The following is a 144,179-nucleotide window of genomic DNA, read 5'->3' as shown; positions in this document are numbered from 1 at the left end:
GAAGCGTTGGCAGCCATGACCTGTTTGGGTTTTTGATCATTTACTTGTACCGAAAGAGCATCGACCTTTTTGTTTAGGGACTCGATCAGAGTTTTTAATTTCGGATCGGGTTTGACCTCGAACATAGACATAACTTTGGTAGGAGTGTCTTTAGAAGATCTAGAAGAATCAGTGTTTCCCCAATGGGTGCTTCGTGAAGCCTGTTTCTCAAGAAACGTGTATGCTTCAGTAGCGCCCTTGTCCATGAAACAACCACCGTTCATGATATCTAAGGTTTCCTTTTGATGGTCAGAGAGACCATTAAAGAATGAACGGACTAATACAGCGGTGTCGAGTTGATGATGGGGACATTCGAGAAGCAGATCAGTAAATCTGCTCCATGCTTCCAAAAAGGATTCTTGGGGTGTCCGGTGAAAAGAATTGAATCTTTTGAAGCATTTCTGTAGTTTTCTTCTGAGTATAGAACTTTATCATGAATGCTTGTACGAGTTTGGCCCATGTGTCAATGGATTGCGGCACTTTGCCTGTGAGCCAAACTGAAGCTTTATCAGCTAAGGTGAAAGGAAACAACCTAAGCAAGACTTGTTCATTGGTAACAGTCAGATGGCGAAAAGTGGTGACTACTTGTTGCATCCGACGAAGGTGAGTGTACGGTTTTTCATGGTCTAGACCATGGTAAACAGGTGACAAACCGAAAATGTTTGGCGGAATTCGAAAATCACCTACAATAGCATCGAGTTTAATGCAAGAAGCAGGTCCTTCTTGTAAGGCAGTATAGAAATCCGAAAGGGGTTTCTCGACTATGGGATTTTCCTGGGCCATAATTACGGGAGATGACGACAATGGAGATGTTTGACGAGGTTGGTTTACGGAAGAGGAACTATGTCTAGGAGATAGCATAAGCAGTTGTTTATTATATTTCCGACGCTGATATGTAAGCTCTAATTCCTTATGTTTACCAGACCGTAGTCTCATACAAATATAAATTTTAATTTAAGGTTCATAAGGAACGAGTTATGACTGGAGCTTTTAGAATTAAGGAAAGAGGGACATGAAGCACATCTTCCTGAGCTGTTGCTAACTTCAGCAGGTAAGCTAGGATAACGTGTGAATATTTCAGCAGCCAGGTCACCTGAGAGAATTGAGGGAGGTTGTTCGTGCTAGCACGTTCCTTAATTAGGCAACCTCAATTTTTTTCAAGTTTCCTAGGCACTGATGGAATAGGATGATGATTTATGATGGTGTATTATGCGGGGTGTTATTAAGATGATTTAGATGAAATTTTTAATTACTATGAATTTTTTATTTTTTTATTTATTTATTTTATTTATTTTATTGTTTACGTAATTAATGTATTATGAAGACGTGATTACGAAATATGCAACTAAAAGGATAGATGCCAAAATAGAAACTAACTAACATATACTAGTTTACGCAGAAAGTCTACACATGCAAATCTATATTACTTATACGTGCAACTATATGTAAGTTATATGTGAGCTAGGGGAATGTCGAGAACAAACTCATACAAATGAATACCGCGTCCGTCAATTGATGTAACATACATATACAAAAATATTCTAAGCAGGTGGTTTGAAACTACACATACATCCAAATATATTCGAGAATATGTAATGACGAACCACATTTATATGCAAAGAGTTCTTATGCCACACACAAACATGCAAGGTAAAATAGGTTATAGTAACAACCAAATAATATCCTCGACAAAGTTTGAGGAGTTTAAGGATTTGAAACCTGGTGTCCCGCGATTCCTCATACACGATAGAACTAACTCCCGGGCTTGTGAACTTACTTGCTAAACTGGACAAGAGAGTCCAAAAGAGTACTGAAAAGGAAAGTGGCCTGTACCTGAAAATCGGAGTGTTGATACTCCAGGTTAGTCTCTCACGCTACTAATTTAGTCTCGTCCGAGACTCTTTTGTCAGTTCAGTACTTCAAGTTCCTACGAAATACTTAAACTGTGCTAATAAAAATAAACAAAACTTGGTTCACAGATATTTGTTAGTAGAAAAAGTTAAGGCAAACAGTTACGTAACACGTTAGTATCGTAAAAGAAATGGAAATTTAAAAAATGAAGATGTAGGAGAGGGGGTTTATGTTTGATGTATTCCAGTTATTACGTTAAGTCTAGAGTTCTTCAGCGTGCAGTGGCACCATTTGATAAAACACTCTTTATAAACGTTTATTGTTTTCAATTACTTATCTTCTTCAGTCCAAGGTCCACAGTCCAAAGTCCGAAGTCCAAAGACCCAAGTCCAAAGTCCAAAGTCTAACGTCCTTATAGTCGTATGTTTTAGTCAAATTACCTTACTCACGTGGGTTTGGTAGGATAGGTCGAGTAAGGGATCGTCCAAACCTTAGGGCTCGGAAAAGGTTCACAACTGGAATTACAACTTTTGGTGAGTAGGATTTTAGGTTTTTTTTTAGTTGGTTTTAATTAACGGTAATGGAAATAATGTAAATTACTACAACGATTATATGTAGGTAAACAAAAATAGAGAAACAGGGAGAGAGTTAATCATACTCATGCAATAATCATTTTTAACAGTTTATATTACCACATCACTACATCTCTAATTCGCCTCGTGTTCGGAGACGACGTCGAGTATTGATCCCTAGCGCATGCCCACATCTCTGAGCTGTATCACACTAGCATAATGAGTTGAACTAATATTTCATCTCTGGAATATTATTTCAGCTCCTGGCTCGATTCCACATTAGCTGGACAAATTGGAGAGTTGTCTGACACCATAGAGTCATCTGTGAGACATTTTTGGGTCGCGGAGGATCGCTCTCGAGCATCAACACTCCAAATTTGTACAGTCTCAGTCATTTTGGGACCGGATGTCTAATCTATGCCTAATTCCTAAGTAGTGATTCTAGAATATTAACGAGTTAATCCGGATTCTCACACGAGTAGCATAACCCTCCATTAGCTCATGGTCATTGAAGGAATAATAAAACTTGTTGTATACATTAAGTAAATAAATGTAGGACAGGAATTACACTAGAAAAGAAATGACTGTTATTAAGGGTAAAATAACTTACAGTATTTAAGCTGCTGGAAAGTAAATGACGGAATGTATGTGCTGAATTAAAACTAACTACCGCTATTTTTGAAGCTAGAGCATAAAATGCTGAAGGAAAATATATGAAGGCTACCCCCTCATATATGGAGACTGGAGACTGGAGACGGTTTAATTTGCTTTTGTTTGTTTGCTAATTGAGTTGTTCAAAACTTTGAGAATCAAAGTTTTGTTTTTACCCATTTGTTTTGTCCTTTACCATATTAAAGTTTCGTCTTTTAGCCAATTTCATTTCAAACCATCTATTTTGAATTGGTACGTGTCTTCCATTTTGCGAGGTGGCACCAAATTAAAACCATCACTTGCAACCCGCCTATTCGATTCGTCATGCCTTTCGGGCCCGCAGAGTGGGTCCACTTAGTATGTCGATGGCGGCCGATTTTGGCATTTTTACAACTTTCTGTCTTTCCGTAGAGTTTGTCTCCCTGGTCGCTCTGGCAGTTCACTAGCCAACGTCGGCACCCCGATTTATCGAATTTGAGCTTCAGAAGTTTGCTACTTCTTTATATGTGGACCTGTTCTGCACTGGTTTTGTTCTTTTGGAAACTTCAGCTCTAGTCAGGCTCTGTTGGGCTTCACTGGGGTTGAGTGGGAAACTTCAAATATTCCAGTATTCCCGTACTTTGATGCATGTTTTATCATTATATTTATTTTAAATGCGGAAACCTACAAAAGTACGAAAATATAATTATTACATGATTATTAAACACATAATCGATCAAAATGCTACGCCTCGGGGTTTAATATTACAGTTTTGGGTGCTTATCACGAGCTCACATTGTGTTCGCCGATCGTCTCTCGAATCAACTAGTTGGTCAGAGCTCGAAGATTGGTAGGAATCTCATAAGGAAGGAGAAAGTCAGCAATATCGGTGTGAACTGCCTTCACGTTCTATGGATACTCCAGGAGTAGAAGTATGAGTTATGTATTTTAGAGTTTTTGCGTAACATGATTATGGGAGTTGGAAAGAGTATTGCACCTCTCCCTATTTTGATAACAAAGATCATGATAACCTTGAGAGCGACTCTGAGGTCTGATAAGATTTGCCTGAAGGAACACCGAAATCATCATATTTATATGGAGTGTATCCAGAAAGTTTGGAGGTTGCCTGAAGAGAGGGTAGTCGAGGAGACTAACTCGGAGGATGAGGATGACACGGCATGTTTTGATGCCGATGCCTTGGAGAGGTGTAGGTCAGATGCAGAACGCATGGCTGTGATTCACCGTGGCATGCGTTTTCTCAATACTATTTGTGAAGACCTCCGAACTCAGCAGGCTACCATGCATCATAACTTCGAGACTCGTGCCCGACGCAAAGATGAGCGGTGGGAATAGACAAGGGCCGAGATGGAACCTCAGCGCCAGTTTCGAGACGACATCCTTGCACATTTCCCACCCCTGGGGGGTTCTTCTTCGGAGGAGCAGTCTGTGAGGCACGAGCGTCGTCGCTGCAAGATGGATGGCTCTGGCCCATCGGAAGCCCAAGGGCCATTTGTTTCTCGAGCGCATTCCACTACTAGCAGTGAGTGGTTTAGGGATCTAATGAGTTAATTTGTTTTATTGTATTTGTTTTTATTTAGTATGGATGTAAAATGATTAGTTCAGTAATTAAATTTGAATTTGGTTGTCGTATGTTATTTGAATTCAATTTTAATATAAGTTGGTTAATTTCAAATTATGCGTTTTTTTATCATTAATCTCACCTTCCCGAATTGTTTGGGGGTGGTATTATTTAGCCTAGCATAATTCGTTATATGATCATCTATTTTAAGAAGTTGTTTTGGAGTGAGGGCTGAGAATATTGCCGATATGGGCATCGCTATAAATAGATATTGTGTTAGGATGAAATCTCGATGAGTTAGGCAGTTTCTATCCTAAATTCAACCTAAAAGATATTAGGGTTGTTTTAGAATCAAGAAAATGAGTTGTTTCCGTTTTCAGTTTTGGAAATTTATTATTTTCAGAAATTGCCTTAAAGCTTTTTGGCAAATTCCCGATTCGGTTTGGCAATTTAAAACCTATAAAAACTGCATTCATTCTACACTCACAACCCCAACTACATCTCACATTCATCTCTCACGTTTCATTTCCACTTTACCTTATTTTTCCTTCGCACTTCGGCCTCACAGCTCCCCGAAGCACTGGGGGTGGCTGAGCCACCCGCCTTCAAAGAGAGACGCCGAGACATTCTACCTTGTGCGCGACCTGCGCCCTCTCCATCCCAAACCTGAGCGCCACCTGCGCCCAAAACACTGGAATTCCAATTTTAATCCGGAGCGCACCCCGCGCTTATCCCAGGCTAAAAGTAAGCGCACCCTGCGCCCAAGTGCCTGGAACTCGAAATTCAACAGAGTGCACCCGCGCCCATCCCAGGCATACCTTGAGTGCACCTGCGCCCTGACCCCTGTGGGCACCAAAAATTTCCAGTTTTCCGAGGGTTGTTCCAAGATAGTTGCAGCTGTTCTAGAGAGTAGTTTTGTGATGACTTCTCCTATAGTAATACCGGAGCAATCTTCCGAACACTTGTTGGGGAGTGAGTCTTATGGACATTGGTTCCGCGAGAGGATCATGCAGATCGGATGGAGGCATCTTCTGGTAAGTGAAGACAACTCGTATTCACCTAAGCTTACTGAATTTTACTAAAATAATGTTAAGTTCTATTGTAACCAGGATGGAGAACAAGAATTCTCTGTCACGGTTGATGACACACCCCTAGAATTCAATAAGTATGTGGTAGCATTAGTTTCGAGAATACCAATACCTGATTCTATTCACACGTGGGGATATATGACCGATAATTCATACCTCTATGACTATACATATTTCCATGAGTATTATGGGGGAGGGGTATTTCGTATAATGGACCAAGGACGTTACAACATAGCCCTTGGTAGCATATCCCTAAACGTAGGCACCACCATGTTATTCATCCTGATGAATATTCTAAGGGAGTGGCAATTTACTTCTGCAAATAGTACCACTGGTGACGTTTTCCTTGCTTTAGCTGAGGGACGTCACTGATATGACATTCCCTGAGTATTAGTAGCTAGTCTTAAGAGAGCCCAAAGCATGCGACATAAGTATCTTCTTATGCCTATTTTGGTTTGCCGCATCATGCTCAGTTGTCTACCAGAATTATGTACCCAGTTCACGGATTGGAAAACGGTTGAAGTCATGAGACCCACCAATTGGGTGGTTCGCTCATTTTGAGTAATGACTTGGCCGGGATGGCAGGTGCAACCTCATTTGGTTGCTCCTTGCACCCCACCAGACATAGTAACAGTAGACAGGTTAGCACAAGTTGACGACACACGGCGGCAGGCTTGGCAAGTTATTATGGCATGGCAGGATGCGAAGGAACCTCATCTCTTTGAAGAGGGAAATGAAGAGGACAATGTGTAAACAGGAGTGCAGGTAAGTGTCTGCTTATGTCCTAAGCAAATTTGTTTCTCATTAACCCCATTACAGGTGGAACTCTTATAGAGTTGCGTCAGTTTTTCTATATTATTATGTTATAACTTTGTTTTGCAGATGTTCCGGAATTTCACGCGTTTCAATGGTATTTTCCTACACTCTTTATTTAAAATACTTTGAGGACAAAGCATGTTTCTTGTTGGGGGCATAGAAGCACGTGTAATTAAGGCATCTGTTAGGATATAGATATGTATAATATGCACTTGTTTTCTAGCTAAAAAATTCAAATTTTTTAAAAAATATAAATAAAAAGTATGCTATACACTTAGGAATATTGGTATTGTTTTATTTCTCTATGCTCTCAATAATCTAGAAGTCTCACGTAACTTTTGCATTAGAATAGGTTTTAGAAACTTAGGCTAATATGTAGGTAATAATCCTTGCATCTATCTATAAATATGTTACATGAGTATCTATGATTGTTGGTAGTAAGTTTATGAAATCTAGGCTAGAGTACTTATTCTACAAATCCTGTGGAGAATATAGCTAAAAGCCTTATATGAGTGAATATTTGAGAAATGACACAAGGGAGAAGTAAGATCCGGATAGAGAAATTACACGCCCACTTGCTTGATTACTATACCAAATCCTAAGCGAGAATTTAGGCCCTCTTTGGATCGATATAGCCAGAAATTCAAACCTATGAATTATTTTCCGCTAGTTGCCCCTCTGAGCCTTTCTTTATCCTTTCATAAACCACAAATCCTTTACCCTATTACAAAACAAAACAAAATAAAAGAATCAACCTACCCAATTCATTGAATAAGTTTGAGAAGAGAGATGAAGAATAGAAAAGAGAAGAACCTTTGAAATCAAGAATTCGTTAGTTGCTTCAGAAGAGAAAAGTAAGTTTCCATCCAAATAAAAAAATAAAAAATAAAAAAAATAAAAGGAAATAAAGAGTTAGAACTCCAAAAATAGAATCAAGGAGCCAAAAGCCAAATAAAAGGAAAAAAAAATATGGCTAAGGATGGAAACAAAGTGTAGAAGCAAAAGTAAAGAATAAGGTTTTCTCTAGTTACATAATATGAAGACTCTATTATCTCAGACTTGTTCTCTTTGAATATACAATTCCTTCCTTCTTAAACCATCTCCTAATCCCATGAACACCTAATAAAGACCTCTAGCTCAATTAGGAATATGTTAGTGTGATAGTAAGTGATGATGTGTTTGATCGACTCTGGCTTCTTTGTGTGTCATTGAGTTTGTAAGGTAAAGTGTGCCCACTGCACACTGGAGTAGCGAAACTTGAGCGGAAAAATCATAGTGGTTTTTGTTTTGACATTTATGTGAGGACCTACTTAAGGACGCTATTCCGAATTTTCAGAAATGGACCTGCTAGTTCATCTCATAGTATTACTCATTGTAAATATGTTTATTCGTAGATGATAGATTATTATGCATATATTAGCTTAGGTTTTAACTTGATTATTTTGTATTCATTTGCTAAGTGAGATGTATAGATAATTGAGACATAGATAAGGAAACAATTGTTTTATTTCTGAGTCTATGTAGTATACATGAAGTTTGTGAGTACCTTCACTAGAAAACTCTCACGAGGCTATAACTCGTCCACTAGGGAATTCCTAGTGGTTTAAGGCCTTGTTGCATATGGTCAATGCAATCGCGACTCAAAGCAAAATGAGATTAGTTAGAACTCCATTTTTGGTCACTTATGCTAATTTCCCATATTTGCTTGAGGACAAGCAAAATGTTGTTTGGGGGTGGTTTGATAAGAGTCTAAAACTGTAGTTTTAACCCCTTAATAATACTACTTTTAGACCAATTATGCGAAAGTAATAAATAAGAGTTAATGCTAATTATGTGCTTTTATGTATTTCGGGCATGGAACTCAATTATGTGTAGAAATGTCCCACTTTGGTGATATAAAGGAGAAAAAGGTTGGTTGCTAAGAAGTTCTGTGATAAAGGCCAAGATTCAAGGAGACAAAGCCTTTATGAAGCCCGGTGAAAAGATGAAAAGTCAAAGCCTTTGATAAGTCTAGTATAAGTAACAGTTTATAGTTTTACTTTCGTTTAGAGTTCATTGCTTTATTCGTGAGTAAGATTATCTTTTTACAGTTATCAACTTCAGAGGGGCGACTAGCGGAAAATAATTCATAGGTTTGAATTTATGGCTATATCGATCTAAAGAGGGCCTAAATTCTCGCTTGAAGATATGGTATAGTGATCAAGCAAGTGGACGTGTGATTTCTCTATCAGGACTTACTTCTCCCTTGTGTCATTTCTCAAACGTTTCATTCATATAAGGCTTTAGGCTATATTCTCACAGGATTTGTAGAATAAGTACTCTAGCTTAGATTTTAGAAACTTACTGCCAAACAATCGTAGATACTCACGTAATATATTTATAGAATGATGCAAAGATTATTATCTACATATTAACCTAAGTTTCTAAAAAATATTATAATACAACGCTAAGTTCTATGCTCTCAATAATCTAGAAGCCTCACGTAGCTTTTGCATTAGAATAGTTTTTAGAAACTTAGGTTAATATGTAGGTAATAATCTTTGCATCTATCTATAAATATGTTGTATGAGTATCTATAATTGTTTGGTAGTAAGTTTCAAATCTAGGCTAGAGTACTTATTCCACAAATCCTATGAGAATATAGCCTAAAACCTTATATGAGTGAAACGCTTGAGAAATAAACAACAAGGGAGAAGTAAAATCCGGATAGAGAAATCATACGTCCACTTGCTTGATCACTATATCATATCCTAAGCGAGAATTTAGGCCCTCTTTGGATCGATATAGCAAGAAATTCAAACATATGAATTATTTTCTGCTAGTCGCCCCTCTGAGCCTTTCTTTAGCCTTTCATAAACCGTAAATCCTTTAACATTTTACAAAAACAAAACAAAATAAAAATCAACCTACCCATTATAGAATGAGTCTGAGAATATGATGAGTGAAGAAAAGAGAAGAGAAAAACCTGTGTAAACAAAAATTAGTTAGTTGCTTCGAAAAAGAAAAAGAAAAGAAGTTTCCATCCAAAGAAAAGAAAAGAAAAAGAAAAATAGAAACAAAATAAAACTCCAAAAAAATAGAATAAAGGAGTCAAAAAGCCAAAATAAAAAGGCTAAGGATGGAAATAAAGTGTAGAAGCAAAAGAACAAGGGTTTCTCTAGTTATGTAATATGAAAACCCTATTAACTCGAGACTTGTTTTTTTTTTTAATATCCATTTCCTTCCTTCTTAAACCATCTCCTAATCCTCGCATGAACACCTAATAAAGACATCTAGCTCAATTAGGAATAAGTTAGTGTGATAGTAAGTGGCAGATGTGTTTGATCGACTCCATGCTTTCTTGTTTGTCATTGAGATTGTAAGGTAAAGTGTCTTGACTACACCTTTGGAGTAGCAAAATTTTGCGGAAAAATTAGAGTGGTTTTGACTTGACATTTATGTGAGGACCTACTTAAGAGCGTTATTCGGAGTTTTCAGAAACAGACCTGCTAGTGCATTTCATAGTAGTACTCATTGTATATATGTTTATTCGTAGATGATTGATTATTATGCATATATTAGCTTAGGTTTGGACTCGATTATTCTATATTCATTGCTAGTGAGATGTATAGATAATTGTGACATAAATAAGGAAACAATAGTTTATTTCTTAGTCGTTGTAGTATAGATAAAGTTTGTGAGTACATTCACTAGAAAACTATCTTGAGGCTATAACTCGTCCACTAAGGAATTTCTAGTGGTTTAAGGCCTTGTTGTATATGGTCAATGCATTCGCACTCGGCGAAACGAGAGTAGTTAGAACTCCATTTTTGGTCACTTATTCTAATTTCTCATATTTGCTTGAGGACAAACAAAATACTATTTGGGGGTGGTTTGATAAGAGCCTAAAACTGTAGCTTTAACCCCCTAACAATAATACTTTTAGACCAATTATATGAGTAATGAATAAGAATTAATGCAGATTACGTGATTTTATATATTCCAGGCATTGGAGTCAATTATGTGCAGAAATATGTCACTTTGGCAAGATAAAAGAGAAAGGGTTGGTTGCTAAGACGTTCTGTGATTAAAGGCCAAGATTCAAGGGGAAAAAGCCTTTTTAAAGTCCAGTCAAAGCTGAAAAGTCAAAGTCAACGCGGGCAGAAACAATGCACAAAAGTCAGCAAAACTTCCGAAGGCCATATCTTTGGACTCAGACCTTGGAATTGGGCCTACCTTATTTCAAAATGACTGGCTCGGAATGAGCTTTCCAATGGTCCAAAATTTGACCCAATCCGAGGGGCAAAAGTGGATGAAAAGTCTGCTGAAGTCAAATTCAACTGAAAAAACCTCTGTGGACTGAAGATATTGGGTTTTGGGCTCAATTTTCCGGCCCAAAACATGGCTCCTTAGCCCATGCACTAAAATGTGGATCTTGTCTTCTCCATTTCAACACATAAGACTTAACTCTTAAGCAACTAAGTTTTTAGGTATTCATTAACATAGATTTCTAGATCTAGTTTTAGACTCCATTAATTAATTAGTTTTTACTATCTTGTTTTAATTTAGTTATTGAATCAATTATTATTTCTTCATTAGATCAATAAGTTAGTTAGTTCTTCATAATCTAGTTTCATTTTCCATTAATTATTTAGTTTCAATTCATAGATTTAGTTATTTGTCATTACTAGTTTCAATTAATTCTTGCATGATTAGATTTCCATTTGAATTCAAATAAGCAAATTTTGAATCTTGATATCATGTCTTGTTTAAATTCAATTGGAAATGATAGTTTAAGGACTCTAGGCTAAACCTCCATTAGAGGGGTTTGAGGAAGCCTTGATGAAAGCTTGATTGTTGGTAGCGTAGAATAGTTGTAATTTTCCATTCCAATCTAGAATGTAATTAGTTCACCATGAGAATGGGTTTGATTGCTTCACATGCTAGATGTTAGTTGGTAGAGATTACCATGAACAACTAGGGATTAGGAAGAACCAATTGCTATCTGAAAAGCATTGCAATTGGATTACGACAATTCTTAAGCTAGTGAAAATCATCACACATAAAGTTTAGTTTTAGTTTTAATTTTGTTTGAGTCTTGTTACTTATTAAGTAGATAAAACTATATTTTATCTTTTATCAAATGGCCATTTTGCTATCTTAGTTCCTTTTAGGATTGTTTTCGTTTAGTATAATTAGTCTTTCCAAAGTCCCATTAAACCCACCCACCCTTGTTTGATTCTAACTGTGGTTGTCCATTTTTAACTGAATTTGTCTTCGCAGGAACACATGGGAGCTGACCGTGCCTCGATAGGCAAATTTGGGCTTACCCGCTTCAAAACACTAGACATCTACCAAGGTTGAGCGCACCCTACCAAGGCAAAAGGTTTGGTTTTTGGGCGCCAAAACATTGGACATCTTCTAAGGTTGAGTCGCCCCATGCCCTACCAAGGCAAAGTTCGAGTGCCCTCACTGACCGAAGCACGGAACTCGAAGTGGACCTCGGTAGCGACCAGCCCCCACGGTTTGACCAGAGCTGGCCCCCCTCTCTTCGAAATGCCCGATTTCCACAGGTTAGTTCAAACTTTCATTACTTCAAGTTATTAAGTGTTTCTAACTAGTTATACACCTTGAGCATGCATTATGCAAGGCGCTATTCATAAGCAAAGCAAGGAGGCATTCATGTACTTCTTTCTTCCACTCCTCGCATCTCCTGTTAGAGGTTTGTACTAGCATATCAGGATTGTTTCGAGTGTTGTCGTGTTTAGTTAAGATTGGTCTTAGCCTTGCATGAGATTAAGGTCAGGTAGAAGAAAAAACACCTAACGTAATCAACCGGCAATGTCAACAAACACGCCTTTCTAGTATACCCCTCACTACACCTCTACCTAATATACCACACACCACACCTGAAATAATGGCTGAAGAAAGAGAGTCTCCTTTCTCTGACTTTTACAAAGCCATGAATGATAGCCCAAAATCTTGCATCGTTCTATCAGACCCAGTGGAGGATTTCTGAATCCCCCCAAATATATTTAATTTGTTACCCATTTTTCATGGGTTAGACCATGAAAAACCTTATCAGCACATGCGTAGGATTGACCAAGTCCTTACTACATTCCACCATCCTACGGTTGGTGCTGAACAAATTAAACTAAGGGTGTTTCCTTTCACCTTAGCCGATAAGGCGCTTAAGTTAATTGGCCAAATTTAATTGCGTGGACTCGTGGGCAAAACTTGTTCAACTATTTATGGAACATTTTATCCACCATCGAAGACCGATGAAATGCTTTCCAAGATTCATTTCTTTCAATGAGAATCCTCATGAATCATTTTCAGAGGCTTGGAATCGTTTCACCGATGTTCTTGTAGAGTGTCCACACCATAACCTTGCGAAAAGACACGTTAGTTCGTGGCCTTTTCAAGAGATCTGTTACACCACCACAAAGAGGTGCATGACATAATGAATGGGGTAGTTTCCTCAATAAAGGAGCCTCGAGGAGGCTTATAAATTTTTAGAAGATCAAACAAAGCGTAATAATAATTGGGGGTAGTAACGATATCTCCCGCTCCGCTAGTTTTTCTACAATAGTTAAGGCCGGTATGTTTGAGATAAAACCCGATCCCTGAACTTAAAAATTTAATCGAATCTCTCACTAAAAGGTAGAGGCTATTTTCGTTCAACAAAAGCCTATCCCCGTCATGAATGTCAACTCTAATCCATGTAATTTTTGTTTGAGTCCGTGAGCATCCCGAACTCTATTACCCTCTAAGCCTATGAACAACAAACATCACAACAAGATAACGCTTTGCTCAATTAATAGTTATCCTATTCCTAACACCTCTTGGAGACAACATCCCAACTTCGGTTGGAGAAATAATCAACAAGTAACACCTACAGGGGTATAATAATCAAAATGTTAGGCCGACAAACAATTACAATCCACCCATTAATTATAACAACCAAGCTCCACCACGCCAAGGACAAGGTCGGGATAATTATAATAATTATAACAACCAAGCTCCACCATGACAAGCACAAGGTCGGGGTAATTATAATAATTATAATAATAATAATTATAATGCTAATAGAGGTATCGTTAGATAAATAATAACTATCAAAATCCACTTATTAATAATCAGCGATAGTTCGGTCACACAACCTATAGCTAACACTCCTCCCAAACGGATCATTTTGGCCTTTATGCAAACCCAACAACATATTTTACAAGCTATCCAACTTTCTTTACAGCAGTTAGCCCAAGAGAAAGTACAACCCAAAGGTGTGTTTCGTGTCAAGCGATACCTAATCCTAAAACAATGACACGACCTTTGAGGTAAATGGTAATACTACTAATGAAAATGCAAATGTAGGTGAGCTAAATGCCATCACCACTTCCTCGGATTACGGCAGAGTGGTTGATAACAATGTAACTATGCCTATAGTTACCCCACCGATAGTCCCTACACCGATATTATACTAGATACCGATATAGAAAATGAAGATCCTACCCCAGCCAGAGGTACCGGTTAAACCACAACCTAAGAAACAAAAGCCAAGGGTAGACATCTAGTTGATCCATATGCTAAATATAGAGAGAAACCACCGTTTCCCCAGAGATTAGCTATGTTGAACAAGGATACAAATTTTGACGAGATTAGAGAATTTTTTAAAAATCTAACGTTAAACTTACCTTTTGTTGAAGCAATTAAAAAGTTACCTCACCATGCTTAGTTTCTCAAAGAGTTGTGCACTACTAGGCATAAAACAAAGATTCCTAAAGAAGCCTTTTTAACTGAACAATTTCAAACTTTAACGAAACACAATGGAATCGTTAAGTACAAGGACCCTAGTCGTCCTACTGTACAATGTACCTTAGGGGATACTCACACGACCACTGCTTTATTAGACCTGGGGTAAGTGTTAACTTACTCCCTTATTATTTATATAAACAAATAGGTCTACAGGAGATGCAACCTACAAAAATGATGTTGCAATTAGTTGATTGGTCTATCAAATATCTTAAGGGTGTAGTTGAAAATGTGCTGGTTAAGGTTCAGGATTTCTACTATCCTGCGGATTTTGTTATCCTCGATACAGAAGTAACTAACGACTCTGTTCCGATCATTTTAGGGTGCCCTTTCTTGGCAACTGCCAACGCGCTTATAAACTGCCGCGATGGTTCGATGTCCTTGTCCTTTGACCTTCTTTCTGTTGAGGTTAATGTTTTTAAAATGATGAAACAGTTACCTGATATGACCATCGATGGAGAGCTTAACATGATAGAGAGCTTAACTCAAGAGTATTTTAACAACACGTTTCCTGAGAATCATATGCACTAATTCATTTCTTTCGGAAGTTATAATTTCGACAAGGACTCCTTGGACGTAGATGAAATTGAAGAAGATTTCCTTCAACTCTTTTGCAACTCTTATTTGCCACCTCGCAAGTCCCCACTTATCAACATCCATTCATCCCCGGCCATGATGTAGAAGAAAATTTTTCACCCTCTATCCTAGTGATTCTTCTAACCCACCTATTAAGGAATGTCTTGCATATTTAAATGATTCAAATGATCTAGAATTGAGAGCATTAGGTGAGTGCCATTTACCTACCTTATATCATCTTGTTACTCATTCACCTTCCATCAATGTTCCACGCCTCCACCTTTTCAATGGAACCTTGAGTTTAAAATTTGGACCCTCTTGCTTCTTCTGTACTTAATGATTTTCTAAATCCTCCTATCACGGAAATAATTTCCAAGGGAAAGGCACTTGACACCTTCATTTTTCGAATTGAGGCAGGTTCCACCTACACCATCAATGAGTTTTGTGCTAAACCCACATTCTCATTTCTTCCGTTCCTTAGTTCTAAAATTTATCATTCTCCAACATATCTTCCACAAACATCCATTTTCTCACGATCATTCACTTGGACACCCTCTTGTTCAAAGATGAAGAAGAAGGTGCATGCTTTCGACACGTTCTAGATCTATCAGACTTCGCTTTTATTTCACTAAGTTGCGTCATAGAAAATCTTGGTGCTTGATTCTGCTTGGGGGTGCATTCCATGTTATTTATTTATGGAAAGACCCACAACTCTTTAGGTTGTTGATATATGGAAAACTGCAGGGTATATATATATATATATATATATCCAGTTATTTGTTAAACTCTTGAGTATCTGACTATAAACACCTCATTTTGTTGTTTGGTGTACTTCCTTTCACGTCTATATATTAGTAATTGTACCATTCAGGTAACCGGGCCCTCCCTATGGAGTGTGTGGCTGTAAGTACCGAATCCTAAGTTCACGGTTAACATAATTCACGTTTTCCACTCTTGCATGTTTTCTCGGTTTTTGAATCATGTTCCTCTCTGGTGTGAATTATGTATTTATTGCTTTTCATTTTTCTTATATTAAATCTTATTCATAAAAAGTAAAAAGTTTTAAAATCATAAAATTGTAATCTGGGAAGTCTCGGGAATCTGACTTTAAAAGACCCACGTTTAAAACAAATTTTCTAAACTCTGTTGGCTAAAATTTGTTTGGGGGTGGGGTGTTGGTTTTTATGTCCTTGATTGTTCAACTTTCCATTTTTGTTATTTATGTCGTTTAATCATAATTTGATTCGGGTTGACATTACCTATGAATTTAGATTTCATTCGTATGCGTAACTTACGTCATTCACGTATTCCGAGGTGTTTACCACCTTTCTATATGTCATCCACGATTATATTAGAATGTGGTATATGGATCATTCGATTGGAAATTCTCTCCTGATCGTGTTCATATCTCATTCGCAAAAATTGGACCGGTAACGAGTCGAGAATTCCAATTTTAAATTTTGCGCGCATAGGGAAAAAAATGGGCGTTTTGGAAAGCGAATTGGGCTTGGGCCCAAGTCAACAGTACGAACCAAGAACGCATCGCGTTCTTTTTCTTCCTCTTTCTAATTCCGCCATCACCAAATTCAAAACAAAAAAAAAAAAAACCTAAATACAACCGCCCAATTTCAAACCCACTCCAAATCTTCTCCACAACACCCCCACCACCATTTCCAACCTTTCCCACCACCAAAACTTAACAAAATCCACAAAAATATGAACCGCCTCCGAACCACTGCGCCTCCTCCGATTGTTTTTAGTGAGTTTGGTTTCAAACTCTTTCTCCACCTTATTCAAACCCACAAATCCTTTCAAAACTTCAATGGCTCTAAGACAAAGAATTTTGCTGGAACAAGCTTTAATTTTACTGCCACTCGCTTTACGCCGTTTCTTCATGACGAGATGATTAGGAGGAATTGGAATAGGTTGTGGTACTCGACAGATGATTTCTACCACTCCGATTTGGTCGAACAATTCTATAAGAAGAGAGAGTTGGAGGGTCAGAAAATTTTCATAAAGGTGACTGGGACTAGGAGAGAAGTATCGAGAGAGTTGTTGGCTGAGATTTTAGGCATTACATCTGAAAGCCACCTCGAAGCCACCTTGCAGGAATCCTAGTATACTGGAGTTCCTACAATGATAAAAGACACTGTCATGGAGGGCCAATACAATCCGAATTCTCATTATGCTCGACAGTCATCTCTGCGAACCAACCAACGGTTTGACATGTCTGCACGTTCTTTGGATATTGCTAAGAGAAGAGGTATGAATTCTGTATCCTCGAGTTTTTGATAAGTATGATTAGAGGAGTTGGGAAGAGTATTGCACCATTTCCTGCTTTAATTACGAAGATAATGTTGTCTAGGGGGGAACCAAGCTGGCCGGACTATGTTGAAATTGCACGCATTCAAATGAAATTATTTATATGGAGTGTATCCAAAAGACTTGGAAGTTCTGCGGAGGATAGGGTGGTTGATTCGGATGAGGAAATGGAGGATATGACATGTTTGGATGAAGATGCCTTGGAGAGATGTACTTATGATTTACAACATATGTCAGTGCTGCGATACTGGCGTGCGTTGCGTTTATGGTATTTGTGAAGATGTACGGGATAGGCAGATTATAATTCGAAATAAAGAAAATAACTTTTAGACGAGTTTTGAAATGCTCGAAAAGGGTCAGGAGGATCTCTTGTGTAACATGGAGACACTCCTTCAACATCAGGTTGCGCATTATACAGAGATAAAGGCAGAGATGGAAGCACAACATCTATTTCGAGTAGAGATTCTACGACGCATGCCACCCTTGGGGGGTTCTAGTTTAGATGAGTCTGAGAGGCATGAGCATCGTCGCCAAAGGACGGATGGCTCGGGCCCATCTTCATCCCAGGCCCAATCTTCATCTCAAGGTCCATCTTCATCACGTGGCTAGTTGTTTAGAAAAATTTGTTATTTTGATGTTATTTAGTGTTTTATTGTTTTATTAGTTGGATGTTAAGTTTTTGAAATCAGTAGTTAGATTTGAATTCGGTAGTTAATTGTATTTGAATTTCAAGTTTAATATAATTTGGTTCTTTTCAAATTGTGCGTCGATTTTATTGTTAATCCCACCTTCCCGAATTGTTTTGGGGTGGTATTATTTCTTCTAGCATGATTTTAGAAGTAGTTTTGTGGATGATTGTTGGGAATGTTGCCGATATTGGCATGACAATGAGTAGATATTGTGGTAGGATGAAATCTCAATGAGTTAGGTAGTTACTATCCTAAATTCAACCTAAAAGATATTAGGTTTGTTTTGGAATAGAGAATATGGGTTGTTTTCATTTTTTGTTTTGGAAATATTTTGTTTCCGGCAATTGCCTTAAAACTTTTTGGCAACTTGCCAATTCGTTTTGGAAACTCAAAACCTATATAAACTTCCTTCATTCTACACTCACAACCCACACTACATCTCACTTTCATCTCTCACCCTTCACTCCCAATTTTTCCCTCTTTTTCTTCTTCACTTCAAAGACTTTTCAAAGACGGAGCGCTGGCGGGCTTCGGTTGAGCGCCACTGGCTACCAAAAACATCTGAACTAGAATTCCCCCTGAGTGCTCCCCGCACCCTACCCAGACCAAACCTGAGCGCTCCCCGCGCCCAGAACACTGTAAGTACATTTGCTCCTGGGTGCGACCTGCACCCATACAAGGCATAGGTTGAGTGCACCCCGCGCCCTGACCTTCTTAGGCACGAAAAATTCCGAATTTTTGTGGGTTGTTCCTGGATCGATTGCAACTGTTTTAGAGAGTAGTTTGGTAATGACATCCCCTCGTATAATATCGGAACAGTCTTTTGAAGACTTGTTCCAAAGTGACACCTATGGTGGTGGTTTTGTGAAATAATAATACAAAGCGGGATGGCAATCTTTAATGGTAAGTTCGATGAACTTTATTCTCCGTACTTACCTTGTATTTTTATGACCATTGTAAATTCTTTTTATCGGATGGATATCAACATTGATGAGGAAACAATGGAAATAACCAAGTTCTTGTTGGCATTTGTTGTTGACCTTCCTATGCGGCCGAGATTCAAGACCCATGGGCCTACATAGTGGATAATTTCTCCGCCTTTAACTATGAGCTTTTAGCATGATAATTATGGGGCTGGCATTTTTCCGTGTAGAGGACCAAGGGACATATAATGTAGCCCTTGGTAGCTTGTCCCTTAACGGGTAACGGTCATGTTCTTAATCATGCTAAAATATATTAGGGGGAGTGGTGTTTTTCTTTTCGCTAAAATGGCGCCACTTATGACGTTTTCCTTGCTCTAGCCGATCATTATTTGCTATATGACCTTCCCAAGACATTAATGTCTAGTTTAGCACGAGCCAGAGTATGAGGCATAAGTACCTTCTTATGCCTATTTTAGTTTGTCGATTATGCTATGTTTCTTCCCTTGTTTTTGTGCCCGTTTCACAGTTGGGTTGGGGTCAACATTGTGAGACCCACCAATTGTATTATTCGATCTTTCCATGCTATGACTTGGTTGGGATTGTAGGAACCGTTATTTTAAGAACGAATATTTCTACAAATCATGGAACCTACGTCTGTGGAATCAATGGGGTTCTCACGATTTTTGGGATGAGAACATACCTTTTAGATCCGGTTTTGATAACACCGGAGAATCCAAGCTTTTATGAATCTGAATCAACAATCAACCCCTTGATCTTACATTTGTATTCCTTTAGAATAGATTGGGCCGTTGTGTGGACAACGATCTACCCCTTCTTTCTCACAAAGCTAGATCCAATTTTTGGATCTATCTTTTTTCTGCCTCTTTTTCTAATATGATTGAATAGTGAATTTCGCCCGAGAGAGTATTCTATTTATAGGCTACAATAGGGACCATGAGGAGAAATTAGGGTTGGGCCTCCGACGGGCTTGGGTTTCTCATGTTCTCCCGGAACACATGGCCCAAGTCCGGCCAACAAATGGCTTATTACACTAAAGGCCATTGTTGCACTACCGTCCTAATCCCAAATTATGTGTCAGCATTTATGGGCTCCATATTATATACTCGTTGATCTCCCCGTGTTTAAGATATCGAATGTCCGTTGATTAAGTCAAGTTACTGACAACTACATTAATCAACTTCTTATGTCCATGAGTAGTACCACTCAACCTCATTGTCATGTCGGAATAAATCCACCTGCAGGGTTTACATGACAATCTTTTTGAGCTCCTCAAGGGGACATCATCAACCCGACTTCTTACGGGACATGGATTCCTTTTATAATCAACAGCACACCTTACATACAATGTCATTACCCAATCCATCGAGTTTGTTGATTCACAAATGAATCTCACTCATTGATGATTTAAAGCAATGTACAATGCATGTAAGTGCCTGTTATTTTATTCGGATTAGGAGAACAAGCATCCTTAATAACAGAGGTGTTTGTTCTCTTATATAGTCAGTATAAAGAGAAACAACCTCACTTGGTCCTGTTCATTACACACAAAGTATACTAGTGTAATCCTATAGTCAAGATAGACTAATACCAGATTATACTACAACCGTACTAATAGTTTGTCCAAATCCATCTAGGTTGTGAGCGATTACTTATACTTTATAAGGATCGATGATATGATCTTACGTGTGTTCACACCATATCATCTACAAATAAAGTATTAGACACATGCATATAACTAATAACATATATAATATGCATAACATTTGTCTATATGATTCTCATTCAAAATATAAAAAAGAATTAGAGTTAATACAAATGTAATGCTTTTCAAGATATATAACCCTATCGGGGATGGCAAGTGCAACCTCGTTGGGTTGCCCCTACATCCCATCCGAACCTAGTGGCACTAAACATGTTAGCGATTGTAGATAATAAATGGTGTGAATCGGCAAATCACCATGGCGTGGGGATGAGAAGGAACCTCATTTCTTTTTATTGAAGAGGAGGAGGATGATGATTAAACGGAGTTAAGGTAAGATTTTATTTAGGTTTAGTGTCTACTTATGTCCTAAGCAATTTAATTCTTGTTAACCCCATAGCAGGTGGAACTTCATATAGAGTTGCATTTGTTTTTCTTTTACTATATTAGTATGTTTTAACCTTGTTTTGCAGATATTCCAGAATTTCCCTTTGGCGTTTTCATGGTATTTTTCTATCCTTTTTATTTAAATACTTTGAGGACAAAGCATGCTTCTTGTTTGGGGGTGGGCATAGAAACATGTGTAATTAAAGGCATCTGTTAGGTTATAGATATGTGCGATATGCACTTGTTTTCTAGTAAAAATTCAAAAATTCAAAAATATAAATAAAAAAAGTTTATGTTATACACTTAGAAAAATTGGTATTGTTTTCTTCTCTATGCTCTCAATAATCTAGAAGCCCTCTAATGAGCTTTTTGCATTAGAATGGTTTTTAGAAACTTAGGTTAATATGTAGGTAATAATCTTTGCATCTATCTATAAATATGTTACAAGAGTATCTATGATTGTTTGACAAGTAAGTTTTTGAAATCTGTGGAGTACTTATTCTATAAATCCGCGGAGAATATAGCCCAAAGCCTTATATGAGTGAAACATTTGAGAAAATGACACAAGGGAGAAGTAAAATCTGGATAGAGAAATCACATGGCCACTTGCTTGATCATTATACCATATCCTAAGTGAGAATTAGGCCCTCTTTGGATCAATATAGCCAAAAAAATTCAAACCTATGAATTATTTTCCACTAGTCGCCCCTCTAGGCCTTTCTTTAGCCTTTCATAAACTGTAAATAATTTAACCTTTTACAAAAACAAAACAAAATAAAAATCAACCTACCCATTATAGAATGAGTCTGAGAATAGAATGAGTGAAGAAAAGAGAAGAGAAATAAATATAGAAAAAAAAATAAAACTCCAAAAAAATAGAATAAAGGAGTCAAAAGCCAAAATAAAAAGGCTAAGGATGGAAACAAAGTGTAGAAGCAAAAGAGCAAGGGTTTCTCTAGTTACGTAATATGAAAACCCAATTAACTCAGACTTGTCCATTTTGAATATCCGTTTTCCTTCCTTCTTAAACCATCTCCTAATCCCAGTAACACCTAATAAAACCACTAGCTCAATTAGGAATATGTTAGTGTGATAGTAAGTGGCATGATGTGTTTTGATGAGAGCTTCTCTTGTGTGTCATTGAGTTTGTAAGGTAAAGTATGCCCACCGCATGCCGGAGTAGGTGAAACTTGGAAAAAATCGTGAAAGTGGTTTTGTCTTAACATTTATGTGGAGGACCTACTTAAGGACGCTATTCGAGTTTTCAAAAACGGACTTGCTAGTGCATTTCATGAAGTAGTACTTATTGTATATATGTTTATTTGTAGATGATTGATTATTATGCATATATTAGTTTAGGTTTACCGAATTTTGATTAGTCTGTATTAATTGCTAGTGAGATGTATAGATAATTAGGACATAAATAAAGGAAACAATAGTTCATTTCTTAGTCATTGTAGTATAGATGAAGTTTGTGAGTACCTTCAATGGAAAACTCTCAAGAGGCTATAAATCCTCGATAGGGAATTCCTAGTGGTTTAAGCGCCTTGTTGCATATGGTCAATGCAATCGACTCTAAAGTAAAACGAGGTAGTTAGAACTCCATTTTGGTCACTTATTCTAATTTCTCATATTTGCTTGAGGATAAGCAAAATGCTGTTTTGGGGTGGTTTGATAAGAGCCCAAAACTGTAGATTTAACCCAATAACAATAATACTTTTTAGACCAATTATGCAAGTAATAAATAAAAGTTAATGCTGATTAGTGTTTTATGTATTCCGCAATCGAGTCAATTATGTGTAGAAATGTGTCACTTTGGCGATGTTGTTAAAGGTCACCTATTGCAACGCCATATGGGGCTGCTAAAGGTTTGTCGTGCTATTAGCTTAACCGCACATAAATTTATTTATTGTGACACCTCTTTAGCGTGGCAAATAGTTATAATTTTTTTTCAAAACATAAAATGCAATTTTTATAGAGAGCTTTATCATTTACCGCCATTGTTCAACATTAAAGTTAACTCAATCATTTGTGGACGCCACTTTCGTTGTAAAACCTTTTGTAAATGTCCATGTTTTATTGGATGTAGTATGTGTTGCCTAGAGAAGCGTTGCTATTGGGCTTTTTATGGGAGGAGTTAATTTCTTCTAAAGGGTTTTGTATGGCGGGCCTATTTTTATTGTTGGCTCAAAAAAAAAACCAAAAATAAAAGTAAAATCCAAAACCCTAAATTGGGTTTATTTTTCTCATCTTTTTCTCTTTTCACCATATTGAAAACCCAAATCCTTGAGAGATAGGAAAAGAGCCTTTTGAATTTTGTTGGTGTTCATAGTACGTTGTACTCTCTGTCAATAATAATAGGTTGTGTACTCTCAATAATAGTAGGTTGTGTGGATGGACGGCCAGGGTTGTGCAGGCTGTTGAGAAGGTGAAAGAAGAGTGGGGACGAGACTTATGCCCAAACTCAAACACGTGTGAAATCAATTGAAGAGTATGGAAAAGGGACGTAAGAGGAAGGAAATTCTCTTGAGAGATTGAATGGTCTTGCACAAGATGGATTGGCATTGCTTAGATCATTGCAATTTAGGCTCGATCTTCTTGCCCCACAAATGCCTACTCAAGAAGATGTCTGATCGCTTTCAGGTTGTTGTTTAAATCTTGGAAGGATCAATACCAAAGGTTTTAATAATTACCAATCTATTTTTTTATGTTTTACGGCATTTTCTTGATTGTTTGTTAAATAAGTATTTTATTTGTTTTAGTTTGCATTTGGGACTAAGAAATGCTAATTTGCAAGCAAAGGCTAATATAAGGAAAGCTGCTCAATGAGGTGAGAATTATTTGTTGATTTTTGAATTTTTAATATCTTATTTTTCGTCTTAATTTTTATTCTTGTGATGTGATTTTGTTGTTGAGAGGGAACTTCTTTTAGGTGGTGGAGGAGAATCGACAATACTGTGACGCAATTTGCGATGTACTCACTACATTGCCATTTCTTTTAGCGAGCTTTCATTCATGTTTAAATACTTGGCAATTAGTTTTAGGTCTTCATTTGTAATCCAAACCATGTATTTCTAGAAAGCTACACCCCTAAAATTTGGTGGACTTTTTGTTTTCTGTTTCTTTTTATCTACAAAAGTTATTGTAAGTTGTTCAGTTTACTAGTAGTCTAGTACCATTGCAAAAGTATTGATGGTGTTGCATACTTCTCGTAGTTGACATTTTACGTTGTTTTCCTCTCTCTCACTCATCCTTATTGGACCGTAAAGACTTGATGTGTAAGTTTCTTTCGGACGAAAGTTTTGGAATGACATCTGCCGCAGAGAGCATATGAGATAGCTGGAGCGACTCGTCAACCGATGGTTCGGGTTATAGTTTGCATCTTTGATCACCCTTTATCAAGTTTTTCATTTGCATAATTGTCCGGATTTCCTTATTCGAAGTTTTTCTAATTTAATATTTCGGGAGGTGGAAAGAAGTTCGAGCATGCTTACAACTTTTGGTAGGTTCTTTTGTTACTACACTATCCATAATGCCAAACTAATTTATTTATGATGCATAACGGTATTAATGTGAGATAACTAATACACTTACATTTATTACTTAAGCACCCATTGATGAGTTATCATTGTAAGGAACACATAAAACCCGTATAATCTAGTAATTTTGGCTGTAGTAACGATGAATTAGAACATCTAGTTCTTGAGAAGAAAAAGAAATTGAGAGGGGCCTTCCGGGTTGAAGAATTAAGAGAAATTATGATTAGCGTTGGTCATAAACCTGGATTACTTTAGGGTGGACCATGGACGCAATACTTATCGGTATCCAAGACCAAAACAAACAATCATTTCCATCTCCATTCAGGCGTGCTTTTGCCAATTTTTTCTTTTTGTACTTAATGGGTTTAGATCGGGAATATGGTGCTAAGTGCATGGGTTGATCTTTCATATATGTTCTTGAGGTTGATAATTTTAACTTAAGCACCCTAGCAACTTATATAATTTGCTATTGCTTTGAAGTTTTTGAATGGGAGTTTTAACTTTTTAGTGTACTTTTCCCACATAATCTTCATATGTTGTTCCCCTTGTGTGATGAGAGATTTTTTCAAAATTAAATCTTGTTCAAATCTTATGTATTGGATCTCTGGAACTTAGATTCTCGATAAATGTTGTGATAGTGCGGATGAATCTCTGAGAGTATTGAAGAAGGCGAAAGTGAGTACAAGGGACACCGCTCATTGCCATCTCGGTTCGCATAACCTTCTATCAACCATGCGACGCCGGGGCGTCCTTGACAGTTAAGAAAATCAGTAGAAGTAGCACACATCTTCTTTCTGGATATCTACTCTTGAAATTATATATGAGCGGTTCCACGAAATTTATATTTCGGCGAGGTTGATAATAGTGGTCGGCTTTCTCTTCTTCTCTTGTCTTTGTCCTTTATGTTGTCACGAAGCGTATTGGGCTGCTTCAAGTTGCGAGACAAATTCTTGCTGCCATCAAGGGCGGGATGATTGGAGATGGAGAAATGAGACACGGAGCTATTGAAGATGGCTTCAATCAGATTCAAGTGAATAACGGACTAGTTCCTAATGTAGAAAATATGCATGATGAACTTTGAATTTCTACTGGATGCAACTTATTTTCTCACGCATTCCTTAAAGGACCCATGATGAACATGTTATATAGGCCCATATCTTCGATGACATGAACGATTCTTTGTGTTTCTTGTAGGCATATGTGCTAGTTACTTTGTGTTGCTTTTATAGTTTTATCATTTGTGAGTTTTATGGGAAGCAATGTTCCATTGAAAAATCGGCAGTTGTTATTGTAAATTGTTATGATTTGTGGTGAATTATTATAGGGTTATTGTGTTCTATAAAATTTGTTTTGAAGCGAGGATTATGTAAATGGAAATGTACAGGGTATATGTATGAATTGCACCATTTGCAATGCTAAATCGTCCCAAATAAAGCACATGAGTTTATATCATTCACAACAATTTTGGTGTAGCTAAAAGCTTTGATTCTCTGATAGCGTAGACATCTTTTGCCACGCTTGGTGTGTGGCTAAAATTTTTGGGCGTCTTTTGCCCGCCAAATGTTGCCAAGCTAAATATTTAAATTTCCAGACTATGTAGGCAAATATTTAAACTTTCCCAAGAATGAAATAAGCGTTGCAAAAGGTTGCCTTTGCGGCGCCTAGTTGTGTAGCTAAAGGTATCACTTTTGCAAGCGCCATCCTAGTTGTTACAAGCTCTCTTTTGTGGCCATGCGGCCGCAAATAGTTTGAAAAAATTTGCAATTAATTTAATTTTAATAAATGAAGTAGCAAGCGGAATTAGTGTATTAGCGACACCCTCGGCGTAACAAACTAGGAACATTTGCCCGCCACCTTTGGCGTTGCATTTGAGTATTTGAGGCGCACTTTTAGCCACGCCTTTGCAAGCGCCATCAAAAGTGCGTTCGCGACAGATCTTTGCCACGCTCAAAGGCACCTTTAGCGATGGAGTATGGCGCTGGTAAAACTATGCTCTGTTGTAGTGTCTTTCTCTTTAACCTGAAACTTTCATATTTGAGTTTTGCACAAATAACACGTGAATTTTAACAAAGAACATTAATTCAGCATAAGTATTTGCATACAAATATAATGGTGATCATATGCTCCAAACAGTGTACCATCTGCCTTACCCTAAGGTGTACAACCATGTTTCTTATTCATGGTCCACGACCTCCCAAAGCGAATAGGTTTGCGGAATACCACGAGATCTAGGGGCAATCCCAATCTGTCCCCACATACATCTCTGCCAAGGACAGGGACAAGGCTTGTTTGCCCCAGTGTAACTAGAGTGAATAGGTTCGCGAAATACCACAAGGTCTGGGGACAATCCCAATCTGTCCCCACATACATCTCTGCTAAGGACGGGGACAAGGCTTGCTTGTCCCCAGTGCAACTATGGCTGACGGTCGAGTCACTACTTGTCCGTCTATTATGTACATGACGGTAAAAGAAATGAGTTACTTGCCGCGGTGTATGCCTCCTTACGTTTTTTGTAATCATCTTACCATCCGTATTTAGACGCTCCAAGCCGTTGATCTCAGCCCCAATCTATTGATCTCATTGTTCCTCTGTCTCCAACTTCCTCGCCGTCGATGTTGTTACGTTGAATATTTTATAAAAACTAAAATCACTGATATCACAAAGGAGACTATATTGTCCCTTGTTAGATCCACCGCCCCTTTGGCAATACTCGACATGATTGAATACTCTTTTTGAGTGCCCAACACAAATCCGAAGTGGTACACCCCGGCCATCCTCTTACCGCACTAACCCTATCCGCACACTACTAGTCCACCAATGCACACACCCACTATGCCACCAGTTCCCATACTATGCCATACTCCACAGTCCACACGCCATAAGTCCACCACATTCTTATTGTATTTACTGGGGAATGTATGACATGTAAATGTTGCTCCTCTGGATAGATTGCGTGACACCATTGATAAGAGCATCAACATTTTCTAAACAAAGAGGGAGGTCTTATTGACCACGACTCAAACACCCAAAACTTAGTTTACACAGAGATTCATACAACCCAAATAGTAAAGAGGCCCAACAACATCCAACTAAGCCCATTTTACTAGGATCTGAAATGGGTCCAAACCGACCCATTTCCCCATCTTTTCCACCCATCTCTTCACTCACCACCAGATCTGACCGGAACACCACCACCCAACATCAACCACCAACCAAAATGCTTAAAAACCACGCACACACAACAAAGACTATGATCACCTACTGTCGTTACAAAGTTACAACACAACAAATCTATCTAATAAAACATAACGATTGTGGCCCCCCACACCCACCTATTTATTCTTGGATCTAAAATATGACTTGGCAAATCTAAAAGATAGTGGGGAGTGGACGGGTTATTAAGAAACAACAAGTGTAGTGGATCAAGAAAACAAGAGAAGTCAACAAAAAGCATTTTAGGGGCTGGGTTTCTATTGGCGTCTTTGGGCTGAAATTTAAATTCGGGATGGTGGATTTTGAAACTTGTCGTATGGCGGGCATACACTAGTTTATTTATATTATCTAGCGGACTTGCTTGTCGATTTTGAACTTATGGTACAGGGGCATGCCTCTATGTTCAGATTTCCTTGGTGTAAAATAGACATCTTTAGCCATCTTTTTATATTTGTAAGTTGTGTCTACCTTGGCCCGAGCATCCATATATAGGGGAAAGTCATGACCAACGGGGAAATAATCACCCCGCCCATAACCGGTGTCTCCCTCCAGTGAATCAAGGAGTGGATTGTAGTCGTAATTTCCAAAAGCACCACTCCTGATAAATTGATTGGCCTCTTTGAACCGTGGATCTGGCTTAAACACTCCATTCTCTCGTCGCTTATGCGACTTTGGGAACTTCATAAAACTTCACCAAAGCGGGGAAAAAGTTTTCCTTCCCAATTTCTTCTCTGATTTTCCCCTCTATTTATCGCACCCAAATACCACAACCTTTAACTTTATTTGTATTAAAGATCTATTTTTTATCGGCTGCACAAATTAGATTGCCTACGTACCCATTTCGGGATCAAACCGCGGTAGTTCACTCCTCTCTCCTCACCCCTCCTCCCTCTACCTCTCATCTCAGCTCCCTCTTCTCTTTTATTTTCTCTTCCCTTTTTATATTCCTCTCTTAGATTTATTTTATGGAGCATAATATGGTCTTGGATTTATTCTCTGAGCCCAATACATATATTGGCCCTATCTCTTAGCCCAATTCACACATACTCTCTCTATAAATATGGCTACTACAAATTAAAAGAAAAAGTAGAAATTTGTACACTAGATATACACTGAGCTTTTCTACCCAGGTAACACATCTTTTACAATAATACAAATTCCAACTTCATTATTTAGCTAAAAAAAACAGAGTGCAAAGAAATAGCCTCTTCAAAAAAATTTAACTGCACTAATGCTCATGAATTAGGTAGGAAGTCCTACTTAGTTGTCTAAGTGGGAGAGTCCAAACCATAATTACTGCAGACAGAGTCCAAACCATAATTACTGCACTAATCCTTATGATTCCCTGATTGGTGGGCATGAAAGACTACAAGAGGCCTACCTAGCTAGCTTGTAGAGTCGTCTGCTGGTAATGATGCAAATGCGATACAATAAATCACAAATATTTCTGTTATTCTGTATCTTAACTTCTTCCTTCCTATTGTACATACCCATTTTGTTTTGATGAAATCACATCTTAGGCTAATTCCAATGATGCGGCAAAACACCAAATATCATAGAAATTTTGATTCAATAGTACGTCAAAACGCTAATCCGCCAACACAATCGGTATAAGTTTACCTATCTATAGTGCTAGTTTTAATGAGATAGCGTCAAGTCTATATGCCAGTATGAGTAGCGAATAGAATAAATCTAAGCTACACGCCACATTGTGTGGCGGTTAGATTTTTTTTTAAAAAAAAAATTCCCACACTTTTGACAATAGTAGCTGGAGAGTAAACAAAAAAAATTGTACGCCATAGGTACTAGGTACTGGCGGCTGTGAGAAAAACCATTGCATGTGAAAACGCTAACCTGCTAACTCTATACACTATATTATCGTAGTTTGGTGCGATGGCGCACCAAACCATTGGAGTTAGTCTTACTCAGCCAAAAAAATAGTATCAGATTCCAACGTATTGAGAATTTGAAAATGCACAATCAAGAATCCATGCATAATCTTTTACTAATTTAAAAATTCTGACCCTGACCTACAGTCCCGCAACAGTACTATAATATTTTTTTATTCTGTAATTTGTGACTCTTGGTCACATTTTTTAGAACAGTTTTGCTCATGTTATTTTTCTATATTTACGATATTACCCTTACTGTCTTAATCATTTAGTTTGGACATAAAAACAACATATGGGTCAGCAAAATGTGTGTCAGCACATGCATAATGCCGTCTCTTTAAGGACTAGGGTATGCGGGTGCCCTCACCCATGATACCTCGATCGCCTTGCCGGTTGCAAAATCTCTGCGGGCGGTAGTGAAACCTTCGGTAGCGTGGCGATATTAGCGCCTTTACAAAACAACTTCGTCGGCGCGCCGGCGTAAAGGCCACCCAATTGCCCATTACATAAGCCTAAATCAATTGGGCGACCAATTGTCTGATCTTATGTTAAATTTGGAGGCCCAACAGTTTATGGGCTAACCCAACATTTTATAAGCCCAAAAGCAATTGTTAACTTTTGGATATATTACATGGTATGGATTACACTTAACAAAATTGCACAAATCCTCCAAACACTTGGATATGCCAAGTTATATTTTGGTGAGAATGATTACCTACCATTGGATGGGGCCTTTTAGGCTCCACACTTTCCTATTTTGTTAGATAGAAGAAAATGTCCTATATTACTAATTTACGTCAGCAAAAATGTGATAATGTAAGTTGGAACATTTTGAAAGTGTCAGCTATCTCAGTTGGCAGCCTTTGGGTGATGATACCACATGTCTGGATTTCAAATTTGCCAGCAACTAAATTACTAATTACTGAACTCATCTAGAAACATGCTTGCCAAAAAAAAAAAATTAGAAAAAGAATATTTTTCACCGACATGCACATATATCTATATCTTAATATTAAAGCTCTTACAAGGGGTATTTTTCGAGCTCTATTAAAATTCCACGTCATCTCCTATTAAAACGAGAATTTATCTCATTTTGAAAAACAGGAATCTTTTTTTACAACGAGAATTCCTCTCATATTATAACGAGAATTCTTCTCCTATTAAAACAAATTCTAGCACTTCTAATTGAAGCGGGAATCATTCTCCTATTAAAATGAGAATTCCTCTCCTATTGAAAAGGGAAAATCTAACATATCTAATTAAAACGGAAATTATTCTCCTATTAAAACATGATCTCTCTCCCAATTGAAAAAAAATGGGTTTTTAAAATTTAATTAAAATAATTTGTTAGAAAATTAAAACGGGCTAGTGACTAAAACAGTAGTCAACTAGTAATTGCTTTTAACTTTTTAAAGTAGTGTACAAATGTTTATAGCATATATTAAAAAAAAATAATAAAAATAAAATGAAAACAACAACAACAACAACAACAACGCATATAGCAAGCAAAAAAAAATTGGAACCATGGTATGAAATCATTCTACTACAAAATAAATAAAAGTTTACCCTTGCCAAAATAGTATTTCTATATATCTAAAACTGACCCGTGAATAAAACGATTCTAAATAATTCAAAATTGTGAGGTATATCTGGTAAGGCCGGTTTGAAATTCTAAAAAAAAGTTCTCTTAGAAACACCTTAGAAATAATAATGATCATGGGCGTCTCATGAGCAATGGGCTCAGTACATAGAAAGAGAAAAAACCATTTCTGAATGTTTGAGATCCATATGGCATTGTTAGAGCATCATATCAACACGTTGCTAAAACCATTTCTAATGTGGTGGTAGCAATTTTTGGAAATTTGGGTCATCACTAACGTATTTGCTAAAATCTCGTTTCTATCTCAACAATTGTTAAATTTACAACCAAAATATTCCGAATTTTAGCAGTCCCATCCCACAAATAGGACAAGTCAAGTTTTGTCGTACAAACTTTTTTCTATTTTTTTTTAATAAAAAATTGAAACGGCTAGATTTTTTTCTTTGTTAGATCTGTTGGATTTGGTGGCCTATATATATTGCATTATTGTCTCACTCAATTTTCACCAATTAAACTCATCTTTCTTTTTCATTTTTCAACAAAATGTTCTCACAAAGGTCTAGAGGTAGAGGAAATAGGAGAGGTAGAAATAGCCAAAACCAAAGTCAAGAAAATAGCCAACATACCCATGTTCAAAATCGTTCAAAAAAATTCTGTCGTAGAAAATGAAATATAATTTTATGTCATAGTTGGATTTTTATTTGAGAAGATCAGTTGTTGAAACAGGGCAAAATATATTTTTTTTTTTTTTTTTTTGACAAAATTGTTGAAGAACCGAACAAGCTTATGAGCCAGTTTGGTTATGTAGGCCAACCACAAAATGGTTGATCGATACAAGCTCGTTTTCACCAAATCCAACATGCGGTAAATTTATTTCAAGGTTATTATGATCAACAATCAAGAGTGAATGCAGGGCCGTCCCTGAGTTTTCAATGGCCCTGTGCAAACAACAAAATGTGGCTCTCTTCCAGTTTTCCATCAATACAAAATGGATCATCGAAATATTGCTCTTCTCGCATTTTTAGTTGCAAAATCATCAATGAAGCTTTTTAGTCTTTTTTGTGATATAGTAGATCTAAGATATGATTTCAATCATTTTAATTTTGAAAAACTTATTTCTCGCAAAACGATGCTTGAGAAGCGATCCAACAAAATTCTATAAGCTATGCTTACTTGAAGAAAAATCAAAAATTAGGTGAATAAGTAATTGAGATTGATCAAAGTGAAAACTAATACAAATCTACAATGGTAAATAAAGAAATTTTGAGAACGAGAGGATACTAGATGATCAGAAGGTAAATGAGGAGTTTTTTTTTTTTTTTTTTTTACTCTTTTTTTTATATTTGAGTAATTGAGGGGCGACTTAAGCAACAAGTAATTGGAGTGATTTTCCAAAAAAAAACGTTATTAATTAGGGGAGAGAGAGATATCGGCCGTTGAGAAGATCTCCTCATTTATTATATCTCTTATTTTATTTTTTTACGAAAATAATTAATGAGGAAAGAGAATATGAGAGGACATTTCGGTTGTTTATTGTGAAATTTCCGAATTTTTGAGCTTTTGGTTGGTTTGGAATTTTAATTTGCCAAATAAGCATTTTCACCTAAACATATATTTTTAGGGCCTTACATATTCGGGCCCTGAGCGGTCGCCCACATGGCACCCTCTCGGTCGGCCCCTGAGTGAATGCTAGTGGAACTAATGCGGATGATACAATGTCACAAGCTCGTACTATTTATTTAACTGTTGTAAATAAACCATTTAAATTTGAGCATATATTGTTATTGGGTTTAACTTTAAGTCCAAATGGAATCACTACTATTAAGCTATAAGTGATTGTGGTTCAACAAAATAGAAAATCACTTCTAGTAGTGATGTTAGTGGTGGCGTCAGTGGTAGATCAACCGCTAACAATATTAGAATAGCCAATATTTCGTTAGATGAAAAAAGTCAACCATCGAGTGAAGTGCCCGGATTAGAAAAATGCCCAAATGGAAGGAAGTTTAAGAAAAAAGATGTTGATGAAGTTGCATACCAAATGACACAAACTCTGGAGGAGGTCAGAGCCAATCAACTTACAACTGCAAAATATCTACAAAAACAAACATACCTTAAACAACAAATGTTCCTCTCAATAACAAACATACCTTAAACGACAAATGTTCCTCTCAATGAAAAATGATAAAGAAGAGAAAAGATTGAGACTTGGAGCAAAAAAAAGTACAAGATATCATGATGCTTGATCTAAGCAAGTTTAACGGTATTCAACATACATTTTGAAAAGCTAAGCAAACAACTATCTATCGTAAGTGGGTTGAACAATAACAAGGTATTCATATTGCTCATTATGTTCCTTATTATCCAAATTTTCCAACCTCTCCTACTCCATACATTCTAACCACCCCTCTAGTCCATACCTCCAACCCCCTCCTAGCCCATACATTCCACCCCTCCTTCTTAGCAGTTTAGGTCGTTTTCTTCTTCTTGATCAACAAGCAGTGTTAGTCAGTCTCGTGGTAGACGGACACGTACGCTCTCCCAATCCATTTCTGAGGGATGAAAATGAAGAATATGAAGCTGATGATTTTTAGTTGTAACATTTTTAATTTGAAGTTGTATTGACAACAATCTTATTCAACAAATTACAATTTTATTTAAACAAAACAAACTTGATGAAAGCACACTTAAAAACACACTTAACAGAAAATACAGTTAAGACAAATCAAACTTAAACAAATTTTTTAGTTGTGGCGTGCACCATAACGTGCCCAATGATGTTAAACCAGATCATTATTTAATTGTTCATTAGTAGCTCTACAACAAATACTTAATGTCCTGGCTACCGTGTTTTGCAAAATCACATGTTCATTACTCTGCATCTCAACTTCATGTCGCAATCGTTCATATGAATGTGGTTTCCAGTTTGGCAGTTGTACATTATGCTCATTCTCAACAATCATGTTGTGAAGTATAATACATGTCTTCATTATATGAGATAGGGTTCCTCTGTCCCACTGATGAGCATACTTGCTAACAATTACAAATCTAACCTGTAAAACACCAAAACCACGTTCCACATCTTTACGAGTTGATTATTGCATTTTTGCAATGTTAGTATCCATGGGACTAGCAGGAGATGAGATTGTTTGAATCAGTGTAGCCCTTGGTAATAGTCCATGTTGTAAGGATTGTTATTAACTTGATAAACACGAGTTAGAGTTATTCTTTTAACTAAATTATCAAATAAATGAGAATTATCTAACACATTAAGATCATTACACGATCCAGCCATTCCAAAGTATGCGTACCAAAACCATAGCTCATGGTCTACAACTGCTTCCAAAATCACAGTCGCTTTTCTAACATGGCCCAAATGAGTTCCATGCCACGCAATTGGACAAATTTTCCATACCCAATGCATGCAATCTAAACTACCCAACATACCCGGTCAACCGCGTTCTTCACCTAATGCAAGCAAATGTGTTACATCTTCTTCCGTTGGGTTTCTCAGGTATTGTTTTTCAAAACAGTTGACAACTGCATTGCATAAATGATGAAGTGATTCACGAGCCATACTCTCAACAAGTTTTATCTAGTGATCCATTGAATCAATTGGACAACCATAAGTAAGCATCTGTATTGCAACTGTCATCTTCACCAAACTCGAAACCCCAGGCAAACCAAGAGCATCACAAAAAGGCTTAAAGTATGGATCAAAATTAGTTACAATTTCCAATATACGGTGATAAAGTGGTTTTCTCATATGAAACCTACGACAAAACTTATTTGCTTTATAATTGGGTATAGCAGCAAAATAATCGGCCACCAATCGTTCATGCGCACCAACACGATCGCGGTTAGTGTATTCTCTACCTTAAACAAATCCACCCCATTTTAGTACAAATAAATCGTTGATAGCCGGAATCATTATCACCACTGCAACTGTATCACTTTGCATTTGTTGAATGATTGCGGCAGTTTCATCATCATCGTCGAAAATTAGTTCACTTACTCTGCTACTATTACTACTAGAACCTATGACAAAATATAACAAATTTATGACTAAAAACTTAAACTGATGAGAGGAGATGAAGATATATATGGATGAATGGTGTTTCACTGTCATATATCCTAGAAAATGGAGGAAAATGATGAGCGCCAAAATGAATTGGCGCCAAGGAAATTGAGGGAATAATGAACTGGACAAATTTACCTGTGTAAAAAAAATTAAAATTGGGATGGGACAAGTATTCCCGACCGAAATAGAAACCAAAAATTTAGAAAAAATGCGTTAGTATATAACGTGATTTTAGCAATTTTTACTAACAGGTTTAAGAGTGTCATTGAAGAATTAGTTGCACCCAACCAAACTGCTTTTATACTTGGGTGCAATATTCAAGACAACCTTCTCTTATCTCATGAAGTGCTAGGAAGCTATGGTAGAGCTCACATCTCTCCAAGATGCTATATTAAGATAGACATAAGGAAGGCGTATGATACAAGTGAGTTGGGAGGCTATTTTTCATATATTAAAGAGATTTAATATCCCTTTTTTTTTTTGTTAAAGGTAATTGATTAATTATAAAGAATAAGGCTTACATGATATCAAAGGTAGCAGAATAGAGAAAAAAATAAAATACAAGCCTACACTATAAATGAAAATCTAGTGAACAAAACGATAATAAGTCGTATGATGGTTCTCCAGATGAATCAAGAAAGAAGGTCGAGAAATCCACCATATACTGTCTCCCTGTGTTAATGCAGCCCATGCGCGGTGCGGTATGTCATGCCTCAGTTAGTCTCTCCAAGATGGAGTGAGATTAATCCATGCCGCTTTTCCTTTCAAAGATTGCCAGATTTCTTTGACTCTCCAATGCGTTGTGTTGTTCTGGAAAGCCTGGACAACTGAAGTAGAATCACATTCCACCCAAATATAGCGCCAACCCAAATCAATCGCCTGTTTAATGGCCTGGATAATAGCCATTGTTTCTGCCATGTAGTTAGTGGATATACCCATCCCACCAGCAGCCGCTCCCAAGAAGTCTCCTCTGTAGTTTTTGAAGACATATCCCCACCCGATCTTCGGGATTTCCTTCGAACATCCGTCGGTGTTTATCTTGAGTATACAGGAGGGAGGTAGCCAATAACACTCAAAGATTTTTGGGGACCTGCAAATTTTGAGAGTCAGCTGAAAATGCTTTAGAATCTTGAGGTCATGCATCGAAGTTTTCCATAATCCCCGAGGACTTATGGTGCGCTCTTTATGTCGCTCTCGACCAAGAAGCAAACTTGTGTGTAGCTTGGAACTTTGTCGTCATAGAGGGCTTTGTTCCTGGTTTTCCAAAGACTGACCATGATCGTCAAGGAGCAAGTTTTCCACATATCCAAGATGAGAGAGCTATAATGCTTGCTCTGCTGCCTCACATCAGAGAAGGACTCCAGTTCTCGCTGAATTTGAAAGATTTCCTGTGCAAACTTCCAAATCTTCCTAGCAAAGGCGCAAAGATTGCCTTTGAGAGATTTAATATCCCTCAAAGGATGATTGACTGAATTTTGATTTGCATAACTACTCCACATTATTCCATCTTGTTGAATGGTTCTTTGGAAGGGTTCTTTCAAGGGAAGAGGGGGCTCAGACAAGGTGATTCTCTCTCCCCTTATCTCTTTGTAATGGTTATAGAGGTTCTAAGCAAATTTTTACATGATGGTATCAATTCTAAGACTATCAAACCTCATCCCAAATGCAAGAAGATTCAACTCACACACTTGTGTTTTGCTAATGATTTGTTGATATTCTCAAAGGGTGATTTTGAGTCTATTAACTCTATAAACCAGAAATTGCAAATTTTTACTGTTGCAACAGGCCTCATGATCAATACAACAAAGACTACTATCATGGTAGGAGGCATGAGTGATGATGATACAAAAGCTATGGTAAGTACTATGCAAATTCAGTTGGTGTCTCCTCCAGTTACTTACTTGGGAGTTCCTTTAGTAGCATCCAGATTGGGTATTGAGGACTGTCTTCCTTTAGTGGAGAAGGTTACTAAAAGAATCACCATTTGGAAGGAAGACGAGATTCCTCTCTCATGCGGTCGGCGACTTCATCGATTATTTTAGTTTCTCTCTTCGTTCCATGTGTATTGGTCTAGATCTTTCATGCTTCCTAAAGCTATACTAGATCACATTGTCAGTATTTGTTCTAACTTTTTGAGGAGTGGGCCTGAACTCTCCAACAAGATACATCAAGCAAGCTGGAGCACTATGAGCTTAACTGGGGAACAAGGTGGGCTTAATATTATGGATATACACAAGTGGAGTAAGGCTGCATATTGTGGTTTAGTCTTTAAAGTGGCCACTAAGGATGATAGTCGATGGGTGAGGATGTGTGTATGCCCAACTTATAAAAAATAAACACTTTTGGTCTATGGATATCTCTCGAGGTTGTTCATGGATTTGGAGAAATGTTTTAAAGACAAGAGTACTTGCAGGAAGGTTCATTAGACAAAGACTGGCAAATGGGAAGAAAACTAAGGTCTGGCACGATCTATGGTGTAGTGACATCCCTTTGTACCATAATCAGCAAGCTAAGTTTGATTGGGCTACTATCATTGGGCTGGAAGCTACAGTAGATGTTCTTATTAGTGATGGCGAGTGGAACCACCTTGTGCATTTATTGCATGATGATGATTTGAAACATTGGATTCTTAACACTGAGATCCATGGCAATCTAGAAAAGGACACCATCACAGCTTGGAAATTTCACCACAAGTTCGGCATACCAAGCTCTAAGAAGAGAGGCACCACATATCAGATGGGCTAGTCTTGTATGGGGAAAACTGGTACATCCTCGACACTCCTTTTGTACATGGCATCTATTCTCTAATAGCTTACAAACACAAGATAGGCTGATAAAGAAGAAGGTCTTGGAGCACTCTCAATGTTGTTTCTGCAACAACAACAATGAGAATCCGAAGCATTTGTTTTTCGAATACCTTTTTTCTAAAGAAGTATTAGAGGGTATAAAAAATTTCTTGGGTATAAACACAGATACTAGGAATGCTAATCATGAATGGTCAAGTATCTTCAGAATTTGTTTGGCTAACAAGACAAAAGCTGAGGTTATAAGGGCTTTTATATGTGCTTCAGTCAGTTTCATATGACATGAAAGAAACAACATAAGATTTCAAAACACTCGATAATCATCTCAAGTTCTAGTTCAAAGGATCATTGCTGATACAAGGTTTTATATTCAAGCCAATATGGAATAGGTACCGGACTCGATCGAGAACAGAGTTTTGCTTAATAGATTGAGGTTACATGCTAACTTCAAGGATATGTCCTCAATTCAGTGCATCTGGCACAAGCCAATAGATGGGAAAATGAAACTCAATACGGATGGATGTGTAGGAAATGGTCAAGCTGGTATTGGTGGTGCTATATGGAATGAGCTTGGTGAAGTTGTTATGACTTTTACTGGGCTTAACTCGAATACTTCAGTTATATACCAAGAGTTACTGACCATTAAAAAAGGACTGAATGCTTGCATCTTGTTGCAGTACTCAAGAGTAGATGTGGAGTCAGATTCAATGAGAGTAATACAAGCTATGAAAGGCTCGAAACAACCACCTTAGTATTGCTTGAATATTCTTATAGCAATTTTGAGTCTTATTCCATTGTTTGAGGTGATAGAGTTTAAGCACCCCAGACCACTTAGTTTCTCTGTATAGTACTGGTATGGATACAGGTACTTGTGTAATATTGTTTTCTACGGTACCCCTCTTACTGAAACTCTTTCTAAACTTGTAACAGAAGATAGGGAAAGAAAAGTGTACTATAGATCTTTATATTAATGGAAGTAGGGAGGCTATAATCCCAACTACTTAACTTTCAACAAAAAAAGATTTTAGCAATTTTTACTAGCAGAAAAAATTGATGTGTCACAGTTTTTTTTGCGTTGATGATGCTCTTACACTTTGATGTCCAAATATATTTGAACGCAGTAATATTTGCACACGGACTTTTGCTGGACTGAGTGGTTGCTAGTCGCCTAGTCGAGCTTTAAAAAGTGAAGAAACAACCTCCCCTGGACAGGACAATTAGAAGCAGAGAAGCTCCATTATTTAGTGGAAGGTAGTGATGATCACACCCTTCCCGTACTTAAATGTGGGTCACTCAGGGATAGGTTCATAATAAGTTCATTCTCTTTTCTTTCTATGACGATAGGACAATCTAACGAAACAGAATATCACTTTCAATCAGTAACTGTCTATTCAATTTGTTAATGAAAACTCCGTCCCACCCATGGACGAATTGACATGTGTATCCCCAGTACATATTAGTCGGAGTCAGCTAATTTTGTTGCTCACCAGTTCACATCGTTTCGAACTTTCAATGGCTTATTAATGATCGATGTACGATTGTCCCCATTGAAGGCGACTGGTGCCTGGGGGCGTGGCCTGGCTCTCCCTTTGCGTAAAATAGTAATTTTACTCTATTTCTTTACCTTTCTTTGCAATGTTTCTTCTCTTGCAGTCTTCTCAATCTCCATTTTATTAGGCGTCAATCTTCAACTTTATCAGTCGTCATTGAACTGTTATTTCTATGTTTAGCTATTAATAATTTAATACACGAAGCTATGAGCCTATTATGAGGACTTGTGACCCCCAAATGCTTTAGAAAAAATGTTACTATTGCAACCCGGAACTTAGATTCCTGGTTCAGTCTCTGCATCAAAATGGACTTCTACATTAAATTTGTAAAAAAGAAGAAAAATCAAACGTACTTAATTGTCTTTGCAATGAAATTACACAGATATATACACGAACATGTTAGCGTCGTTGTCTCTAAAATTACAGATCAACCGAGTTATATTTCTATACTGTACAGTGTCTGTATTTCTTACTTTCTATTTTCTAACGAAGCTTAAAACGAACATCTCTTTCTTGATCTTGAAGACTAGATGGCATGGAATCGTACTAATGGTCCCATTCCCACCAAAACCAACCAATGCTTAATAGCTCTGTCACTCACTCATAAATTGACCCACTCAAAAAAAAAACTTATATATAAATGATTAGCTAATCGTTAATAAATTCCATAATCAAGAATTATATAGCGATTTCACCAACTGAAAAAGTGGCATTTAAACATTTTAAAGAGGCCAAGGGAGCTTTCTCTTCTTCTCTATTCATCATCTCAATTTCTCCAAAAACCAAATGTAAACACATCTCAAAATGGCTCCATTCCGACTCCGGCACTCGAAACGCAGCCCCTTCGTGTTTGGCTTCTTCAAACCCAAAATCTCAATTTCTCCTCGTGGGTGGAAACCACACTTCTTCAAGATTCTGCTCTCGCTAATTTCATAATTCAATAGAATGGAAATAAAGCTTTTGAAGCTACAACTCATATACCAAACTCACTCCTCCAAAACTCTTCTCCTCAAAATCTTCATCTTCGCTACACTCATGGCATTAATCCCATGCTTTGATCTCATCTACGTACTCAACGGTTGCAACATTATAAACTCACCAATAACATTCCAAACAATCAATCTTCACATGAACGTTACAGAACTCAACTCCTCATTCCACACTCTACTCTCCACAAACTACCTCAACCCAAACTTGAAGAAAACACTTATCATAGGTAGCGAATCAGCGAGAGCCGTAATGGTAATGAGAAAGCTAGGCTTCCGGGACACGGTTGGTGTAAACTCAAAGCCGTGTTCATCGTTAGTGAAACGAGGGGACATATATGCATTACCGTTAAAGGAAGATTCATTTGATTTTGTATTTTCAACTGCTATGATTGATGGAGTTAAAGTACCAGCTAGAATGGTATTGGAAATGGAAAGAGTTTTGAAGGAGGGACGTGTTGGGGTTGTATTGAGACGTGTGGCGGGGAATGTTGTACCGGCTAGAGATGTTATGAAAGCTGCTGCACCGGTTTCTTCGTATTTGAAGTTTTCAGATGTTGTTGATGTACGTACTGTTAATTGTACTGTTATGGTGATTTTCAAGAAGAGGTTTCTTGGTGGATTGGAGCAGGTTTTGAAGAAGGAGAAAGTTTCTGCTGCTCCTTTGCTACTGGCTGCTGAGTGAGACTATAAAATTTCTGAGATGTTACTATTAAAGACGAGTTATTCGAGGAGAATGTGGGTGTTAGTTTCCTGATTGATTGTGCTGAAATAAGAGTTTGCAGAGACTTTGATCCCTGGCAATATGGGTGGCTGACTGAGCTGGCTGGAGAATCTTTAGTATCAGACTTAGAAAATAGTGTGCGACGTACTTCTTATAATTTTATTTGTTGAATAAAACTACAATGCAGGAGTGAATATGATTGATATGTGACTTACGAATTATCTTAATAAAAAAAAAAAAAACTACAAAATGGGAATTTGTATATGCGTTGAATACCTCAGGATGCTTTTATACATCCAGTGTTGCGTATGCCTATTTAAATTTGAACCCGCTGCTTTCATTCCCCAGAAACTCAAACCTCTGTAGTTGATATATATAGTAATTTCGGTTACAACCATTTGCTGAACAATTAGGTGGATAGTGGATACCATCTACATTATAACCATTCGGTGGACGGTTGGAGTTGAGTCTTCACTTGCAATTGAAAATGTTGAATGTGGAATCCAAATATCTTGAAACAAAGAACACATAAAAGGAATTATTGACTGACTGTGAGTAGAATAACTGAATAACAAACCTTCCGCAACTATTAACATCATTGTTTTTTTTCTTGTCCAAAAAGAGTTCACAAAACTTCCAAATCCGGAATTCTTTGAGCAGGAAAAATGGGGTTACTCAGTTAAGAAATTATACAAACTGAAATTTTAATACACATCAAAATGCATTTAATGGCCTTGTTACACTCTCACCAGCAAATGCAATACGAGAAGCCAACGATACACTCTACCGCGCCACTTAAAAATATATGGAAATCCACGGAAAGATACCATTCTTTTTAAAAATTGATACTATTGTTACAATTCTAATCAGTTTCTAAGCTTGGGAGCCTTGAGCAAATGAACACTCCTCACAAACCCCTTGCCGACCTCACCAACATCTCTTAGGATATCAATAGGGTCTCGATTTTCATCAGTTTCTTCTCGAACACGTTTCTGCAAGATTATTAAACGAAATAAGTGGATAGTAGGTGGTCATATTGGTGTTTCCACTCAGCTGAACTCTGTTGAAACCAAAATTTATACAAGGTTGCAGGCCCATGTTTACTTACATTTGAATCTGGTTTCTCCCATGTCAGGCCGATAGCATCACCTCCAAGCTTAATCATGCCACAACTTAAATGTGTTCTGAAATTCTCCCTACAATTTAAAAAGAAAAAGATGACTTGATCAGAAATCCAGGCTAATGGATATTGCATAGCATTGGAAGAGCTGTCACCACTCACCAAGCCCATATGTGAAAACAGGTAAACACACAACTTACCTTGAGATCCTCCATGAAGCACCTCACTGGGTCAAAGTTTACCATCAGTGTCTTCTTCATTTCCTCCAAACTCTCCTTCATATTTCCATGCAACATGAATGGATGAAACTCACTACTAGGATCCCCTTGTGCGACATGTCTCCCTGTTCAAAATTGTGCATCGTAAGGCCATTAGCACCAAATGGCATGGTACGAAGAAGATGGAATTAAATAGGAAAAAGGGAAAAAACCTTGGTTCATATCTGAAGGGAAGAGAAGGCGTTGAGGGAAAGGCAGTTTATCCCTATGGATAAGAATTACAGCATCATAGTTGTTCAAAGGAGTCCGGAACAAGCACTAAAAGCCAAAATGTGTCGCAGGCAAACAAGAAAATGAATCAGATACAAGGTGTAAACATATCATGGCGTATGAGTATTAATGGCTCAGACCCACTCACCTCCCATTTTCGAGAATCACTCTGAATTTGCAGGATCAAGTTTGTCAGAAAGTCCGCGCTACTTCGTGCATAGGCCACCAACCTTTTAAGCTCCTTTTTCGTACAAAATATGCAAAATCAGTTCATCAATGAACAAAGTAATCCCTAAACGGACATTACCCTATTTTAGAATGACCGAAAATGTTGTCAATTATGCATATTCATGATAGAAAATATTTACCACCAACCTGAAAGTTCACAACCGACCTTTGTGAACCATCCACTTGGATACATTAAAGTTGATGAAAGATCAGGGTTCATGAGGACAATATGGTTAAACCTCTTTTTACGTTATTTATACAATATAACACATCATCAAGTGAGACATAAACCTAAAGAAGATTAATCTTAAAAAGCAACAAAACATTTATAAAAGTCATTATGGGCACAACATACATATGAAGTTGGTGAGGATCTTGTCCAAGCTTCAGATGCATTGTCATAGGTAGTCGCCAAAAACATTGCTGGTTCCATATTTTGTACAATTTCATCATAGTTCTTTCTGCTCAGCATGAAGTTCTCCTATTCGGAAGATTGGGAATATTATAACATCATGAAACAAATAGACGTCTACAGTTCCATTTGCTCATAAAATTCAAAGTTGTGGCACTTACATTAATCTCCTTTTCATCTTTCGAGGTCAAATCATTGTTTATGTCAATAATTAAAGGAGTAAACATCCAATCATAGTTCGACAGAAACCGCAAGAACCTGGCAAAAGAGTCGTCAACATTCATGCAACAAGCAGTATTAGTAAGACACCAACTTTCCAACGATAGAATATTAAAATGTGGTCAGTGATACAGGTCAGTCCATTTGTGATAAAAACAAAGATGTTGTCAAATTACAAGGAAGAGGCATTCATCCTATATTTAATGATGTCACAAAGAAATCAATTCACCGGAAGATGAATGTGCAAGTGCAACTCTCGAAGAAATAAAGAATATATGTGACCAACCACAAATAGTTCTGATCTTGTTCCAGTAACAGAATAGGTCAATATTCATAAGCAAAGGATGATCTTAGGATCACAGAGTCCAATGTAAGAAATTTGGATAACAATCATCTAATCAGATGATCTTATTCCACCCACCCATCGAATTCTCCTAAGACAAAAGTAACAGAAAATTATAGTCCAGGAAATCTTAGACGGTTATAATTTCTAATTAGTAAGACTTCCTACACGCCCAATGCTGATCAAGCACCTAGACTTAATACAGTTATTCATTTACCAGTGTAATAATTGGATAGTAACATAAGCATGATAATACTGAACCTATATGGAATCCCTTAGTTTTGAACCCACCCCCCACACTGAGAAGAGAACATAAAACACATCAATATCAAACATACACACCCATCCCAAAACCAACTATTTGTACTCTTTAAAAACCCTTCAAACATACACACTTTTCTTTTTAATCATCGAAGATGTCAATGTGGTTGTTAGCCCAGGTTGACCCTTGGTGTCTTTGGGATCATCTGGCTTTCCCTACAAAATCACAAAGACAAAATCCCAACCCCACCCTAAGCGTTTGTAGCTGGCTGCCATTGGCTTTTACTTCTAAGGTCAGATCAGGGTATGTTTCAGGCTTGAGCTCAGCTTCAGGTTTTAAACCTCAAAGACAAGTAGGAAATAAGAGTTGCACAGACATTGAATTTACAAGCTACACAATAGTTATACAATGAAAATAAAAATCGTGACATGAATTAATTAACAAAACTATGAAAACTAAACTAGCAATGTGAATTATGTTGTCCAAGCTATTCTCCATTCAATTAGAATTTCACATGAATTGTGTTGACTACACAGTAGTTGATACAATGTAATTTGAACTTGCCACATGAATTTGGTTGCCTACACTATACTTGTACAACGAAAACAAAACTTGGCATATGAAATATATTGCCTATACCAGTCTATCTAATTAAAAAACTAAACTTGACACGTGCCCATATAAATTAAAATATGTACACTATGTTCTGTGCTTGTCTATTCGCTCGGGCTTCAAAGGACATACATTCATAACCAGCCCTAATGATTCCACTATGGCACATGCTGGGTAAAGCTAAAAAGTTTGGGCTGACCCAGGTCAGTTCAGGACTTCAGCTAAACTTCCATCCCTGCCATGCAGAAAAACTCACTCGACATTAATTTTATCATCCTTGTTCCTTATTGGTACATTTAGTTGACACACAAAAAAAAAGGAGAAAAGTATGAGTGTCATCTTGTATAAAGTGAGTGTTTATATCCAAGATATCACAAGTCAACAGAAAGAATATGGCTCAAAGATAACAAAGCTACAGTTATATTGTAATAATGAGCACTGTTCTAAAAATCGGTCTAGGCGGCCGCCTAGGCGGTCTCTAGGCGCTAGGATGTGCCCAACCGTCGCCTAGGCCCAAGTCGTTTAAAAAATTGGTGGACCAACTAGGCGGACCGATTAGGAGGGCTAGGCGGTTTAGTCATTTTTTTATTTTTATTTTTTTGAATGATTAAATGTCGAAAATTAAAGGCCCGTGTAGGCTTAAGATTTGAATGAGTTTAAAAGATTAAAGTCTAATGTAAATTATATGATAACAAAGAGTATGTTTTTATATTAAGTCGATATTCTTCAACTATTATGCATTTTTGTAATAAGTATTTTTGTTTGTGTTTATTTTTTGAGTTATGGTAAATGATTTTCTTCATTTCTCGTGAGTATAGGTGTGTATTACTATATATATTAGGAAAAAAAACCGCCTAGCACCTAGCCTGTCTAGGCACTGCCTAGAAGGCCTAGGCATTCTCCCACCGCCCGACTACCGCCTAGCGTTTTTTAGAACACTGATAATGAGTGATGAGCTACACCTTAAAAATCCAGTGATCCGTGAGCAGGGGACAGAGAACGGTAAAGGTTTCAGAAAGAGATGAGCAACCAATAACTCAATTGCTTCTTCTGCTAGGTATGAGGAGAACAGATGTGAAGAGATCCACCGTTTTGCAAGCCTTCAGAAAAGAGAACTTAAAGGGGTAAGACGGAAAGAATTAGACAAGTATCATTCTAGAATGGGAAGACCCTCACCGGACAACAGGGGCGTATATAGGGTAACAACCCTGCAAACCATTAATCATGCTAGAATGCTGACCGCGGATGAATAGCTCCTTGTCTACGCAAGAGATCCGCTTCATTTGAACATTGTCAACTACAAAGAAAATTTTCATGAGTAAAAGCAAGTATATGCAAAAAATAGTGATACGAAAAAAGTAACAATAATAAAAAGCCTCACATTGCTTTTTCACCATGTTCAGCCCTCTCTCATGCAAGATTTCAAGACGAAATGCATAGCCAGACATAAGAACATCAACATCATCCTCACTAGCAATACATGTCATACCCCAAGTCTTCTGTAGACTGCAAAAACAATATCAGAAAATTTCCAGAAAAATAACATATTGTTATTGGAATAAAACTTTCTCTAGAATAATAAACATCCAAAAGACCCACCTCTCCCCAATTTGTAAAAGGAAAGCAGATTTAGTCTTCTGAATGGCAACATCATCCATTGGCCAGTTTCCTGAACCCTCCAACTAAACCCAAGCAAGAAAACAGTCATCAGACAAAATAGATGGACCGTGACATGCACAAAAAGAGATTGGTTGCCAGCTGTCTTACCTGAATCATGACTTTCAGTGGTTGAACACAAGTTGGACTGAACTTAGGTGATTTTCGGCTAACATCCTTTTCATAGGCCATGGGATGAGGTTCAGGAGGAAAAACAGATGTGAACCTAAATGCTGCGTGCATATATAAAATAGTGACTTGTCAAAATATTAATAATGGTAAACAACTAATTCCCACTAAAGTAGTCTTACTTTAATAATGGTAAGTCCAACCCAGACTACACGAGCACACACTAAGAAAATGCAAGCGGTTTAGGATTACTATAATATGTCAAGGGCAGTACATATTTTTGGACCCAGTTATGACTAAGTAGTTAAATTTATTATACCATCTTTATGATAATATGAAAATAAATAAATATATTGACAAACTATTTGATTAAATATCTGTAGTCATCTATGAGTAAGTATTTGAAGGGGCGCAGTAGAATATCACAGATAGTATCCTCACAAGATTCAGAGTTTGCAATATCTACATGTACACGATGGCATATTTAAACCATTTAGTATAATATACCAAAAGAATGTTAAGGCCAACTGGTATCTCTTTCTATCTCTACCAAGACGTAGTTCCTAATGTAAACCTTTCAGGGTCCCGGGACATGTGATGCACCACACAATAAAATGCTTCTCACTTTAATTTGTAAGACTTTTATGGCGTCAAAGATAGCTCATTTTACATCTACGAGTTTTACGGCAACAGAAAACTATATTTAAATAAATTGTCTGTTGGGAAGCGTTCAAACCATTGGCTTTCCCTCTACTTAATCTTGCCTCAATTAATATGATTTCGACAAGGGAGGGGGATGCAAGGGTGGAAATGTGGAGCCGCTGAGCAAAGTACGAATGAAGTGTACAGAAATCAGTGTATATTGTTTAATTGGCCAATAATTACAAAGCGTTGAGGGGGGAAGAACTTGAATCCAAAGGCTTTTCCACTAAAATTAAAATTTGCCTCAAGCAATATGAGGGGTTTGAATGGTTGAACTGTTGAACAATATCCAGTTGAGTCTATGCAAGTAGCATTTATTTTGTAAACAGTTACATTAAATTCAGGAAAAAGAACCTGAATCCAAAGGCTGTACGCTAGATACCCTCAAAGGAATGTCTTCTAGGTTGCGCAAACGCTTTGACAGAACTTTGAATGCCCCAAGCAAATTTGCACAGAATGAGATTGGATCTGCAAAGCTTCACAAAACTCATTTGCAACCGCACGCGAAAATGAAAAGTGTTCACAAAAGGATAATAATAGAAATTACCTCCCACGCCATGGAGAAGAGAGAAATCAAGTTGATCTGCAACATGTACCATATTATCCTTCGATATAGAAAGATGACGTATAAGAACATACTCTGTAATTCTTTTAATAATGAGATGTCTTTCCCATTGCCCACATTCCCATACTGTTCAAGAAAACATGAGACAGAAGCACATTAGATAATGGACAAACTCACATAACGAGAGCAAAATATGAATAGCCAATATAAGATTGCAAGTCATACCTGTGCTTTCTGCAATCCTCCCATCTTTGAATCTGCGAAGCTCTGCCTTTTCACCCCAAAACCTTCTGAATTTCGCAGTCTAGTTGAGCGCATGTGTTAACATCAATATGTATCAAGGAGAACAACAATAACAAAAAAACACAATAATAATAAAAGCAATTATAAAAAAACCAACAGCAATATGTAATAATGATGTGGCGGTGAGCCGGTGATGACGGTGGTAATACCTCCACTTTGTTATCAGCATCTGGACCAATATCAACCACTCTAAAACTGTTTTCAGATGAACTGACTAATATTCCAGCAAGCAAGGGATCATTACCGAACTTAGAGAAACCCTATAATCAGAGGCATTTCTAAAAGGAGTCAAGGCGATTTTAAAATGACTGTTACAGCATAATGCTGATTCTCTAGACATTGTATTGAAGTTAGGATCTCACCTCTTCAATTTTCCATTCAGAAGAACTGTTTCTCCAAGTGTCGCGGATGAATTTCGCTCTATCAGTCAGTCCTTGTTCCAAAAGTGAATGTACCTTTTCCTCGTATGTTCTCCAGCATTCATTGTCCAAGCAATATCCAGATGCATACACCATATTACCTCCTCTCATATTCAAGCTAAAGAGAGCAAACATGCATGAAATAAGTAACTGGAGAGAAGAACACTGGCCTATGAAACCTCCAAATCCAGGCACAGCACCCAATGTTTTGAGTTGTGACTTAACAGTTGTAACAATCTTATCTAAAAAAAATGACAGTAAGTATGGCTCCTACTCTAACTTCATGACCTGTAAACAATTGTCAGATTACACACAATAAAAGTGACATAGGGCGAAGAGCTGCATTCATATTCATCCTCAACTAGTAAAAGTAAAGAAAATGGGTATTGCTGAAAGCTCAAATTTTATGGAATGACAATGTTGCATAAAATACATCTATATAGTTCGTTGCCAAACACTTAAAGATGGTTACATTATGAAAGAGCATTGGCAATATTATTAAGGTATGAGGTTCACAAAACTTGTGCCAACAGTACTGTAAACTCAACACTTATTCACACAAGCGAAGTTTATGAAGAAGAAGTGAATAATCCTCATAATTGATAATTTGATATAATTAACGGAACCACAGCTCAAGTAAGAGCATACTGTAGTTGGTCAAAGAGAACCGGGATACAGTTTTTTCCTTGAATAACATGATGTATTTAACATATATAGACTTTACTCTACTTACCTTATGATATTGTCATATTTAGCAGGAAACTCAACCTTCGTCATGAAAACCTCCTCAAAACCACCATCTCTACATTTGTCGAGGCATTTAAGAGTTAGAGAAGCCTCGTCTTGGAGCTGGAATGTTGGAAATCATCAGGTGGGGAAAACTTGTTTTCATATCCAACAAAAATGGAAAAGGAGAAATGGGGAAATAGGGAAATAGGAAATGTGGTCATTGAAATGCAACAGTGCATAAATAATAGTGTAAGCCACATGTTCGTTCTCAGAATATTACCTCAAGATAACCACTCCTTGTAAGCCGAAATGTCAAGTTAAAATGAGAAGACGAATCCACAATAACTACTGGAAACAGCTGTTGATATTACAACACCTCTATATTAGAATGATTTTAGCTCATATAATTAGAAATAATTAAATAAATTGTTTACAAAATTAATAAATACAACAAATTTTAGAACCTCTAATCTAGTGTAAGTACAGTAAGAACAAGAGCAGCAGGATAACGACCTTTTTGAGATAAAATCCTTTTTTTATCAGCAACCGTCTTTGACAAAATTACTTCTTTCTCATGAAAAGCACCTTCAGGCTGCAGCAAAAGGCCTCTGACCCACAGTTTTGAAGATGCTGTGAAGAATTTATCAGATTCATTAGTTAGCGGCTTGAATATCAATATTCAATAGCTTAGTCGAGAAAGAAGAATGAAAACAATTAGCATCTATATTATAGGAATGCATAGATGAAATTATAGTAGCAAAAGAAACGTGAAGACATAAATACTTACTAAAGCCATAAAATCATATATACTTTTATTATAGGTTGAAAATATCACATCGCCAAGCAAAGTGGAGAAGCAAGTTTCAAGCTTCAAGCTGACAAGATTAGAAATCTAAATAAGTGCAGTTCAAAACCGCTTCGACACAAAAATGAAAACACAATATTTATTTGCAATTTAGCAAAGAATATTTATTTCAACTATAAAACTCAATTAGTTTCAATGCTTTACATCACAAGTGTTACAATAGTTTACAAAAAGTGAGTCAGAGCAAGATGCTACTTGAGCATCGAAAAGTGCGCTAGCGCCCAATTACATCCTCCTTACAATGGAAGAGTATACCAATTACGAATTCATTCTAGGTAAGTCGCCCTTTTGTTGTTGGCTAACAAGTACATTTCTCAAAATTGTTCCTTCAAAGTCCTTCCCCCACCCAAATATTGTATCTTCCCAAACGGAAAAAGTTTCTACAGTGGCAGGTGTGCAAGCTACTACACCTTTGACAAGGTTGCTCCATCCAATAACAATACTCTCCACAAAAAAGTTCCATAAGGATCACTGGGTTCCTTCATAAACCACTTACTAGCCCCTCCACATACTTATCTGCCACCACTATACACCAAAAATGGTCCTCATCAAACTATAATATTTCTGAAACTTACTTAAAGCCAAACTACAATTTCACGATGGCTAATGGATTATTGAGAACTTGCATCCTCAAATGATTTCATCCAACATCAATGTTATGACTACTGTCACCAAAGTACTCCTTTTTTATTAAAAAAAAGTTGTTTAAAACCCGAGATTATGATGAGGTGTATTATATTTGTTTGTAACCCGAGATTCAGTTTATAATCCATTCTAAACATTTTTAAAAGCGTATATTACGTGATATTCAAAATATCAAGTTTAAAATTTCCATATTTCTATTTGAAAAAAAGAAAGGATTATATTATTTTCTAAAACCTCTATATTCATTTTTCCTACCTTCTAGTGATGTTGCGAACCCTAAATATATTTCTATTGATACTTGTCAAGTTCTCTTATGGTGTTGAAGCTAGAATTTCGTAAATATCTATTGTCGAATGTCGGTTTTGATCCCGTTTTTCGTTCCGTTTTATTTCCCCAACATTTTTTTACGCCTTTCTTTCCATTTTTGCCGAGGTGTTCTGATTTAAATCCGAATAAGTTTTTTTTAAACAAAGTTTACCATTTTCAACCCACACCATACTTGGTGTCAATGGGCCATTTATGAGTATAAAAAATAATAATAAGATGATCAACCACAACAAAAGACGTGCAGACACAGAAAGAGGATAGAACTGGCAAGAGAATAACATAGATATCTCCAATTGATGTAAAACATGAAGGCATTTTATTAATTGAGGGTAAAAAATAACACAAAAAAGTATTATTGAGAATTCTCTAAACACCTCATCCGCCTTTAAATTAAAGAAAATAAAAACACCCAGGTCATCACTCCCGAACATGTGCTTAGACGAACTTGCATGCACAATTGGCTCTCACAAACTCATGGGAACAAGTAAGATTGTCTATCTAATTAAGAAATGCTGATCAATTCAAAAGATGTGGGAAAAAATGCTGATCAGTTAAAAAAAGGTTTTTCATATACTCAACCTTCTTTTTGTTTTTATTGGAACGCCTTTGTAGACCGCCTCTGAAGCATATCTAACACTACACTGCTTAGGATGAATGCATTTAGATTCACACTCCTGTAAGTACCATACATAAATACCAAACATCCTGAGCTAGGATGCAATGAATCAAAGAGCGGTCAACCAATTGTACACATGCTTTGCACAAAGATGAAAAACTCCTAATATCTGTGTTGGGTTACCAAGCTATCAAGTACAGACATAGAATCCAAGAAAGACACAGCTTTAGAAGTTTGGAATCTTTCTAGGACCCCAAGGAAATGCACAAGGATTCGAAGTTAAATGCATGAATAAACAAAACAAATGTAGAACAAACAGATTCAACAGATCCATGATCGCCTATTTTTGCTCGAAGTGGTCAAGATTGAGGTATCTAAGGATTTGATTTTAGTTCTCAAACTATTCCCTAATATTTTAAGTCTCTCGTAGAATTTCAAGTACCAAAGAGAAAACCACAACAGCCCACAGCAGGTACTTGTTGAACAGCGAAAGGAAAAAAATTCTTAAAACTATGCCTGCTTCTGTGTGCTCAGAAACTTACAGCGTAATCTCCCACAACTACATTGAAAGTAAGCGCCTTTCGACTCTACTTGTCTACCACAACTACATTGAAAGTAACTAGGCATCCGTAAAATGCACAACTTGCTTCACTCAATCCACACATTATGCACCCTATATATGACAAAATGACACTCCCACGACACTGAAATGCCTCGCCAGATCTCCATAACCACGTTCAGTGTATATATACATGATGCAAGTATGCAACTTTGAGATGGAACTCATACCTTGAGTTTTTGGTTCACTAATTAGTCAAGACCAAGTAAGATCCAATACTGAGAGATTCCACCTAGCATCTAGGTGCAACCCTCTATTCCCAACAGATAGCTTGCTTTCTTTCTAAGAGGCCAAAAGAATCGCAAATTTGTTACTGTCGTTCTTATTTCCTTAAGCACGTTGTAGTTGTGCCTAAGTTTGATTGTTCCGTCACAACAACACACGTGTAACATCAAGTTTACAACAATGTTCTCAATATTCATCTTTTTCAGAAAACTCCAGTATCAACTGAAACCAGTCTAAAGGTAAAAAAAATAACAATAAATAAATAAATAATTGACGGCGGACCTTGGGACAATAGTGAGGTTGCCCCATTGGGGTCTGTAGCTCATGGGTTTGACTCATGGAAACAGCTCATTAACTTGCTGGAACAAGGCTGCCAACATTTGACCTTACACACAACCAGATTTGGAGGGAGCCTCATGGGACAGGGGTAGCCCTTTTCTTTAAGAATGTTAAATAATAACAAGTTTCGGGTAACAAATCAGCCAAAAAAACTAGAAACTCGGAGTAAATAAATAAATACAAAGTAAGTAGGAGGGGGGGAGGGACTAGTGATTGCGGAGACGTTGGGTATGATGAAAAACATACCAATGAAGTCCAATATAGCACGAAATATCTGCAAGGTGTTCATGGACCTATTAATAATGTGTTTCCCTTCCAACTTCGTCTCAAGGAACGACATGATGACAGAAAGTAGGAACCCATTTATGCAATCATAAGCATAAATAGAACTTCTTTGCCGGGCCCACACCTACAACATAAAAAATGCTGATTTAAATTCGATCACCCTAAAAGAGCAAATAGTAGTAAGCAATTCAACTACCAAACAGTCCAAGTACTATGCAACGTACTTTTCGTCAAAATTAAAGCTTCACCCAATTCCTTCCACTTAATTTAACACTTTCCTAATATACTCTGAATTCTCCACTAGGAACATATCTTCCAAAATGCTAGTATTATACTTTTGGTGTAGGTGGGCATGTATCCCCTTCTAACCAAATTCCACAAAAATAAAAAATCAGTTGGAAAACGGAACCAGATAACAAATACTTTCAAATAAAATAGTTCATACTGACCTTGCTTTAGCGTGTGAAGGTTATTTCGAGTCAATTTCAGCTTTCCAATGTCAAACAACGACGTAGCTACTGGAATTAACCTAATAGAAAACCCAGGTAGTTCAACCAGCTCCTTGACTACTACCCAAAGACATAATTAGTTCAACACTACACTCTTTATAAAATTCCAGATAAAAACAACATTGTGTAAAACAACACACCTGGATATACAACTAAAATAGGTTTCCGCCCCTCATTTTGAAACGTCTCCCATTCGATCTTTTTAACCCCGGAACATTTACTTAAATACTTCTTAATAACACATAAATACAGACATCTCTTTCCATGGTATCTATGATTCAAATAGTCTTTTCATGAAAACACTCCTGCCCACCATAAACAATATGAAATACTATTAATTACAAACTTCAATATTCAAATGTCACACTACACAGTAAAACTCAAATGTTTATAATGATAATACCTTGGGCAAACAAATGAAAACATCGATACTGGTACACGGCTTAGCAATCGTCTGTGTTAAATAACTTCCACCAATTTCAATAAATTTCGGCTTCTTGAAAGTGAATTCAACTTTATCAGCACCAATATCTCTAATAAAACCTGGAGCTAAACTAGCATCAACCTACAAATTTAAACAAAAAAGATTAAAACTTTAAGACTTTGAACTGAAAATAAACAAAAAATATTACCTTGAGATTTTGTGGAATGTTTTGTATGGAGTTTTTGATGGTGGAAACAGTGTTTTCTATGAAAGTGGTAATGGAAGGTGAGTTGTAATCAAGTTGAACTTCTTTTAAGAGCTCTATTAGTTTTAATTCCAAGGCAGTTGGGATGATGACGTCACCATTCTCCATTGTTGTGAAGAATTGAGGGGACAGAATTTTTTTTTTGGAGAGGAGAGACTCAGAGAAAGAGGGTTTAAGGATGGAGATGGGTTTTAGGGAAAATGAAGAAAGAAACTTATTGGGCCGGTCTGGGCCTGTATGATTCACTACTTATGGACTTCTATGTTAGTCTGTGAGGCCTAAACTCAAGTGTAACCACAAGCCCACACGAAAGTGGGTTTTGACAATGTTCGAAATTATTCTGGGCGGCCGAGAGATAGAGGATTCGCACACGGTAGTAATCTAAGACCATTAATACTGTATAGTTGAGAATGCTCCCAGTGACCCACCTCAGCTCTCTTTTTTTCTCTGAGACCAACACATCAGATTTTATAAAAAAAAGGAATTGTACGCCTTTTTTTGCCGATTTCAATTGTTCGTAACCCAAAATACATAAAAACCTATTTTCATACTCTCTTTTTAATTTTACAAAATACTTTCCACTCTTCAAAAAAAAATTCATCTCTTCAAACCCTTTCTCTTATTCTTTTCTTTTTCCAAACCAAATCTCTAAACAAATCACAATCTCAAGATCATTAGACGCCTCTCGACCCAATACCATTCATGAATAATACACCTGATTCTGATTATGAGCCTTATTCTTATTTTGTTTACACCCCGTATCAAATACTTCAACTTTCTAACCCATCTCAACAATGGGGTTGTTTCAATTATTGAAGATGCTGCATTTGTTCATGGGGAACCATCTCAAGATGATAATAAAGGTCTTCCACGGGTTGATTCCAAAGCTATAATCTTTCATGAGAAAGTGACTAAGACAATTATCAAGGAACAGAGACCAATAGAGATGGTTCTCTTCGCACATGTATGTTTTCTTCCCTCTTTCTCTTTTTGGCTTCCTGAACATGTTGGCTTTTGATACTAAATCAAGCTATGGTGTTCATTTATCTTATGTAAAAAGGTCTGGTGTTCAAACAACTTATTGAGGTATTGAATTAATGTGCTGACAACTGTTGGTGTACATTGGCTGGGCCTTTCCTCAAGTCTTTGGGTTTGCATAAGGTATATTGCTCTAATAATTCTACTTTAGATAGTTGTAGTTGTAAGTTGTAACTGATTTAGCAATATGACCTATTGAACGTGTTTTTTGTGAAAGTGTATTGTGATGGAGTACTATGTGCAATTTGTATATATGTCGAGAACCCAAGTTAAAATCAGCGGCAACCTTTCTATAGGATGAACATCGATTGATATAAGTATAATGAGATAATAATTATACAAATCGGTGACACTTTGTTGTGGAAGGGTAAATCATTAGAGAAAACTTCATTGTCTAAACAAGCATTACCACCACGATAAAGTTCGAGCTAAGGTGCCGTTTGAGAAAGGGTATAGCCAAATGGACTGGTTAAAAGCTAACGCCAAGACTCATCCCGACCTCTTTGGGTACTTCTCGTAAAACTGATTTGTTATTTTATTTTATTTGGTATTCCGGATGACTGTAGTTGTTGATTGATTGGTTTTCTGAGTGAAACAGAAAGTTACCTGTATTACTTTCTGTTATAGTATTACCGAATAGTCATCGGATTAAATAATGAAAAGAGCAAAGATCGGTTACTGTATGAGAACCAAGAATTTTAGTTTGATGGAAGCAAGTAGATTTAAGGCTACTTATAAAGTTATAAACTACAGCCACAGTAGGGATTTTATAATTGCTATTTTTAGCTCATCATTGTACCTGTGTATTCCAGCTTTAACCAGTTAATGATTGCTACTCAAATAAAGTTACTTTGTTCAGGATTAAAGGGAGCATCAAGTAAAAGGTTTATTTCCATCGATGAAGTTAAACAACACAAAACAGAAGATTCTATCCGGATTTGTTTTGAAAGGTCATGTGTACAAAGATAACACCTTACATGAAATTTCATCCTGGAGGTATGAAATAAGTTTGCCTCTGTGTCTTATGCATCATCTAATATCCGTTTTCTTTATAGAGAGGGCCTTGATTTTTTTTTTGGGAATCTCTTTATGGAGACATTCTCCACGTAATTCTTTTATATTGTTTTCTTTTAATCAGTGAAAGTGTGAAACTGTCATAGTCCCATTTCTTTTAGATATTGACAAACAGTAAGGGATTAGACTAGAATAACTGCGATGCAGTGGGGCATGAGCGGAGGGTGGAGAAGAAAGAGAGAGGGAGAGTTGGGTTTGGTTTCATCGGGAAAAATCCAAAAAATTCATATGATTTTAGGGAGAATCAATGAGAAGACACGTACAGAATATCAAAGGTCAAAGAAATCAAATGCAGAAAAACAGGGAATTGATATTCGAACTGATTTGGAATACGGACAGATCTTAGTTCTAAAGTCGCAACCTGACCAAGTAACCAGGCAGGAAGCAAGGTTATATGCCCAAGACAGAGGTGTTGAAGCGTGTCTTGATCATCGCTATCACGATCCATTCATGATTTCGAGCACATGCATGTTTGGGATTATAATAGTACACATTGAATTTGTCAACATTAAAACCATCGTGAAGACTTAAAGTTTTCTCTACAAATTCCATGAACCCTTCCTTCCTTATATCCCATTCCCTTTATTTGGAAGTCGCCAAAGGCACATTGAAGTTTAGACTTGGAGCGGATAGCCGTGAGGTACCTCCATCGTTTGGAATCTGAATGCGGGTAAACACCATTCTTGTAAAAGTTCTATCACTAATAGGCCTATCAATTATCCAAAGTTCAACACTATTGATAAGCACCCAAAAGTGTATTATGAAACCCCGTTGAGACATATAAATTTGGTTCATTATGTGTTTAATAATCATGAAATAAATATGTTTTCATACTTTTGCGGGTATTTGCGTAAACATGGAAATATTGGTTAAACTCGAAATAAAGCACGAGGAAGGCAGTGATATATGAATTCTCCCAAATCCACACAGAAGCATCAAACTTCCAAAGCTCCTACCTCTCGAACCAGGACTCGAATGCGACAAGAGAGATGCTCAGACAATCAGGGTGATGAACTCTACGCATAGGCGGGAAATTGTAAACTCGCCAAAAAATACCGGATCGCCATCGGGTGCGCATGGACCCACTATGCGGGGCCACAAGATTGGATGAGTCATCAATCATGGAGCATGTCAAGACAAAGATAACAAATTATTGGTGCAAAATTGACACCTTGCATGTAATAAATTAGATTAGGTGTTAATAGTGAAAAAAAGGCAAGGTGTCACTTTGTTTTAATGTGGTAGATAAAAATGAATCAATGTGGTTTGATAATTCACGTGGGAGGAAATGAGATTTCTCTCAAATGGAGAAGAAATTAGACAAATGTGGTTACACTCCATTTACTCCCTTGACTTATTTTCCTCACATGACATTATTTTAGTTCCTTAGTGAAAATGAGAAGTTAGTTTTAGTTTTTATGAAAAAAAGCTTGTAATAGTTTTAATGGAGGAACACTTGTTCTTCTAGAAAATAATAGAAGTGAGTTTGGTTGTCATCATCTTTCTTCTCTCTCTCTCTCTCTCTTTTTGTGTTTTCTTAGTTCATAAATCTTTGTCCTAAGGATCATGAGCTAACTTCCCTTTGGGGAGTTAATCCAACTCATGTGAGGGTAAACAAATTGTTGTTGGTTTGATAGGTTTAGGAAGAACAACTAACTCTACATCCTATCCCAAAATGGTAGTTGGTGTAGAGTTTAGTTAGAAATCAAGCAATGAGCTTAGAGATAAGTCATTGTTTGGTTTCACTTGCTAGCATGTATGAGCTCTTTAGTGAGCCATGCATGTTAGGGATCAAATCTATTTTTCCATTAGGGACTTGTCTATGAGTCTAGGAAGAATCAAAACCTTTTTCAAATCAACACTAATGATAGTTTCACATGAGGAGGATTAACTCTCCACCTTCTCTTTCAAATCTTTATTTGAGGTATTAAGTGAATGTTTTCAACGTTAATGTTTTCTTAATGTTTATGTAGGAAAGAAAAATCTAGCATTTATATTATGACCTTACTCCTTAGTTTCCCTTAATTGTAAATTCCAATTTGTAGTTGTTCTAAGCTTTAGTTTAGTTCGAATCTTTATTCCAACTCTACGAAACGAAGATCGTGAGTAAGGAACCTTGATTGCTTTTGCACCAATTTAGAGAGTTCAAAACTCTAAGTAGTGTTCTCCAAGCATATATCAAATGGCACCGCTGCTGTTCTAAAGCCATAGAACTTGTGCTAAAGATCGGAAGTTGCATCAAGGGGGAACCCCCATTCTCTTCCTTCCTTTCCTTTTCGTTCGTTTACGTTTTTTTGTTTTTTTTTCGTATTTTTGCCTTGAAATGGACACGTAATCTAAAAAAAATTTGTTCCACTTCAAGTACCAAAAGTTAGGACTGGGAAAGATAAATACAAAGCGATTATAAGACTTCCGATAAAAATTTGAAAGTATTCGGTGAATTATTGGACAAGCGTGCACGCAGGTGTAAGTCGCAAGTCTTGCTCGACCCCACGTCCGTGGGTGAATTTCTTCGATTGTTGCTCTGCTTCAACCACCAAAGATCTCGGATCTACATTGATCCATTTCCGTGCCTAAATATCTGGATCCCAGACATGAAAATATCGATAATCCTTTGGGATTAACGCGTCGGCAATTGAAACGTTTGTTTCAAGGCTTAAAAACTTCGGGAAGCTACAGGTTCAATTTTTCATATTATTGTTTTTTTTTATTATTATTATGTTTTTCTGCATGTATGGCATGTATATAGTATTAGGAAAAATTTATGGATTATTATTTAAGCTTTAGCCTCGAATTATGCATGAATCAAGTTTGTATACGGTAAATATTTATATAAGATTACTCGGACATGATTTGCATATGAATGTATATTTACATATTAATGGTGCTTGTTTTGCATGGGTATATGTCTTTCTAATTATAAATGTTGCTTGTTCAATGTTTGATATTTCTCACGATACGCATTACCGGTATTGTCTAATAAGTCGATTTTGTCAAGAAAGAGGAGAACATTCCAACGAGGGTTAAAATCTGAGTTGGGTAAGTTGTTTCTAAACCCTACGGGTAAAGCCGCTCTCTATAGGACATTCAATCTCAATGAGTATTGTCGTAAATCGATTTATTATGCAATACAAGAGTTGTATTTTAGTTTAGGTATAATACTTTGCATATTTAGTTTTGTCATCTCTCCTGGCAGATGTATCCGTGATTCGTGATGCTAATGTATTTAGATAATTATGAGTGATTCAAATTAACCAAGCATTGTTGATATACATTTACGTAATATCGATTTACAAATTAGCGTACATATCGTAATCGATATATATTTGCCTGTACGTATGGAAATATTTATCGATGACACAAGCTTGCCTATTCGTATAGCTATACGTATGAGTAGAGTACCTTCACATGCTACTGCACCTAGTATTGTATGAGTAGATCGTATTTGTATGTTTATATTTTAAACCTTGCATAAATCTTTAAAAAAAATAATAATAAATAAAAAAAAAATTAAATTAAATTAAATTAAATTAAAATTAATTTAATACCACCTTTGCATAAATTTTAATTCCATAAATCTTAATCATATTCCAATGGTGTCTAGGAAACTTGAAAGATTGAGGTTACTTTTAATTAGAACCGCTTGCACGGAAATCCTCCCTCATATCTCTCTTGTGATCGGCCGTTGGTTTATGCACACGATTCTAGCTTCCCTCGCTCACGTTAGCGCAAAGCTTAGGCATATGTTGTTCAACCCTAATGCTTAAGATAATAATAAAATTCAAGTCCTCATAATTCCTTCGTAAGTTAGATTTAATTTTATGCTTGCATGAGATTAAGGTCAGTTCCACTAAAGAAATTGAACATACCTATAAAATTAAAAAAAAAACGATAAGCAATTGCGTAAGTTCTCACATAAAAATTATTATTCTTCCGCTAATTACCTTCATCACAATCCTTCGCCGCCATCAACTTACGTCATTATGGCCGACGATCCTACACCAGCCAGAGAAGCCCCTCTCGGACTTCTATCTTTGCATTACAGGAAGGACCTTCTTCCCCGCATCAAACTTGAGGACATTGTCGGTGATTTTCAGATCCCACCAAACGTTTTCAGTTTGTTACCAATATATCATGGTTTGGAGCATCTAAAAACCGTATAATCATCTTCGTAGACTTCAACAAGTGGCAACAACATTTCATCATCCAGCCAGCCTCTAAGGAACAACTCTTGCTTCGACTGTTTCCATTCACTTTAGCGGAAAAAGCGTCAATCTGGCTAGTAGGTTAACAATCACAATCCATAGACACATGGAATAAACTAGTTTAAGCTTTTATGCTTCAGTTTTACACTCAGAAGAAAACAACTGAAATGCTTCAGAAAATTCAATTCTTCCGTCAAAATCCTCATGAATCCTTTACGGAAGCATGGAGTCGTTTTACTGATCTTCTGTTAGAATGTCCTCACCACCAACTAGAAAAAGCTGTCCTTGTTCGTTCATTCTTTAATGGTCTGTCTGATCATCAAAAAGAAACTCTTGATATAATGAGCGGAGGTTGCTTCATGGACAAAGGAGCTCTTGAAGCTTATACTTTTCTTAAAAACAAGCGAAAAAAAGGTACACTTTGGGGTAACACCGAAGTTGTCTCTAGATCATCAAAGGATACTTTGTTACAAAAGCCACATCTATTTTTGAGGTAAAACCCGATCCCGAAATAAAAATTTGATAGAATCCCTAACTAAAAAGTAGATGCCCTTTAGTTCAAGTAAACGATCAACTACCAAAACCAGTCATGAACGTTGACACCACTCCTTGTGTCCTTTGTCTTAGTCCTGATCATCCTGATGCATATTGTCCCTTGTTATATGCTTCCCCTACTCAACAAGCGGAGGAGGCATGTGCATTCAACATTCCCAATGCACCGTGGAGACAACATCCGAATTTCGCTTGGCGTCAAAATAACCAACAAATGGGGGCTCCTCCTGGTTTCGCTAATCAACCTATTCGACCTACCAATAATTTTATTCCATACCGCCAAGGAAATAATCAACAATACCAACAAGGCCAATTTCAAAATAATTCTAATGCTAATTATTAGACCAACCGCTGACCTTGTTCCAAATTTAATCCAAATCCCAACTATAATCAACAACTTCTAAGCAATAATCGAGAACTACTACTGTTGACAACCGGCCAACCATTATGGATAGGACAAATGAGACTTTCTTGGCTTACATGAACCAACAAATCTCAAATTTTAACGTCTATCCAACAATCACTTCAGCAATCGGGCGCAAGAAAAAGAGTCGAAAAGGCGTGTTTCATGCACAAGCGGTTCAAACCCTAAACCAGCAAACACACCTTTGGGCCAATTAATGCCCCTGGTACAAGCACCCCCAACCAAGGTGAGGTGCATGCAATCACTACTCTACGATCTGGAAAAAACGCCGACAATCGACACGATATGCGGATGATCAACCAAAGGAAAAAGAGGGTTCCAAGGAATCTAGTTCTAATAATAAACCTACGGAAGATTCCCCGATACAACAAAGTCAACACCTCCAAATGTAGGAAACAAGCAAGTAGACCCCTTTGCCAAATTCGCACCTAAGGCACCGATTTCAGACGCTTTGGCAAAGAATAAACCTCGATGACAATTTTCTTTGAAATTCGAGAGACTTTTCAAAATTTAACAATCAACTTACCTTTTTTCGATGCCTTAAAACTATTACCAAAACATGCAAAATTTACGAAAGATATGTGCACCACAAAAAGGAGAACTAATGTTCCTCAACAAGCCGTTCCTCAACAGCGGTTTCCCTCCATCACCGAACCACAATGGTATAGTAAAATACAAGGACCCCGGTAGACCAACGGTTCCATGCACCTTAGGTGACAAATACACGGCTATCAAGGCTTATTGAACCTAGGAGCTAGTGTGAACTTACTTCCATATTATTTATTTAAACAACTAGGACTTCATGAGCTCAAACCTACCACCATGACTCTACAGTTAGCCCGATCGTTCCATAAAGTATCCAAAAGGAATTGTGGAAAACGCCCTTGTAAAAGTCCAAGATTTCTTCTATCCCGGTAGACTTTGTTATTTTGGATCTGAAGTTGCATGTGATTCCATTCCTATCATCTTAGGGACGCCCGTTCCTGCGCCACCGCTAATGCTCTTATTAACTCGTAGAGATGGTTCCATGACCATGTCCTTCGGAAATCTTTCTGGTCGAGGTGAATGTGTTCAAGTTGATGAAACAACTTCGAGAGCCCGACATTGATGGTGAGGTCAACGGGGTTGACAAAGATTCCGCAAAGAGTATTTCACAAACTCTTTTCACGAAGATGAAGTGTACCAATTTCTTTCCTTTAAGCGAATCTGAGTTTGAGGGCGATGATTACACACAAGAAGTAAATGAGTTATTAGAGTCAATTACCATTATTTGACCCTACAACGGTGATGTCAAGTAACTTGGATGATCATCAACTGTTTTACTACATGGATGATGACCTTCCTCAAGAATCTTTAATACCCACTCCCCGCCCCCCTGAATTAAAACCACTTCCTTCGGGAATTAAAATACGTCTGATGACTTTGATGTCGATGGTCGTCACCCGGTTATTATTTCTTCACAATTAAGCGGCGATCGGGAAGCTCGTTTAATTAATGTCATTCAACAACATCGCTCGCTATTGGATGGTCCCTTGATGACATTAAAGGCATTGAACCTAATGTGTGCACCCATCGCGATACACCGAAGAAAATGCTAAGGCGTCGCGTGAACTACGGTGTCACCTAAACCCTACCATGAAAGGCGTGGTCCCAGAGGAAGTGTTAAAATTACTAGATCGCGGGTATTATTTACCCTATCTCGATAGTGTTTGGGTGAGTCCCGTGACGTGGTTCCAAAGAAATCTGGCATTACGGTTGCCAGCGAAATGATAAAGATGAATGCATTTCCGCCAGATCCCAATTAAAATGGCTTAATATGCATTGACTATCATGAAACTTAATGCCGTCACCGTAAGGATCACTTTCCACTTCCATTCATCGATCGATGCTCGAGCGTTTAACGGTCATGCCTATTATCGCTTTCTTGATGGTTATTCAGGTTATTTTCAGATAGTCATCGACCCTGCTGATCAAGAAAAGACAACGTTCACCTGTCCATTTGGTACATTTGCATATAGACGAATGCCTTTTGGCCTTTGTAATGCACCTGGTACTTTCCAACGCTGCATGCTTCATATTTTCAGTGATATGGTTGAACGGTTTATGGAGGTATTCATGGACGACTTCTCAATTTATGGAGATTCTTTCGATAGCTATCTATCAAATCTTGAAAAAGTCTTTACACGTTGTGAAGAGAAAAACCTTGTTCTTAATTGAGAAAAATGCCATTTCATGGTTATTAAAGGAATAGTTTTAGGACATATCGTTTCAAAGGACGGAATCGAAGTCGACAAAGCTAAGATAGAAAAAATTGCTTCACTTCCTATACCAAAAACAGTTCGAGACATTCGCGCATTCTTAGGACACTTGAGGGTTTCTATAGGAGATTTATTCAAGATTTCTCAAAGGTTGCTAGACCTTTAACCAATCTCCGCTTAAAGATGCCGCTTTTGATTTGATTTCAGATTTGCAAACAAGCCTTTGAGGTATTAAAAACCGCTTTAACTACCGCTCCCATAATTCAACCACCTGATTGGTCTAAACCTTTTGAATTAATGTGTAACGCGAGCGACTATGCTATTGGAGCTGTACTAGGGCAACACCGAGAAGATAAGCCGGTTGTCATTTATTATGCGAGTAAAACCCTTAATGAAGCTCAACGTAACTATACCACCACTGAGAAAGAGTTTCTCGCCGTTGTATATGCGTTAGATAAGTTTCGTCCTTACCTAGTGGGTTCTCCAACTATTGTCTACACTGACCATCGCGGCACCGTTTATCGTTAGCGAAAAAAGATGCAAAACAAAGGTTGATCCGATGGATTCTCTTTTTGCAAAGAGTTTACTCTCGAAATTAGAGATAAAAAGGTAGCGAAAATGTGGTTGGACCATTTATCAAGACTTGTCGATTGATGTTGATATCGATACGAACCTATCGTGATTCCTTTCGGATGAACACTTGTACTCTATTTTTTCGCCCCCTTGGTATGCGGACATAGTAAATTACTTAGTTACCGAGGAATTTCCTTTATCTTGGTCTTGTAATGACCGGAAAAAGTTTTATCCTTTGCGGAAATTCTATTTTGGGATGATCCTACCTTTTCAAGTATTGTTCGGACCAACTATCCGCGCGTTGCATTCCGACCGGGAACACAACGATGTGTTATCCTTCCGCCATGAACAATCTTGTGGTGGTCATTTTAGTGGTAAGAAAACTGGCGCCAAAGGTTCTACAATGTGGTTTTATTGGCCAACACTGTTTAGAGATGCACATGAGCATTGCAAAGCATGCAATCATTTGCCGGCAGATTAGGTCGCATTACTCAACGCAATATGATGCCCTTAAATCCCATTCTAATTGTGGAAATCTTTGATGTATGGGGCATCGACTTTATGGGTCCATTTCCAAATTCTCATGGCTTCCTATACATACTTGTAGCAGTTGACTATGTGTCAAAATGGATTGAGGCATTGGCATGTCGTGTTAACGATCATAAAGCGGTCGTTTTTGTTTGTAAAAGAAAATATTTTCTCTCGATTTGGTGTTCCAAAAGCTATAATTAGTGACGGGAAAACATTTCTGCAATAAAATTTTGAATCATTAGTAAAGAAATATGGAGTCACGACAAAGTGGCAACTCAGATCATCCTCAAACCGATTGGTCAAGTAGAAGTCTCTAATCGAGAAATAAAATCCATTTTGGAAAAAGCTGTCAATCCATCTAGGAAAGACTGGTCTCTACGATTATCGATGCCTTGTGGGCATCTGAGCGACTTTTAAGACACCTATAGGGATGTCTCCGTATCGCCTCGTTTTTGGAAAACCCTGTCATCTGCCGGTTGAACTTGAGCACCGTGCTCTATGGGCCATCAAAAGCCTCAATTATAACACTAACGTGGCAGGCGAAAAGAGAAAATTGTAGTTAAATGAGCTTGAGGAAATTCGGAGTGATGCTTATGATCTCTCGAAATCCTATAAAGCCAACATGAAAAGAGTGCATGACAAGCACATATTGCGAAAAGAGTTCAAAGTCGGTCAAAAAGTTTTGATGTACAACTCAAGATTACACATCTTTCTAGGAAAATTAAAAACTCGATGGTCTGGTCCTTTCACTGTCTCTGCTGTCACTCCTTATAGGGCTATCTCTGTGAAAAACGTAAATGATGGTAGCGAATTTCAAGTAAATGGCCAGCGCCTTAAACATTATCATGAGTTGCGCTCTCCAGATGTCGAAGAGACTCTTCTCAATGATCCGGTCTACACGGACTAATAGATTATTTGGTGTACTTCTTTTCATGTATTTAAACGGGGAAAAGTATGCCATTAGGTAGCCGGGCCCCTCTTCTATTTTCTTTTCTAACAATCCCTAGAGTGTGTGGTTGTGCCGGAACCTTAGTCCACAAAAACTCTACTTGAGGCCGAAAGTATAAATGTCTTCGATAATCGAACAAACGTGCCTCGGGAAAACAATAGGTACCAAAATTTCAACTCCTTCTTTCTCCTCCCTTTTCTATTCTCTTCCTCATGAACTCCAACTCATCATTTGGTCCAAATCTCACCCATCTCGAATTGGTAATGGTCGTAGTACTTTTGCTCGAAAAGCGACGAAAAGGATGGGGTGGTGTATGTATTGTCAAACTCCTTTCTCGTCAGGTCTTGATCTTTTATCCGAGATGATGAGCGGTATAAGGTATATTATTGTTCGACACCAGCTCAATAGGATAAACTTCGCCGTCGTCGTCCGTTGCTCTTAGGTTGGGATTCGTCTTGAGGATCGGCGTTAAAAGACTCACATTCGTCTTGAGGATCCGGCGTAAAAAAGACTCAACATGTATATACTCGTTTTGTTTTATTAGCACCCTTAATGGTGCCCAAAGAGAGTCGTGATATGCACCATCGGACATTTCCTAGTTCGTTCGTGCGGGCAATGGATTCCACCGAGCCAACCCCGATTCGAGTTTTCTATGTGATTTGTTTCGGGCGGTTTGAGGCTATACCATATGTACTAAGGGTAATATTATTATTAGACCATTGCACATTGGTCAAGGATGGTACCGTCCTAAACCCTAGGCCCCCAAAACATAAAGGATAAGCCACAGTTTGGCTGGATTGGGTTCGCCCAGAGTCGACATGAAAGTTGCTTGAGTTAAGCTGTTGTGATGTGTTGTTTTATTTGGATTTTCGGTGTTGTTGACAAGTTCTTCTCGACTTGTACATTTGTATATAAAAGTATAAATAAATAAAAACCAAAAAAAAAAAAATAATAATAATGTTTGAATGTGATTTTTCATATTCTAGTGGATGACATTTTTAATACTGATCGTTTTGATATCTCATCCGTTCAATTTGGAGTTGAAACGAATCGAATTTCCACGTTTGAAATTTCGGAACATTTCGGGACATAAGAGGAATTTCTGTAATTCATTTGTACTTGGGCCAAAATTTTGACCCGACCCAAAAACCAAAGATCCGGGTACAAAGCCCACGCGCGGGGCACCCACGCGTCCACCCCCTCACTTCTTCTTCCACAAAAATCGGATCTTGGTCCCCCCACAATCCACTCGCGCGCGCGGCATACCAGCAGTAAATTCGACCCGCGCACGCGGGCCAAACTCCACCAAACTCAACCCCCTATCTCCAGCACCACCTCCTCCACCTCCTCTTGCTATTTGCACCATCAAAACTTAATTTACACCGCGCTATGGCAGCACGAAGAAGAATTACAGTTGAGAGAAATTTCACAAATCTCTATAATTCCGGGATGTTTCACCCATTTTTCGATGAGGAAATTGCTAGTAGAGAGTGGGAATATCTATTGCATCGAATCCCAGCTCAATATTCGAAGAATTGGTGTTGAAATTTTATAACAATGGAGGTTTCGGGGTGGCGAATTTTGGATTACGGCGGATGGGATGGAGCGTGAACTCTCGCCGGAGTTGATTTGAATACGCGCAAATTCGATTAACTCGATAGCCCGACCCTCGTTATTGTCGAGTATCGACCCGCGAGGGATTTGATGTTTGACACGCTTCTCGAGGGGAGTACAACACCGCTCGAATCGAGCTGCGTGTACCAAAGATTCGCTCGAGGGCGTAACCAATTAGCCGTCCACTCAATGGTGGGCGACAACGTCATTGGAACTTCAAAGACGTCTGACGTGAACAAGACGTCTGACGTCTGACGTGAACAAGACTTTCTTGCACCTGCAATAAAGCACGAGGAACGGCGTATATATGAATTCTCCCAAATCCATGTAGAAGCATCAAACTTCCAAAGCTCCTACCTCTCGAACCAGGACTCCGAATGCGACAAGAGAGCTGCTCAGACAATCAGGGCGATGAACTCTACGCATAGGCGGGAAGTTGTAAAACTGCCAAAATACCGGACTGCCACTGGACTGCACATGGACCCACTATGCGGGGCCACAAGATTGGATGAGTCATCAATCATGGAGCATGTCAAGACAAAGATAACAAATTATTGGTGCAAAGTTGACACCTTGCATGTAATAAATTAGATTAGGTGTTAATAGTGAAAAAAAGGCAAGGTGTCACTTTGTTTTAATGTGGTAGATAAAAATGAATCAATGTGGTTTGATAGTTCACGTGGGAGGAAATGAGATTTCTCTCAAATGGAGAAGAAATTAGACAAATGTGGGGACACTCCATTTACTCCCTTGACTTATTTTCCTCACATGACATTATTTTAGTTCCTTAGTGAAAATGAGAAGTTAGTTTTGGTTTTTATTAAAAAAAGCTTGTAATAGTTTTAATGGAGGAACACTTGTTCTTCTAGAAAATATAGAAGTGAGTTTGGTTGTGGATATTTCTTCTCTCTCTCTCTCTTTCTCTTTGGTGTTTTTATTAGTTCATAAGTCTTTGTCCCAAGGATCATGAGCTAACTTCCCTTTTGGGGAGTTAGTCTAACTCATGTGAGGGTAAACCAATTGTTGGTTTGGTAGGTTTAGGAAGAACAACTAACTCTACATCCTACCCCAAAATGGTAGTTGGTGTAGAGTTTAGTTAGAAATCAAGCAATGAGCTTAGAGATAAGTCATTGTTTGGTTTCACTTGCTAGCATGTATGAGCTCTTTTAGTGAGCCATGCATGCTAGGGATCAAATCTATTTTTCCGTTAGGGACTTGTCTATGAGTCTAGGAAGAATCAAAACCTATTTCAAATCAACACTAATGATAGTTTCACATGAGGAGGATTAACTCTCCAATTTCTCTTTCAAATTTCCATTTTCGTATTAAGTGCATGTTTTCATTGTTAATGTTTTTATTAATGTTTGTATAGGAAGGAAAAATCTAACATTTATATTATATCCTTACTCCTTAATTTCCCTTTATTGTAACATCTAATTTTTAGTTGTTCTAAGCTTTAGGTTAGTTCGAATCCTTATTCAAACTCTACGAAACGAAGATCGTGAGTAAGGAATCTTGATTGCTTTTACATTAATTTAGAGAGTTCAAAACTCTAAGTAGTGTTCTCCAAGCATATATCAACTATCATCCCAACCCAAGAACTAAAAATGAACGGTGGCCATGAGCGGGGAGTTCGATCAACCTGAAGTTTTTGACATGATGCTATTGCTAAAACGGTTTTCATAGAAAAAAAAGACTGTAATCTAATGAGTAGCATTAAAAGGGTTTAGAAGGTGGGAAAGTTTTGAAGATTTTAGTCTCAATTTTGGCTTTGAGAAGAAGATAAAAAGATGGAAGCCACTATGGGTCTAACCAGGTGTTCAAATTAAAAGTTTTATGTCGGTTTTGTCCTGTTTATGTTTTAATTACTTTCTGATTACAGATTCGAAACGTGTGGCTAGGATTAGAGCACACTGAAATGCATTTAAATAGGTGCACATTGTAGATTTGGTATTCTTGAAATTAAGGACTGAAGCTGAAAAATTATGAGTGTAGTCATTAGTCGTTTATAGGAACTGAATCCTGAGAGATACATTGGTTCCTCTTGATTGGTTTAGGAGTTTACATGGTATTCATACATTGTTTTGTTCAGTTTTCCTGTGTGTGTTGTGTGCTTGAATTTCTGACCATGGAACTTTTTGACGACCCATATGATACCTCAGTCGCTGTAAAAATTTCATATTGTTGGCATCTCATATGCTAATTGGTTTTTTCTTATAGAATTCTTTGTGATTCCAATGATAAGTGAAAGCATCATCATACAACACTTAAAAATGAAGAAGGGTGGTCTCAAAATTGCTAATATGTCATCAATGGGGTTCAAACGATTTTAGCAGTCCTCAAGGTATGCTCTTTGCCACCTTTATTCTTGATTCATTTGAAATTTGACAATTTTCTTATTAGCTTTTCTTTACTGAAAGATGATTTTTTTGCCAATTTGAATCAATTTTTGTGCCCAATAGATGTTGTGTTTTTATCTTTCTTCTCCAATGAAACCAACAGATATCCAAGATGGAAGAAAGATGGAGGTCTAACCGATTGCTTACTTAAGTGGATGAACAAATGGAAAACGGTAATTTCTTTATTCACGTTAAAACCTAATTACTTTACCATGATTATTTCTTACCATGTCATTATTGAATTTAGCAATTTCACTACAAGAAAAATGGGCTTTAGCCACGGATGACCCGGAGCATTAGCCACGGACCAAAGCTATAGAATTATTAGCCACGGTCACCAGCTGTTGACATAGTTATAGTTGCCGTAGTAGGGCGTGACACTATTTTGCAACCTTTTGCGACGGTAACAGCGCGTGGGTGTTCCCACGACTTCGACCGTTGGATCAGATCTTGGCACAGTATGTTTTCACCCACGGTTATCTTTCCTCGGTATAGATCCAACATTGCTCCAAAGTTTTGGGAGCGGAGCACGAAAATTTCCCTCCCACAAAAATTAGATACCACAGAGAAGTTGGAACTAATCTCACCACCTCTAGCTTTCACCGCTTTTGTAGCAAAAAAAAAAACTTCCACCGCCTCTCTCACCATCTCTCTCATCTTCTTCCCTTACAGTTCGTCACTATTATCGGTTCTCTCGCAATCTCTCTCATCAAACACCAAAGTAAAGCTTAAAGGTATATTTTTTAAGTTTTTAGTTTATTAAAAGTTGCGTTTTTTTTTGTTTTGGATGGAAATTGAGTAATTGGTGTTCCTTTTATTGCTGTTACACACAAAGGACGTCTGACTATACACAAAATCAAACTCTTGGTCTTCATTGCCTTCAACTTTATCTTCAAACTATCGGTAATCAAAACTCCTCTTTTCCATCTCAACTTACATACGATTTTCACTTTGGAATTAAGTGTGTTGTACGTACCACCAACAAACTGATTGAAGTTGTAGTTTGATATTTGACGTAGATTAAAGTTAGTATTTTTTTTAAGTTGGGCTAAATGTCCACTGATTTCAGCAGATGTTGAGGATAGTTCTGCAACATCTTCATTTCACAGTTATAATAAATCTTATATACTTAGAAACTCTCAAAGTGTGGAATGGCTAAACGTGGGGCAATATGGAGTGGAATAAGATCAGTAGTAAATATTGCATTCTTGTTTCTTGCAGCTGCTTTTCTTGTTTCAGCTGAAAGAAGAAGTTTGAAACATTTTGAAGATTCAAAACAAATCATTGAGAAGAAGGATTATTTTCTCAACGTTGTAAATTTCTTATGGCGTTCGGATCAGACTGGTTATCAACATGTTTGGCCAGTAAGTGTTTTTTTACTAGTTTATTATATTTTTTTTGCTTGTGTTGAGTAAATGTTAAATAAAATTTGACTCTACAGGAGTTGACATTTAGTTAGAAGATTGTGGTTGGTTCGATAGTTGGATTTTGTGGGGCAGCGTTTGGGAGTGTAGGAGGAGTTGGTGGTGGTGGGATTTTTGTTCCTATGCTTACTCTTATTATTGGGTTTGATCCGAAATCTTCAACCGCGATTTCTAAATGTAAGTGATCTTATTAGTCATACCATTTGTTTGTTGCAACTGCTAAATAAGTCATAGTGTTTGTTTTTGACTTATTTAGATTTTATGATTAATTGGTAGTGGCAATAGTTAGTCGTTTCGATAGATCAGTGTTTTTTTGGAGCTGATACATAAGTTGCAAAATCTCTAGGTAGAATTCCTTCGTCGTGGTCCTGTCTTTGACGAGTTCCTATTAACTCATTGACTTTCATGGTTGCGATGGAGCACATTTACCCGACTTGACCCAGTTCTCGAGTGATTGACTATAACATTTGATTGCATTTTTTGAACTTGGGAATTAGGATATGATTCAAGTTATAACAATGAATAAACTTTTTATTTCCCCTTTGGAAAATTCATGTCGTTAATTGTTACAGTAGACCTACGTAACTTATGGATTCTGTTTGTTCAGGTATGATCATGGGTGCAGCTGGCTCAACTGTATATTACAATCTTAAGCTAAGGCATCCAACACTTGAATTGCTGATTATTGACTATAACTTGGCATTGCTCTTCCAACCAATGCTTATGCTTGGGATCAGTATAGGAGTTGCTTTTAATGTGGTTTTTGCTGATTGGATGGTCACGGTTCTCCTGATTATCCTTTTCAGAGGTAAGAAATTTCTTGATTTGCTTTTCTCCTTGCCATTTTCTGGAGTTGGAAAGCATCCTTTAGTTATTTAGTGATTCTGCAGGCACATCAACTAAGGCATTCTTTAAGGGTGTAGAGACATGGAAAAAAGAAACTATTTTAAAGAAGGTAATTGAACCTTCATTCATCTCTTTGTGGAGTTCTAATCCATTTTAAACCAATTCTTTCCTCCCACTGAATTAGTTGTTTCTTCCTTGATTTCAGGAAGCTGCTAAACGATTGGAGTCAAATGGTACGTCAGTATGCTTTCTTCAAAGTATCAGATAACATCAAGATTTCATACTGTCACTTCGTTTCTTGTACTTCAACTTGATAGTTAGCATCCCTTCCTGTTTAATAAGGTAACGAAGAAGTAGAATACAAGGCCTTACCGGTGGCCCAAGCAACGGTACTCACAAGGAGACAAATACTAATGGAGATCAAGAGGTCGTTATATGCTACTACTGTGTGACTCTGTTTAAGCGACCCCTAGGTTAACCCCGGATGCTTTTCTAGGTTCGGTGCACATCCAATATCTATATTTTCTGGGTTTGGGAGAATAGATCACCCTATCACCATCTCAAGATGTTCTCGTCGATTCGGTGCACATCCAGAAATAAAATTGTTGACCCGCCGTAAAACCAACTTGTTGTTCATAAAATAAATCAATAAATGATTGCGCGATTACGTGTTTACTTATGTTTGCTAGACTTAATGTGAGGGTCTAATTGCAGGTCTCAAGTGCTACAACAACTTTTGCCATGACGTTCTCTTCATCGATGTCAGTGGTGGAATACTACCTTCTAAAATGTTTTCCAGTTCCCTATGGTACAGAAATTCTGTTATTTGCTTTTGTCATTTTTATATTTATTATATCTGTATATCGTAGACTGACCGTAAGGCTCGTCGAGCGTCGAGGTAGCGCCGCAGGCACGTCGACGCCTCGCGGGAGGTAGGCACGGGCATACCCTAGTATTTACATAAAAGAGGAAATAGAGTTAAGGTTAGTAACGAACTTATACTTTCAGAAATTTCTAATCGGCCTTATGGCGAACTTCCTTATATTTATGGTTGCGTATATGTGTTTTGTCTTATCTGGTTAATCTCTTTACTGTCAAGTAATTGAGATATGTGTGGAGCTTATGGTTCTGTGGTTCTGTCTCCAACAGGTGTTTCTAGCCAAGAGGATTGTGCTATAAAGATTCGGAATCTTGAAAGTAAATTAGATTCTATTGTTTGTACAATAAAAGATCGTAAAGAGCTGGAGAAGCATATTCCAACGCCTTCTGAAGTTGTGGTTGAATATGACAAAGCAGCTAGTTTGTGGTCCCTGCACGAACAGTTAAAACAAATGGAAAAGGAAGTTGAAGAAGCCGCACAATTGAGTTCTAGAAGAAGTAAATGGCAATTTATGGGGCTAGAGATGATGGATCTAAAGAAGAGCTACGCCTTGTTTATGGTGTTTCGAAAGAACAGAAAGTGACAGAGCTGCTAATCTAATTCAAAAACTGAGAGCCATAAACTATGCTTTTAAGTGAACCCGGGTCAATTGAATAGCGCTTTTATCGTATCCTAGGGACACTTGATTCTTTATTGTTAAATGTCTCAATATGAACTATTCTAAGAGTGATTTCGCATCTGTGTGTGTGTGTGTGTGTGCTAGGTTGCACACTCATTTTTAGCAGCCTTACAAAACGATGAAAGGGCAAACTACCAGCTTGATGCCAAGTTTCAGGAATCATACTTAAAGAAAGTTGTATCTTTACTACAATGCCAGTTGTCTGAGGGAGCTGTCTCTGGTAAAGACGTGAATCATATAGAAGTGGAGAATGGCATTGATCAAAGGGATGGTGTTGTTGATGAGATTGAGGAGGGCGAGCTACGGATTGTCCACGGTGAGGCTTGCTTGCGGTCCTTATTTATATTTACTAATATAGTTTGTATTGGTTATGGTGCATGCTCAGTTCAACTGTAATGACACAAGTCCATGTTATTCATTTCTCAAATCGTCCTGCAAATTGTATATTGTCCAGAATTGAAAAAATAAGTTTGTAATTGGTGTTTAACTGCATTATAAGATTACTTGATGAACCAAATTTGAAAACAAGATTTTGTCTACTAGTAATTAAGTTCTGGGGTGTTGTTTGTTGATGCTTGATGCAACTTTTAGTGTTGTTTCTCCCCTTCTATTTTGTTGTAGTGTTGATTTGATTTCGTTATCATAGTGAATAGTGAGGATATTCTAGTGATACATATAATACGAGGTATAAAAGGCTTGTGAATCATGTATAGTTTACACTCAACTAATTAATGATTTGCCATAATGTTTTTACTAATTGATTTGCACTAAGCAGCGTTACAATCAAAGAATCTCACTTGGTAGCTGTTCTCATGTCTCGACTTAAACATTATTAGATCGTTATTCCCCTAATATGTATAATTTTCATGGGTGATTTGATCTTTTTTGTTCTTCATATTTTGACATGCTTTTGCTTTTCATAGTTGTTTACGGTGGGCCGGATGTGGATGTGGTAATAGGAGCACGGAATGATGGAAAGGTGACCCGAAAGTGCAGTCATTGATAAAAATACTTCTCAAGTATCAACAAATGGAAGATTTCCGTGCAATTGTCTTTGTGGGAGAGTAGTTCTTTGCTCTGGTTCTTCGAAGGTAAAAAATTTCACCGACTTGTGAAATTTCACCGGTTCTAATTTATTATTCTTGTTTCCTTGGAATCCTCCTGCTACAAGTTTTCATACCACAGATTTATTTACGTCTATTAAGCGTGGTTTTTTTAAGCTTCCGTCTTTGAATTTCATCAAAGTGTGCGAGTTTAATTGGACACAACAATAGTCGAGGAAATGCGGGCATCCCAAATGCAGGACTCATTAGCCAAATTTCGCGATGGACGCGTGAGTTTTAAAGCGATTGGATTACTTAATTTTGTAATAAAATACTACTTTTGTTCTTCCATTACTAAAGGGATTTTTCCTCTTTCGCCATTTTGGGGATTACTGGTGACTTTACTTGTAGCTACGAGTGTTGTTGAAGAAGGCACGGATATCGAGGGCAATGCAATGTTGTCATTCGTTTTGACCTTGCAAAGACTGTCTTGGCCTATATATAGTCGGGAGCCGTGCAAGGATGCGTGGTCTGATTACATATTGATGGTTGAGAGGTATTATCATGCATCCAATCGCATTACTAGCACTTACTTGTTAACTTTCCATTTATGCTCACGGTTATTCGTCTATAGTTTTGAAGTAAATGTCGGTCCGAATGCCACATTATGATGGAGTTGAGGTTGAAATCAGGCCCGCTTGTCGTATTGGTGGGTGATAAGTGATACATGGAAAGGGTTGACGTTCAAAGACCTCATTGTAGGTTGATGTTCGTTATGTTGAGAAGATGTTTGCATTGTCTTAGGCCCATATGTACCTTGTCTTTGTTATGTACATGAGTTACTCGACCGATTATCTCTCACTTTCGTGCACAGGGGCGGGGTGGAAAGGCAATTGTTATGTCCACCTCAACTTTAGTTAGTTTCTCTATTATTGTTTGTTGTACTTCGCCTCTTAAAGGCAATGAAGTTTTCTTAAAAGAAAAATGAAAAATAAAATAAAAGGAGTAATTGACCCGACCGTTCTTTTCATGTTATTTCCAGAGGAAAGTTGTGCGATGAAACCTTTCTACAAAATGCACGGAATAGTGAGTCAACTTTAAGGCAGGGAAGCAATAGTAAGAACTGACCTTAGCCATCTTAAAGGTACTTCAAGGCTAACTTTAGTGGATACAACACCGGGTTGATGTACCGAGGTGAAGTCAATCAGGAACAACTGTAAGCTTAAATTCTACTGATGGGTCTCCTCCACTTTTATTGTTCTCAACCTGCCTAGTGACGGTGTGCTTTCAATTTCGTAATAGTGAATACAAATCTTTGTTTTTCGAGAGCTTAGATTGATGACTATCGGTGAACTTTTAGCCACGGACCAAACACTATATATATATATATATATATATATATATATATATATATATATATATATATTTTTTTTTTTTTTAATTCTAAAACGTTTTAGCCACGGCCAATGTCCGTAGATAACGCAAAAAGATGTGTGTGGCAGATGTACTTTTACCATAGTTTTTATCTCTCACAAAAATAATTGCAACGGATTATGCCACGATTATTATCTATATGGCACTTGCCACGACTTATGCCACGGTCGAGAGCTGTGGTAGTTGCTACGGCTATTCCCACGGTCATTATCTATGGCACTTGCGACGGCGTTTGCCACGGTCATTCGCAGTGGCAAGTTCCTATGGCTTGAGCTACATTGCGTGGGTGGGCAATAATTACCCACGGTCATTCGCTGTAGCTAACATTTTCCCGACAGGTCAAAACCCCACGGACTTACGACAGCCGATAGCCATGGCTAAAGCCCTTTACCCACAGTTTTGGTCTGTGGCTAAAAGTCAGCTTTCTTATAGTGTTTGCTTACAATAATGTCATTATTGAATTCTCAAATACATCTCTTTAACTTAATTTTTGATTGCGTCTCCAAGTGGTTAGACAAGTAATGTGGCTGCATAAGTACTTTTGGATGGAAACGAATCACTACCTTTTTAATTTAGGGTGAACTAGTATTACCCCCCACTAGATGAGCCAATTAGGATCCCCCTAGATGGGAAATTAGGGTTTCCCCCCTAAATACACACAAAAAAAATTCGGTCAACCCACTTTGACTTTTTTTTTGTGTGTATTTAGGGGGGAGACCCTAATTTCTCATCTAGTGGGGGGTAATACTAGTTAACCCTTTAATTTATATTAAACTTTGATTAGAGTGGGTAGTATTGAACACTGAAAGTGTTTTAATTTTGTGTTCCATGTGGTTGTAAAAGTTGTGTTAAGGCCTTGACCACAAGTTTTGGAGGTGTATGAATTTTGGGTTCATGTGATTGTAAAAGTTGTGATTCCTTTTTTCATATTTCTCTTAAATTTTCATTCTTTCTTTTCAAGCATTGGATAACATGAGCCACAATATTAAAAACTATTAATGTAACAATTTAATAGAATTATTCTATACGACAATCTAATTGATCCCCCTTCCCAACCTTACAAAGCTTCATTGGTATTCTCATATATTGTACCACGTGATTTCTTTTGTTGTTGTCAAACTTTTTGTTCTATGTCACCCCCGTTTATTGAGCTCTAAAACTGATGATTAGTAGTCGAGCTTTGTTTAGAAAATTCTTTGGGTGGTAATTTCTAATGTCATTATTTGTACTTTTTCTTTATGTGTTTATATTTTGCTTTTTATGTCGTATCTTTATTGTTTTTTAGTTCTTCCAATTAACTTGCCTTTTAGTTCTTTAATGTTGTGGTATCGGTTTTGGCATTTCGTTTACCAATTTACATTCGACACATACCTTGGAATCTACTTCCTCTAAGTATCTTCTTTCCAATCACAATATGGTAATTTCTCTAATTTCATTTTCTAGGCCAGTTGATTTCTTAAACTTCAATTAGATTTAAGAAAAGCCCAAAGTCCAAATAAGAAACCTACTTTCGTTGGAAACCTTATAAGTTATAACCAAAAGAAAAGAAGAAAAAGAAAAACTCTTCATCAAAACTGATCCCAAAACCAAAATCTAAAATTTCTCTTTCCAGTCACTCAATCGATCTTCTCCTCGCCTCTCCACACTAGCACACTCTCATAAACAATAGGTTTGGTTTGGTTTGGTTTTGACATTTGGTACTCAGATAGCAATCATCAAGGTTTGCTTTTTTATTTTATTGTTTTGGATTAGTTGTGCTTAAGTCTTTTATTTTGATTGTTGGCTTGATATGAATGATTTGATCGTCACATGAAAACCTTTTGAACACACACTCTCTAGCTCAATGATTAGACTGTATACACAATCTCCATTACTGAACTCAATGATTTATAGCAAAAAAAGGATAAGATTCTTCTAATCATTTGTTAGAGTAATTTAGACATGTTGAAACAATGATGGAGTTTGTGTAGCATGTCACTGAGATGCACAAGCCTGAACTTTATTTCTTGCTATAGGTTGCCATTATCTACATTGGAGGCTGATTTTAGTATTGATTATGTGTTTGTTCTGTTTTTTCAGGGTGGGCTACAACAAATTTCTTGGTTTCAGTTTATTCCGTTTCAATCTGAATTAAACATTTTTCTGAAAAGAGGTAATAACAGAATCTTCATAGACTAATAACTGATTTGTTGTAGATAATGGTAAATGAGATTAGATTCTAGGGCATTTAGTTATTGTTACCCGAATGGGTATATGCATGGTACTGATTGAAAAATGTTTACCCTTTATGATTCTTTATATATATTAAAGTTGTTATTATAGGAAGTTAGAACTTCAAAAACAAATATGCTCTTATGGGGATGATACATAGTGAGGCTTAAATTGATTTTTTTTTTTAAAGAGTTACATTAGAATACCAAATCTGTTTCATAGAAGATATGCAATAGAATTCGCTCACTAGATACGGAGCTTTCTCATGTGTTAATTACAGGGAAACACTCAATGCCCACGTAGGATTACAACCTCAATTAGCTCAACACAGACGGGAACTACCAGGTACGATGCTACTTATAGTATTAATTCAATCCTTTGGGTTTTCCAATCTTATGTCAGAGTGCTGCTGGTTGAATTTGATTACAATTTAGAGTATTTGGCCGTTTGAGGTGGATTCTACATTTATACCATCTCTCCGACATCTGAGAACCCATTTAATTGTTTCAGCTCCATCTGTCATGGTTACTAAGAATTCTATAATTCATACATAGGCAGTAGTAACGAAGTTTTATTTAGGATGCAAGCAAAGGGTATATAAAGTTGGGGCTTTAGCTACATCTCATTGTTTCCTTGGAGCTTGTTCTTTCCTGCTATGATCATTTCTCCTCTTCGAAGGTTGCATTCAAGTGGCGGGCCAGGAACGGGGTATTGGGATAGGGCTTTGCTATAACGCAGGTAATTTTGTAGTTGCAAATAACTTTCGTTGATTTAGGCATGTTGCTTTGATGGATTGCTATTACTATATTGTACAATTACTCATTGATTAGATTATCTAAATGCAAAATTACTATGTACTTGATTCACGTGGCATGATATTACAGTAGTATTACTGTATGCGTAATTGTATCTTAACTTTCTTTTAAATTCAAAACGTCCGTAAGGATTGCTATATATTGTCATAAGGTTCATTTCAGTGTGTTATGTTGGGCAATGTTTTTATTTACGTTGCTATGATAGTCTTTAGTAAGCACTTTAGTATTTTGCATATTTGATGCATAATAGGACACTGCCATAATGGTTTGTTAGTATACAGATGGTTTTAGATGTTACGTGTACATTACCAGTTACAATTCTCAAGATCAAATTAATTTTGTTGTCTTTATAGCAGAGAAGAAAAGACTCGATTATTCGTTCATTCAAGTTTATTTAGTATTTCTTTTATTTTCCTTGCATGAGCAACTCTGGATTCCTTGCATGTAAAAGATGTAGAGTTCTATATGATTACTTTTTGTCATGTGCAGTTTTCACAGACCTAGGAATTCATTTGGGACTGATCGCAAATCAATTTTGCGCTCGAATTGCAATGCAGGGACATTGTACATCGCTTTTTTTTTTTTTTTTATGCTATTTAGTTGGTATTTTCGATTTCAATTGATGATTTCATGATAATAAACAATTCCTTATCTTTGTTTTAGATCATTAAAATTTGCTTTGTCTTTTTTCGAAGTTAACGATTTTTAAAAATTAGGTAGATGGTGGGAAACACGATCAAAGCCGATGGAGAAATTATTGCAATGACCTTAATTCTTTGCCAAAGCTCCCCATAACTTAGAGCACTATGAAGGTTTTTTATTGCTGGTAGAACAAATGAAGCATAACTACTAGGAATTGCTTCATTTCCCACAGCAATATAACGAAAATGGACATCAGGGTAGTAGCTGCGAATGTTCTTTTCAACCCAATCATTTGCTGCGGTGTAAGATTGTGCAAGTTCTTCTATATTTGCATCATTGACTCCTAATAATATTTGGATTCCTGACCCACGAAGAGCTTCAAACATGGAAGAGTGGTTCGTATAGTCTCATTCGTCCAATGTGATTAGATTGGTACAAGGACTCAACTTCAGTAGGCGAAGGCAAGTTTTTAGGATCCATTTCGTTGTCGTCAAGCATTTCGTAGCATACTCCAATATCGGAAGCACCTATAGGAGAGAACACAATATAAGTGCATCTACTGTAGTCCCTAAAAAGAATTAGTAGTCGATGAATATAGTACCTAACCAAGTATACAAAATAATTTAATAATGAAATCTCCCCAATTTAAGCAAGTTATACTTTTCTTCATAAACTTGCGTAGAAGTATATGAACATGTTAATTAGGGGCAGAGACTGCTCCCAATATGCTGGGATTGGGGGTGTGTATTAGAATAAAAATCAAGTTGGACTTGAGTTCACGCCTTCACGGTGACCTGATGGTTGTGACAAAGTTTCTCAACCATATATAGTACCATACAAGCCATAGACTTTAGTCCATTTTTTTTCACTCTCAAGTAAATGATCAAAGGCCGTTCTTCTGAATTTCTGCCCATCTCCTCACTTGCTAATTTTAGCCTAAGACTGAGAAGAACCATGCCTGATATCAACATGTATATGCATGGGGATTCAGTCTAAGCCTCAATATTGAGTTGAACAAAGTTGCCGAAAGATGAGGATCTGAAAAGAAAAGGTTATTTTTCCATTTTTCTTCTCTATGAGCTCTGGGACTGCAAGAACAAATTAGGCTAGAATGGAGAACAAAGATATATCTCCAAAAGCCATTTTGCAGATCACTGATTTTAATAGAGCAAGATGTTCTGATGTTTTTAGTAAGGATCAGAAAATGGAAGCTCAAATTTATAAACCTAGCCAGCTATGCATTCTTTTAGATACTTGGTCACCTCTTATCTCACCATGGGCTAAAGTAAATATTGATGCTAGATTTGACAGGTTTGGTAATAAAACTGCAACAGGAGCAATATGTCGTACAACTGATGGAATTATATTAGGAGCAACCTTTGAAACTTGGTCCTTTTGTTGTTTTTGAAGGCTTAAAGTGATACCATATAGATTATCGTAAAAAAAAATAATTAATAAATAATTAAAAAATAATGATGGCATGTATTATGCAATGTACTTAATCATAAGATCATCCATGATTAATGTAGCATCAGAATCCAATCCCTTGATCCTCAGAATATGGTTCCGGATGCTCTGTTAAGGCCAGAAGGCATCACCACTAGGCTTTTTCACAAGGATCTAACTAGCCTAGATGTCTGCAACAAGTTACGTCTGGTATAAGTGCCTCAAAATTCAAAGCAACATGATTTAGTACATGAAGTGTGAAAAAAGACTGAATAAAGAGACAAAGGTGTCATGTTGGCTGCACAAAACCCAAGCAAAAAAAAAACGGAATCTGCATTTAATTATGGGAATTAAGCTAGACTCTCAAGTCTCAACCAATATCACATAACTATTACATTAATGGGCATATGCCACAAGCCATCATTTCGGTGGTTACCGCTTACTTACAAAACACTTCTAAATCAAGTAATGGCTCGGTTTCTACAATACCCATATGAAGTTGCGCAAAGATGGTCTTTGTCGAACCATAAGGTTATAAGTTAAACCCCGGACAAACTTTTAGATTTTATAATGTCCGGTACAAGGAACTTCTTCAATTATCTTTAATGTAATCATTCATACAAATCTCTTCTTGCTCTTGCTCGACGACCGCGTGACATTTTGTCACTATCTACAACAAAGAACTTGCCGCATTTAAAGAAATTCAGTGGCTCTAACTTTACTTACTGTATATGTAAATGATATTAGTCTTTTCTTAGGCGTTCTTTTGTGCCTTCTGTCTCTGCACCTCTGTCTCAATAGCTTTGTACACGATTTTTTTTTTAGCTTTACTGTTTAATCTATAATAAACATAGACGAACCTGTAATATACATCAACTATTGTACAACTATACATCAACTATTCACTAAGATTTCCACATGCTTTCACGTGCAAAGGAGTGAACAACACTCACCCCACTCTATATTTGACTCTCACGGTTTATATATCTGTATTTCGTTGCATTGAATTAAAATCTTAAAATGCATTTATCTATGACCCGAATGATTTCAAATGCTATTTTTCATTACTTGAAACTAATTATACACACTGATGTTGAAAATCATGTGAAATGATCGGTTTTGACTGTTGGTCAGTGGTCATGGTTTATACTAGCATTTGTAAACCCTTTGTTGTCTCCATTAAAATCTTAATCGCTCTCACTCTCCGATATTCAATTTATCAGCTAATCTATTGAAAAGCTAAGGATTCATTTACATTGGCTTACGAGGAGGAAGGTCAGTCAATAGTCAGCCAATGGTAGGTAATGCAACTAATGGCAGGTAACGGTAGGTAATGTTGTATTGTAGTTGTTAATAGTTTGATAAAAATAAAAATAGTTAATCGTGAACTATCAATGTAGCAGGTCCGGCCGCAGGCGGACTAATTGGTTAGTCAAAGACCATTAATACTGAGTAGTTGAGAATGCTCCCAATGACTCAAGTCAGCCTCCCTTTTTTCTCTGAGAGGCCGACACATCAGATTTTTCATAAAAAAAAGAATTCTACGTCTTTTTTGCCAATTTCAATTGTTCGTAGCCCAAAATAGTTAAAAACCTCTTTATATCCTTTTTTTTCTCAATTCTACAAAACACTTCCAACTCTCGAAAAAAAAAAATCATCTCTTCAAACTCTCTATTTTATTCTTCTCTTCTTCCAAAATTAAACGAGGTCAAAAAGAATAATAGAGTGATGTCAAAATTATAGAAGATGCTGTTCTTGAGAAAAAATTGTTGAAGATGATGAACAATTCTATACCACTTTCAATTATCTTGATTTCCTTTTGCAGGCAATCACAGAAAACGGCCCTGTGAGAATATGATGACCCTTTGTTTATTTTTCGATAACTTCATGAAATATTAAGTACACTTTTTTTCCTATCTTTATTTCCTTTTGCAGGCAATCACAGAAAGCAGGTTCGTTTTGATCAAGCATCGCGACCCAATAGCCCCGCGGAGAATCGATGACCCTTTGTTTATTTTTCGATAATTTCGTGAAATATTACGCATTTTTTTTTTTTCGTAACTTCATTTCGTGATACTTGACTATTATTATTTTTAATTAATAGAGTCAGATAAGATGGTGTGGTTCTATATGCAGCCCATTATTATTATTGTTTCTCTCCTCTACACTTCCTCAAAAACCATCACAAACTCTTCTTCTTCTTATTCTCTAATTTCCATTCCAAACGTTTTCTACTCTTGGTTAGTTTCTAATCTTTTATTTGTTCTTTAGTTTTATTCATTTTATTAGTAGTTTTGATAATTTTAATGTTTGACTTTTGAACTTTGTAAAATGGACTAGATTGAAGATATAAAAATGCCCGAGAAGATTACATGGTGAGAATCTCTTGAACAACATAATGGACACTTTACTTGAACAACATAATGCCCTTAAGCCAAAGAACATATCTTTTTTTTAGGAAGATAAATCAACTTGAGTTTCGATCGGATAAATAGGCTCTTTGGACGTCAGAAGCCAGTTCACAATGTGTTGGGTGGTGGAAAGTGTAAGATTATTGACTACTTATAATTTATAATAATTTCTTTTTGTTATGTGTTTAAATTTGGTTTCTTTGAACTTGTAGCTGCTGATGTTTTATTATGGAGGAATAAAAAGATATCTGCAAGTGTTTTGACTGGTGCTACTGCTATATGGGTGATATTTGAATGGCTTAATTACCATCTCTTGACTATGGTTTTCTTTGCATTGCTTATTGGTATGCTTGCTCAATTTGCCTGGTCAAATGCATCAAGGTTAGTAAACAGGCAAGTAAATGTATGATTACATTTCCCATTATTGGAATGAAATAATTATGAAAGTCCAGTGGTTATATAGATATACTTTTTTGTTGAAATAGACCCCATCAAAAGTGCCTCGCGTTCGTTTGCTAGAGGAGTTATTTGCCAATATAGGTGTCTCAATTGGTGCTGAGGTTAATCGCTTCTTGGGTTATCTACAGAACGTGGCATGTGGCGGAAACTTAAAGCAATTTCTCATGGTATGTTTTGATATTGAGTTTATGGTGGCATGTATAATTGAGTTCAATGTGTGTGATAGGAAACCACTTTAATTTTGTAGAAAAATCGTGAAGCATAAAAACTGATTACTTTGATTTTAAATTTTAGTGATGGAGTTATACATGATTCATTAAGACAGTAAAAAATATATATATAGTCAACTGATTGATTTTCCGTCGTTTTGGTAGCAAAATAAGATATCTGATGCAGGACACATGAATGGTTCTGACCCTGGAAGCACTTCATATGTGAGACACCTTCAATCCTATGGACCTGGTATGGTTCCTAATACCTCCCACCAAAACATGGAACCCATCTGTGTTGATTCCGAAGAATCAAGGTATGTAGGTCATATCTCCATCAGTGATCGCTCCTTTTTATGATTCAGTTTCTTTCTATTTTATATTTGTTGTTTATTTTGTGGGTGCACCTAGAAACTAAGGTCGAGATTTAGAATTTACATTTATTTAATACTTGATAGATGAATCTAATTAAAGGTGCATCTGCATGGATTCGGAAGTAACTATGGCGGCTTCTAATCCCACCGATGTGTAGACCTTCTTTCCACAGTGATAGGCACTAGAATTAGCTCCTATTGATGAAGAGGAGAAGTTGATCCAGGTCACCCTGTGTTTCAACTTTGAACCTATTCCAGGACTCCACATTATGATCATTATCCTTTTAGAATGCTTTACAGAACCACCAACACCTCTCTAATCTACAATTGTGTTTTTAAAATAGATTTAATTCACATATGTTAACCATTTTGAGATCAACCCATGTCCTCAGTTTGGACGATACTGGGTTTATGATAGCCTTTGATTCACAGGTTCAATCCCAGCTTTAAACAAGAATACAGAAATTTCATCACTTTTACATCATCAAGTAGAGCATGTAAGAGTGGCGGGCTGCTTCATTGAAAAAATATTAAGCATGCCTCTGCCGACTTAAGATCTCCAGTGAGCTAAAATTGCACCCGACTAGAGAAGGTCTGACCAAATTGCCAACCAGATGGAACTATGTTAGGGAAGAATCGAAGTCTCTCCAAGAGTAGTAATGACCTTGAAGGAGAGTGATTGATCATTGAGATAGGAATTTGATCGCCAATTAGCTCCCCAATTCCTTGACATTGTCACCATCCAGTTTTTGAACCTTTGATTGACACGACTGAATTGATCCACTTCCTCCCACATTGCTTACCAATACAAGTTCAAAGTAGTCTCTCCCATTAATTGTGAACCTTACACCTCCATGTTTCTTGCATGGCACCCCTGTGATCACCGCGCAAAATTGTGAGTTACATGGTAGGCTTAATACAAGAGAAGAAGAAACAGTGTAGGAAAGATGAAAGTAACCAACCTTTTGAGCAAAGATGCACGATTCGCCTCTGTAAATACCAATCTTTTCCCATGCAGGTTGAGCCATATCGAAATGCTGAAGTGGTGGATTGCACCATCCACCGTTATTGCTTGCTTGGGCAAAATTTGGAGGACGGAAGTTGGTGGCGATGATGATTCTGGAGACTTTCCTCTCAAACACCACCTTGAATCCGTGTTATAGTCACATATGATCCTATAGCATTTGCCCACAAGAAGCCCCATCGTTGAACAGAGCAAGACTTAATGTCTTTGTCCCGGGTCCCATATCCAAGAGAATATAGATTACCATACCCACAAGCTCCCTTGTAAACAACCGAGAATTGAGCTCCATGTCTTTTCGACTTTAAATAAGGAAAGGAAAAAAACTTAACCGTATATATAAAGAGTGAAAATTTTCCTTACCCATTGTTCCCGAGGCATCACCGCCACCATAAAAGGTAGCATGGGCTTTTGTCCATCCGTAGCGAGAAAAGGCATCAACAATGGATATCAAGCCATACATTACTATCAATGCCAGAACGATCTTCATTGCCATTTCTCTGACTCAAATGTAATGGTAGACGATAGAAGATGGCTTATGTTAAGTTTGTAACACTTTCTTCCTCTATAAATAGGAAATTCACATTTGATAGTTGATACATTAACTCACATGTGACAACTGCAACTAGAGAAAGTTATATTTGTTTTTGTTTTTGTTTTTAATTAATAATAAATGTATTCTTCAACCATCTCTATTACCTCTGCAGCTTTGAAGATTTCTAGAGCTAATTCAATTATTCCCACGTTCTCCTCTCCTTACACCCCACACCCACATGCTTGCCCAAACAGAAGAGTCATTGCACAAGGCTCAATCCCCTATCATCATAAAAAAGAACTCAAGAGAGTCGCTAAAACCTGTTATTCCTTTGTTCAATAGTCAAAATCCATCTACATCGCCTAGACAAGGGCCTTTAAGTAGCTATGCACCCTCCTTACAAATTCCTCACCATGGTGCTTTCACAAGTGCTCCAGGCAGCTCAATGTCAAGTCCTTCTAGGATTCCTATGAGAGGCTTCAGCCCTGAGCAAATAGCAAGCTCTACCTTCTGGGTCGAAAAACCTTATCCAGATGTTGCTCTACTTGGGTTATGGTCACTATTCCATCACGGTTCGAGGTCAAAATTCTGGACATAATTCAATGGGAGGTGATATGTCGGGGGATAGCTATTTTGGTAGGAATGTCGGGTAGTCTTTGAATGTTCTCCTATACCCAGCCCTATAATGACAAGTCCAGGCCCAAACTCTAGAATTGAGTGAGTGGTGCTATAACTCCCTCTGCATCCAGTGAGCGGTGGAGCAACTACTGAGAATCATTGGCAAAGTCGGGCTTGATGACGGAAAACAACAAAGCTACCGTTTGCCACTTCCTCCAAATTCTTCTCTTTATTCTCCTTCAAATTCAACAAAATGACCTCACCTTGAGTTCCACGAAGTCTGGAAGAGCGAAAATCCAACAAGTCCCGGTTTCATTTGGAAGAAGGGAAGGTGCTAGGAAAAGGCACATTTGGACATGTTTACGTTGGTTTTAATAGGTATGTATATTAAGGGTCTGAGTTCCTACAATCGGTCGTGCAATTTAGATAGTAATGGCGAGATTGCTCACAAGCAATGTAGAAAAGCATTTGAGAGTTTGAGATTGCTCATGAGCTTACTTCATCTGTCTTATCTATATTTATATCTAAGTCTCATTTTCCTGTTCCCTATTTCAGAACACCTTTGTCAACCATTTATTGGTTAAGTTATATGAAAAACCACATCCATCTATTTTTTAAATAATAGGATGACCCTCAAAGCCGTATATTCATTTATAATTTAATATGTTGAGTACTCTTTATATGTTAGTTTCTGCTTCACTGTTTGTATACTTTTCTTTTGTAAGCATACACCATGTTGCTATCAGATGAAAATTATGCTACTTAATATGGATTGATCTTGGTGATAGAATATGTTTGCTTAAATCATTTGATCTGAATCACATTGCATATTTGCATGTTATCTGTTTTTGACCCATATGATACATATTAATCGTCTTGCACATGCTCCATTTTGACAATTGCCCACCATGAGTCATCACTTTCATGTTCCACACGATTTTTTTTGTGTGCCTAACTGATAAGATATATCTAAATGGCACTTCTTTCTAACTATCTGCGTATATGGTTTTTATTCAATATATGTATTCCAATTTTTTTATTAGTACGTGACTGCCCCATAGTTTTTTATTTCACATTTTCATTCATTTATTTATTTTTTCCATTATCATTTATTATTTTGTTTAGATCAGATTTGTATTTAGAGTGATTTTGTTGTACTTTCAGATTGCAATATCACTATCAGGCTATCTACAATTAATCCAGGAGTGTGTGTTCTGCGACTCCCATTTTTCAGGTGTGTTAAGATTAATCTTCACTAGGGTGTCCGCTATATACCATTCTTTTGTGGGTCTTTGTATATCTCTTAAGTGTTGACTCACAATGTAATAAGACATCTCTTTGGTGGATGCATTACTTTTGACATCATTTCAATTTACCAATCTTAAATGCAGTGCAGCCAAAAAGTTATCCCCTTCTTTACCTTTTATAGTCCGTAGCCTATTTAACTTTTTCCTTTGTTTATGGCCATTCACTTTTACATTTATGTTTAGCGATGCTGCTGTTTAGACTAAATTGTTGTCTAAGTTAATGTATATAGTATTATGTCGTGCTTAATTTCCCTACACAAGGTTGTAATTTTTTTTTTTGAAAAATGGTAGCCAATGGGAACATTTTTAACGTCTATGTTTACATAAAAAATGGCAGTCGTTAAATTGTGCTTCAGTAAGTGATTGCTGTATAACTCTATGTTTCTGTAGCACCGTTTCGTGTGTCCTCACCATGCGTCTATCTTTGTGATTGCTGCTTTTTTTAACCTTATCTCGGGTTTTGCATATCAAACTTCACAAGTAGCATGTCCCGTGTATCCATTGTTGTATTTTCATCCTATTTTTGGACTGATCTATTATGTGATATTGACTCCGATAATGATTTTTGTTCTGGTTGATGCAGGGGAAAGACGAAGTTTTAGCCAATGGGGCATTGAAGCATGGAAAAAAGACATCAAAGAGCCGTAAGAGGAAAATGCTTGAGGAAGGAGAATTCATAAAAGTGGAGAAGGAAGCATTAGATGTGAAGGATTTGTCCCCATACAGATGAAGCCACAAGAGATTTGGAAATTAAACCATCTGTTAAGCACTTTACTGGCAAGTAGAGACTTTTTGGAAGCCCAAGAGAAAACAAAAGAACTCTGGGTTCTTTAAAATTCCTTAGTGGTGTTATTAACAATGTTGCTTATCCTGTTCTCTGTGCTGATTATATGAAATGTCTTTTTCCAATTCTCAAAAGTGGTATGCCTCGAACACTCTCAATCACGGATCGACATTGGTATTATCTTTTTTTTAAGAAAAGTGATTTGTAATGGCCATGTTAGAAATTCATTAAAGCTCATTCTGCTAATTAGATATTTACTCAAATGGATTTTAGGCTTTTGAGTCTTTAGTATGTAGCAAGTCCGGCCATAGGTCGGGCCAAATGGCTAGTAACAATTAACAAATAAGTAGCGGAAGACATGTAACTCACCTAAGAGCTGCTATATCCCATTTCTAATGTGACAGATAGAAATTTATTTGACAATTTCGTTCACCAATGCACTGCCAAACACCCATTTCTATACCAGCAATTGTCAAATTCTCGACCAAAATACTCAGAAATTTAGCAGCCACTTGCACGGGTCAAGTTTTGATGTCCACATGTTGGACGTGTCAAGTTTTGTCGTCCAGATTTTTTTATTTTTTGTAATTAAAAAATTAAAACAGCTCGATTTTGGATGTGGGGCCCAAGAAATTGGAACAGGACAAGTTGTGCTGTCCATAACTTTTTCAAAAAAAATTTAATAAAAAATTAAAATAACAAATTAAAACGGTTGAATTTGTTTGGGCCCAACGGATATATTTAGATCCGTTGGACTTGTAGCCTATATATATGCATTGTTGCCTCATTCAATTTTCACCAATTCACTCATCTTTCTCTCATTTTTTTCTTTCATTATTCAACAAAATGTTTCACAAAATATGGAGCGCTATCCTCGTCTGAGCCGTAGTTTGCATTTCAGCCCGGCTAAAGATGAATTATTCTGTCGAGCATATATGCATGCAATTGTTGTTGTTGTATTATCAAATTATGGACCTAGACAAGTTCTTTGGGCTAGAACTTGTGAAATATTCAGACACAACGACAATCGTGGAGATAGAATGGCGTAAAGTCTTATTGAACCGATTTTCGATGATTTGTAAGAATTGTAATAAATATCTGAAATTAGAGCATGCACTTAAGATTGTTGGTGCTTTCAGTAGCGATGAAGAGAGAAAAATTGCGGCGAAACGTATGTTTCTAGAAACTAAAGGAGTAGAATTTGTTCATGAACGTTGTTTGGAAATTCTTGGAGATGTAGTTGAGTGGTATTAGTAGATGTTTTAGCGTTGCAATTTATTTAAGTTTTATTTTGTAATATGTTTTTATCGTTTAAGTGTATGTTTTTGTATAATAGATGATGATATTTGAGAGACAATCATCAACATATGTTCCATCATCATATGTATAATAATATAATGGCATATAGAAATATAATAACGTATAATAATTTGATGTATAGAAATATAATGACGTATAATAATACAATGACGTATAAAAATATAATAACGTAATAATACAATGATGTATAAAAATATAATAACGTAATAATATAATGACGTATAATGCATAAATAAAATTGGACATAGCCTCCTTTGTTTAATCGACATAATTCATATACATAAACATGTTAAAATCCTCAAAAACAACAACAACAACAACAACAACAACAACAAACCAATATAATTATTACAAAATATCTACGTGTCATTAACACTATGGAGCACTGCCTTGATTGCTATGGTAATTCCCTTTTCGTCCTCGCCCTCTCCTTCTCTTAGGAGCATTGCCTTGCTACATGATCTCGGTAGCTACTCTCTTAAACATCAACGTAATGTATGTAATTTAATTAAAATCTAAAATTTGAGTTATAAAATAAATATTTGAAAATGTAATACATATAATTAATAAAATTACCAAGGCTTCCACTTGGTTTGTTAAATCTGCTATCGTCTGGTCACATTTATGAAGTTGTTGCTCAGCGTGTGCTCTTTCAGCTTGTTCATGGTTTAAATACCCATAATACTGTTGAGTTTGGTCAATTAAACTAACTCGAAGCCCTAGTTGAGTAAAATTTCATTTGCAAAGCGACCATGCAATGTTTCCTGCATTGTGTCAATATTTTATCTAAGTTAAATCTATATAGTGCGTTCAAATTAACATAATGAAATATAAATATACCTCATTAATTAAGCTGTTGGAAGTCAGGTACAAGCCCAGGCAATAAGATGTTGTCGTCCGGACGCTCAAAAGAGATGGTGGTCTCCATTCCCTGGGAACTAACAACGCGGTATGACCATGTGTCATATGGATCACTAGATAGGGGTGCATGATAACCATGATATACTCTAGATGTTCTGGTGGAACTTGCAGGTTTTGGGAATTTGACGTCTCGTCTAAAACTCTGACTAGTTGCCACATCCATGTTTGCACCTCTATAAAGTGGACCCATAGATAGGCTTCCCCTAGAAACTTTCCGCCAATAAGTTTCATATTCAAGAATGGAGTTCACATCAGCATAATCAGTAAAATTGGACCATGCATTCGCAACGTGATACCGCTCAATCAAAGAGGTGGGGACATTCATAGCACGCATGTCTGTGGGTGGGGGAGCAGGAACATATCTAAATTCAACGGTTTGCATGGTCACCCTATCTCAAAGGAACCAAACACACATATAAAAGGCTTTTAGTATGAACCTTCTTAATGACATGATCGAACTATGCTGAAAGATATGTGTATGCTCATATCGAGAATCTTGCCACGGACTCCAAACAATAGATCTCACACTTCTAGTTTCTAATTGGCTCCTAACAGCTTGGAGATCATTATTGACCTCTTCTTTGACTCTAGTGTGACCCTCAGGAGCCCATCCCTATGGGCGAGGCCATAAGTCCTTATCCCAATCACTTCTCAGTATTGGGTTTAAACAAGCAAAATACTCGTACCACCAGTATTGAAATTATCAAATGAAAATATTTTTTAACTTAAATTATATAATATTTAACTAACAAGATAAAATCTTATATCTTAAAACTTAAATCCTCTTACCTGTAGTATCCACGTAATCTCGTTGCATTGCTTTTCCATTTCATTTGTTTGGACAAACAAATCAAGCCCAGTATATTGATGTGTCATGAAAGCACCACCTCAGTCAAAATCATCCAAGTTATCAAGGTCTACCAAAGACACTAACCAACCAGCCCGAATCCCAAATTTTCCAGTCGTGAAACCCACTTGGCTGAAAAAATATAACAGAAAAGCCCTGACAAACTCATTCTCCGCCTCAAAGTTTGGCTCTAAGTATAGGACGTCAATTTGATGTTCCAGACAATAATCCACATCTAATCGGAACATATATATTTATCTGAAGGCCGAGTTCAAAATGTATCTACCACCAATATTCTCTGGTACAAGTTCACCATCAAAATCAAACAACGAAGGTAGTAGAGTCCTCAACCTTCCCATATCCTCTTCAATACTTGCATCCAACAAAATGGGTTTCTTCTCGCCCACACTTAAACCCGACAACATTGAAAAGTCAAGTGGCGTGATACTAAGCTCAACACATGGAAGGTGAAAAGTGTGTGTGGTATGCCACCATCGCTCCGCCAATGCAAATATGATTGGACAATCAGTCTGAATGTTTGAACACGATATCAGAGGACCAAAAGGCATTTGCAATATTCGTTTGCTAACGTGCACCATATTGTCTTGTCTTTCCTCTAGGTGTCTCCAAAAGTCTTTATGTTTGACATTGCGTACTATTCAGTTTCTACATGTTAAGGTATTTAATCAAACAGTTAGTATACGATATATTCTAAACACGATTTTAAATAAAAATCAATCGAACAACGTTCATAAATTCATACTTACTCTTTCATTACTATATAAACACGAGACATGGTTATTCCGATCGTTAGCCAATGCATGACGGATGATCAACAATACTCATTCTCGGTGGAAATTGGAAATCATTTTCCGGTATAAATTCATCATCGTTTTCTCGAGGATTTGAACTCCCCGACTCACGCAAAAGACTCCTCTTGCGTCCAGCTCAACGATAGTGATCCATTGCAAAAAACATAATGAAATTTGGTAAAAAAATGATCTTTGATTAGGTGATTAAAGTGAGGGGGCTTGAGTTTATCTCGCCTGTTCGTATGAGAAATGATTACTGGAAGCTTGAATGTGCACGTTTTTAAAAAAAATTGTTTCAACTGGGACGGGACAACTTTGTCGTTTAAAACAAATTTAAATTGGAACGTGACAACTATTCCCGTTTGAAATAGAACCCCCAAATTTTGTTCAAATGCGTTGGTACTTGACACGTTTCTAGCAATTTGGATCGACGAAAAAAGTTGATGTGTCACAAAAAAAATTAGCAGCGCGTTGATGATGCTCTAACATTAATGCACATTGCTTTCAAGGTTGAACACCATAACCTTTCATAGAAAACACTGTTTGATACGAGCCTCTCATATGGGATGTAATCCGGCATATCTACTCTTTTCTCCGACACCTTTGAGTTCTTTCTTATATTTTCTTTCGAGTTACTTAAAACTAAAAAATCAAAAAAAAAAAAAGAAAGATTCTTATTTCTCTACAATCTTGCCCTCTCTCCTTCTAAACACTAACTACTTCAACGAACGACAAAAAAAAATAATAATAATAACAATAATAATAATGTCATAATATTAGCTAGAACTCCAGAATTGGTATTTAGATAATGGGACTCTAATTGGTGACACTGAGCAGGTAGCGGCAGCTTTACGCATTATTCAGGAAGCAGTTCTATCACTCGGCCTAGTTCTTAATGTGACTAAGACAGAGTTCTTTTGGCCATCGGTGGATCCTTGGTGTTATGATATGTTTTAGGTCTATTTCCACTAGATATATCTCGTCCCCACTTGGGAGTCAGTCTGTTTGGACGGGTGGTTAGTATAGATGCATCATTCATTATAGGCCTTATTCGTAAGCGAGTTGAGAAAACTTTAAAAGTGATGAGTTTATTAGCTAGCTCCGCTTAAAGACCTGTACTATGAACTAACACTTTTGCGAGCATGTGTGGGTTCATCAAAACTGGTGTTTGCTCTTCGTATATGTCCACCGACATACTTTAGCGCGACAATACAGCTCAACTTTTTTTATCACAAACTCCGCTCAACTCTCCAAAGCATTAATTATTGTGTATGACGGCCCAGTTTTGGGGATCTCTAATGGCGTTTGTCTACTCTTCCTGTGCGACATGGCATTTATTATGCATCTGCTCTCATCAATTTTGCTTTTGTAGCATCTCGATGTGAGTCCAATCCATGGAGCTTCAGAATCACATTCTTTGAACCCACAATGGTACTCATATGGGTGATGATTATGATAGTGCATTTACTGAACTACAACTTTATCTTCCCGATGTTGATCCCAACACTCTATCCTTAAACGTTTCTGCCCCCTTTAAACCATAACATGTGTTGGCGGAAGCATACTTTGGTAAGATTATTAGAAGTTTTGAGAGAGAATTTGAGTTGTCAGCTCGTTAGAAAGCTGTTGTTAATTGCTTGAGGTCCGAGCATGTGTTCCTTATGGTTATTCCTATGGAAGGTATTAGACAACATATGTCCCCGATTGAATATCATGACATCCTCCGTTACCAGCTCATGATTCATTTGTATACAGATGGTGACCGTTGTCCTGTATGCAAAAGGAGCTGCCTTAATGCATTTGGAGACCATGCAGCTCAGTGCAGGCCAGTATTTTCCTAAGTTCAAATACAGGCATGACCACATGCAAGGCGTTTTGTATGACGTGGTTTGACAGGTTTATAGGTGATGAAGGAAGCTCTAGTGAACTTCCTTACAAACCCTAGCGATGGTATGTACTATGTAGATCAACGCTCCAACTCACAGATGTGCTGATTTATAACTGGTTCGAGGGTAAGCATGCATGTGTTTACGTTATTGGAGTGTCTCCAATGGTGGGGTTTGTGAATGGATATTTTTGTGTAGGAAGCAGCTAATAGCACAGTTGTAGCGAAGGTAAAGAAACATGAAAGAGCATGTGTTGCTAACCAACACTGTTTCGTCTCATTTGTCTTTGATACATTTGATTTTTTAGCGTCAGAAGTAGTTGAGTTGCTCGCTCAGAAGTGTGCACAAAGTAATGGGCAACAATGTGATGACAGTTGGACAACATATGTGTTTAAAAGGATTGGGTTTGCTATTCAGAAATGTCTTGCAGCTCAATTTGTTGCGCGTTTGGGGGCCCCCAAATTTTTTGTATGATTTATTTCAGAAATTTAATGAAATATATTATTTCTTTTAATAAAGAAACAATAGGCCGGATAACTGTAGGGTTGAATTTACTTTTGGCCATTTTGTGTGCTAAGAAAACAAGAAAGGACAGCAACTTTAGTAGAGTTAGAATAGATATCAAGGATATCGTGATATCTTAGAATCTATCACCGATAGATAAACTTGATCCACAATAAAAACGTTCGGAAGCTTCATCGAGACATCCAAGACTATGATGCACAGATACTCCTAAAATGTCATTGCACCCATATCGGTCGGGTACGAATACTTCTAAGATACTTCTAGAGTACTGGAATCCCTAAAATAGACCTGATCTGATTGTTCTACTCCATTGAAATGTAAATTGTTCTTAAAGCTTCAAATTGTATTGACTTTGACATGTGTTATAATAGTTTTTCACATGTTCCTGACTAACTTTACTCAAAGAACTACTAACATGATTTTAAAATATTCATATTAATTAGCCGCATATATGTACCATATATGCCGTACCCGTATTCAAATATTTCAAAAAAGCCATATTGTACCTGTACTAGTGTCGCCATACCCGTATCCGTGCATCATAGCTTGGAGATAATCATGATACTCCCTTCGAAGTTGTTGTTGGATTAGTATAGAAGAATCAAGTGTATATCAAGTAAATTAAACACAAATTCCTGGCCGAAAAAACAGGAATAGGACTTCCTAGATACAAGAAGTGTTAATTTCGTGAACAAGAGTTCAATTCAAATTCCTAACACAGACGACCGACTCCAAGTCCTAACTGAAAAAGCAGTCCTTCTCCAATTCGGAATCGCAACACAATATAAATATGCGATGGAGTTGAGCCTTTTCATAATAATTGTGTTTAGAGTTGTTTTCGATCTGCAAGAAAAGAAGAAGAACAAAAAAGCAGCAGCAGAAGAAGAAGAAGAAATATACAAAGCAGTGGTTCATCTCTGGAGACATGCTCCTGCGGCAACAAGGGTGATGGAGTTTCCAGTAGGGCAAGAACATTACGAGCTATACGAAGAAATAGGAAAGGGTGGTGCTGCAACAGTGTACCGTGCGTTGTGCAAACCTTTGAAGGAGACGGTTGCGATAAAGATTCTGGATTTTGATCATGAAGACCCCAACAAGGTTGCAAAAGAAGTTCGCCTTATGAAACTTGTCGACCACGTTAATGTTTTAAAAGCACAGTGTGCTTTTGTTATCGGCAATGATTTATGGGTTGTGATGCCGTTTATGGAAGCAGGATCGTTTCAACACATACTTAAGACAGCTTATAAAGACGGATTGCAAGACGAGGCGGTTATTCGTACTGTTCTATATGAGGCGTTGAAGGGTTTGGAGTATCTTCACGGGCAAGGGTGTATACATCGAGATGTCAAGGCTGGAAACATCTTAGTCGACTCACATGGAGCAATTAAGCTCGGAGATCTTGGTGTGTCTGCTTCTCTTTTTGATTCTGGTGATAGGCGACCCAAAAGAAATACAATAACAGGGACACCTTGCTGGATGGCGCCGGAGATCCTAGATATGGAAGAAGGGCATGGATACGACTTTAAAGCAGATATATGGTCCTTCGGCATCACAGCCATAGAGCTTGCCCATGGTCATGCTCCTTTCTCAGAGTATCCTCCTGTGAAACTGTTTCTTACAATCCTGACAGAAGATCCACCGCGTTTAGATGATATAAAAGACCAGAAGTTCTCAAAGCAATTTAAACAGATGATTGCTAAGTGCTTAGTAAAAGATCCATCAAAAAGACCTTCAGCAACAGCGCTTTTGAGGGATCGATTCTTTAAGAATCACAAGTCTAGTTGCGTACGAGCACTTGTGGAGAAGATTCCTTCTACTGTTGGGAAGATCCCGAAAACAGTGAAGGTGAACGTAGAACATATGCAAGCACCTAGTAATATTCAGGATGTGCAAAAGGAGGAGATATCGCATAATCAGTATGTAAGGGGAGTAAGCAACTGGAATTTTGATATCGAAGAACTGAAGGCACAGGCAGCCCTTATTGAGGACGAGGAGGAAAGTTTTTCTGCTGAAGCATCTTCAGAAAATGGCGACCAGGGAGACAAAGATATTAATGGCCGAAATCTCCAGCAAAATGGGCGATCGATCAACGTGATATCAGAAAACGCTGACTTAGACAAGGTACTCGGTTTTCATACCTGGTGTAGCAAAGGAGTTGCAGTGAGCTGCTAGAGGAAGCAACCACAAATCGGGATTTGGGAGCCTATTCTCCCATACTAGAACCGAATCCTCTTGCTTGTAATTGAAAAAGATCCTGTCCCCTCCATGACTAGAACCGAATCCTCTTGGTTGTAATTGAAAAAAGAACTACGTGTTAGCTTGATCCTGTCCCCGTTCCATGGTACGTAGGCAGCCCAGAAGTAACTTGGGTTCAGCACCAAATATATATAAAAAATAAAAAGTTCAATTCTGTGCAAATTTGTGAACATGTATAATTTCCTTTTGACACTTCTCTTTTTTACACTAACATATACAAATATTTTTTGTGTGTGGGCTGCAATTGATTCACATGTATAAATATAAAAAAACACTATTGATAAACATATCTGAGAAACTGACGTTGGGACCTTTGGATTAAAATCTTAAGAAACAGTACCGCATTACAACTAAACAAGAACTCTTCAAACTAAGCTGCAAATACTTCTGGCTACGGTTCTCATAAGTGTGAGGATCTTTAGAACAGCACACTGCAATGGTAACATAAACAAAAACAAAGGCCATTCTCAAGCAGTGCAACCCTATAACAGTTCCCAAACAATCATTTGGACTTCTTTCCTTGCTTCTTCTTGATGATTTCATCAACATACATGATACCTTTGCCTTTATAAACCTCAGGAGGTTTACAGCTGCGAACAGTAGCAGCAAACTGGTGCACCCTCTGTTTGTCTATCCCAGTGCAGCAAACTATGTTGGGTTTGAAACAGAACACGCGAACAGCTGGTGGAACACTCAGTTCCACCTCATGGCTGTAACCCAATTTCAAATACAATAGGCGGCCCTCTGACTCAGCTCTGGCTTTGAATCCAACCCCAACAATCTTTAGAAAGCGAAAGAATTTGGCTTCCATCTACAACCTTTGAACAGCACGCTTGCAACTTGCTGTACATGAAAAAGAGCGAAGGAAGAAAATATGTAGAAAATAAGCAAATTTAATGGTAGTGATATAACAAAATTCTTTACTGAGTCAACCACTTATCTATCTTTTGATTTATCAGCATTATTAGTATTATTACCTTAATTAGTAGAACTGGGTTTGATACCCACAAACCTCTCTTAATTTTAATAAAGAGAAACTATCACTCTTTTTTATTTTTATTTTTTTCTTCTGATAAAAAAAAACATGATCTGCATACTTGTCCATGTACTTACCAATAACCAATAAGAACTAAGAAGTAACCTTATTAATTGGGGTTAAATGTTCCACTCAAAGTTCTACTTTTGTTAATATCTACTTCACGCCTGCTTGGCAAGATTAGCTGCTATTAGGTAGACGCCATACAGCCACTAATAAAAAAAAATGACATTCTTATCTACGCTCTTCACTTGAATTTCTCCACAACATTATTCACCTCTACATTTAGAGGGGCAGAAAAAAGGCTGCTAAAAAGTCTGCAGCTTTACTAGATTTTTTTTTTCTAACTACGTTAACAAAACTCAGAGTGGCTATGCCACAATATAAAGATATACCGAAAGCTTTTAGGGAAATAAATAAATAAATAAATTCAGACCAATCACGACATCTAACCTAAGGAGATTCAATAACTAAAAATTTCTAAGTTGGCACTAACTCTCAATTTTTTTTGTTTTTGTTTTTGGAAATCTTGAGGAGTGGACTGCTTCGTCTTGACAATGTTTATATTAATGACAGAGAAATATTGCTTACCACAATGACACATCACATAAGCAAAATGTGAAATGGTGAAATGCAAAAAAGAGCAAATAAACAGACAACGATTTAGGCATTACAATCGCTTTCTAGATTAAGAGTGGGCCTTTCATTCTACCATTCTCTGTTAGTTATTTACCAAAATGTCAAATGGGCATTTCTTCAAACAACTAGCATGCACAGTAAAACAAAACAAAATAAAACCATATTAATATAAAATCTCAAATAATAGGATGGAGCTTACCCAATAGTTAGATGGACTCCCAAATTTGTTCTCTTTAATGACTCGGCTTCTTGGTTTTTAGAGTAGCCACTATACCCAGTGTTCTTGCAAAATGGAAAGACCTCTTTTTCTAATGGTGCAAAAAGATATTTGCACCCAATTAAAACTTTAAGTACACCCCTTTCATAACCTACGGGGTGCCACTTTTATTTTCAAAAACTCGATATGATATGTTTCGGAATTTCGTTTTGATATTTATGTTCCTAGTTCACGCAATCACCGAATGGTTCACCTATGCCGTGGTTCTACTTTGTAGATAGTTGAGTACAAGTTTTAGTAGCCTCTGAATGTAAGTAGGAGATACATACGTTGATAAGAACTTGACACTAATAATTAAATAAAACCTGATGAACATCAATTAACTGGAAAAATCGACAGGCTCGAAACACATCAGAGTTAATAATCAATTACATTGTTCTTAGTTTCAGTTTGTCAGCTTTTTCAGAAAATAAAAACCTAACTTAACAAAGTCAGAAGCCAAAAATGAAAGAAATGGGGGCACGAGGCGTTGTGTAACAGCTACAGGACTTCTTGTATTAGCTTTTCTGTGAGAGCTTTGGGTAGTCCCATTACGCTATCTGTAGTCCCTACCTACAAATAACAATCAATGGTTCTCTCTGTAAAGAAAATAGAAACAGTTATATATTCAAATGAAATTTCATAAACTAGTTACGTAATTTATTAAGTTACATGCTGTCAAGTTTTAACAACCTCTTAGACTGCCACAACCTCAAACGCAAAACCATCTGGCTTATCTAGATGCCATATATGAAACCCTACTTTGTTTTTAAATGTGATTCAAGACCAAAACAAAATGACTCTCTAATTCCTACTAGAAAGTAACTTCCTCCTCCAAATTCATAGGACCTAAACAGCTTTGATGAATACTTTACTCGGAAAAAAGATATGAAGTGATGAAGTTTCAGGTTAATGGTGAATGGTCTAACTGCAAAAGCATGTCTTGATGAGTCTGGTGCATGGTCATCGTTCCCACAACTGCTTCAATGATTAGTGAAGTATTATTGATATCGTCTAAATATACTAAAATAGTAAAATAACCTACCACTTCCTTAACAATGGGTAATATCAACGGATGTTCAATGATTAGGGCCCCAGCAACATTTAGCACAACCCCCTCTTCAATCTGCCCACAACAAGGAAGCCAAATATCTGCTTATATATGAAACAACCACAAAATCCAACAGCAAAAAGATGCCTTTTATTCTATTTACCAGCTTATCAGTGACTTCATCCGGTATGTCATGAAAATAAATCTGTAAGGCATCATCACAGAAGTTAATTCTCCAAATAAAATATTTATAAAACCTGTGGTAAATTAACAACATACGAGATTACATCAATGGATATCCTTATTTCCATAGACGAAAAAGCAGTTCATATTAGTTTTCAGTAAGAAATCGACTAGCTAGTATCAAAGCTTCAGGTAGAGGTAGTAAATTAAGATTTATACTTGATAAATTATGATAAATATATCTTTATTTCTTAATAACAAACTTTGGAAAGTCCGCAGAAAACAAAAATTTCAGTTGACGTTCCAGTACACTGCACACGTGATAATAAACTTTGTGTTTAGGTCCATACGGTCTGACCCATATATCTGTTTCAGTCAGCTGCGTAGAAGTAACTACCATAATAAATTAGCCAGGGACAAAAGCAGGACATCTCTTTAAAACGGGTTGCTTACAAAGCTTTTATCATAATCAACTTGCTTTCTGTTCCAAAAGCTTCATCAAGGCAAACACTTTTAAACTGGTCACCCATTGAACAGATTCAAAGTATGGTGCTAGTACTCTCTAAAGAGTCACAAAAAATGCTAGAGTATTCACAAGTGTACTTGCGGAAGTTGGTGTCATTCTGTGCCATCGAATACTACCTCAACTTTATCCCAACCTCCTTTTCTGATTCCCGTCTTCAGGTTGGTAATGAGTACAGATCCTACTGTTGCTGCATGTCCACTGGAGTAGCCTGCAATTGATGTTGCTATGAATAGTAAATTCAACTAACTTCATAATCTGGATAGTAAAAGGCACATGATTTAAACCTTTGATGAATTCACGCGCCTCTTCTTTGCTGGATGGTTTCTCCCTGATTACTCCATCGTAGACCACCACCTCCAGATCAAAATTAAGCAGTAAGCTATGGTATCAGGAAAAATATATTCAACAATAAAGAAGTAAATTTAAAAGAAGAAAAGCAAGAGCAAGGTCTTCAAAGTTCAAACAATACCAATTACCAGCATGCCATCTATGATCAGGATCGCGAAGGATGTCAGGTTGGTGACAAGCAGGGCAGCTAAGCGACTCAACATGCCAAAATATACCCTAAGTCTTAGAACTAATGATGTCACTAGTAACCTTCTCCCAGTCACTCACTCATACACTCATGCATGCAGGTGAGACTTATGGGATTCACATGAAGTCAAAGAGGAGGGAATGAGGGATAACAATCATCTCATTTTCATAATCGTTTTTGACCATCCCAAGAGTAGAATATATATAGGGATACCAGAGAGGACAACCAAATTCCTATCTGAAAACCCTCCGATTGGTTTGGCAGAATCCCAGCATTCATGCAACATACTGCACAGACATGGTAGGCATGTATACTGACAGTAATATAAAAAAATCAAAAAATAAAATAATAATAGTTTTTTTTAAGCTGTCTACCTAGAGAAAATACATCAAAAGAAAACTTTACTGTATAACTACATAGATAAATTAGTAACTGCCTGGCCGCAGGAGGACACGACGAACAAAACATACCAGAACGATGTAGAAGTTGGCTCCTTCTGCGGCAAGTGCCAACCAAAACATACCAGAACAATCTTTTATTCATTTTACCCATGTTTGAACTTTGAAGTGTTGACCAAAACAATATTTTCTTTTCTTTTTCCATGTTTGAAAGATCGGCATTACGAATGCACTTTCTTCATGGTAGAAAACCATAAAGGAAGTCTGCACGGGCTTAAGCACAAGTAAACATTAACTTGCCAAAATATCAGCCCTTTAGATCACTTACATGACTGCACATTTACTAATTAGGCATAAGGCCAATATTCAAACTTAAACATTTGTGTAAAACTCGATTGCAAGCACAAAAATTGATTTAAACTTTCTACAAGATAACAAAGATAAGCAAATATACAGTGTGACTAACTTTTTGGGTATAAAGCGCTTTTAACAAATTGCTTTTTTTGTAAAACAATTAATGCTTACAAGCTACATATTTAGATGTCACACACTAATCCATAGTTTTCTTTTCTAAGTTGCTAGGATGACATATAGAACACAATACATGCTCATACTTGTCAAATATAAATAATTAGTAAAATACTAAAAGCATTAGTAATACAAACATCTAAAGGCTTAGAAGCCTCCTTTTTTAGAGTGATACTAGTTGAAATTGAGAATTAATAAAACTTGGTTTGGAGAGTACTTTATGCAAGAACCCTAATTTGTCTTCCAGTGGCCATTGTTGAAGGCTTGAAGCTTCCACCTAGAATTCTAAATCAACACTATTCCAACTCACATGTCAATGCATTCACAATTCATCACGATAATATTTTAGTAAAGAACAGAATATTAGATAGTACTTGACAGTTGAAGCATCCACATAAACAGAATTGATATATAGATAGTACCAAAATTCCAAAAGTATGCCCAGGATATTTTCATTTAACCAAGCGTCTCCATTACATGGGCTCTAACAAAATCAACAGATTAAAAAAAAAAAAGGAAAGAGAAGGCATTGGGATCTACTTGGTCAGCAGTGATCAACAAACATGGCTCGGTGTCTTTTTCTTTCTCCTCAACAATTTGGAGCCTCGATATGATGGCTTCTGCCTGAGACAAAATTTTTGTTCAGATGACACAACAGACTGATTAAAATCTCTCCCTCTCTTCTCTCACACACACATTGTCCCACCACTAAGAAATAATTTATGGGGTCTAAGTGTGAGCATGGATGTAAGAAGCACATAAAGGAATAAGAAAGCGAAAAGGCACTAAATGGAGAAGGGACAAAAAAGAGGGAGGGAGTCTACAGTCCCCATTAGGACAACTGAGGGGGTGGGGGGACACATTTAAAAATAAATAAATAACTGAATAGATAATAAATCAAATCAATTAATAGTTTAAAACACAATCCATCAGAAACCTGACTCCATCAAATCAGTATCCTTTTTGTATTAGTCCGATCGCTAATGGCACCTTACAACATTTAAATTACATTGCAAGGGAATCAGAAACTGAAACAGTAGACCATAGCTTGCATCAAAAAGGATGTTTCCATATGACACTCTGTTGCACCCACATTCAAACACACTTGGATCAAGTCTGGGGGATAATTTGTGCATCATGTTCGCGTAGGTCTGTGTGCTAGACACCTCATACCCTTGACCAATCGTGTCATTGTTACATATGCCTGCTTATTCATTATGGTGGGTAGGAATGATGAGTAAAAGCATTTGGTGGTCATGTTTGTAATTAATTGGTAGATCTGGAAGCAAAGCAACTGTTGAAACAATTAACAATGACACCTGAGGCTGTAGTAGGTCTGAGGACGGAAATAGCAACTTCTGGACAATAAAACTAGAATTTTATCTTATAATGTGGTAAAGGTCCTGAATAAGTGAACAAGCAATTTATTAAATGACTAACAACGGCACCTTAGGCTCTATGAGGGCCCTGAGAGCAGAGATCCATTTTTTGACATTAAAAGTAGACTTCACATTTAAATGTGATATAGTTCGCAAATAAGTAAACAAGCACGTTACATATAACTAATTCCAAACTAAACGAGACTAAACTGGGAGATGGTGTAACTGAGTAAAGAGCCCGGACCTCTGCTTACTGCAGTCTATCGTTTCGACAATGAACATGCAGAATGTCCCATTTTTGTTTAAATGTTTCACAGATATGTTAATGACAGTTTCTGTATGGTAGAAAGATTAAAATTGCATTTACACTCATCACTACACATATCACAGTACCTAAAGCATCAGTATTCAAAAGCTTCAAATTATTTATACAAGTAATTCAGGGCATTGTGTTTCTTGGTTTACACATTATGCAGAAACAGCAGCAATAGAAACAACAAGATAATAACTCGTAATGACCCAACGTGTATGAGAACAAAACTTTCAGACAATTCCATATTATCATCTTATGTGTCCAATAAACCTTAACTACTGATCTTATGGTTCCAGCATTATGGACCCTGCACTGACACGTGTGACCTAAGGAAACAATGTTCATTCAGCATCTAGCATGTAAAACCTAAGCCTGAGGTTAGGACTTAGGAGACAAGATGTTGGATTAAGTCGCTTTTGCCAGAACCAGAGCATCCTTCGTACATAGATGGCATCACATGGTATTGGGTGTTACACAACTATCATAATAAATAATAAACACATTGAAAGATAGATATATACTGTATCGGCAGTTATCAAAAGTGTATATTTGTCATCCTGATCAGGGAGATTGGTATTTTGAAGCATTGACATGATAGCATCCGCCTGTTAAAATTTCATTCAGTAGAGTTAAGGGACCTAAACTGAATTGCTATTTGTGAAACTGAAACATGAACCCAAGCATGAGAAGTGAAAATGAGAACTGAGCGAAAAAAATGGAAAAAGTGAAATGAGAAGGGTCTGACTAGCTAAAACTTGGCATTGTTTTATACTTTATCAGCTTATCATGTAAAACCCTGGTGCATTTAAGCAACCCTGATAAAAAGGATAAAGGTAAAAGAATTTATAATCAGGTAACAAATTAGAAAGCATTGAAAACTGATGAAATACTACTTAGTAAACTCTGATAATTACAATTTTGCTATTGGTTCTTCTTTGTTTTACAATCTACATAAAAACCTAATCTCAAAATAACCTTTCTTTTAAAAGTGAAACTGTTCTTAACCTTCAGAGGTTAAAACAAAACTACCAAAGTTGGGATTTTCGGGATGTAAGTAAATGATCAAATAAGCGATATTCTATTAAAGACTTGCCTATCAAATTATTTTTTTCATGTAACACTATTGACATGGATTCTAAACCCTCATTATTTCATCACAAGAATTGGATAGTCGTGAAATATAATGTCCTGTAAAAGGGGCTAGCACAGTACACGAAACTCCCACGAAAGTGGGATTTGGGACTCAGATGTATGCAGCCTTACCGCCGCATGTTTAAGCGATTGGAATCCATGACCTCCAGGACATTGGGGGGCAACATTACCGTTGACCTCATGTACAATTCAGAAGGATATATTACAGAGATTGAATACCTAGCTTATTTGTGAGCACTGAATAAACAAATTTCACACCCGGGTTCCACCAATATACGAGATGTACATAATGCAAGTTTGCAGAAGGAGATATTCATCATATAACTATTAATTAATTCCCCGGCTCCCCGCACTTAATATCGAATTCAGCCAATTAAGTTGGGAGATAGAACAACTAATTCTCAAACTCTTAACAGCAACCTCTTAACAGTTGACAATAAACAATGGTAAAAAATGCTCTCTTTGTTTTTGGTTTCAAATAGAAAGAGTCTGACCTTTGCTTCAGCTAGGGCCATAACCAGCTCTTCTGGTTTTTCCATCCGAATACCTTTTTCATCTATATCTGCAGTCTAAAACCAAACTCTAGTTAACTTCCAAAATAAACAAGAGATAAAACAGGGTATTGTAGATAGATAGCACACCATGATTTCAAATTTGTATCCCATCTCACTTAATATTTGTCTTCGTGCCATTGACGAAGATCCCAAAATTATCTGTGTGAAAAAAGAAAATGAAACGTTAAAAAACAACAAACTTTAGGTAACTAATAATGTTGAAGAATATGGAAAGAAAAAAGAAATTAAACATTTACTGCATTTTATTAAAGAAAAAAACACGCCATATTATATTTCAAAAATAATATACAAAGTAATCTAAAAGCCCGCAAAATTAGTAGCCTCCCCTTTAATATCAGACCGCTGAGCCAACCTACAAAACCCATATTTCTCCAAAATGTATCTGAATTCTGAATCACTATCATGTCCTCTTGTTTTAAGTAAGCTAAGGAGTCTGACGAATAACCAACAAGAGGGAGAGTCCCATTTGGCATAATAAGTAATCTTTAATATGGTTTATTTTAGATAAGGGATAAGAATGGCCTAACCTTGAATGGAGGAGATTCTGAAGACATCTTAATAATAATATTGCGGCTGCTCTTTTGGTTGGGAAGATTTTTATTAGATGCCAGACTTGTACAACTACTTCGTCCGAGGAAGAGACTGGTCATCCCTAAAATGCTGGAAGACATTAAATAATAATATTACGTATTATTATTCCGCACTATCTTTGGGTGAGTTTATTCTTTTTTTATTTTTTATTTTTTTGAAAAAAAATGGACTTTTTGTTCCGTTAACTAATTTGCTGTTTTTATCAATTTAGGACAATATATATTTAAGCAAATTGGGGCATGACCTTTCTTTTTTTTTAACAGTTTGGGCCATTCAGTTACTTCACATGTGTCAAGGATGAAGTGCACATCTAATCACCGGTGGCGTGGCACCGAAATTTCACATACGTTGAAATATAATTCCCAAATTCATACAGAAATCCCTAATTCCCAAATTCTTAAATTAAAAAAACCTAATTAAACCCCAATCCCCAAATTTTCAAATCAAACAACTAATTAAGTATCGGTATTTGTCTCTACTGAAGTGCTAGAATATTATTAGTTCTTGCAAAAGCCTTGAAAAAAACTAGTAAATTATTTTTTCCCCAATTTTATTTCTTGAATCATGTTGTTTTTGTCCAATCACGTTTTGTCTTCGTTCAATCATATTTTCTCTTTCTTGGTTATTATATTTCTCAATCATCTTTGTTAATCTACTTAAATTAAAGACAGTTTGTCGTTGTCTTCGGTTTTGACATTTTATAAACATAAAGACAATAACTGTTGAATGATTGTTAATAATTAGTTGTAATTTTTTTTTTATAACTGTTCAATGATTGTTATTAATTATATGTAATTATTTGCAATGTAGTGGATCATTACTATATAGAACTTTTCTTTGGTGGGAAGTTTCAGAGAGACCCAACTGAGCTGTATGATGGGTATAAGTGGTTTACGAATTGAAACACATCTTGTATTACAAGGGTGGGATATTTAGTACTTTTACCTAGACATTGGCCTTAGGATAGTCAATGATGATAAAGATATTATAGAAATGATGAAAGTGGCAAGAAATGAGAATTGAAGGTAGTTGTTTATGTTGAAAATGAGCAAGGTGATGATGTTGAAGAGTCTGAAGATGACAAAAAGGTTGATGTGGGTGATTGTTTGGAAGAGACTGAGTCTGATGCAACAAGTTTGGATCATATTAGTGAAGATGATGAAGAATTGATTGAAGTTAGGAAAATAAATATGGAAATCAAGTATAAGAAGAAGAAATCAAGTACTAAAGAAGTTGATGAAGTACTAGATGAACCACATGAACAAGCAAGTGAAGCAGCCACTGAACAAGCAAGTGAAGTAGCAAATGAACTACCAAATCTTGAGATGGATACTGGTGGTGCTGGAGAGAATGAGTCTGACTATGCTACATCTGATGACTATTTAAGTCCTGAATCTAGTGAAGAAGAAGATGAGGATGTTGCTTCTATTAAGGAGAGGAAGAGGAAGTCGAAGGTTAAAAAGAGGATGTACCCAATTTTCAACCTCAATGTTGAGATGTCCAATATCCAAATTAAGTTTGGCATGAGGTCTGGTAATGTAAATCAACTTAAAGAATGTTTAAAGAAATATGCAGTCCATAATGGGTATCCAATTCATTTTAACAGAAATGCTGCTAGAAGATTTGAAGTTGTGTCTTGGTGATGGGTGTAAATGGTTTTTGTATGCAAGTTACATGCAAACTGAAAATCATATGCAAATTAAGACTTTAGAGTCTGATCATAACTGTAAAAGACATTTTAGCATTAAATTAGCTAATTCTCGATGGTTGGCTGATTATTACTATGACAGGATCATAGACAACCCTAAGTGGAAGGTAAGGGATTTTCAAGAGAGATATACTACACAAGTTAAAGTTGGAGGTGACACCACTTCAGTGTTACAGAGCTAAGAAGAAAGCATTGAGTCTAGTTCATAGTTCTTTAAAGGATGTATATGCCAAAGTGAGAGACTATGCATCTGAGATATACTGAAGTCAAACCTGGCCTGGAAGCACATGTAAAATTAATGTTAAAAGGTCATTGATAGATAAGCCAAGTTACTTTCAGAGATTGTACAGACCAATAAAAGGGTCTTCTCAAAGTCATTTTAGAAAGGTTACCTAATGTAGAGTATAAATGTTATGCAAGGCACATCTATGCTAACTTCAGGAAGAAATTTTCAGGTATATAAACTTAATTTTTCTATTTTTTATTTGTATTCTAAATGTGATTTAATATTGAAATGTAATGTAACTATGTTATTTGAACAGGTGCACAACTCAAGGGTTTATTTTGGAAAGCATCCAAAAGTGGAACACCAAAAGAATTCCATCATGTTATTGATAAAGTGAGAAAGGTATGTGATGCAGCATCTGACTATATGTTACATATCCCAAACCCTAAGTTTTGGTCCAGGGCATTCTTCAAATTTTACACAAGTTCTAATGCATTAGAAAACAATATATGTGAAACATTTAATGGTGCAATTCTTGATGTAAGAGAGAAACACATCATTACAATGCTTGAGGAAATAAGGATTGCCATGATGAGAAGGATATGCAGAGGAAAAGAGATTTATTTGTGAGTCAGTCCAAGTGGTAAGACACTTTGTGTCCAACTATTGCTGACAAGTTAGAGTTAGACGCAAGGTTTTTTTAGTCTTTCTTTTGTGGAGGATCAAAGTTTGAGGCCATATATGGTGATGAAGGTTACAAAGTTGATATAAAGGATAAGACTACTTGTACATGTAGAATGTGGCAGCTCTCTAGTATCCCATGTGCCCATGCAGTAGTTGTCATTTATATGTGTAAGCACAATCCAGACGATTATGTAGATCATTGGTACAAGGTGCAGTGGAAACATTTAGGAATACTTTTGATCACTACTTGCAGCCATTTAATGGTGAAAATTTGTGACCAAAGGGTCCTGGAGAGGTATTCCTGCCTCCACCTTATAGAAGGATGCCTAGCAGGCCAAACAAGCTTAGAAGGAAAGAAATGCACGAAGAGCCAAGGAAGTTAGGAACCATAAGTAGAAAAGGAGTTCAAATGAGGTGTTCAAACTGTCTTCAATATGATCATAATAAGAGAACATGCAAAGAAGTCAACAATGAAACCAACAATGAAGCCAACCAAGAAGTAGCACAATCCACCACTATAAGTTTATGATCATATATATTATTACTTTTAAGATAGATAAGTTTTCGAAATAAGTTTTAAGTGTAATGAAGAAACAATGAACTATTAAGCATTTGAAACTAAGCATTTTAAAATTTTGATATAGGTGAGGAAGAGAGGTAAAAAGGCAGCTTCAACAACTGTTGAGAAACCTGGGTCTTCAAAGAAAGGTAAGGAAGTAGCTGAGACAACAAAGAAGGGTAAAGAGAAGGGTAAGGAGACAGTTAAGAGTGGGACTACTGAAGTGAACAATGAAGCCAACAATGAAACCAACCAAGAAGTAGCCCAGGAAGTAGCACAATCCACCACTGTAAGTTTATGATTATATATATATATAGGTAGGCTCTTAGGCAGACGTCCGTGAACGGATCTCGCACAAAAAAAGAAGAAGAATAAGCAATATTTCTCTACGTGAAAGCTTAAATTGGGTGGCCCAAGTCCTTTTTCACTTGATTTAACTTTCACACCCGTCTCTTCTCCTGTTTTTTCTCTCTTCCTCTCTTCTCATTTATTAAAATACATATATCTCCTCTTCATACCCTCCCCTATTTTCTCTCTTTTTAAGATCAACTCTAATTCACTTCTTTCTCAACAGCTTCTCCATGCATACCCTTAAATCCTTCTGCTTACAATATGATTAAATGGAAAAAATAAATAAATAAATAAACTATATATATAATTACATTGGTCTTACAATCTTTGGAATGGAAAAAAAAAAAAAAAACCCATCTAAATAAATAGTCTTACAATCGCCATTAAAACCACTTCCATAAATTGTCATCAACTACATCACAAAGAGCTACACAATTTGATGAGTAAATATGTTGTTTGTTCTCTCTTTCATTTTTGTTGATTTCTTGTACTTAATTTTATTTGTAAATTTGAATTTGGGTTGTACTATTTAAGAGATGCGGGAGATGAAACCTTTGTAAAAATTGAAACAAGAATTTGTTCGCTGGTGGGAGAGAGTTATTTCTCTTGATTTCCTGGCTATCTTGAGAGAGTAAGAGGAGAGAGTAAAGTATGAGGAGAGAGAATCAGGTAAGAGAGTTAAACAACGGGTAGAGTAATACTAGGATAGGGAGAGAGTCTTTAATATTTATTGAGCATAATTACGTAACTTTTTTTTTTCTCTCCAAATATCATTTAGATCCATACACGGACGTCCGCCTAAGAGCCTCGCTGTATTTATATATATAGCCAACTTTAGCAAAAAATTATTGCAAAAACTCAACATTTCTAGACCGTTAGATTTCTTTTTAAAGATGATAACAATTTTTATCTATGTTAGAAGTTTCCAAATGAGCTGAAATTTTGTGGGGATGATCTTTATGGTGAGTGCTTCATAACCACAAAAAATTAGCTTTGAGTTCATTTTATAGGTGAAGTTTACTTGCGTATTTATTTTAAGTTAACTTAAGTAGCTACTTTTTAGAGAATGACTTATATATATATATATATATATTTCTTTTTAAGTTTAATAAGTTTTAGAAATAAGTTTTAAGTGTAATGAAGAAGCTAGCAATGAACTATTAAACATTTTAAAATTTAGATATATGTGAGGAAGAGGGAGAATAAGGTTCCTTCATCTAATGTAGGTGAGGGCACGCCAACTGTGTCAAAGAAAGGTAAAAGGATAGCTTCAACAACTGTTGAGAAACATCAAAGAAAGGTAAGGGGGTAGTTGAGACAACAAAGAAGAGTAAATAGAAGATTAAGGAGACAGTTAAGAGTGGGACTACTGATGATGTACCTCAGGGAGTTGGAGCTTCAAAAAGGAAGACAATAGTAAAAGGAAGAAAGGATCATGTACCTAAGGGAGTCGAAGTTTTTACAGCTGAAAGTGGGAACTCTTACTTAAAGGTAATATTATTTTACAAACTTCTTTGTATTTGGAATGAGGTAGTTGTTTTACATATTGCATAAACATAACCTAATCTTTTGTCCTTCTTGTGATAGATGTCATCCACTGGAGCACCTATTCTTACAAATGAAGCAAACAACAAAAGAAAAGGTAGACCTCCACTTCCCAAACGATCTAGTAAATAAGCTCCAGTTATTGGTTTATAGTCAAATCAAGTTTCAAGTGAAGCTCAAATACCTAGCAGTCAAGGTTCAATAACTGTATCTAAACAAGTTTCAAAAACTTCAACTACTGCTTCTGCACAAGCTTCCACAACTACTTCCAAACAATCACTGACAACTGATACAGTGGAATCAAACAGCAAGCCTAGAAACTCACCATCCAAGGCTAAGCAGAAAATAATTGCTTTGACTGTGAGAACAATAGCAAATTCCAAACCTAAAACTAGATCTACAACTGCTAAAGCCAAAACTAAAGGTTGGAAATAGTTCATGTTTGAAAACTTGGTGCTTATATTTTGAATTTTTCGTGGTTCAGTGTCATATGAACAGTTGGTGGCTTATATTTTTCCTTTTGTTGGTGTATGTTGTCATGTCTAAACACTGATGTAAACAGGTGGTGTATATATGCTGTTATGTAAACACTTGGTGCTTATATTTTGGTTTTTTTGTGGTTCAGTGTCATGTTATGGGGATAACATTTTCTAACTTTCTTTTAGTTATGTATATGGTTGAAATTTCTATGAGTGAAGAAAAGAGAAGAGAAAAACCTGTGTAAATAAAAATTAGTTAGTTGCTTCAGAAAAGAAAAAGAAAAGAAGTTTCCATCCAAAGAAAAGAAAAGAAAAATAAAATAAAATAAAAACTCCAAAAATAGAATAAATGGAGTCAAAAAGCCAAAATAAAAAGGCTAAGGATGGAAACAAAGTGTAGAAGCAAAAGAACAAGGTTTTCTCTAGTTACATAATATGAAGACCCTATTTTCTTAGACTTGTCTTTTTGATTATCCATTTCCTCCATTCTTTAACCAATACCTACGCCCCGTATCACCTAATAAAGACCTCTAGCTCAATTAGGAATAGGTTGGTGTGATAGTAAGTGGTAGATGTGTTTGTTGACCCCGACTTTCTAGGATTGTCATTGAGATTGTGAATTGCACACTGGAGTTAGCAAACTTGAGTGGAAAAATCAGAGTGTTATGTGTTTTGACACATTCCTTGTGAGAACCTACTTAGGTACGCTACCCAAAAGTTTCAGAAATGGACCTGCCATTGCATTTCATATCATAGTTAATTGTATAGTTGTTTATCTTAAGATGATTTGATTATTATGCATGTATTAGTTTAAGTTTTGGAATGATCATTCTTGTTTAAATACTACTGAGATGTATAGATCATTGAGATATAAATAAGGAAACAATAGTTTTATTACTTAGTAGTTGTAGTATAGATGAAGTTTGTGAGTACCTTTTATATGGGAAATTCTCCGAAAGACTATAACTTCTAATTTCCACTAAGAAATTTCTAGTGGTTTAAGGCCTTGTTTTTGCATATGGTCAATCAATGCTAAGATTCAAAACTAATACGTTCGGTCCAATAAAAACGAGATTAGTTAGAATTCCATTTTTGGTCACTTATTCTAATTTTCATATTTGCTTGAGGACAAACAAAATCTTTGTTTGGGGTGGTTTGATAAGAGCCTAAAACTGTAGTTTTAAGTTTTAACCCCTTTAACAATATTGTTTTAGACCAATTATGTGATTAATAAGTAAGAGTTAAATGTCATTTTATTGCCAAACCTTATAATATTTTTGTGTATTTAAGCCAAATTATTAGGGCTTTCATGAATAAGTCGAATATGTGCATTTTTGTGAAAATGCCCTTTCTTGAGATAAAGGAGCAAGGGTTGGTTGCTAAAAAGTTCTGTGATTACATGCCAATATTCAAGGAGAAAAAGCCTTTTTAAAGCCTGGTCAAAACTGAAAAGTCAAAGTCAACGCGGGCGTAAAACAAAGTAGCCAAAAGTCGTGAGAACTTAGAAGGTCGTATCTTTGGACTCAGACCTCGAAATTGAGCCTACCTTATGTCAAAACGACCGGCTCGGAAAGAGCTTTCCAATGGTCCAAGCCTTGACCTAATCAGAGGAGCAAAAATGGGCGAAAAGTTTGTGGAAGTCAAATCTAGCTGAAAAGGCCTTTGTGGACTGAAGAAATTGGGTTTTGGGCTCGATTTTCCGGCCCAAAACATGGCTCCTCAGCCCATGCATGAAAAAATGGATCTGGTCTCCTCCATTTGTATGGAGTAGACTTAGCTCTTAAGGATACCTAGATCTAGATTAGAAAATTAGGTTAGACTCTATTAATTAGTTAGAATAGCTTGTTTTAGATCTAGTTTTTACCATCAATTAATTAGTGTTAGAACAAAGTAGATTAATATTTAGAATCACTATTAGTTTTATAATAAAGTATTAGTTTTCATTTCAATTTAGTTATTGATGAAATTCTTATTTAGTTTTAGTTGTTTTAAATTCATAAATTAGGTTGTCTTTATTTTGATTCTTAGACTATTGTTAAAATTAGATTTATAAAGTTTAAATTAGTTATTAAATTATGACTTGTTATTATTGTTCTTATGTTGGGAATGATAGTATAATGATATTATGCTAAAACCTCCATTAGAGGAGGTTAAGGAAGCCATGTGAGGATGATTGTTTATTAGAATAGTTGTTATTTAGAATAGAAATTTCACATCTTATTACTCTCACCATTGTTCTTTATGTTTGTTCAATTGAATTTGTTTAAATCTTGAGAGTTAAGAGTGGAACGATTCCTGTACTCTATATATTGTATGAATATATATTTGTGAGTAGGAAATAAAAAAATTGATACCGTGAGAATGAAGTTAGAGTAATCTAGTTGAGTTTTTACGGGTTGTCAAATGGCGCCGCTGCCATCTTAATCTCGTTCAAGACAATTCAATTGCTTGAATTCAAGGGGCAATCCCCCATTCTCTACCCACCCACCCTTTTAATTTTTCATTCTTATTTCTTGAATTTTTGGAACCATTCCTTTGTTTTTAGGCATAGGGTCATGGATTCACAGAGGAAAACACTGCAGTAAAGGTATTTGTAAATTTCGAAAAATTCTGAAAATTTATAGGCGTAATCTTTAAGGTGTTATTGATTTACTGTAATTTTGTCAGATATTTGCTAGTTGTTTTACCTAGTGAACTAATATGATCTTTACAGTGCTGCATTTCAGTTTTCAAACCGTAAGTTTTTGAAAAACAGACAAGTAAGGTTACTTAGGAAGTTCCAAAAATTCTAAACTTTTTACGGGAGTATCTATCTTAAGTCAAGAGTTTGCAGTAAAAATTTGACGAGTTTTTGATTTGTTTTGACCTCCTAACTAGTGGAGTGTGTTTCGACCAAATATGATCAAAACACCAAGTGTTGATGAAAAAGACGAGGAACGTAGAAAAGTAATTAGAAAAATAGTGATGATCGGGGGAATGATGATACTGTACCTTGCGGTTGCCTACGTACCCAAATTATTAGTGGGATCAAGTCTCAAAAATGTAGTTCTGAATGAAAAATAGTTTGATATTTATATAGGTAGAGTAGAAAGTCCTTGTAGCTCAAGTAATCTTGTAGCTTGAGTAATTATGATATACTATAACTTTCAACTGATAATTATCTCTTTGATAAGAAACGAATCTGGATATAAATCAACGTACATTAGTGGCAAGTCATGTGGCTAAGGTTCAGCCTTAGCCACATGAGTTAATGGGCATGTACATTGATCCATGATATTGCGAATTGGGCTTTAGCCCTGTCGATTAAACGAATAAAGTGGAGACTCCTACCAATGGACGTTTGCCACATAGGTGGGGGTCGAAACACCGCCCCCTCTTTGGCATGCGAACAAAGTTCATATGGCAAAGAAGACAGAAAAATGAGCGGAATGTATAACGAAGTGTCGTGCGAAAAGAAATAATTGGAAAATTGACTGTTGAAAAAAAAAAATCGTGAATTAGCGGTAACGAAATAATGTCAAACTAACGTATACGGGACGCAATGTAGTTAAATAAAAGATGGGCGAAAATGCACAGAAAATAAAATAAAACATGCACAGAAATAAAATTGCAAAAAAAAAATCGATTGGCGAAAAATCAGATCAACGCGGCGTCAACGTAATAATCTGAGAAATTTGAATTCGACAATGCGTGCCAACGGAATAGCGATACTTGGATTATACCGTTAAAAATTAAACGTAGGGGCAGTTTAGTAAAAATAATAATAAAAGGTAGTTAAATATGAATTGGACTCAAAGTGTTCGGATGAGATAAGAATTGAGAGTATAGATAAAGTTGGAGTTGGAGAAGGATCCAACCAAAGACCGAAACCCACTCGTAATCCTATATAAGTCTTTGGGCGCATATCCCAATCCACAAAAACACTTAACTCTCATCCAAAGAACAACAAACGTAGGCAAGAGAAGTTTTGAAGCTTGTTCCGCCTGCGTGCTTTGACTAGCGGTATGTTCTCTCACCATCACTCTTACGCAGATCGATTTTTCCCTCGTGAATACCGCAAAAGTTGATTAAAAATTCAATAACGTGAAGCTTTTTGGTCTAGCATCTGTGGATATTTCGGATTAATATCTGGCGATTCCTGCTCACTACTTTCGGACTACTACTGTTGTTCTATGTTGTCGTTGTGAAATCCATTAATAACTAAAATAACTGTGTGTACCTGGTCATCGTTGTATACGTGTATCACTGATCATTACCTTTCTATCACTAAGGAAAACATCCAACTTCCTGATCTCAGTGACACGTATAGTTTGGTGAACATCTCTTTCTCGTTTTCTTCAACTATGCAAAAGAATTTGATGAAGTATGGCAGTTTGGTTTTTGTGTGAAAAGAAGGGTGGTTTCGGATTAATATCAAGAAAAGACACAAGTTTATAAAATCTTATAGCACGCCAGTTTCTCACGATGGTGTTTTCTATCCAAATGCGGCTGAAGAGGAATCTCGATCAACACTTTATACAAGCTGCTGGTGATATCTTATCATTCTTTGTCGGTCATGAAGGTAAGCTAGTTCGGGCTCTCTTCACGAGCTGTTGTAGAGATGGTGAAGAGATGAAGGCGCTACTGTAGAGATGGTGAAAAAGAGGTACTGAAGATGAAGATGGCGTGCATGTTCAAAGTTTATGTTATCAAATACGATACGGTGCATCCCCAGTTAATGAAGGGCACTGTACCTGCTCTTTTTTACATGGCCCAATTGTATCCGGAATGAAATAACAAAACATGATACGGTGCTTTGCCAGCACAGGAAGGGCACCGTACCTGTGTTGCCTTGAGCTGACCCGGTTCACCCTTGTGGAACTAGTGCATCCGGTTTTTGAGTTATCTGACTTTTTTTTTTTTTTTTTTTTTTTTTTGTGCCAGGTAGAAACGACTGTATTACACGGATGAAAGATAATCGAGAAGAAAAAAACTCGATGACGATCGGAGACTTGGTGAGGTGGAAAGAAGGTGGCAGATCTGGCTGACTACACGAAACCGCGTCGATGGTCGCTTAAGGAAATCTGAGAAAATACCGGGACTTCGAGAAATTTGAGATGGAAGAAGTGTATGCAATTTGAAGCGAAAGTCGAAGAAGATGAAGTAGTAATGGCTTACACACAATTAAATTGCGGGAATACAATTCCGTTGAACAAAAGAAATGCGCGAATTATTGGAGTGGTGGCAAATTGCTGTGGGACAACCGCCAATATCGTTCGGTTAATCTTACGAGGCGCACCGTTTACAAAATAAATTTAACTTGAAGGTTTGGGGCTCAAGAAATCTTCGCGTTGATCGACCGAAAGCCATCTTGACGAAAAGGGTACATAAAATTTGAAGTTGAATTCAGGGGATTCAAACGAGAACTTTTAAAGGGTTCCCAAAAGTATACACGGATGGGATAGATTTATGTACGCCATGAGGAAGTGGAATCCGGCCGAGTTTAAAGTGCGAACAAATTTCGAGGGTAAGCCAAAACATAAGTATTGAAAATTTGTAGTATGAGTAGTAAACTGTTGACTAACACGAGTTATTTTGTGTCTAACAGAAAACGCAAGTACACTACCAGACATTGAATTGGACAAGGAAGTGGAGAACAACCTTCGTTTCTTCTTTCATGAATGTTCTGACGAAAGATTGGTAGATCTGAGTTATTTCGATGATATTGTTGATTTCCAACACTATGGGGGTATTGAACAACAGCTCGATAGGTCCAAGGAGACACATAGTGAAATGGCGAAGAAGAATAAGATTCTTAGAAATGCAATATTTGGCAGCGATAGCGATAGTGAAAAAGAAGATGGAACGGAATTAACACAGCGAGAATTAGTGCGAGCTTGCCAAACACAAATAGCGAATTGTACAAAAGAAGATGTTCCACAAGAAAACGGGCGAACGGAGCCCAAGAGAGACAACCAACATTACAATGTATGATGCCTCGAGGGACGAGACTACAATGCATAAAACAGCCCAGACGAAATAAAGTACATTCTCAACACAAAGAGGAAAAGGTATGTACCGTAGAAAACATATATATGTAAAAATGTGGGGATATGTAATATCTCGCTCTGGTTTGGTATATACAGGAAAAGAATGGCGGGGAAAAGAACGAAACCGTGATACTTACAAAAGATAGTGCAGCGAAGAACACAAAGTCGGTGAAGAAAAAACAAAGCGGCAAAACAAAATGCGAGGAGCAAAGAATCCAACCACCAGCGGCAAATCTTGTCGTCGGGGTAATACTACTCATGGAGGAAAACCACGAGAATCTGTTAATGATGAAGTTGACCGTTGACTTTTACTATTCGTTAGGACGGTAAAAGAAATTTATGTCCAACACTAAACCGATGAAAATTGGTAGATGAAGCAAAGATGTTCAAGTCACGGACGACGAAGCGAAGGTATCGCCCGGGGACCACGCCAATGGAGGGTTGAAAAATATCAAAGCGTGACCGAATCACGGAGAACATCGGAGAATATGATGAAGCGAGTGTCAATGATTTTCGATAGTATGAACCAGGTATGATAGTATTTTTTTATCAGTTATTGCAAACTTGTGTTTAAGTCCGAAAGATTGATGAAATCGGATATATTTCGCCCTTGAGTTAAAGTTAAAAGCGGCGATGTAATGCAGACCAAAAGAAATTCATGAAACGATTCGCGAAGACAAGTATCGTTCGAATGAAGTTAATGCCGTAGAGAAGAAATAGAAAGTGAAAATACTCAACCGAAAATTGGAAGAGGCAAACAAAGCGTTAAAAGCGGAACCAATGAGAGTTAGAAGCGAAAACAAAAACTTAATCGGCGGACGGAAGAAGTCGGCGAGATCGTCACGAAGACTTTGGGAAAGCACGTGAGATAATGGAAGAACACAAACACTTAAAAGCAGATGTGATAGAATTAAAGGCACTCGTGGCGACCAAAGATCGAGGAACTTAAACGCGCGCCAAAAAGAGAGAGAAAAATAACAAGCGAATGATGATTTAAACAAGCGGCTCGGCCAAGATCCGTGCAAATGGCACATTGTGAATCGTCCGTAAGACAATTGTGAGAGACTTTAATAAAATGGGAGATGAACTAGAGCGTGAGAAGATGAATTACAAAGATTTATGCGAGTTGTATATCACGAAAAGTTTGTAAGGAACCATTGGATTTGCCCAAACCAATGATCATGTGATTTGCGTTTGTAATACCATAGAGCTAAAAATTCTTTTTGAATAAAATAAAGTATGTGTTGGCAATTGAATATCATTGTGATGTCGGATAACATACACCGTGGAAAATTGACAATGTTGTTGAATTATATAGATGACCACGAAATAGAATGAAAGCGCTGATGCTAACTTTAAGCTTGCAAAATTAGATTGTAGTGATAAATAGCGACGACTAAGCGGCGTAAAAGTGTTCAACTTAGGATCGACGAAATTAAGCGTGGTAATTTCGCGATTTTTTTAAATAGCGATAGTAACGACTAAAAGCGAGAGTTTAAAAGCGTTTGTAAACGCCAAATTTGGTTATAGCGATAATAGTAATGATTTGGCGTAAAAGCGTTCAACTTAATTAAAAATTAAACGTGGTAATTTTGCCATATTTTGTTATAGCGATATTAATGACTAAAGCGGTAAAAGCGTTCAACTTAGGTGAACGAAATTCGCGTGGTAATTTTGCCATATTTTGTCGGGCGATATTAACGAAAAGCGGCGTAAAAGCGTTCGACTTAGGACCGACGAAATTCGCGTGGTAATTTCGCCATATTTTGTCGCGATATATAGCGACTAAGCGGCGTAAAAGCGTTCGACTTAGGACGAAATTAAGCGTGGTAATTCGCCGGATTTTGTTATAGCGATATTAACGACTAAGCGGCGTAAAAGCGTTCGACTTAGACCCGACGAAATTCGCGCGTGGTAATTTCACCGATTTTTGTTATTAGCGATAGTGACTAAGCGACGTAAAACGAAATCGCGTGGTAAAGCGATTTTGTTAGAGCGATATTAATGAGCGTTCGGCGTAAAGCGTTCAACTTAGACCGACGAAATTAAGCGTGGTAATTTCACCGGATTTTGTTGTAGCGATAGTAGCGACTAAGCGGCGTAAAAGCGTTCGACTTTTGGGACGACGAAATTAAGCGTGGTAATTTAGCCAAATTTTGTTAGGGCGATATTAACGACTAAGAGGCGTAAAAGCGTTCAACTTACCGACAAAATTAAGCGTGGTAATTCGCGCGATTTTGTTGTAGCGATTATAAGGTTCACTAAAACCAAAATCATACCATTGGAACTGAAGTGAAAGAACTGCATCTTTATTGATTACCGAGTCTTAAAAAATGCAAAGATAACAACGGAAAATACATGCCTGAACTGGAAACAAACTAAATATATTGTATTATTTTATTTCTCCAGGATAACAGAAAACACAACTAAAATCTACTTATAAAACTTGCGCAGATGAAACGCATTCCACGGCTTATCGAGAACATTCCCATCTAAATCTCGAAGAAAATACGATCCTTTGGTGGCAGGGCGATCTATGATGTATGGACATGTCCATTTTTCTCCAAATTTACCGGAATCTATCAACCTCGTCTTTCGACAGAGTACCCAGTCATCTTTCTCAAACACTTTAAGTCAAACTTTCTTATCATATTTTTCGTTTCATATCGACTTGATAGCGAATTAAGCTGTTGAAGACCAACATCTCTTGTCTCATCTATCAAGGCTTTGGCTTGAGCAAGTGCTTGATCATTCGACTCCAATTCCACGTTAGAAGTTCGTATGGTTGGTGTCATCAACTCTGTAGGCAAGACCGCTTCCGTACCGTAAGCAAGATTAAACGGAGAAAATCCAGTTGAATGTTTAGGTGTGGTTCGATAAGCCCACATAACCGCAGGAAGTTCTTTAACCCAATTTCCTTTGGCCTGTTGAAGTCGTCGCTTGAGCATTGCAAGAATGGATTTGTTAGTAGCTTCAGCTTGTCCATTAGCTTGAGGATGGTATGGTGCCGAGAAATTGTGATTAATCTTCAAGTCAGAACAAAATTGTCAAATTTTTTCAGCATCAAATTGTTTGCCATTGTCGAAAGTCAATGATGTTGGAATACCGAAACGACAAACAATGTCTCGCCATAAGAATTTTTTAACATCTGAAGCATGGATCTGGGCTAAGGGCATAGCTTCACCCACTTTATAAAATAATCGATTCGCGACGAGTAAAAAGCGAACACTTGCCGGGGAGCTTTTGGAAGAGGACCGGCGATGTCAAGACCCCACTTTGCAAAGCGGCCAAGGGCTCAAGATTGGATGAAGTTCCGTTCTTTGGAAGATTTCCCATGTTAGCATATTTCGACAAAGGAACACATTTCTCGGACAAGCGTTTAGCATCCTTTTGCATGTACGCCACCGGTATCCTTGTGTCATTGCTCTATGGCGAGACTTTCGCCAGGGAGTGGTTCCCACATAGGCTGAATGAATTTCCGCGGGGCGAGCAAACCCCGACTCTGCTGAGACAACAATGAAGCATAGGGTTAAGACTTGTGCCTTTGCGATAAAGTTGCAACAGACCGTTCGAAGTCGATATGAGACAATATTTCCAAGCATCGCGTTTGACACGATCACCCACTTTATGATCGGGAGGCAAGATGTGATCATGTAAATATGTGATATAAAGGAAGGCGCCAATCATCTTCGTCACAAGGTGTAAGTGGAAAACTTAGCTCTATATCAGGAACCTCTGGAGCATTGTCAGCTTCATGATCGTCGTCGGTATGGACCGAGACAATATCATTGACAGGATCATTGTGGTCATCTGATAGCATAAGTTGTGGATCAAAGCGTTTTTCTCTGCAATGATAAGCTTGATTATCAAGATCACGCTTTAGCTTCGAGAAAACACGGGGAGATATCAAATTGGCATGGCGTGATTCCTCGAGAAAATGTCTTGATGAAAAAACAACTTCGAGTGATGTACATATCGGCGCACATCCTCGATGGACGGTCGATACTTTCGGTTCCTTTTGAAATTCAATGGTAATCTGGCGAGGCTTATCGACTTAAGCTGCGCCGTGGATAAATAAGCGAGAGAATCCGCATGTCGCCGCGTCATGACGCCGGACGCTTACCGCAATCTTGATAGAATCAAAATTTCGAGCAATCCGATGAATTAAGTCCACATAAGCCGCCATTCTATCGTCACGAGCTGCATCACGATCCACCAAACTGGCTAGCGACTAACTTAGAATTTGTGAATAATTGTAGTTTAGTAAGCCCCCCCAAGTGAAGAAGCGGTCGCAAAGCGCAAATGGACAACCGTACTTGGCCTCATTATTTGAAGCGTCAAAACCCAAAGCGGCGACTTCTCAATTTTTCTCCATTCGGTTGCAAGATTACACACCTAATACGGAGCCATACTTATTATACGAACCATCAGTGTAAACAATCCAACAATCAGCAGATACATCTGATAAGTTTGGCAAATCATCATCCCTGAGAGGTAATGGCGTGTTGTCGATGACATTCTCTTCGTCTAGTAATGTGTTAGACATAAGAATATCCTCAATTGGAAAATCAGCCATTAGCGAAGCCAAAGCTTGTCCTTTTTCAGTTGTGCGAGTTTCAAACACAATGCTATAAGCGCTAAGGTAACTTTCCCATTCTGCGAGGCGACTTGATTCCTGAGCATTGCGAAAAATCTTTCGCGGTGGATATTCCGTATAAACTTTGACGACTCATCCCTGGAAATAAGGTTTAAGACGTCGGGCAGCATGAACCAAAGCCAATGCAATTTTCTCCACTCGAGAATATCTTGTTTCAGCAGTTGTAAGAGTCTTGCTAACAAAGAATATAGGGCGCCCATCGCCACCGTTGACAAATAAGGCGGCACTTACGGCATGATCGATTGGCGGCTAAATCTGAGACCTATATAGGCTGCCCGTTCTTTGGGTGGCAAGAAGCTGGAGGTTGGACTAAGTATGCTTTCAAATGGCGAAATGCAAGTTCACGATCCTCCGATCAAATGATCGTCTTTCAATGTTTGGAAAAAGGGCGGCATCGATCGAATACCGAGAGATAAAGCGATTTAGGGCAGCCAAAGCGTCTGTAAAGTCGTTGGATTTCTTTCTTTGGCGTCCGGAGAAGGCATTTCAAGGACAGCTTCGAATCTGATCGGATTTGCTTCAATTCAGCGTCTAGTCATCATGTATCCTAAAATTTACGGATGATAAACCGAAAGAACACTTAGCCGGATTCAAACGCATGTTGACATTGGAGAGTCTGTCGAAAACAACTTGCAAATCAGTAAGATGATCAGGTGCTTCTGTAGATTTGACAACCATGTCGTCGATGTATGCTTCGACTGTCTTTCCAAGTAGGTCAAAAAAAATAGTGTTGACTAGCTTTTGATATGTGGCTCCAGCGTTTTTCAGACCGAAAGTCATTACCTGGTAATAGTAAATGCCTTGGTCTGTAATGAATGTAGTGAACTCTTGGTCCTCAATGAATAACAAAATCTGATGATAATCAGAATAAGCATCCAAAAAAGACAAACGCTAAAACCCAGATGTTGCATCGACCATTTCAGATATATGAGGCAATGGATACGGATGAACCGGACAAGCCTTATTGAGATTTGTGAAATCGATACAAACACGTAATTTGCCGTTCTTTTTAGGCACTGCGACAACATTTGACATCCATGTTGGATAAGTCGCGGGCCTTATAAAGTTAACGGACAAAGAGGCGGTCGATTTTGTCTTTCACTTTCATCTTTCTATTGGGGGCCATCCTTCGGGGCTTTTGTCGAACTGGTTTTGCATTAGGATCAATGTCGAGTTTATGATAAGCCACCGAAGGATCTATACCAGGCATTTGCTCTATTCAGCCAAGCAAACACATGATTATTCTTCATGATAACAAAATAAGCTCTTATCTCTCCTCTTACGGAAGTTAAATTTGAAATAAAAGTAGTCTCTTTGGGGAGTTGGCCAATTTGAACTTCTAAAAGTGGATCGGTTGTCGGGGGTCCTTCAACATTTCTATTGGCAGAGTAAAGCTGAAGGTCCGGATCTTTGTAATTGCTATTTGGCGGCGTTGGAACTTCGAATAGTTAGATCTAACAACTTCGGACTTCTTATAATCATCGAGAACATTGTCGTGGCAAATTAGAGATGCCGGTTGATCATTGCGCACCTTCGGACTTTTATTGAATGGGAACTTGATGGCTTGATGATATGTTGAGGCGACAACTTCCATATAATGAATCAATCTCGACCAAGGATGACATTGTAAAGGGATTTACAATCCATCAATAAGAAATCAATATTGACTTCCTTTGCATAAGAGTGGCCCGGGAGAGACACCTTTCCAACGAATGAGTAAGCGGTACCATCAAAACCAACGATAAAAAGTGCATTTTCGGGGGTGACCAAGTTATCAATAAAAGGAAATCTGCGATAACACCCGAGAAAACATAACGCTTATTTGAACTACCGATGTCGATCATTATCGTTGTACCGCGCATCATCGGTGATATGCGCGATTATCACGGCGACATCATAATGAGGAACATGCGCCCATTAGATCTTGGTCGATTGAAACATAATGGTTCATCTTCAATAGTCTCCGTGTGAAAACCTTCCACGAAATTGATCCGATTAACCGTTACAAATTAGGCGGATATTTGACTTTAGAGCGGCGGCGGTTTTCGCGAGTATTGGATAATGAATCAATGATGGCATGTCCAACCTTAATGACATTGTGATCGATTGATAGTTAAAGCTTGAGTTGTTACTTTCTTACGCACATATTGATCAAGTTTCCCATTCGCACAAGCTTTTCAATTCTTCCCCCAAAAAAGACCGACAATTCTCCGTCTCATGACCATAATCATTATGAAATTTGCACCATAACGATTTATCGCGAGTTGTTTTAGTTAATCGTCGGCGTAAAACGGCGGAGAGTGAAAGCGGACTCTTATCCTTGATTTTGTCGTAAACTACCGCATATTTGGTATTAAAGCGGAGTTAATTCAAAATCAGTAAAAGGCTTTCGATCACCTTTCGTGGAGTCTTCTTTCTTATCACGGAGGCTTCGATTGGGTTGATGTTGATCAAAAGTCGGATTCTTACGTTTATTTAGCTGATCATTGAAATCCTTTCCTTTATTATCTTTGTCATGAGAAGTTTGAGCGGTAGTGTCATCTTCAACATTGATAAATTGTTGAACTTCGGTAGTATAACGCGACGTCGGGAAGATGGAATATCGAACAAGAGAGTTGTATAGCCCATCTTTATCAAACAAGATAGCTTCTTTAAAAGCGTAAACCACCATTAGAGCGGATTGCTTTCGAAATCTCAGGCTGCGGCTTAGGAAAAGCTAGCGATAAAACTACGGAGAGTTTCCTCGCGTTGTTGCTTGATGTTGAAAAGAACTTGGACTCCATTTGGACGTTTGAGATTATGATGAAAACATCTTGAAAACTTTTCGGTTAAGTCCTTGAATCGACGAATAGAGAGCGGAGGTAATTCGCTAAACCATACCAACGCTTCCCCTTTTAATGTAGAAGGGAAAAGTTTGCATTTTAAAGCATCATCACCTCGATAAAACCGGTTTGTTTGTGAAATTAATCACATGAAGCATAGGGCAACCCTCGACATCATCATATTGATCAAACTCTGGTTGTTTGAAGTCTTTGTTATGAGTAGCCCTTTGGACTGCGAGAAAATTTGTCAAAATACCATCTTCAGCTGCTAGATTTTCTAGTGTCGATTCAAAAGGATCATTTGTCGAAAGAGCTTTTTAATCATTTTCTCTAACGTTGAGGAGTCATCGATCATTATCTGTTGGATCGTGATCATAGTCCGCGATGGCGCCTATGGGGAGCGAAACGAGCGAGAAGAAAGCGCGAAGATTCATCGTTTTCGTGTCGAGATGATTGTGGATGAATGCGTTGGGCTTTTCGATCACGATAATGTTGAATGATAAGAACAGCGTTCTTTGAAGTGTTTCACCATCTTGATGGTTCCGATCATGAGTGCGATCATTATTCTGTTCGCCATTCGAATTCCTCGGGACTTGCCGAAAATTTGTAGGATCGTGGGGTGCAATCGGACGATTATTAGCAGTACCTTGCCTACCGAGAACGTGACCAAGTGGGTGGAGATTTCTCGACGGAGGTCGGGGAATTCGTCGCCCATTACTCTTAACTTCGTTGATGGCTGTTGCGAATATCGCAAATCTCATCCTCACCACTTAAACGATCCCACACACTATTATGTCCTTGGCGTGTGTGACGTTGTGGTGTGGCAGATACAACATCATCTGCGAGTGGAGCGCGTCGTTTAAGATGGCGCTGTAGTAATTATTCTGTTTTGCGGACGGTCTTTAACTTTTGAAGAAGTGCTTTCGAGACATATGACTTACATTATCCGCATCGGATCTTTGGAGAATCGTCGGAGGCAATAACCTCATTTGAATAATTTGGCATTGGTGGAGCGGCGGTATTAGAAGGTATTATCTTTGTCGGCGCCAAGTTGTCCTTGACCATCATGTTCGTGATGATCGTCAATAATCACATCGGGACCTTGAGCTCTTCGGTATCGTCATAACTTTCGCGAGAGCGTGATCGAGGGTGTAGTATAAGAAACATGAGGCGGCGCCAATTATGTTTCAACCAAATATGATCAAAACACCAAGTGTTGATGAAAAAGACGAGGAACGTAGAAAAGTAATTAGAAAAATAGTGATGATCGGGGGAATGATAAGACTGTACCTTGCGGTTGCCTACGTACCCAAATTATTAGTGGGATCAAGTCTCAAGAACGTAGTTCTGAATGAAAAATAGTTTGATATTTATATAGGTAGAGTAGAGAGTCCTTGTAGCTCAAGTAATCTTGTAGCTTGAGTAATTGTGATATACTATAACTTTCAACTGATAATTATCTCTTTGATAAGAAACAAATCTGGATATAAATCAATGTACATTAGTGGCAAGTCATGTGGCTAAGGTTCAGCCTTAGCCACATGAGTTAATCGGCCTGTACATTGATCCATGATATTGTGAATTGGGCTTTAGCCCTGTCGATTAAACGAATAAAGTGGAGACTCCTACCAATGGACGTTTGCCACGTAGGTGGGGGTCGAAACAGAGTGTTTCTAGTGTGTTTCTGCAGTTTTGCAAACACTTAATTTCTGGAACAATAGCCGATAAGGAGAGTTTGTAGAACTCCAATTACTCTAAAATTTTTACAAGAATACCCATGATCTGTCAGGAGTCTCCAGTAAACTTTTGGAGATTTTTTTCTCTGTTTTGATTAGTTAACCATTCGATTGTTTGTATTATGTCCGAAAACTATTTCACAAACTTTGAAGGGCAGTACATGGACTTTAATAGCTCTGATTGATTTGAAATTTTACAAGCTACTTGATAGATGTCTTAGCAATCTACTGTAAAAATTTCAAATTTTTTGGAGAGCACGACCCATGCCCATACAAGGCCAAACTGAGGGGAGACGAGCGGACGCTAAAACACCTGAATTCCAAATTCCACGAGTCGCGACCGCAACTAGATAGCCTATTTCCAAAGCGCGCCTGTAATATTTCAACCGCCAGGACATTGTCTCAAGCACGAAGTAGCGACCCTCGCCACTAGGTAGCCTATTTCCAAGTCGCCGGGGCTCAACCACCGGAACTTGAAAGTTAGGCGGGGAGCTCGACCGCCTACCAAGGCCATTTCGAGCGACCAGCGCCCTCTTCGAGGCGACCCAATTTTCACAAAAGTCAATCAAATTTTCATTTCTTCAAGTTATTCAGTGTTTCTAACATCATACAAACACTGAGATTGCATATACAAGGCGTTATTCAAACGGCGTAGCAAGGAGGCATTCAGTACTCCTTCTTCCCTCCTCGCCTTTTACGTCCGGAGGAGTTTTAATTCTAGTATAATCATGCTTGTTTTTAGAGACATAAATACCACACACGCCTATCTAGAATTTCACACATTTACCTGTATCAATGGCTAAAGAACAAGAGACTCCTCTCTCGATTTTTATAAAGCCCTAAACGATGGCCCTAAGTAAATGCATCGTTCTTGCGGACCTAGTGGGGATTTTCGATTTCCCCTAATATATTTAACTTGTTACGATTTTTTTTCATGGTTTAGACCACGAGAAGCCTTTAATATCGTGGGATAGACCAAGTTCTCACTACATTCCATCATCCTAGCGTAAGTCCGGATCAAGTTAAACTTATGGTGTTTCCATTCACCTAGCCGACAAGGCGTCTTGGTTAACGCCCAAATGCCAAACTTTGTGGACTCATGGGCTAATCTTGTTCAATTGTTCATGGAATAGTTTTACCACCATGAAGGCGCAGATGGAATACTTCAAAAGATTCATTTCTTCCACCGAGAATCCTCATGAATCATTTTGAGGCCTGGAATCATTTCATCGATCTTCATTGAATGCCCGCATCATAATCTTCGCGAAGGACGACTTGTTTGTTCGCGGCTTTTCAAGGGCTTTTATATCGTCATAAGGAGGTTCTAGATATCATGACTGTGGGTAGTTTTCTTAGTAAAGGAGCCTTGGAGGCTTATACATTCTTAGAAGATCAATCTAAGAGGAACACCAATTGGGGAGGTAACGACTCTTCCCGCTCCACTCCTTCTTCTTTTGAGGTTAAACCTGATTCCGAGCTTAAAACTCTTATCGATGCCCTCACTTAAAAGGTAGATGCCGTCTCTGTTCAACAACAACCCACTCCAGTCATGAACATTAAATCTACTCATTGTAATGTCTGTTTTAGTCTTGAGCATTCCGACTTCTATTGTCCTCTTGTCTATGCACAACCACCACCATAACCATCAAACTTCCACCAGTTAACTCAACCTCAAGGACAAGGAAACTTAGGTGACCAGAATAGAGGTTTAGTGCCCATGACCCAGAACTATCAACATCAAGACATGAGACCATTTCAACAAGCCTTAATTCCAGTTCAACCATCTACGGACAAATTAGTAGTGACCTTGTTGGAAAAACAAAATCAAATTATGCAACAAAACTTAAACTTGATGAAAGATCAAAGATGATAAAACTCTAATATGATGAAACAAACGATGAAAATGATGCGATCTTTGTGCCAAAAGGTTATTGACATGTCTCCTAACCAAAATAATAACCAAACAAAGTGTTTCGGGTCAAGCAATGCCTAATCCTAAGTCAACAAACACCCCGAAATAAACATTATTCACTCTAATGATAATATAAACCAAAGGGGACCTATTTGTATCACTATTACCGCCGTTCAGGGAGAGTAGTTGATAACAAAGTAACTATGCCTGAATACCACCCGCAAACAGAAGCTGAAAATGAAACCATACCAAATACTATAATAGAAACTGAAGACCCTACAACTGTAGAAGTACCAGTTAAACCACAACTGAAAGGGAAAACCTTACAAGACCCAATAATAGAAATTGAAGACCCTACACCTGTAGATATTCCAATATGGACACCTAGATGGAAAACGGATAGAGATAAAGCAAAGACTAATAATATTGCTAAATATAAAGATAAACCACCATATCCCCAGAGACCATTGTCACCAAGTACGGTACGGGTTTAAAACGGTATACTTGAAAAAACTTAGTTCGTGTTTTAAACGGAACGTCTCAGAAAAAAAATGGAAAAAAGCGTAAAAAAACGTGGGGCATAAAAAGCGGGTTTAAAGCGGTAAAACGGGTTTAAAGCGATATATCGTAAAAAAAAGCGGTAAAACCGATGATAAATAATATAATAGATAAGGAATTTGATTTTCTATAAAAGTGGAAAAAAAAATAGACACATAAAATAAAAATAATAATAATATAAATGAAAGAAAATTCAAATACATGAAAGTATCAAATTATCATTACTCATCCAAATACTAGAAGTTTTAGATTCAGTGCCAAAACACTACTCAAAATAAGATACTACTAATTACCAACCATAATGGCATAATTAAGTACTACAAATAAGTTAATAACTTTAAAATTTTCAATTAATTATTAATAGTTCAAAGCAAAATAGAACGGTCTCAATAAGTCAATCTAACGCCCACTCTTCAAAAAGGTAAACTCCAAAACCTTTTTCTTTTCTAGCATTTAAAAAAAAAAAAAGTTTTAAATGGGAGATTTTCAAAATCTCGGGTTTTAAACGTTTTTTAAGTTTAAAACGGGTTTAAAACATTTAAAACGCGTTTTTTTTTTGAAAAACCCGGGTTTTAAACTGGAACTAGACGCCTTGGCAATATCTCGGGTTTTAAACGCGTTTTTTTTTTCAAAAAAACACCGTATTTGGTGACAATGCCAGAGACTAGTTATGTCTAAAAAGGACGAAAATTTTGATGAGATTAGGAAAGTGTTTAAAAATTTGAATATAAACCTACATTTTCTAGATGCTATAAAAAGTTTACCTAGACACGCTAAGTTTTGAAAAGAATTGTGCACCAATAAGAGGAAAACCAACATACCCAATGAAGCCTTCTTAACTAAACAATATCCCTCTTTATCTGAACATAACGGAATTGTTAAGTACAAGGACCCTGGTCGTCCTATTGTATAATGCACCTTAGGTGATACCTTCATAACAACTGCTTTATTAGACCTAGGAGCGAGTGTTAACTTACTCCATTTTTATTTATATAAACAACTGGGTCTAACAAAACTTCAACAAACCAAAATGACTTTGCAGTTAACCAATCGTTCTATTACGTATCCCAAGGGTGTAGTTGAAAACATTCTCGTTAAAGTGCAGGATTTTTACTATCCAGTCGACTTTGTTATTCTTGACACAGAAGTTGCTCATGATTCCATTCCCATCATCTTAGGGCTTCCTTTCTTGGCAACCGCCAATGCCCAAATCAATTGTCGGGATGGCTCAATGACTCTTTCTTTTGGAAATCTTTCTGTGGAAGTTAACATGTTTAGACAAAAGCAGAGACAACTAGGTTTTCCTGTAGAAGGTGAAGTTAAGTCTATTGAGAGTTTTGTATATCACATTAGTGCTTCCAACGATCTCGTCCCCACACTAGTAGATACCCCTCTTATGGAAGAAGACAAAGATCACAATTTTGACTCCTTGAACATAACTGAACTAGCGAAAGAATTTTCCACCCTGCCTTTCGACCCTACAAGAGATGGAGTAAACCTCACCATAGACGAGATAGATGAATTCCTCAGAGATGGAGATGAATACCATAATTATATGGATGCGAACAACCTAGATGAGGAATTCGACGAGTTTCTAAGAGCCTGTGATGATCCACCCTCTCAAGAACTACCTAAGAGCCACCTGATACCTTCATTTTCAGATGTGTGCTAATACCAACCCATGCCACCAATAAGTTTTATGCTAAAACCACGCACTCATTTTTTCCATTCCTTTAATCTAAAACTTATCCATACCCTACATATCTTCCACAACCATTCATTTTCTCACGATCATTCACTTGGACACCTTTTCGTTCAAAGAAAAAGAAAAAACTTTATGCTCGATTAGGTTTTAGATCCATCAGAATTCACTCCCATTCTACTAAGCCATGCCATAGGAAATCTTGGTGCTAAAATTTTGGTTGATGGTGCTTTCCATGTTAACTATTTATGGAAAGATTCATAATTATTTAGATTATTGATATATGGGAAACTGTATGTTAATACATATATATCACATTAAGTCTAGGGAATCTGACTTTAAAAGACCTAAGTTTTTGTATAATACCAACTTTCTGGAGTATAGGCCAAACAAAAATTTTCAAACTTAAAAAAAGTTTTCGAATTTTGTTTGGGGGTGGCGTATTTTGGTATTTCATTTCAAATCTTTTTGCCACCCTTTGCTTGTCAAGTTTACTCTAGTAGAGTGTGTGTTAGTTCGTACGTAACAGTTTATTGTGCTTCATGTTATCATATCATTTTTACAATATTTCTGGTACAGGTACTGCCAATTTTTGCCACGTTTCTATGGTAAATTCTTTCCTTATCTCTTTACACTTTGAGGACAAAGCATTCGATTGTTTTGGGGTGGGATAGAAATATTTGCAAAAATTATGCACTTTTAGGATGTAAATTATGCACTTTTCTTTATATATATATATATTGTTTATACTAAGCACTTAGTGATAATGGTATTGTTCCCTTCTCCATGATGATATTAGTCTAAAAATCTCACGTAGTACTTGAATTAGGATTTAATTTTTGAAACATAGATTAATACATATGTAATAGTCATTGCATCTTTTCACGAACATCTTGCATGAGCATCTTTGATTGTATTTGGCAGTATTTTTCAAAGACCTAGGTTAGAGTACTTAATACATATCCTGTGAGTATCTAGCATAAAAGCTTCATAAGAGTGAAATATCTAAGTGATGACACAAGAGAGAAGTCAAATCCGAGTAGAGAAATCACACATCCACTTGCTTGATCACCATATCATATCTTAAGCGAGAATTTAGGCCCTCTTTGGATCGATATAGCCAGAAATTCATACCTATATATAATTTATTATTCGCTAATCGCTCTATTGAGACTTTCATTAGCCTTTTCACAAACCAAAAATCATTTACCCAATAAAGCAAAATAAAAAAAAAAATAAAAAAAAAAATCAGCCTACCTATCTGGATAAGTCTGAGAAATAGGATGAGTGAAGAAAAGAGAATAGAAAAACTTGTGTAAACAAAAATTAGTTAGTTGCTTCAGAAAAGAAAAAGAAAAGAAGTTTCCATCCAAAGAAAAGAAAAGAAAAAGAAAAGAAAAGAAAAACTCCAGAAATAGAATAAAAGGAGTCAAAAAGCCAAAATAAAAAGGCTAAGGATGTAAACAAAGTGTAGAAGCAATAGAATAAGGTTTTCTCTAGTTACATATTATGAAGACCTTATTTTCTCAGACTTGTCTTTTTGAATATCCATTTCCTTCATTCTTTAACCAATACCTACGCCCCGTATCACCTAATAAAGACCTCTAGCTCAATTAGGAATAGGTTGGTGTGATAGTAAGTGGTAGATGTGTTTGATTGACCTCGGCTTCCTTGGATTGTCATTGAGATTGTAAGGAAATGTGTGCCTACTGCACACTGGAGTTAGCAAACTTGAGTGAAAAAATCAGAGTGTTATGTGTTTTGACACATTCCTTGTGAGAACCTACTTAGGTACGCTACCCAAAAGTTTCAGAAATGGACCTGCCATTGCATTTCATATGATAGTTCATTGTATAGTTGTTTATCTTAAGATGATTTGATTATTATGCATGTATTAGTTTAAGTTTTAGAATGATCATTCTTGTTTAAATACTACTGATAAATGATAAAATTGATAGTTTACCTACGAAATGAACGATGAAACTCAAAACGTAAGTAAAACTAAAACTAGATTATGATCCTATATGCTTTATCAAAGATTTCTACTCTCAATCCTATGAGATATAGTGGAGTAGAGTGATTCGTTCCACTCCTAGTCCTTCCGCATGCTGTGTTATCACGTGTAATTACTCTACTTAAGGTCTAATGAGAGATTTATGAAAAGGCAACTAGACTACGATGCAACTACCCACAAGATGCAACTAGTCGGTTATCAAAATAACTAAGGGAATGCTACGTTGATTCGATGATAAGGAGTTAGAGGGGGATTGATTCCACCTTAACTCGACTTAATCCTATTAACGGCGAATCGTTAATCCGTAATCGAATCGCTGGCTTGTGGTAACAATTGGTTCTTCCTAATCCCTAATTACACATGGCATTCCTACCAATTCATAACTAGCATGTGAGCGATTAAACCCATTCTCATGGTGAACTAATCGTTTCTAGAGTGGAAAGGAAAATTACGGGATTCTACGATAGTGTAATCAAGCTTTCATCAAGGCTTCTCAACCCCTCTACGGAAGTTTAGCCGAGAATCATTACTTAATCATTTCGATTAAAATTAAACTAAATATTATATAAAGAATTGAAATTTACTAATCTAAATTAAACAATAATTAAAATCTAATTAATAACTAAGAATTGAATAACAAGTAGTAAATGAATCAGATCTAACACAAATGTAAATGACAAGAATCGAAATTTAACAACTAGCTATTTTATTAATCAAACTAATTAAGAGTAATGATTCTAATAGTTTAATCTAAAACAAGAATTGGATTTGAAATTAAACTTAATTAAAATAATTAAATCTAGATCTAGAAGCTATTCTAATGGCTACTTTCTATTATAAGCTATCTACCATTAACTATCTACCATTAACTATCTACCATTAACAAAGAGGTAAGCTTTTGTTTTTATACTTTCAGATCCAAAAATCGTGCATGGGCTTGGAGCCATGTTTTGGGCTGAGAATCAGGCCCAAAACCCAATTCTTTCAGTCCAAAAAGGCCTCTTCAGCTACAGTTGGCTTCAACAGACTTTTCGTCCACTTCTGCTCCTCTGATTGGATCACGGCTTAGACCATTGGAAAGCTCTTTCCGAGACGGTCGTTTTGACATAAGGTAGGCCCCATTCCGAGGTATGAGTCCAAAGATATGGCCTTCGGAAGTTCTGCTGATTTTGTGTGCTGTTTCTGCCCGCGTCGACTTTTCAGCTTTTGACCGGGCTTTAGAAAGGTTTTGTCTTCTTGAATCTTGGCCTTTAATCACGGAACTCCTTAGTAACTAACTTTTGCTCATTTATCTCGCTAAAGTGGCATATTTCTGCACATAATAGACTTTGAAGCCTGAAATGCATAAAAACACGTAATCAGTGTTAACTCTTAATTATTACTCACATAATTGGTCTAAAAGTATGTCATTCTGAGGGGTTAAAACTACAGTTTTGGGCTCTTATCAAGCCACCCCCAAACAGCATTTTGCTTGTCCTCAAGCAAAGATGAGAAATTAGAATAAGTGACCAAAATGGAGTTCTAACTACTCGTTTATTTGAATCGCGATTGCATTGACCATATCGCAACAAGGCCTTAAACCACTAGGAATTTCCTAGTGGACGAGGAGTTATAACCTCGTGAGAGTTTTCCGATGAAGGTACTCACAAACTTCATCTATACTACAACGACTAAGAAATAAAACTATTGTTTCCTTATCCATGCTCTAAATTAACTATACCTCTCACTAGCAATGCATATAGAGTAATCAAGTCGACACCTAAGCTAATATATGCATAATACTCAATCATCTATAATAAACATATATACAATGAGTAATACTATGAAATGCCTAGCGGTTCGTTCTGAAACTCGGGATAGCGTCCTTAAGTAGGTTCTCACAATAATAGTCAAGATACAACACTCTGATTTTTCCACTCAAGTTCCGCTACTCCAGTGTGTAGTGGGCACACTTTACCTTACAATCTCAATGACAACAAGGAAGCCGGAGTCGATCAAACACATTTGCCACTTACTATCACACTAACCTATTCCTAATTGAGCTAGAGGTCTTTATTAGGTGTTGCGGGGATTAGGAGATGGTTTAAGAAGGACGAGAAATGGATATTCAAAAGGACAAGTCCGAGATAATAGAGTTTTCATATTATGTAACTTAGAGAAAACCTTGTTATTTTTCTTTTGCTTCTATACTTTGTTTCCATCCTTAGCCATTTTTTTTTTTTTTCTTTGGCTTTTGACTCCTTTTATTCTTTTTTTTTTGGAGTTTTTATTTTATTTCTATTTTTATTTTTCTTTTCTTTGGATGGAAACTTCTTTTCTTTATTTTTCAAGCAATTAACTAACTTTTGTTTACAGGGTTTTCTCTTCTTCTTTTCTTCACTCATTCTATTCTCGGACTTATTCTAGATTGGGTAAGTTTAATTTTTTTTTTTTTTTTTTTTTGTTTTGTTTTTGTAACAGGGGGTAAAAGGAATTGTGGTTTATGAAAGGCTAAAGAAAGGCTCGAGGGCGACTAGAGGAAAATAATTCATAGGTTTGAATTTACGGCTATATCGATCCAAAGAGGGCCTAAATTCTCGCTTAGGATATGGTTTAGTGATCAAGCAAGTGGACGTGTGATATCTCTATCCGAATTTACTTCTCCCTTGTGTCATTTCTCAAATGTTTAAGCTCATATAAGGCTTTAGGCTATATTCTCACAGGATTTGTAGAATAAGTACTCTAGCCTAGATTTCGTAAACTTTATCGCTAACAATCATAGATACTCATGTAATATATTTATAGATAGATGCAAAGATTATTACCTACATATTAACCTAAGTTTCTAAAAATTATTCCGATGCAAATGCTAATGCGGAGATTTCTAGATTGTTAAGAGCATAGAGAAGGAAAACAATACCACTATTCCTAAGTGTATAGCATGAACTTATTTATTTATATTTTTGAATTTTTAAAATTTTAACTAGAAAACAAATGCATATTAACTCTATCTATATCCTATCAGATGCCTTAATTACACGTGTTTCTATGCCCCCCAAACAAGAAGCATGCGTTGTCCTCAAAGCATTTAAATAAAGAGGGTAGGAAAAATACCATTAAAACGCGTGAAATTCGGGGATATCGCAAAACAAAGTTAGAACGCATACTAATATAGGAAATAAAAACGCCTTGCAACTCTATAACGAAGTTCTACCCATTATGGGGTTAACAAGAATGAAATTGCTTGGGACATAAGCGGACACTAACTAGAATGAAAAACTTATTACCTTATCTCATCATCTTACTCATCCTCTTCTTCCATAAAGAAGTGAGGTTCCTTTAAATCTGCCATGCCATGATAATTTGCCGGGCTTCCGCCATTTATCATCTATTATTGCTAACCTATTAAGAGCCACTTGGTGCGATGGGGTGTAGGGTGCAACGATGAGGTTGTATCCTCCACCTTGCCAAGTCATTGCACGGAAGGATCGAATAATACTATTGGTGGGTCGCATGCGTGTCGATCGTAATCCAATCCGTGGAAGCGTGTACAAAAATAGGAAAGAAACATAGCATAATACGGAAACTAGAACGGGCATAAGAAGGAACTTATGCCTCATGCTATGGGATCGAGCTAAACTAGACATCAAGGTTGGGGAAGGTCATGACACATACGTCCCGTGGCTAAAGCAAGGAAAACGCAGCAAGTGGCATCATTCACGTAAGAAAACGTCATTCCCCTAAAATGTTTAGCATGATCCAAAACATAACAGTTCCTATGTTCATGGACGGGCTACCAAAAGCGGCGTTATAGTCCCCCTTGGTCCTCGATACGGAAAATGCTGCGCCATATGACTCATGCAAAAACTCGTAAGTGTAGACATACATATTATCTACCCAATAGCACCATGGGTCTTGTATTTCAGCAGGCATAGCAAGTCCAAGAACAAATGCTAACAAGAACCCGGTAATTTCCATTGGTTCATTATCAATGTTGATGGAGAACACTTGTTCTCCATCCGGTCTTTCAAAGAAAATGCGGTTATCGTAAAAATAAGATGCTAGTGTTGGAGAATAAAGTGCATCGGTCTTTACCATAAGCGGCTCCGACCTAACGTATGTGATCGCCTCACAAAACCAAGTACCATAAGTAGTGCTTTGGAACAAATCTTGAAAAGACTGTTGTTCGGTATCAATGTTGGAGATGTCATCTCAAACTTACGCCTGGAATAGCTGCAAATGATCCGGATACTTCGGTAGAAAACTGGAAATTTTTACGTCCCACGAAGTCGGTATGACGAGTCGCTCTCGAATAGTTGGAATTTCCAGTGTTTGAGCGCGGGTCGCGACTTCGGCTTGAAGCGAAAGTCTTCATCAAAAATTCAGAAAAAAATATGCGCGGCTTGAGTCATTTCGAGTTCTTGAAACTTCGGAAAATGAGCCAAACGCGTGGGAATCGTGGGAGTGAAAGGTGAGTGATGGAGTTTAGGTGTAGTGTGAGTTGTGAGTGTAGAATGTATGAAGTTTATATAGGTTTTAAATTGCTAAAACGGATCGGGAAGTTGCCAAAACTAATTACGGTAGTTTCCGAAAATCCTAAAATTTCCAAACCCGAAAACGGAAACAACTCATTATCTTGATTCTAATTCAAACCTAGTATCTTTTAGGTTGAATTTATGATAGAATCTACCTATTTAATCTAGATTTCATCCTACCCTTATACTTATTCCTTGATATGCCTAAACGGCCATATTTTCACCTTGACTCCGCAATAAATTCTAACACGAGGGTTATATAAAAATCATGCTGGAATAGATAAAACCACCCTCAAACAATTTGGGAAGGTGGGATCAATATGAGACAACCACGCATAATAAAAATAACCGCAATATATTAAAATTTTCATTCGGAGTACATTTCACTACAAAATTCAAATTACGGAAATAAAACTTACATTAAAATAAATAACAATAATGAAACTACAAATAAACATAAAACATCAAACGATGTTATCCCTAACTACTCGATCTTTGGTAGCGGAGGGCACACGGTCAGGAGATCGCTCACGGGCTCACGATGGGCCAGCACCATTCGATCGCCGGCGACGGCGCTCGTGCCTCGATGGTGTGTCCTCGGAAGGAGAGTCCCCGTGAGGTGGGAATCGTGTAAGCATCTCTTCTTCGAATCGGCTGGCCGAGCTTCTAGCTCGGCCCTCATCTGTTCCCACCTCTCGCCCTCCTCTCTCGTATGCGGATCTCAAAGTTATGATGCATTGTTGCCCGTCGAGTCCGGAGGTCTTCGCAGATGGTGTTGGCTTAACGCGATGCCACGCGATGAATCACAGCCATGCGTTTCGCGTCGACCAACACCTCTCCAAGGCATCCGCATCAAAACAAGTCAACTCCTCCTCATCCTCCCGAGGCATTACGATTTCCCCAACCTCCTCGGCATTCGATCTCCACCATCCTCTTCTTCTTCTTCTCTATCCTCGCCAACCTCCAAACTCGTTGGACGACTCCTTATAGATCGCGAGGGTTACGGTGTAGGGTGATGTAAGTCCTATCGGTCTCCGAAAGCTGCTCTCAACTTCAACATGATCTTGGTTATCAACACGGGGAGAGGGCAATAGACTTCCCTACTCCCCTAATCATGCTAAGTAAAACTCCAAGATGCAGAACCCATACTTCGCTCCCCGGAGTATCCATAAGATGTGGAGGCAGATTCGGGCCGATGTCGACGACCTTCTCCTTCCGGGGCGTTAGACCAATCCATGCGAGAGCTGCGCCCGGTGGTTGGTCCTAAAGGAAGCTCGACAAACACAATGCGACCTCGCATTGTAGTTCCCCCGAATCGCTTGTCGTTCATCAATGGCTCTACCCCATTATTTTGGGACTCCTGCAACGCGTGACATCAAATGGATTCTAGGCGGGATGCCTAGAATCTCGGCCAACAACCGGTCGTCACTTCCTTCCTCTTCTTCGCCACCACAACAAAAATCCTCGTCCCTTCCAACTCCCTCGTATTGTAGAACCGTCGGACTAAGTCCTCGTGGTAATATGCTTCAGTCGAGTATCACAAGCTATTCAGTCTCGACCGATCATTTAAATCACCGTAAAGCGGTAGCGTAAGTGGTCGCTGTAAAAGCTTGCTTCGCAAAAATTCGTTGTTGAGCCATTGGTGTTTGGAATGTAGTGGGGGTTTAAATGGGATGTGGTGGTGGGTTGTTAATCGACCAACTGAAGCAAAGCGGTGGTGGTGGTGGAGTGGTGGTGTGGCAACAACAAAATTTGGAATTTCCGGTGGTTTTGCTTATTTAATTTGGTGGAGGTGGTGGTAGAGGCGTTTGCAAATCGATTTGGGTTGGGTATTGATTATTGGGTGGGTTAATTTAGGTTTTATTTATTTTTTTTTTTCTAGGTTTTGTTTTAAGCTTTGGGCATTAATGGATTTGGGGAGATGATGATCGACTGTTGGTGAAGATAAAGATAATGGGTCTTGTTTGTCGGTTGCTGCGGGTTGGGCCCAAGCCCAAATCGAAATTTTGTGATTTTTTTTCGATTTTTTGCAAAACTTCAAGTCAAAATTGCCGCTTCGTTACCGGTCTGATTTTTGCGAATGAGTTATAGAAATGATCAGGAGAGAATTTCCAATCCAATGATCCATAAAACACTCTATTCCGACCATGGATGACATATAAGATAGTGGAAAATGTCTCGAAGTGCGTGCATGACGTACGTTATGCGAACAATTGGACTCTAAAATCATAGATTATGTCAACCCGAATCGTAATACAATTAAACGGCCTAAGCAACTGTAATGGGACATAAACATTCTAGGATGGAAACACGAACACCCCACCCCCAAACAAATTTTTTACAACGGAGCTTAGAAAATTTGTTTTTAGCAGTGGGTCTTTTAAAGTCAGATTCCCGAGACTTCCTATTTATTTATTTATTTATTTATTTATTTTTAATTTTAAAAAGAAAACAATAAACAAGAAGGACATAATTCACCTCATAGAGAAACATGACTCAAAAATCCGAGAAAACATGCAAGAGTGGAAAACGTGAATTATGTTTAAACGTGGACTTAGGATCCGGTACTTACAGCCACACACTCTGTAGGGAAGGCCCGGTTACCTTAATGGTGCACTCACCAATATATGAAAATGAAAGGAAATGCACCAAACACAAAAGTTGAGTCGTTTATAGTCAGATACTCGAGACTTATCTAAACATATGTATGAACATGCAGTTTATCATATATCAACAACCGAAATAGTTGTGGATCATTCCATAAATAAATATCACAGAAAATATATCCAAACACAATCAAGCACCAAGATTTCCTATGACGCAACCTAGTAAAATGAAAGCGAAGTCGGATAACCCTATTACTTAACCTAGCATGCACATTTTTTTTTTTTTTTTTGAACGAGAGGGTGTCCTAGTGAATAAGTGTGGAAGAGTGAATGGTTGTGGATAATATGGTGGATATGGGTAAGTTGTAGAAGGAAAGCATGGAAAAAATGAGGATGTGGGTTTAGCACAAAACTCATTCATAGTGTAGGTAGGGACTGTCTCAAGTCTGAAAATGAAGGTGTCACACGCTTTTGTCTTCTGAAGTATTTGTTTACTAGGTGAATTTAAGAAATTATGAAGCACAGAAGAAACAACAGGATCAAGTGCAAACTCGAGATTCCTTTGAAAGGGTGGAAGGAGGGGAGATGAGGTGGATGTTGTGGAAAGTAGTTCTTGATAGGGTGAATTATCACCTGCTCTAAGAAACTCATCGAATTGCTCATCTAGATTGGTCATATCCTCGTTACTATGATAGTCCTCTACATCTTTGAGAAAGTCATCTATCTCATCCTCCTCCGTAATATGTGTATCGACTAGTGTAGGGATGGAAATGTTGGAGTCTGAACTTCCAAAGGAAAGAAATTTGGGCATATGATTATCCGGGAACGTGTTGTTGAAATAATCTCGAGCAAAGCTCTCGATCATGCTAACCTCTCCATCCATAGACGAATCGGGTAACTGTGTCTTTGTTTTAAAAACATTGACTTCAACAGCAAGATGGCCAAAAGACATGGACATTGAACCATCGCGACAATTAATGAGTGCATTGGCAGTTGCCAGGAAAGGATGCCTTAAGATGATCGGGACAGAGTCGTTAACGACTTTTGTATCGAGGATGACAAAATCAGCCGGATATTAAAAATCCTGAATTTTTACGTAACATTTTCGACGACACCCTTAGGATACTTAATAGACCGATCAGCTAATTGCAACGTCATTTTAGTGGGTTGCATCTCGTCTAGACCTATTTGTCTATACAAATAAAACGGGAGTAAGTTAACGCTAGCCCCCAAGTCTAATAACGCGGTCGTCGTATAAGAATCTCCTAAGGTGCATTATATGAAAGGGACTGAACTGTGGTCCTTGTACTTAACAATTCCATTATGTTGGATAAAGTTGGGAATTGTTTCGTTAAAAGGCGTCTTTTGGTATATTGGTCTTACGCCTAGTAGTACACAATTCCTTAAGAAACTTAGCATGGTGTGGTAGCTTTTTTATAGCTTCGAGGAAGGGAAGGTTTATAGTTAGATTCTTGAAAACATCCCTAATCTCCTCATAATTTGTATCCCTAGTTAACACGGCTAATTTTTGTGGAAATGGTGGTTTCTGTTTATATTTAGCAATTGTATCACCTGGATGTTTAACCGTGGCTTTTTGTTTCTTAGGTTGTGTTGTGGCGGGTACCTCTACGGTGGTAGGCTCTTGGTTTCTATTTCGATTATCTAGTAAAATAGCGGTGTAGGGCGATCGGTAGGGTAACTATAGGCATAGTTACTTTGTTATCAACCACTCTGCCAGAACGGAGAGTGGTGATGACCTTTAGCTCACCTACATTTTCATATTCATTACTAGTATTATCGGTTACCTCAAAGGCTGTATTTGTTGTTTTAGTATTAGGTATTGCGTGACCTGGAAACACACCTTTGGGTTGGGCTTTATCTTGAGCCAACTGTTGGGTTAAATTATTAACGGATTATAGAAGCTGTTGGTTAGATTGAGCCATGGTTTGGAAAAGTTTTTGGCTCACTTGTATGAAGGTGTCAAGACGATCCGGTTGTGTGGGTGTAGTAGTCACGGGTGGTGGATTTGGAACTATTTCACGTGAATTATTTATGGGTGGATTTTGATAGTTATTATTTACCGGAACGATACCTCTATTAGCATTATAATTATTATAACTACCTTGATTTTGTGCTTGACCTTGTCGAGGTTGCACTTGGTTGTTATAATTATTGAAATTCCCGACCACGTCCTTGTCGTAGTGGGGCTTGGTTAAAGCCGTCGCGTAGGCCTAACATATTGATTATTGTACCCTTGAGGTGTGGCGTGTTGGTTATTTCTCCAACCGAAGTTGGGATTTTGTCTCAAGGGGCATTAGGTTCACTATTAATAGAACAAGCCTGTTCATAGGCTATAGGACGATGGGAGTCGGGATGCTCGGGGCTCAAAGAAACTACATGGATTTGAATTTACATTCATGACGGGGATAGGCTTTTGTTGAGCAGAAATGGCCTCTACCTTTTTAGTGAGTGATTCGATTTAAAGTTTTAAGCTCGAATCGTGTTTAATTTCAAACATACCGGCCTTAACTGTATTTGATGAACTAGCGGAGCGGTGGATATCATCACTACCCCCGGTTGTTATTTTCGGTTAGTTTGATCCTCTAAAAATTTATAAGCCTCAGAGGCTCCTTTGCTTAAGAAACTACCCCATTCATTATGTCTATGACTTCTTTATGGTGGTGTAGAAGTCCTTTGAAAAAGGCACGAACTAACGTGTCTTTTGCTAAGTTATGATGTGGACACTCTATAAGGAGATCGGTGAAGCGATTCCAAGCCTCTCGAAAATGATTCATGAGGATTTTGTCGAAAAGAAATGAATCTTGGAAAGCATCTCGTCCCGCCTTTAGGGGTGGGTAAAAATGTTCCATAAACAATTTGAACAAGTTTAGCCCATGAGTCCACAGAATTAGGCGTTT

The 144,179-nt window shown here is 37.2% G+C and overlaps 4 protein-coding genes, 1 long non-coding RNA gene and 4 pseudogenes across 14 annotated transcripts; 5 read left to right on the top strand and 4 right to left on the bottom strand.

Moving 5' to 3' along the window:
• The first annotated feature begins 40,898 nt into the window (after window positions 1-40,898).
• LOC147502902 (uncharacterized) lies at window positions 40,899-41,330 on the top strand. The gene has a single exon (XM_086604646.1). It carries the CDS (start codon window positions 40,899-40,901, stop codon window positions 41,328-41,330), a length of 432 nt encoding a protein of 143 aa, XP_086460772.1.
• Window positions 41,331-42,056: 726 nt separating this feature from the next.
• LOC147502901 (uncharacterized) lies at window positions 42,057-54,858 on the bottom strand (annotated as a pseudogene). Its single transcript, XR_015221842.1, has 26 exons — window positions 54,619-54,858; window positions 54,390-54,551; window positions 54,127-54,291; window positions 53,901-54,043; window positions 53,702-53,811; window positions 53,439-53,618; window positions 50,122-50,186; window positions 49,837-49,932; window positions 49,561-49,676; window positions 48,771-48,945; window positions 48,558-48,668; window positions 48,331-48,409; window positions 48,088-48,231; window positions 47,895-48,008; window positions 46,821-46,942; window positions 46,653-46,735; window positions 46,435-46,559; window positions 46,230-46,350; window positions 46,016-46,153; window positions 43,779-43,875; window positions 43,561-43,686; window positions 43,126-43,218; window positions 42,920-43,025; window positions 42,690-42,832; window positions 42,478-42,565; window positions 42,057-42,361 (listed from the first exon to the last, which is right to left on the bottom strand). The product of XR_015221842.1 is annotated as an uncharacterized LOC147502901 (transcript).
• A 15,894-nt stretch (window positions 54,859-70,752) lies between these two features.
• On the top strand, window positions 70,753-73,969 carry LOC147502900 (sulfite exporter TauE/SafE family protein 3-like; annotated as a pseudogene). Its single transcript, XR_015220926.1, has 10 exons — window positions 70,753-71,026; window positions 71,514-71,656; window positions 71,734-71,893; window positions 72,324-72,524; window positions 72,607-72,671; window positions 72,768-72,795; window positions 72,905-72,989; window positions 73,277-73,323; window positions 73,432-73,545; window positions 73,712-73,969. The product of XR_015220926.1 is annotated as a sulfite exporter TauE/SafE family protein 3-like (transcript).
• A 1,723-nt stretch (window positions 73,970-75,692) lies between these two features.
• LOC147502899 (uncharacterized) lies at window positions 75,693-80,175 on the top strand. The gene is made up of 5 exons (XR_015220073.1): window positions 75,693-75,720; window positions 78,678-78,750; window positions 79,090-79,154; window positions 79,389-79,547; window positions 80,114-80,175. It is a non-coding gene; the product is annotated as an uncharacterized LOC147502899 (long non-coding RNA).
• Window positions 80,176-81,377: 1,202 nt separating this feature from the next.
• On the top strand, window positions 81,378-87,213 carry LOC147502897 (uncharacterized; annotated as a pseudogene). The gene is made up of 9 exons (XR_015220925.1): window positions 81,378-81,577; window positions 81,796-81,922; window positions 83,538-83,558; window positions 83,648-83,664; window positions 84,080-84,257; window positions 84,336-84,520; window positions 84,609-84,749; window positions 84,960-85,108; window positions 86,894-87,213. The product of XR_015220925.1 is annotated as an uncharacterized LOC147502897 (transcript).
• Window positions 85,733-86,884, bottom strand: LOC147502898 (expansin-A11-like; annotated as a pseudogene).
• A 9,195-nt stretch (window positions 87,214-96,408) lies between the features above and the next one.
• On the top strand, window positions 96,409-97,948 carry LOC147502896 (uncharacterized). The gene has a single exon (XM_086607725.1). The coding sequence runs from the start codon at window positions 96,537-96,539 to the stop codon at window positions 97,911-97,913; it is 1,377 nt and encodes a 458-aa protein (XP_086463851.1). The 5' UTR covers window positions 96,409-96,536; the 3' UTR covers window positions 97,914-97,948.
• A 338-nt stretch (window positions 97,949-98,286) lies between these two features.
• LOC147502895 (large ribosomal subunit protein uL6m-like) lies at window positions 98,287-100,011 on the bottom strand. Its single transcript, XM_086607724.1, has 2 exons — window positions 99,872-100,011; window positions 98,287-98,840 (listed from the first exon to the last, which is right to left on the bottom strand). Exon 2 carries the CDS (start codon window positions 98,806-98,808, stop codon window positions 98,500-98,502), a length of 309 nt encoding a protein of 102 aa, XP_086463850.1. The 5' UTR covers window positions 98,809-98,840; window positions 99,872-100,011; the 3' UTR covers window positions 98,287-98,499.
• Window positions 100,012-100,243: 232 nt separating this feature from the next.
• On the bottom strand, window positions 100,244-107,373 carry LOC147502894 (Maf-like protein). Of its 7 annotated transcripts, none has more exons than XM_086607717.1 (10): window positions 107,096-107,346; window positions 106,635-106,706; window positions 106,488-106,562; window positions 105,363-105,446; window positions 103,690-103,773; window positions 101,973-102,042; window positions 101,805-101,896; window positions 101,143-101,184; window positions 100,974-101,054; window positions 100,244-100,501 (listed from the first exon to the last, which is right to left on the bottom strand). In XM_086607717.1, exons 1-10 carry the CDS (start codon window positions 107,237-107,239, stop codon window positions 100,430-100,432), a joined length of 816 nt encoding a protein of 271 aa, XP_086463843.1. In that variant the 5' UTR covers window positions 107,240-107,346; the 3' UTR covers window positions 100,244-100,429. The 7 variants fall into 7 exon arrangements, with proteins under 7 accessions (XP_086463843.1, XP_086463848.1, XP_086463849.1 ...); XM_086607718.1 differs by having other exon boundaries at window positions 100,389-100,527; XM_086607722.1 differs by lacking the exon at window positions 105,363-105,446 and having other exon boundaries at window positions 107,096-107,373.
• Between the last annotated feature and the right edge of the window lie 36,806 nt (window positions 107,374-144,179).

This window comes from Coptis chinensis, chromosome 4 (assembly GCF_015680905.1).
Source record: "Coptis chinensis isolate HL-2020 chromosome 4, ASM1568090v1, whole genome shotgun sequence".
NCBI lineage: Eukaryota > Viridiplantae > Streptophyta > Magnoliopsida > Ranunculales > Ranunculaceae > Coptis > Coptis chinensis.
The sequence above is the reverse complement of the archived record's forward strand: the minus strand, read 5'-3'. Positions and strand labels throughout refer to the sequence as shown.

What these genes read in the sequence shown, in the direction of transcription:
- LOC147502902 (XM_086604646.1), top strand. Translation starts at nt 40,899, where the DNA reads ATGGTAATGAGAAAGCTAGGCTTCCGGGACACGGTTGGTGTAAACTCA.
- LOC147502896 (XM_086607725.1), top strand. Translation starts at nt 96,537, where the DNA reads ATGGAGTTGAGCCTTTTCATAATAATTGTGTTTAGAGTTGTTTTCGAT.
- LOC147502895 (XM_086607724.1), bottom strand. Translation starts at nt 98,808, where the DNA reads ATGGAAGCCAAATTCTTTCGCTTTCTAAAGATTGTTGGGGTTGGATTC.
- LOC147502894 (XM_086607717.1), bottom strand. Translation starts at nt 107,239, where the DNA reads ATGTCTTCCAGCATTTTAGGGATGACCAGTCTCTTCCTCGGACGAAGT. An exon ending in TGGCCCTAGCTGAAGCAAAG is followed by an intron (nt 105,447 to 106,487) that starts GTCAGACTCTTT and finishes AAATTTTAACAG; the next exon opens with GCGGATGCTATCATGTCAAT. An exon ending in TACCCATTGTTAAGGAAGTG is followed by an intron (nt 100,502 to 100,973) that starts GTAGGTTATTTT and finishes TGTTATTTGTAG; the next exon opens with GTAGGGACTACAGATAGCGT.